At 45.2% G+C, this 127451-nt stretch overlaps 1 protein-coding gene, 1 long non-coding RNA gene and 1 pseudogene across 4 annotated transcripts; 2 read left to right on the top strand and 1 right to left on the bottom strand.

Moving 5' to 3' along the window:
• Positions 1-12794: 12794 nt before the first annotated feature.
• Positions 12795-93798, bottom strand: Dcbld1 (discoidin, CUB and LCCL domain containing 1). Of its 3 annotated transcripts, none has more exons than XM_076552469.1 (11): positions 93562-93798; positions 65468-65680; positions 47097-47231; positions 44453-44504; positions 40255-40327; positions 29195-29328; positions 23194-23234; positions 21260-21347; positions 19872-19921; positions 16711-16830; positions 12795-14734 (listed from the first exon to the last, which is right to left on the bottom strand). In XM_076552469.1, the coding sequence occupies exons 2-11, from the start codon at positions 65634-65636 to the stop codon at positions 14211-14213; spliced, it is 1386 nt and encodes a 461-aa protein (XP_076408584.1). In that variant the 5' UTR covers positions 65637-65680; positions 93562-93798; the 3' UTR covers positions 12795-14210. The 3 variants fall into 3 exon arrangements, with proteins under 3 accessions (XP_076408584.1, XP_006995396.2, XP_076408585.1); XM_006995334.4 differs by lacking the exon at positions 93562-93798 and adding an exon at positions 93140-93340; XM_076552470.1 differs by lacking the exon at positions 93562-93798 and adding an exon at positions 82435-83071.
• A 25-nt stretch (positions 93799-93823) lies between these two features.
• LOC121823257 (uncharacterized) lies at positions 93824-114306 on the top strand. The gene is made up of 3 exons (XR_013044997.1): positions 93824-93957; positions 95401-95532; positions 109503-114306. It is a non-coding gene; the product is annotated as an uncharacterized LOC121823257 (long non-coding RNA).
• Positions 114307-114463: 157 nt separating this feature from the next.
• On the top strand, positions 114464-115824 carry LOC102924292 (dnaJ homolog subfamily C member 17 pseudogene; annotated as a pseudogene).
• The last annotated feature ends 11627 nt before the right edge of the window (positions 115825-127451 follow it).

Here is a 127451-nt window from a genome sequence, read left to right as displayed (position 1 = left end):
GTATTTGAAAGGAAATTCCTCCATGGCAACATCTATGTACATCTAATTTAGAATTTTGCAAATTATACGTGAAATAATTTCCAGTAAATGATCATAAACTTGGAAACTGTCATTTCTTCTGAACACTTAGAAATCCTTGCCTCCAGCCGTCGGGTTGCTGTGATTTAGCTCTCACATCTGTGCACTCTGGGGGCGTTGAAGCTCTTGACTGGACACCCTACCTCTAGTGCTGACCCGGGCATGGCTTGGTTGCCAAGTCTACTTTCAGAGACAGTATAAAACAGCAACAACAACAACAACAAAACTTAGCTTAGCCGGGCGGTGGTGGCGCACGCCTTTAATCCCAGCACTCGGGAGGCAGAGGCAGGCGGATCTCTGTGAGTTCGAGGCCAGCCTGGGCTACCAAGTGAGCTCCAGGAAAGGCGCAAAGCTACGCAGAGAAACCCTGTCTCGGAAAAAAAAAAAAAAAAAAAAACTTAGCTTAGTGGGCAACAGTGTGTTGTCCTTCAAGCCACTTGATGTGGCTTCTGGTAGTAGGAGGTTCACACACCTGAAATGTTTGTATAAACAACAGGATTCATGTTTAACACTTGCTCACCTTCAGGGCTTTGGAACTTTGGTACACACTAAGCAGTGGGTGCCTACTAACTGACCCTATCAAATGTGGTCTAAACAAATCTTTGAGAAGCCCATACCCATATGTAAGGTGTAGCTCTCTTCTACCAAGAACCAGTGGAGTGCTTGAAGGATGGGATGATAAGAGGGTGTGGTCAATCAGAAAGAATCCTAGTTGCAGGGAGGGGGGATTGATTAACTTTGGAAAAGGATGTTTATGAGGAGCATACTTAACCACAAGGACAACAGAGCTCAGGAGGGAAAAGAGGAGATATAATGTTCATTATGATATAATTTTGGCCCCCAAAAGCTGATTTGTTAATACAAAACAGATTAAGACAAAAAGCATTTGTGATAGAAATGTTCTTACAGTTTACCACGAAGTTGAAGTAATTCTAACCTTCTGACTTACTTTCCTGTTCCCGTGGTAATACACCATGGCCAAGGCAGCTTAGCAGAAGAATTTATTTGGGGCTTACATTTTCCAGCATCCATGCCATCAGGGCAGAAAGCATAGTAGTAGGCAGGCATCGTGTTGGAGCAGTAGCTAAGAGCTTATTGATCAACAGGCATGAGGCAGAGAGAGCTAATTGGGAAGGCCAACAGTGACACACCCCCTAATCCTTCCCAAACAGTTCCACCAATGGGACTACGTATTCAAATATGTTAACTTATAATGGCCGTTCTTACTCAGACCACCACAACGTATTAGCTTGTGAGGACCATGCTTACTCCAACCACACCTTGTATACACCTACTTAAAATAGCCTCGGAATATATAGGGGGTGCAGATGACTCAGTGGGTAAAAGCATTAGCCTCTAGCTTGATGACGAGTTCAGCCCCTGGAACCCATCCCAGTAATAGCAACACAACATAGAAAGAAATCAAGATTTGAACAAAGGTTTGCTTTAAATCTTAAGTTAAAGCTGTAGTTTTTTTTTTGTATTTGGTAAAAGAAAGACCTGCAGTTTCTAATGAGGAAAATATATGGATGATGGTCTGTATCGAGGAAACTTGGGTAAATGTCAAACAGACACTGAAACAGGTTGTTCATTTAGAAAGGTAGGTGCAGTTTGGGAGAGTGCCAGTAGGGGGCAGGAAATGCCAAGTGCTGCCTTTAACCTGCTAGGCTAAAGAGGCGTTTTTTTGAGGATCCTTACATAAGCTAGACTCGTTCTAAGGATGAATACATTGAAGTTTGGAGAAGTTACGTCATTTGCCCAGGGTTACACAGTGTCGGTCATGATGTAAAGTCCTCTCTTTAATAAGCCATGAAGAGAGAAAAGGGAACTACAGATGAAATCAAAGGCTTTCCGTGTCTCATTCCATTTACAGGACTTTCATTTTTTCCTAAGTGGGACAAGGACTGATGAAGCCTAGGTTTGGAGCAGTCTTAATTTTTTTAAATGGTGATGGGGAACTGTAAGGTGATGGAAGAGAGGCAGAGAGATCAGGAGTTCAGGAGCATCCTCAGCTACATAATGAATTCCCTGCCCACTGACCTATATGAGACTCTGTATCCGAAACCAAAACCAAAAGGAAAGAGTATCAGGCTTGTCTGTAATCCCAGGACTAGGAATGTCTTGGAGATGTAATTATAAGTGACAGAATACAATCTATGCTCCCATATGATGAGATGGCACCTATGAAATCAAGTTGTCTGTGTGTCTGATCATTTGTGGCAATACTCTGTGGCAAAATGTCTCTCCATGTGTGTGGTGGTATTCTAATTGTACTGAAATGTGATTTTGATTGTATGTTAATAAATAAAGTTGGCGGGGATGGGGGTGGGGGTGGGTCAGAGCTATTAGAGCCATAGCAAGAGTGTGGTGGTGGTAGCACACGCCTTTAATCCCGAAAGAGACCTATTTCCTGTGTGTATGTCTTTTCATAATCTTTTGTTCTGCCTTCTCATTGGCTGTAAACCCAAACACGTGACTGCCTCGTCACTGTCTGTATGTACAGCCCCCCAGGTCTTAAAGGCGTATGTCTCCAATGCTAGTTGTATTCCTGAACACACAGAGATCTACCTAGCTCGTCTACCATGTGCTAGATCAGGAGTTTGGGAGCAGCTTCAGCTACATAATGAATTCCCTGCCCGCTGACCTATATGAGACTCTGTATCTGAAACCAAAACCAAAAGGAAAGAATATCAGGCTTGTCTGTAATCCAGGACTAGGATGTCTTAGAGATGTAATTATAAGTGACAGAATACAATCTATGCTCCCATATGATGAGATGGCACCTATGAAATCAAGTTGTCTGTGTGTCTGATCATTTGTGGCAATACTCTGTGGCAAAATGTCGCTGCATGTGGGTGTGGGTTCACATGGATCCGTGAAAAGAAGATTCAGAGGCACCTTAAGAATGAATCTAGGGCCGGGTGGTGGTGGCACACACCTTTAATCCCAGTACTTGGGAGGCAGAGCCAGGCAGATCTCTGTGAATTCAAGGCCAGCCTGGTCTATAGAGCAAGATCCAGGACAAACACCAAAACTACACAGAGAAACCCTGTCTAGGGAAGAAAAATTAGTCTAGCCTTTCTTGGCTGCAGGGGGGTCCAGCCTCTAAGCACTTTCCCTTTGCCCAGGGCATTTTTATTTTCTATTTACAGTTTATCCAGTTGATTTCCATGTGCTCAAAACAACCTGAAAGGAGCTCCCAAAGATACAATGCCAAGTGTAAATTCCTTGATTTCTCAGGTACTTGACCTGAACCAAGTTTTGCGTAGGCCTTTGATCCTTGGGAGACTCTCAGACAAGATTCACATAGGCGATAAGAGAAGCAAAAGGTATCGGGTAAACAGAAGATGGATTAGGGCGAGGGGCCACTCTGGAGCCAGGCCAGGAGTAGCTCAGCAGGAATGCAGCCCCAATACTCAGAACACAGAAAAGCTCCGTTTTTCTGTGCTCACCTGCTAGTTCAGGCTTAGCTGAGGAGAGTTTATCAGGACGTTCCACTCACCCACCCTCTTCTGCACAGTGAGGCCACAGTGAAGGAGTGCTGTCTTCAAACAAACTCCCTTCTTCTGTCAGAATGAGCTAAGATGTGTAGAGAAGGAATGTAACGGGTGCAGAACACACTGTATAAAGAGGACTCTAGGGGCTGTGCATGCTAACATAGGCCATGAATCCCAGAACGTGGGAGGCAGAAGCAAGCAGTTCTTTGTGAGTTTGGCCTACATAGCAAGTTCCAGACCAGCTGGAGCTATTCAATGAGACTGTGCCTCAAAAATAAGCAAGCAAAGGGATTCCTATCTGTAACTGTGGCTGTTTAAATGATAATGGCCCCCATAGGCACATATTAAAATGTTTGGTTCCTAGTTGGACTGTTTAGGAAGGAGGTGTGACCTTGCTGGAGGAGGTGTGGCCTTGCTGGAGGTGGTGTGGCCTTGTTGAAGGTGTGTCTCTGGAATGGGCCTTGAGGTTTCAAAAGCCCATGCCATTCCCCATTCTCTCTTTCTCTCTCCCTGTCCCCCTCCCTCTCCTTCCAACTTGTGCATCAGATGTAAGCTCTCAGCTACTGCTCCAGCAGTAGTGTAGCCTGCTGCTACACTCCCAGCCATGATGATACTGGAGTCAGCCTCTGAAACTGTAAGCAAGCTCCCAATTAAATGCTTTCTTTTATAAGAGTTGTCTTGGTCATGGTGTCTCTTCACAGCAATAGATCAGTGACTAAAACAGCAACCTTTGCAGAAAAAAGGCACCATCTTCTACCCAAAGGAACTGAAGTTCCATGTGTTACATAACTAGCTAAGGAGAATTTGTCACTCCCTGTGTGTGAGATCAGGATGTGGAAACCAATGCCTGATCCATTGTACCACCTGTTCTCTCTCTCTGTCTTTCTGTTTTGTTATTGTTCGTTTGTTTTCTCAGACAGGGCTTCTCTGTGTAGCCTTGGCTGTCCTGGAACTCTCTTTGTAGAGCGGGCTGTCCTCGAACTCAGAGATCTGCCTGCCTCTGCTTCCTGAGTGCTGGGATTAAAGGTGTGCACCACCAAGGCCCAGCTACCACCTGCCCTCTTACTGGATATTGCTTGGAACCAGGCTTATCTTTGTCACAGCACAGGAACTAATCCATGAAGTTGATTTGTTTTGCAAAAGTGGGAGTTTAATTCATCATGCAGCCACAGAATGTAAGTGATAGAATGAGATGGACTCATCTGCCTTCCTAAGGATTGATCCTAGAGGGCTTAAATCATTTTTTAACCTCTTTTTTAAATTTTTTTTTATTTTATGCGTTCAGGTATTTTGCCTGCATGCGTCTGTTCACCAAATGCATGCCTGGTGCCTCAGGAGGCCAGAAGAGAGCACCAGGTCTCCCAGAATTGGAATTGGAGACAGTTGTGAACCATCATATGGATGCTGGGAATTGAAACTGGGTCCTCTGGAAGGATAGCCAGTGCTCTTGACCACTGAGCCATCTCTCTAGCCTCATGGACTTAGAGGACTCATGGATGAACAAAAGGGGTGTCTGGACTGTGGAAAAACGTGATTGGAGGTGAGCACCAATCGAGAAATCGGCTGTCTGCATGTGTAAACCCTGTTGATGGCTCATTATAGCACACATATCAGAGAATGGCAGCATTAGTGTGATCTGAGGGGGGACATCCATGCGACATGATTGCAGATCCAAGTGAGGAAGTCCCTGGCTTCAGTGAGCTTGAGCCACACAGGGCTGTCTTCAGATCCCTAAAAAACAGCAGCTTTAAACAATCATTACAAAAGGCGGAAATAGTGATGAATGCCTATAACCCCAGCATTTGGGACACAGGCAGGAGCATTGTCTCAAGTTTAAGGACAGCTGTTTTCAATTGAGTGGTTCTAGGACACCCAAAGCTACATTAACAAGACCCTGTCTCAAATAAATAGTCAGCCAGGCATGATTGCTCAGGCCTAAAGGCCAAGTGCTTGGAGGCTAAGTCAGAACAGCTGAGAGTTTGAAGCTAGCTTGGGCTACATGGTGTGTTTGAAACCAACTTGGACTAGATAATGAGACCTTGCATCAAAAAAAGGGAAATCAAGCAAACATGCAAAAGCCCCTGACTTGGTTAGGGTTGCTATTGCTACAATGAAACATCATGACCAGAAGCAGGTTGGGGAGGAAAGGGTCTATTTGGCTTACATATGCACATCATAGTCCATCACTGAAGGAAGTCAGGGCAGGAACCTGGAGGAAGGAGCTGATGAAGAAGCCATGGAAAAATGCTGCTTAGTGGCTTGATCCTCATGGCTTGCTCAGCCTCTCTTACAGAATCCAGTACCATCAGCCCAGGGGTGGACCCACCCACAATGGACTGGGCTCTCTCACATCAATCACCAATTAACCCTACAGGCTTGGCTACAGCCCAGTCTTATGGAGGGATTTTCTCAGTTGAGGTTCCCATCTCTCAAATGACTCTAACCTGTGTGAAGTTCACAACATCCCCTCTTAAACAGAAACCATCATTACCACATTTTGGGTAACCTGTTGCTAACTGGAGGGTCCAGCCTCCAGACAGCACTAGGGTATGAAAAAAAAAATCCATAAATGGGGTGAGGACTAGACTTATTCTACTTGAGGGGAAAGTAAGGAAACACACACTTTCTGATGGCAACTTTCTCTTTTACTGTATCTTAAAAAAATCTCTTTCTCGGGGCTGGAGTGATGGCTCAGTGGTTAAGAGCACTGGCTGCTCTTCCAGAGGTCCTGAGTTCAATTCCCAGCAACCACATGGTGGCTCACAACCATCTGTAATAAGATCTGGATCTGGTGCCCTCTTCTGGCCTGCAGGCAGACATGCAGGCAGAACACTGTATACATGATAAATAAAAAAAAAAAAAAAAAAAAAAAAAATCTCTGAAAAACTGTCTCCACATAGTTGCATTCTCCATACATTCTCTACATGGCCACATACCTCTTTTGCACGGTTACCTCTCTTTTCTATACAGCTTCATTTTCCTTGTCTCCACAGTTACAAATCTCCACACAGCCACAGCCATACGTCTCTTTTACACAACAGCTCTCTCACCATACAGCCACATCTTTCCCTACACAGCCCTGTGTCTATACAGTTACATCCCTTTTTACATAGCTCCACATCCTTCTTCTATACACATTTCTTCTCTCTACCCTGCTACATTCTTTCACATATTACTACACCATTTATTCACTCTTTACTCATTCATTCACTCACATTACTCCTGCACACTCAGCTACATCTCCTTTTCAGCACACACACACACACACACACACACACACACACACACACACACACTCACTCCTCAACAGTCAAACTCTCAACAATTACATGGTACATTTTCAGGGTCTGACTCATTCTCATAACACATAAGTCACACAGTTTTTCTCATGCTAGGGAGGTCACACCGACTGGACACTGAGTAATGCTTGTCCATGCACGTAGCTCTTTCCCAGACAGAAAGTAACATTGAAATTCAGGACTTAACAATAACAGTTGGTTGGCTGAACTCTGAGTCCTGTAACATAAACGGAGGCTGGGAGTACGCGCAGAAAGTCCATTACTGCAGAGGGTTATGTCGACCAAAGGTGCTTCAAGTCTGACCTTGATGCAGCAGTAAACACCTGGGAATTTGTCTTTGTGTGTTCTCTGCAGGGACAGCTAGCCTGTTTCGAATTTGTTATGAAGTCTAAAAGTAGCTGTCTCTGTGCCTGAGAATACTGTTCTTTTCCTGTGTCAGCCATGAGAAACATTCTAGTATTATTGCTATTCATCAGAATTATACACCGTAAGCAGAAATCATCTTCCCGACCATCCACAGCTATATGTGTGCCCAAAGATGGACTATTTTCTCGAGATAAACACACAAGCAGTGGGAAAATACCTGTAGCAGTTTTTAGGGAAGAAATATAGTGGCACATGAGAAAAATTACAGACAGAAGCAACATTTCCATTGATTTACAGTGACCCCACATCTTTGCCAAGTGGGGCTCCCCATCAGAGAATTATTCATCTAGTGGGTTGACCTGTTGAACACTATTTGTCACCTGCTGTATACTCCCATGGCCTCTGGTAAAACCATTGCTACCAGCAGCTCTCAGCAGTAACCTAAAGAAATCCTAGTGTACATCTATTCAGGGTCCTCTGGTGAAGTGACTTTCAAAAGAATGTCTTTGTTGGTTGTTTTTGACACATTTTTTTTTCCCGTTTTTTGAGACAGGGTTTCTCTGTGTAGCTTTGCACCTTTCCTGGGACTCACTTGGTAGTGCAGGCTGGCCTGGAACTCACAGAGATCCGCCTGCCTCTGCCTCCCGAGTGCTGGGATTAAAGGCGTGCGCCACCACCGCCTGGCCTTTGTTGGTTGTTTTTGAGGGGCCCACCACCCAGCTCCCAAATAAATCTCAATCAATCTCTCTCTCTCTCTCTCTCTCTCTCTCTCTCTCTCTCTCTCTCTCTCTCTCTCTCACACACACACACACACACACACACACACACACACACACACACACACACACACACACAGAGGCTTATTATTACTTAATAAATGCCCAGCCTGGCCAGCTTTCCTTAACTTAAATTATCCCATCCACCTTTTTGCCTTTGGGCTTTTTCCTTTTCTTCTGTATATCTTACTTTCACTCTTACTCTGTGGCTGGCTGGGTGGCTGTGTGGCTGGCCCTTAACATCCTCCTCTCCTTGTTCTCTTGCTCCTTCTTCTTTTCCTCCCAGATTTCTCCTTCTATTTATTCTCTCTGCCTGCCAGCAACCCCACCTATCCTTTCTCCTGCCTCACTATTGGCAGTTCAGCTCTTTATTAGACCATCAGATGTTTTAGACAAGAAAAGTAACACAGCTTCACAGAGTTAAATAAATGCAACATAAAAGAATACAACACAGGGCTGGAGAGATGGCTCAGTGGTTAAGAGCAATGGCTGCTCTTCCAGAGGTCCTGCGTTCAATTCCCAGCAACCACATGGTGGTTCACAACCATCTATAGTGAGATCTGGCGCTGTCTTCTGGCCTGCAGGCATACATGCAGGCAGAACACTATATACATTATAAATAAATTAATCTTAAAAAAAAAAGAATGCAACATGTCTTTGCATTACTAAACAAATGTTCCACAGCACAAAAAAAGTAACACATCTCAAGATAATATTCTACAACATATTCATTTTATGTATATGATGCTTTGCCCACATTTATGTCTGTGCACCACATGCACGTCCTCAGAGGTCAGAAGAAAGCGTCGGGTATTTTTTTTTTTTTTGTAACTTTTATTACATTAAAACATTTATTTTGTGAGGGAAGAGGCATGGTGCATGTATGCAGGTTGCAGAATAACTTTCAGGGAGTCTGTTCTTTCCTTCCATCGTGTGGGACCCGGGGATTGAACTTGGGTCTTCAGACTTGATGGCAAGTGCCTTTTTTAAGTTGGCATACAAAACAATGGTTGTTTTTGTCTTTTTAATTGTATTACAGAAATGTGGTTTGAAGATAAGCCTTCCAGCCAAGCTAGGTGGGCCTATGTGACAGTCAGGGGCACTCTTATTTAGCACAGATCATTAGAGCTGGTAATAGCAGAAGTGAGGGAGCTTTCATTCCATTGACACCAAATGCAAACACACTTACAGGTAGGATGTGGTTGGAGTGCCTGTCCTAACATGGGAGTTAGAGGTAGGTGGATCACAATTCAAGGTTATCTTCAGCTACATAGAAAGCCAGAGGACATCCTGTGGGGCATAAGGGTCTATCTCAATAAAATAAAAATAATATAAACCAACTTTTTTGTTTTTGTTTTTTGAGACAGGGTTTCTCTGTGTAGCCCTGGCTGACCTGGATCTTGCTCTGTAGGCCAGGCTGGCCTCAAACTCAGAGATCCACCTGTCTCTGCCTCCCAAGTGCTGGGATTAAAGGTGTGCACCACCACTGTCTGGCGTTTTTCTATTTTTCCTAAGGGCTGGAGATTGCAGGTGGACTATAGTTTGTCATTAATTTTAAGAGGAATAAGAGAGTTCAAGTTACAACTTTGCAACTTTGCAACACAAAAAGGCCCTGTAGACTTCGGAGAGATTTGGGCAACCCTGATATAGTGATAATTTCTAGCAGACCTTTTCTGTGGTAGTGAGGAAGGCTTCCCTCGATCCTATGAAATTGTCTATAAATCCTGTGAACATTTGCACCTGGCTTTAAAGGTTTTGAGGTAAAGTTTAATCGCCATTCTTTGTCTGCAGATGTATCTAATACTGGACAGTCTTTAAAAAGTTGAAGTTAGCCAGGCAATGGTGGTGCACTCCTTTAATCCCAGCACTCGGGAAGCAGAGGCAGGCAGGTCCATCTCTATGAGTTCGAGGCCAGCCTGGTCTACATAGGGAGTTCCAGGATAGTCAGGGCTCCATGCAGAGACCCTGTCTCGCAACAACAACAAAGTTGAGGAGGTAGAGCCCAATGGTCTGTAACTCCAGTCCCAGATTCCAACTCCCTCTTTTGGCCTCTGTGGGCACTGCAGGCATGTGATACACAGACATACATGCCGGCGAACACTCTTGCACATAAAATAAAGTATTTTAAGTTGAGGAGACACGGGAAGGAGGCTGTTTTATATGAAAATGTACCCATTTTGAACATTTTCATAGTTCTATGCAGCACCTTTCCTGCGAGGGTGGCTTATTATCAAGCCCTAGGTGTTCCTCCTTAGCAGGTTAGTTATCTCCTGTGGTTAATAGGTTTCCTTGCTCATCTTTTCAGAGCCTGGTCTTTTATCAGCCAGTAATCCAGCCTGTATTCTCTGTACTTCTGAGGAGGTGGTCTTTGGGCATTTTGATGAAATGAGGAGGGTCTGGAGCCAGGGCCGTAAGTTTATGTAGTTGTGTAAACTACATGAGAGCTTGGGGTTTCACTACAGACTTCTCAATCTTACCTGCCAATTAGTCCCTTGGCCCCTCATGGGTCTGCCCCATTAATTTCTGCCAAAGTGAATCGTGACTTCCTGTTTAGGGAGTTGTACCGCCTCAAAGGTTGGAAGATTATACCTATATTTCACTGGGAAATTTTTAGCCATCAACATTCCACTCCCAGATGGGCAGATACTACAAACCTGTTCTTGGAGTTGGTGTAGATGTTTAAGATCTTTTCTTGTTCTAAGTGTAAGGCCTGGATACGGGCAGTGAACTCTATTGTAGGGACAGAGGTTTGAGAAGTGTATGCATTTCTGTTAAGGTACAAAGGCAACTAACCATTTTGTGTTCTGCCTTTTACATGAGTTCTCTATGGAACTGCTGCTACCTATAAGCCATTCACTTTGAAGCTACAAAGAGGCATGTCTTTAAGATAAGGAAAATACATGTATTTATTATTCTTATTATCGTGTGTATGGGGTTGGCTTGCACATGCCGTGGATATGTGTGGAAGTCACAGGATGACTTTGTAGTCAGTTCTGGCCCCTTCCACCTTTTTCTGGGTTCCGGGCACTGGGCTCAGGTTGTAAGACCTAAGCAGCAAGCGCTTTGTCTGATGACTTCTAATACTGTCTGGACTTGGTGCGGTGCCTGAACTTGTGTGTTGTCCCAAGACAGTTAGTGTTGAAGCCTGGTTAATTAGCACAGTAGTTGCAGCCTCTGCTTTTAAACAGCTCAGCCCCTCTACTGTGGCCGAACTTGATTGCTTAGATGAGCCAGTGACTGGGATGGGACAGTCTGGTTCTATCCCCTGAAGTAAAACTCTGCCCTTTGTGTATATAGATTTCCTGTACGGGTGCATATCTAAATCTGTATCTAAACTGAAGTGTAGAGTTTAATCCATGAGGCAGTCTGGCTGAAGGGGAACTTCTGGCATCCAATCTGTCTCCCCCAAACAGAATTTAGTGGATGTAACAGGATATTAAGCAAATTAAGACAGTCTCAGATAAATATGGCATTTTTAATGATTTGTTTATTTTTATTTTATGCACATTGTTGTTTTACCTGCATGAATGGATGTCTGAGTGAGGGTGTTGGATCCCCTGGAACTGGAATTACAGACAGTTTTGAGCTGCCATATGGGTGCTGGGAAATGCCATGTTTTATTTTATTTGTGGCCCCCAGATTTTATTTGCTTGTTTTTTGAGACAGGGACCTGGCTGACCTGGAACTCATTTTGTAGACCAAGCCTGCCTCTGCCTTCCACGTGTTGGAATTAAAAGTGTGTGCCACAACGTAGCAGTGGATTTCTGTGAGTTTGGGACCAGCCTGTTCTACAGATTGAGTTTCAGGACAGCCAGGGCTACACATCCAGCCTCACCAAACAAAACAGGCATGTGCCACCATGACTGATGTCTGTAGATTTTGTGTGGTCACATGATTTTGATTTTAAATGAAGCCTGTGTATGTAAAACGGAAGAAGAAATGAAACCGTCTAGGGTCACAGAGGGGATAACGGGATGGGGGCAGGCAAGAAAAAGGAGAGGAGTTGGGTAGACAATGCTAAACATAGAATAGACCTGTACAAACGCTTTAAAGATAACATGGAAATACTGGAATTTCAATGGAGAGGATTTATGCAGTGAGCAAAACAGTCAGGTGACTGGAGGTGAGCACAGGTCAGCTAACGATGCTCGCGTCTCTTCATGGAAGGCATGTTCTAAAGTGGCAGCGTTAGTATGACTGGGAGGCAGAAGCTTTGGCTCCTTGACATCCTGAGTTGCCCCTGGCACAGTCTAAATCACAGCTCCCACAAATCCTCAGGAAAAGCAACCACTACCCAGGAGACTGGGCACCAAGAATTAGATGCTCTAATTGGAATTATTTAACTTGACAGTGTGACTAAAGCCTCTCGGAAGACAGAAAGTAAAACCAGATGTGAGCAGGGCAGTGGTGGCGCACGCCTTTAATCCCAGCACTCGGGAGGCAGAGGCAGGCGGATCTCTGTAAGTTCGAGGCCAGCCTGGTCTACAGAGTGAGACCCAGGACAGACACCAAAACTACACAGAGAAATCCTGTCTCAAAAAATTAAAAAAAGCCAGATGTGAAGGTGCACATCTCTAATTCCAGCACTTGAGAGGCAAAGGCAGGAGGATCAGAAATCCAAGGTCATCCAAGGCTACATGGAGAGTTGATAGCCATCCTGGGCTATATTAGAGTCTCAATTTAAAAAAAAAAAGTTGCAAACCGAATTATGGGAATCCAGTTACAGGGTGAACCTCTCACTAGCCCAGCAAGCAGGGGTCCAACGAGAGTTCAGGGGCTGTCTGATTTGGCATAGTTTATTACAATTAGTATACACACAAAATCATGTAAACTCCATAAAGCAAATGGTTTATCCTCCACTATAACCAGATAGTCTGCCATGACCCTTCAGCACCCTATTTTAGCACAGTATAATTCATAGAAAATGACAATCACACAAATAGGGTTACAATAGTTTTTAAGGAAAGGATTCGGGTTTTTTTTTGGGGGGGGGGATCCATATTTTCTATTAACAAACAAGACACATACTTACTCCTCTTTGGCCAAAGAGGTTAAATCCCCCCGTTAATTCACAAAGCCAACTCAGGGAGAACACCACTGAACATGAGGTACAGCCGAGACCTGGGCTACTCTATGAGTATAATCACATATTTAGGAGAAAACAGCTTTGTTACACCACCAGTTCAGTTGCCAGCCCGCCACTGGAAACCTCTACTTAGACACGCGTGAGAACACATTTCAAATAACGTTTGTTTTCCAGGGATAATGGAAGTCACCGACGTGCACTATTTCTGGAGAAAGTTGTGAGAAGCAGGCCTTCTGAGCTCAGCTACATTTCAAATCTGGGGTCTAGAAATACCTGACAGTCCCCCGAGCCACAGCGGTTTCTGCTACCTTCATTACAAGTTGAGTCTCAGCACCCTGGAAAGGCCGATTTGCTTATGAACACTGTGCAGTAAGACCAGGCCCTTTCCTTAGAGAATGAGGTCCCTCGGGGTACAGCTGGGTCCCACACAGGCCCCAGGACCCTGGGCTGCCCTCGCTCTCAAGAAGAGCCGAAGGAAGCAGGCAGAAGCTGCGGAGGGGGTGTGCTTGCTTGCATAAATCTACGGCCATGAAAGTGAACAATCACCTACCTCCCCCCCCCACCCCCCGGATGTGCTTTTCCTATTTCAAGTAATTTCATTTCTTCCAGGAGAAGGAATGTCAAAAAATGCTTTTAGTTTATCAAAGAGGAAATGAGCCACCACAACCAGACAGGGTTTTTTTTTTTTAAACAGACCTGCTGCTAACAGTGTCAGATCATCAAACACACTGAGAAACATGAACACGTACTAACTACCACATCTCTGCAGATCCCGAGTTTTCTCCTTATAACCCCGGGGTAGAAAACCACCACAAACTCCCTTCCTTTAATTCACGTTAAGTACGACTGTACAAATTGCACATTTTACAGCACAGCATCACAGTGGGAGAAGTGAGGAAAGTCTTCTCCTCAGTCCAGCGCAACAGAAGCCAGCCGGGTCTGCTGGAAGGGGCGGGAAGGAAACCAGCTGCACAGTTCTGTAAACAGTGAGTGAGGTTGTCTAGGATCCCGAAGAGTCACACACGCGCACACACACACACACACACTCCTTCCGGTGACTCGCAGCAGAGCACGCTCAGTACCACAGCAGGTTTCTTTCACATTGGGTTCACAAAAGAGCGGTCACGGCCATCTGGTGGAGGGGTGCGAGACCGTTTCTGGGTGCTGAATAACCATCGTCCACCCCAGGAGTCACCTGCACCTGCGGGGAGGGGTCTCTGCTGTCCACGATGCTACCGGCCGCGGGCTTGTCGTAGCCACCACCACCCGCAGGCTTGGGGCTGGCTGGCCTCTGGTAGCCTTCGCTCCGGGTGGCCCCTGCGGCAGGGGGATACCCTCCGGAGGAGAGGGAGTGTTTGTGAGTGGGCCTGGGCCCGGGGACTCGGTAACCGTCCTGCGTGGAGAAGGTGTGGGCTCGTAACAGGTGCCGCTCCACGATGGGCGTGGCGTACTCCGGCTCCGCGTGCGTCAAGGGCAACGCGTACTCGTGGCGGCCCAGGCGGTGAGGACAGTCGTAGTGGCCGCTGGCCTCAGCGTTCACCTTGGCCTCCTCAGTGTCTGTGTCCATGGGCCGGAAGGTGGAGCCCTTCCTTGTGACTGTTCCAGTGCCGATCATGAGAGGCTGCTGATAATCTGAAACCAGACAAGCATCATTAGCGCACCGGCCAACACGAGGGCGGGTCGGCGGGTCGCAGAGTAGACTTTCCGTCCACTCAACTCTCCGCCGGGTGACTAAAGAGTCTCAGGCTGCACTAGAGAGGAAACGCAAGTCAGATGTTGCAGCTGGGGCTTAAACGACCCTATCGCCTGCTTCAGGAAGCCGCAAAGGGCCACCGAACCTTGGAGACAGGAGCCCTTCGGTTAGGGGGAAAATGTTTTGTAAAGGAGAGGCATTTACTTATGTATTTATAGCCGGGGTCTTGTTGTGTAACCCCAACTAGACGTGAATCTGTGATCCTCTTGCCTCAGCCTCTGGTGTGCTGGAATTACAGGTGTGCAACTTCATGCCCAGTTTAGGGGTGACTTTTAGTTTTTTATTTGAGGTGGAGTCTCATGTAGTCCAGGCTGGCTTTTTAATTTGTTACATTGGTGAAGGACAACCTTGAACTCAGGCTCCTCCTGGGATACCTTCTAGGTGCTGGGATTATAGGTGTCGGCCATTGGGCCCAGCTAGGAGTGACTTCCAAAGTGGCCTTTGTAAAGTTTGGACGTGGACGTAACACAAAAAAGAGGGTGCGATGACCAACGTGACCAACTCTTTGTGCCAATCTGACTACATCTAGAATTAATAAAGTAAAGCCCAAACGGCTGGGCACACCTGTGAGGGGTTTTCTTTCTTAATGAAATTAAATCGTTTGGCGTGGGAAGACCCACTTCTAATCTGGATCTTTGAGGTGGGAAGATCCACCTTTAATCCTGTCCACACCTTCTGCCTGGCAGCCTAGATAAAGGACACAGAAGAAGGAAACTTGGCTTTCTCTTTGACGGCCTGCTCTCACTAGCCAGTCCATCCCTTCGGGGGCATTAGAGCCTACTTCTTCAGGATTCCGGTTGTACTGGAGGCCAGCTGAAGACCCTCATGGTCTGGACAACTACTGGGTTCTTGGACTTTCCAGGGGTTGACAGACATTGTTGGACTAGCTGGACCCCAGTCTGTAAGCCATTCTAGTAAGTCCTTTCCCTACACACACACACACACACACACACACACACACACACACACACACACACACTTATTCTATAGGTTCTGTTACTCTAGCGAACCCTGACTAATCCAGAGGAGAAGAAACAATTATGAAGTCAGTCTGATGTGGCAAGAGAATTAAGGACATGGGATGGGTTAATGGAAGGAAGAGTTAAGCAATAGGTCTGGGCTTAGTGATGAGTGTCCAGATAATGAAATAATTCAAGTCTTTTTAGACATGAGGTAGGACTGTCATTCCATGTTACAACAGGACACAAAGCAGAGGGAAACCAAGTGACTTCTCCCAACTCACACAGCCATCAGCAACCAAGTCAGGACTTGAAGCTGGACCTAGTCTGTGCTGTGTTAAACCCTGTGTCAGATGGGGGGGGGGCTGTGGAAGTCCCACTCAGAACCCACATGCTAGCAGTCTGAGGACACTCCGGGGGCAAGCTGAAGAAGACAAACAGTCAAGAAATAAAACTGGAAGAGAGGACATAGCGATGCCACTGTCAGACACACTGAGCCATTGTGACTGACAGGTCCCTTAACGTAGCTCCTTCTGCTCAAAGGCAGGAGATGTATTAGTTCATCATTCAATTAGTCTTTTCTGACCCTCTTTCCCCGTACTTTAATAAAAACCCGGGTAGCAAACAGATGAGGAGCTTCCAGAGACTAGCCGTGCTATGGACCTTCACCCTCTGTGTCATTCCGTGCCCTGTAGGGGTACTCGACTCAGCTCCAGGGACTACTGACTAATATCTCAGTGTCAGCTTGAAATTCTGCACAGAGTACAGAAAAAAAAAGAAAAAAAAAAAAGCACACTTCTGCTATAATGAAGGATCTTAGCCTTACCACTGTCCTGTTTCCTGTCTCGCACAAGCAGAACCTCCTAAGAGCACTGTCCCTGGGGTATGACACTCACCGGCCATGTCACTAGTGATAAGATCCAGCTTTTGTGTCATCTCCTTCTCATTGTCATAGCTGATGGTAAATTCGGTCGACTGATGCCTAGCAAAGGGATATTTAATCTGCTTCCAACAGCCTGGAACAAAGAGAAGATGAAACAATGTATCATCAGACATGTAACTCACATACCCTATGTGTTCTCCATGTATCCGAAGTCAGTCTCTTGCAGGATGCTGATAAACCCACGGCCACAGCTTAACGTCAGTTGTGTATACTGAGCATGATACAGTGAGATGAACCCTTCAATAGGTATCCACTGATGGCTTTGTTTATTTTTTTTTTTGAAATAGGGTCTCTACACAGCTGTGGCTGTCCTGAAACTCATTATGTAGACCAGGTTTGAACTCACAGAGATCCACCTGCTTCTGCCTCCTGAGTGCTAGAATTAAAGGTGTATGCCACTACCATGCCCAGCTCCCACACATGGTGTTAAGTGGATTTGTGGACTGGAAAGGTGGTCCAGTGGTTAAGAGCACAGACTGCTCTTCCAGGACTCCCTTTCAATTGCTATCACCCACATGGCAGCTCACAACCATCCGTAACTCCAGTCCCAGGGGATTCAGCTCCCTCTTCTGGACTCCATAGGCACACAGACATACATGCAGACAAGCAAAACACCCATACACATAAAAATGGGTGTAGCCTCCAAGCTCTGGAGCCACCCTGGCCCAGTTTTCCATCATTCGCATAAGACTCGTACCCCAGACACAACACAGCTGCCGTTTAGACTTGGCCTGTTCTCAGCATCTTCAGGCCTCCACTGTATTTGCTGGGAATGGATCAGGCAGGAATCATGTGTGTGTTCTGGAGAATTCTTAGGACACAGGTCAGTGGTATTCACCTATAATTCCAGCACTAAGGATGCCAAGGCAGGAGGATTACTGGGAGTTCCAGGCCAGCCTGGGCTTTATAGTGAATTCAAGGTTAAGCCTGGGCTACACACTGAGACACTATGTCAAGGCCACAGAAAACTACCAATGGAAGAAACAAAAAGCAGACACAGCAGTGAGTTAGCTGTGGCCTAAGAAATACTGGAAGATGTCCGGTCCTATAATCTTACGCTACTCAGGAGGCTCAGGCAGGAAGGAAAAAAAAAAAAAAAGTTCAAGGCCTGCCTGAGCTACAAAGTGAGTTCAAGACTGGCCTAGGAAACTTAGTGAGACCCTATCTAAAATAAAAAGTGAAAAGGTGTGTGTGTGTGTGGGGGGGGTGGTATCGCTCAATGGTAGAGTTCTTGTCTACCACCGTTTAATCCTGTTGTGCAAAAGAGAGGTCTGAAAATACTTCACGCGTGAAATGTTTTTTTACTTGTCGTGGTTATTATTGACCAGTGTGTGTGTAGTGTGTGTGAGTGTGTGTGCAGAGGTCAGAGGACAGCTCTCTGGAGTCCGTTCTCTTCTTCTACCATTATGTGGGCTGAGGGATCACATCCGGCCATCTCACCAGGCCTGTCTGTCTTTGCTTACTGTGTTTGAAGACGAGAACCCAGGCCAAGCGCATGCTCAGGTCACTGGCAGGGCTGCAGTCACGTCTCCTTGATGACAGACAGTGTATGTAGCAATCTAATCTTCAGTACACATACAGAAATGAACAGTATAAACGGGAGGGGCTCATGCTAAATACAGATCTGGTGGCATAAACACTCTGAAGTACAAGGCAGACTAGACACAGTGCATTTCTTCATTGTGGCTTTGCTCATTCAAATGTGATGGAACTTATCTTTATAAAAAAACAAAACAAAAAAACTATATAGTAGGTTCCTCTTACCTACAGTTTATTTTCCAAAAAAAAAAAAAAGAAAGAAAGAAACCATGATTCAAAAGTACTAAATGGAAAAATTCCAGAAGTAATTCATATTTTACACAGCATGCAGTTCTTAGAAGAAGAATAAATTCTCGTGCAATGCTGCCTGGATTGTGACCCCACCCCCCAGTCTGGTGTATCCACTCGCTATACGCTACTCTACGGTGATGGTCAATTTGACAGTCTCTAGATTTACCTGGGAAACCGGTGTCTGGTGGGATTATCTTGACTGTATTAGCTGAGGTGGGAATACCCACCCACCATGATGGGACCGAGCCCTGCCTGGGGTCCTGAACTGTAACTGGAGAGGGAGAACTGGACGGCAGCGTGCATTCACCTCTCTGTGCTCTCCCATCGTGGATGCGATGGAACCAGTTCGCTTCAAGTTCCTCCTATCTCTCCTTCCCACCATGATGGACTGTACCTTGAACTGTGAATGTAAACAACTCCTCTCCTTTAAATGGCTCTTTTTAAAGATTATTATTATTATTATTATTTTTTTTTTTTTTTTTTTTTTTTGGTTTTTCGAGACAGGGTTTCTCTGTGTAGCTTTGCGCCTTTCCTGGAACTCGCTTTGGAGACCAGGCTGGCCTCGAACTCACAGAGATCCGCCTGCCTCTGCCTCCCGAGTGCTGGGATTAAAGGCGTGCGCAACCACCGGCCCGGCTAAAGATTATTTTATCACAGCAACAGGGAAAGAAACTAAAACACGCCTGTTTAGGCACTTTACTTGATGACGCACCCACAGGAAAATGGTGGCCATTCTATTTCAGTACATTATAACTGTCCTATTCCATGATTATTTAGCTGCTTGTTAATCTCTCAGTGTCTAATATATAAACTACACTCTATCAGAGCTAGGCATGTCAAAACTTTCTTTCTTTCTTTCTTCTTTTTTTTTTTTTTTTTTTTTTTTTTTCGAGACAGGGTTTCTCTGTGTAGCTTTGCGCCTTTTCTGGAACTCACTCTGTAGACCAGGCTGGCCTCGAACTCACAGAGATCCACCTGGCTCTGCCTCCCGAGTGCTGGGATTAAAGGCGTGCGCCACCACCGCCTGGCGGCATGTCAAAACTTTCTATATCTATTATTTAGTTCTATCTACAGTCTTGAGCAACCACTGGTGTCTTGGAACATAGTGCCCACAGATAAACCACAGATAAAGGGGCTTACAGGATATGGAACCCAGGGCCCTGCACACGTTAGGCAGGGATTCTACCACTAAGCTTATCGCCAGTCTTACAAATGCACTGCATTAACGGACCTTGCCCCTTCCTTAAAGACAGCAAAAAACTGTAGATGGAGGTTTTAACCAACCTGTTTTCTGAGCCTCAGCTGATACATACGGATTTCCTTTCTTCTTCCTCCTATTAAGACAAAAAGTCCTACTAAATATTCACAAGCCAACCTGTCCACCTTGTCTCTTCATATAATATGAATATCAGAAAAGTACTTACCTCATCGGGTGTTCTGAAGACTGAACTAGAAGCTGACATACGCTTACAAAGCCATTTGTACATATAGGATCATATGTAAGTATATCTTATAATTAAGGTCACAATATTTTCATTTATACTAATTTTATTTTGTGTACTAGAGAGCAATGTATTATTGTTTGATTTTCTCAATGGCTCAGGAAACCAATAAAATCCTTAAGTAATCTGTAATGATTACTTTTATCTACTATTTTCTATAAAGTACAAATTATAGGTACCGTTAAAAGCAATTAACATTATCAGTTATGTTGAATGTGTAGAATGATTCGGCATTCTACTCATACTAATGTACATTTTTATAAGTTCTAAAGCTGTTTAAAATGGAAAAAGAGAACTTGAGACCATTTTCTACATTGGTTTAAATCCAACTTCTAACATTTGTCATAATAATAAAAATGGTATATAAGGGTTATAGAAAGGATTCAGCACCCATCACGGTGAATGTCTTCGTTCTACACATGAAAAATCAGCCAGAGCAGACAGTGTTGGGTTGTTTGGTGACATGGGTGGGAGTGGAACCCAGGCCCCAGGTCCTCTTTCTTAACACTCTCCATGGGTGGGAGACAGAGGGAGACTTCAAAAGGACTATGTCAGCTCCCAGATGTTGACTCCAGCAGGGCTCACGTGGGAAGCCTTTATCAAGGATTCTATGGGATGAGAACTGCTTAGCACGGAGCATTGGATATTTCTATGCCAACATCAGGACCCAACTTATTTTTAAAATATAAACTAACACTTCATCTCTAAAGAAGTCATGCTGCCTCTTTAATACACATTTACCAGAGGTGGAAACTTTGGGGATTTATGAATGTGTTGCTATTGTCAACTTGATAGCATTTAGCCTGGCCATGGGAGAACACCTCTGGATTTGTCTACGAGCCTAGGAAGGTTTAACTGAGATAGGAAGAGCCACCCTAATTGGGGGTGGAACCATTCCACAGGCTGAGGGAGGGGGTAGTCTCAGATTAAAAGAAAAGGAGAAAGAGCCAGGCGGCAGCATTCATCTCCTTGACTCCTGCCTGCAGGTGGGATGTGACAGCTACTTCATGCTCTTGCCGCCATGCCTTCCCCAGCACGACAGACTGTGTGTCCGCAAACTGTGAGCCAAAACCCTCCTTCCTTAGGCTTGCGGAGGGATGAGAAAGGTTAGCTAATACACTGTTTATACACATAGTTAGACAAGAAGTGAAAAAGTGTCAATTCACATACTTTCTGAAAACTGCAAAGACCCCCATTCCAGCCAGAAGGAGGATAGCGAGGATCACGGATGGAATAATCACGGTGGTGATATTCATTCCTGGAATGAGAAAGCCACCTCATTAGAACACAAATCACCTATAAGCAAAACCCAGGGTCGAAAAGTGCTTCAGAGCTGGGTGCAGTGGTGAACAACTTTAACGGCAGCACGCGCCGGGCAGAGGCAGGAGGATCTCTGTGGGTTTCAGGCCAGCCAAGGATACACACAGAGACCCTGTCTCAAAAAGCCCCCAAATAAAACTCAATAAGCAAAACTGCTTTCTTGACAGGGAAAATGACTTATGCTCGGCCTTTACGGTGTGACAGAATAAAAGGGGATGAGGTACACTCTGAGCCACGTCTAGAAAAATAAAATTGTTCCTCCACCGAGAAGGGCAGCTTTCCAAGCTCCTAGCTTCAGGTTAATCCCCCAAATCAGGATGGGACAGCTGAAGGGAGGAAGCTGCATGCAGGGCTCCCAGCAAAGCTCTCATAGTTTCCACAGCTTGGGGGGGGGGGTTTGACAGGTAGGTGTCACTAAGCCTGGGGAGCCAGGGGCTCTCATTGTCAGAGCTGTGGCTTCGATGAAGAGGAAACGCAGCCTGATAGCCTCAAGCAGCATTTCAGTTGGCTATGTTTCTCTATTACTTTTTGAATGCCTTGAAGGAAGAGGCAAGCCTGTCCCAGAACAGACCCCTGGCTGTGGAAACTGTAAACAACGGAGGATATCACTCTACAGCTTTTCCTTGTGATCCTTGGGGAGAAAATAAAGGACGATCGGAAGTAAAAATGTTAGCATGGCGTGGTGGCGCACGCCTTTGATACCAGCACCGGAGAGGCAAAGGCAGGCAGATCTCTGTGAGTTCAAGCCCAGCCTGGTTTATATAGCTCATGCCAGGCCACCTAACGTTACATAATGAGATCCTGTCTCAAAAAAGACAACCACCAAAGTAGCAATGTATAGTTCATGAACAAGAGGTTAAAAAAAAAAATAGATGGATATAAAATACAGGTAAATTCCAGTGCTGTCATTCATAAGAGTAAAATTTCAGGAAAATCTAACAATTTAAATATTGTGGAGGGGAATGGTTAATTATGGCATATCCATATATAGTAATTTAGAAAATACTCATAATTGAAAGTTAAATGAAAAATGTATAGTATGATATAGTATGTTACTGCTTATTATGATGCGTGTGTACATACACATGTTTACTGCTCTTTGTTTTTTCAGAGTGGGTTTCATGTAGCTCAGGCTGGCTACATACCTGAGGATGATCTTAAACTCCTGATCCTTTTGCCTCTACCTTGAGGTAGGTCGCATGCCTAGCAAAGATCAGACCCAGCACCACCTATTGGGCTGGGACCTCCAGCTCACCCTTGCATGGTCCATGATCCGAAAGCCCCATCTCCTCCCCCCCCAAACCCTGCCTGCTCAGAGAATCTCCAACAAAGAAAAGGCGCCAAAAAGCTCAGTTCCACATTCTTGGCGACTACTGCAACTTCCTCCCCTGTTGCCGCCAGCAGCCCAAGTCCCCGCCTAAGCATTCCAGCTTTGACAATACTGGGCACAAACCCAGCTTGTGGTGGACGCGTCATCATCCCTCCCCTACAGGCTATATAATCTCCCTGCTTTAGTTCGGATGCGTGGCTTCTCCTGCCTCGATCTCTGGGACTGGAGAACCCACCCGGGAGTTACTTTGCTGAAATAAACCTGTTCTACTTTTCCAATTAGGCTTGGTGTGGCTTACTACATCGGCTGAGAAACCCATTATCTGGGTACAGAACACCGATTACCACCCAAGGGAAAAAAAGGAAATAAGACAGAAAATTCTTGAACTCCATAACCTGTGGACTTTGCAGGACTAAATTCCCCCGGAAGGCTCTGAAACAGTAATGATCCTTACCGGTGGAGGTAAACAGAAAACGCTTTTCCGACAGGGAACCACTGAAATAAAGACAAACAGAGGCACGTGAGTCGCTTCATTAGATGTTGGAGCCGAGCATAGCACTGCCCTTGTAGGGTTCACAGACCACCACCACCCCAGGCAGTGAGGATCACCATCCTGCCATCTTTCCCCTACCATATTCATCAGTGTCTTACGGATAAGCTAACCCAGAAACTGTCATAAGTAAATTTAAAAAACAAAAAATAGGTGGCAAAGGCCAGACTCGGAGACATGACCTTTCCTAACAGCGTGGGTTAACTGTACAAACTGCATTCAACTGTGACATTCTCACACACGTGCACAAGGTTACTTTGACTGTATTTAATTCCCACCACCCTTATTCCAAATACTCCATGGCCTCCCCAACCTAAAGAGTCACCTACCCTAGCGTGCTTTCTATTAATTACTGGGACAAACACCACCTGGAAGGGGAGCAGGTTCGTTTCATGTTCTAACTCTCAGATCACGCCCCATCACCCAGGGAGGCCAAGGCAGGAACTCCAGACAGAAACTTGCAGGCGAGAACTGAAGTAGAGGACATGAAGGAGCGCTGCTCACTGGCTGGCTCAACCTGCTTCCTTACACAACCTGCCCAGGGCTGGCACCACCCAGGACACTGGGCACCACCACATCAATCATCGACCGAGAAAATACCCCAGTCTCACCCACAAACCAACTTGACAGAGGCAATTCTTTAACGGAGGCCCCCTCTCCCAGATGACCCCAGCTCCTGTCACAGAAAACCTGAGCGGCCCAGCCCCCTTCTGCTTTGCGGCTGTTAACCTTAAGCTCTTGTTATATAGCCCAGGCCTTCCTGGATCTCACCATGGTAGCCTAAGCTAACCTTAAACTTGCCGCAACCCTCCTGCCCTAGGTCCCCTAGCTCTGGTATTAGAGGTATGCACCATACCACACCCACATATTAAATTAATCTAGATTCTGCACGTGAGAGAAAAATATGATGATGTTTATCTTCCCGGGTCTGGCTTTTCTTGCTTAATGTGATGATCTCTGGTTCCATTCTCCTGCAAATGCCCCAACTTTATTCTGAACAAACCTCTTTTGTGTGGACATGCAGGTATCTTTGTGATATGCTGGTAAAAGTCCTTTGGTTTTATGCCCAGACATAACTGGGTCTTATGGTAGTTTTGTTTTTAGGTTTTTTTGCTTGTTTTTTTTTAAAAGATTTATTTATTTTATGTATATGAGTCCTCTATCTGTATATACACCTTTGCACCAGAAGAGGGCACCAGATCCCATTAGAGATGGTTGTGAGCCACCCTGTGGTTGCTGGGAATTGAACTCAGGACCTCTGGAAGTGCAGCCAGTGCTCTTAACCACTGAGCCATCTCTTCAACCCCCTTGTTTTTAAGTTTTCTAAGGAACCTCCATACTGGGATGAGAACTCAGCTCTTGTGATCCTCTGGGAAAGGAATGTTCTATTGGGAATAAATTCAGAATTTATCAAGAGCCCCCCTTTAGTCTGATATTTCCATTTTCTTTCTCCTAATGTCCCAAACTAAGAACTCCACTGGAAATGTGCCCCCCCACACACACACCCCGAAAGATCACATCAACTACATGCTACAAACACCTGCCTGCGCTGCCGGGAGGCACTAAAACATTCGATTTTGTTGTTGTCAATCGGAGAGAGTAAGTACAGAAGGATAACTTTTGAACATGAAGATATGAGTCTCGTGAGATGGCTCAGCTGATAATGGGCTCTCTGAAACCCATGCTTCCTACAAGTCGCCCTCTGACCTCCACACGAATGTTATGGCATCTATGTGGGGGGGGGGCACACTACACACAATTTTGAAATGCAGTTAGAAATGTTTATAAAAGGTGAAGACCTGAGGGAGGGTTCTGCTAACCACTCTCTGCCTGCTTCCTTCCCTTATCAGCTGGCCTCAAATGTGCATTTCACTCTATCTATCCAAATGGGGCAAAGTCACACTAAAGAGCAGACAAACCTTCTCCTTAAAAGCCACCACCCAGGGGAGGACAGGGCTCTGAGGCACCACCTCGAGGTGAGCGAATTCCACCAAATTACAGGAATAGGAAGCCTCCCTCTGGGCTCCAGAGATAGACAGTCTGGAACAACGTAAGGTAAACACAAAGGAAGGCTTCCCCTTCGGACGGTCAGAGCCTCCTTCCTTGGGATGAGATCAGTCCCTCTTCCTGATTCCATTCTGGTCTCCTCAGAGGGAGGAAGTGGCCTGACCCCCAGATGGGTCCCAGCAGAGTCTGGATATTTACTTTGGGGACCCTTCTTCCTCAGCTGCAGCTCTTCCTTCTCTGTTTTCTTCCTGAACACCAAACAATCGTGTGTGGGAACCGAAGTTCAATGACCGAATGTACGGTGTTTCCCCAAGGGCGCAACATCACAGATAAAAACAGCTGCTCCCTGAAGATTTGGGATCTAAACAAGCAGAGGAGGCTGGCTTAGCATGCAGTCGACTCCCGGCTCAGAACAAGGATCAGGGAGAAATCACAAGGGCTAGGAGGAAGTACAGCCCTTGGCATAATTCTGGACTTTCTACTCCTACCAAACCCAAAACAAGACAACTTGTTCAAATAACGACACGCTATATATACCGCCAACTTCCTACAAGCTGCCAATCATTTCCATTTATGTACCCCTTTGGCATGTAAATTTAAACTGCGACATGAAAATTATATTTATGCTTTAGGTCAAATTGCTACATGGGTGACTGAGAGAATGAAACCTACTTTTTTTTTTTTTTTCCAAGACAGGGTTTCTCTGTGTAGCTTTGCGCCGTTCCTGGAACTCACTTGATAGCCCAGGCTGGCCTCGAACTCACAGAGATCCGCCTGGCTCTGCCTCCCGAGTGCTGGGGTTAAAGGCGTGCGCCATCACCGCCCGGCTGAAACCTACTTTTAAGTCCACCATTTTAATGTTTTTCTTCAAAAGTAAAACAAAACCCAGGCAGTCCACATTAAACTTGGTCACCCTGCTTTATTTTAAATGAAGCATTCAGACATACACAAAAACAGGCCAAGCATTTGAAGCCAAGTCTAGGCGAGAGAGCCTCAGGTCTTCCAAAAGAGCACCCAAGCTTCAACAGACACACAGAGAAAACCCCCAAAAGTCAAAGATCAGGCAGGCTGAATAGTTAAAGGTTTACAGTACAATGTTTAAATAGTCAGATCTATCACCAGCAGAATATAAAATTTAATGTTGCAAGGTTTGAGATAGATATAAACCTAAAAATATATGTTGGCTGGAGAGATGGTTCAGTAGTTAAGAGCACTGGTTGCTCTTCCAGAGGACCTGGGTTCAATTCCCAGCACCCAAATGGTGGCTCACAGTCAATCTGTAACTGACTTCTGACCTCTTTGGGCATGAGGCATGCATATAGTGCACATATATGCATACAAGCAAAACACTCAGACATATAAAAATAGGATAAAAATCGTAAGTATGTATAGTATATGCATACACATATGTATTAGTTGGGTGTGGTGGTACACACCTTTAATCTCAACACTCAGTTGTTGCAAAGGCAAACAGATCTCTCTGAGTCTGAGACTAGCCTGGTCTATTCAACAAGTTCCAAGCCGGGCAGAGTTATGCAGGGAAACTGTCAGGACAAAAAAAAAAAAAAAAAGGCAGAAAAGAAAAAGTGTGTATGTGGTATAATTTCATTTATTTTAGTGTTGACATCAAGCTTCTAGAAGCATCCCGCTGAGCATGGTAGTGCATGCCCTTGACCCTAAAGAATTCAAGATCAGGCTGGCAAATGGCAAGCTGCAGGCTAGCCTGGACTGAGACCCTTTCTTGAAACAAAACAAAAAAATTATCTCTGAGAAAAGAACCGCTTCATTGTTAAAAACCCTTCCTGGAAAAGGAGGGCGAATGGGATCTCATGGCGGTCGCAGCACTGAGCCCAAGCCTCTGGTGCATGGGATCTCATGGCGGCGGCAGCGGCGGCGGCGGCGGCGGCGGCGGCGGCGGCGGGGAGCACCGAGCCCAAGCCTCTGGCGCTGTGTGCAGCACACACCCTGTCCTCAGTGGACACTCTTCCGTGCATCACACCCAGGAGGGCGTGCACTGTCTGTCAAGGTCTTCGATCAGAATGCCTCCACCAGCAACCTCCTCCACTCCAGGTGTGAAGTCGGGTTTTTCTTTCTCCTCAGCCACCTGCCAGCCAGCCTGTTGGCTACCAACACACAGGCCAGCAGCCATCTCCACTCCACTCCTCTCCGGCATCGTTCCTCAGCCTTTGACTCTGTCCCAGCTAAGCTGCGCGCCTCCCTTTCGCCATATCCATGACTGGTCTCTTTCATCAAGGTCACACATAAACAACTTCTATCCCCAGGTCCAAACCCCACTCCCAGGAGCCTGGGCTCCGACCCCAGCCTGGAAAAGGATTTTACACCCAGTTTTTACTTGTAACCTCTGAAGTGTTATTTGTTGTTGTTTTCCTTCAAAAATGTAGAATGCATTTTTCTGAAAAGGTAACCCATGAGGTCAGGATTTCTATTTGACCCACACATTTGTTTGACTCCGTTTATGGACCTGTTCGAAATGACATCGGACCCGTCAAACTCATGCTAACTCGGGAACCTATCTGTTACTGATAACGTGATCCCCCTACCCAGGTTTTCTGACACAGGGTCTAGATATATACAACCCAGGATGGCCAGGAATTTGCAATCCTGCTTTAACCTCCCACATGCTGGAACACCACACAGTCCTGTAGTAAGATTTCTACCAAGCAAGATAGCCACACTCTTACGAGGCTTGTCTTCGTCAGAGTTACTACTGCTGTGATCCAACACCATGACCAAAAAGCAAGCTGGGTGCTGCTTTTTCTACTCCTCAAGAAACAGTCTCTAGAAATCTTTGGGTCGGGGAGGACTCTGTGGTTCTATCAATATTTATTTCCGTTTCCTGTCTCCTTCAGTATTAGATACAATTGGAGATAACTGGTAATTTGCTGAAAGTATAAGAACCCGAAAGCAAAAAGCATTAATTCTCTCCCACAGGTGCAGCTGGGCGTGGAAATGCTCGCACCAGGGCTCAGGCCATTTTAACTTCTTTGCTGGCACAATCAGGATGTCATTTACCGCTACGTTTATTTTCCACATAAAGACTATAATCGCTGTTGAAACTCTCGAACATTTTTAAAGATTTATTTCATTTTTTAAGTGATGAATGAAAAAGAGAAATTAAAAAGGAAAGGAAAGGACATGACTGTTCCTAGGTAGGGTGGAGGAGAAAGTTCACTGTAGATAAAGGGGTATAGGAATGGGAAGGGAAGTCTGGGAGAGTGCAGAGTGGACATGAATGACCAGGCTGAGCTGGGCCGTGTGGGGAGAGGGGGAGGGGAAGGGAGAGGAGAGAGAGGCAAACCAGTTACAGTATCCAGGAGGCCAAAGGTGTAAGGGGAAGGGTAACCAAAACATCTGGCTTATATAAGGAAGAGCCTCTGGGGAAAGGGCAGCCCAGTCCCTGGGCAGGAGAGTTCAGGGTAGAGGGCAGGGTATACCAGCCACACCCTGTAACAGGTAAGGACTGAGGGATGCTGGGAGAACCTGGCACCCAGGTCCAGCTTTGACAATGTTAAACAGGCACTTCAGCTCAGTCCAGCATTTGAAACTTAACAGTATATGAGTGCTTTGCCTTAACGCACGTATGTGGACCACATGCATGCCTGGTGCCCGAAGAAGTCGGATACCCTAGAGGTCATCGGATACCCTAGACCTGGATCATGGATGGCTGGGAGCCACCATTGTGGGAACTGAACTCTGGTCCTCTAGTAGAGCAGCAAGTGCTCTGGATTGCCAGGCCATCTTCCTAGTCCCATCACAGACACCTTCACAGCTGACTACCACTCGGCATCACATCCAGCTGCCCTTTCAAAACCGTCAGCTGATTAATTACGGCCTCAGGGCTTTCTCCTCTCGAACGGAATGCAAGCCAAGTACTTACTGCCGGGAGAGCACACCATTGGCCAGGACGCCTTCATAATGACTGACGCCTTTGCTCTGAAGCAGGTTGATGTGGCCACCTCGTTCATCGGCGATGATCCCCGCGTGGATGGCAGCTTTGCACAGTAAAGAGGTCTGAAACAGAGTGACACCCTCATTCAGCACTCACCGAGGAACACACTGGAAACGAAGCTGCAGTTGGCTACTTTCGTTGGAGTTTTTGTTTTTGTTTTGCTTTTTTAGAGACGGGCTCTCACTATTTAGCCCTGGCTGTCCTAGAACTCACTCTGTAGACGAGGCTGGCCTTGAACTCAGTGATCTGCCTGCCTCTGCCTCTGGAGTGTTGGGATTAGAGGCGCACCCACTGAATTTTCTATTTTTGCTTGCTTAGTCATTTACAGTGGTTGCCCGGCCCCGGTGAATAATGCCTCGCTCCATGATCATAACCTCATGAAAACTCCTAGCTGACAATCTGAACTGAGTCAAGGCGCTTGCCTTGTTCTGCCGAAATTAACGAGACCCTGCCAACTGCCACGCGTGTTAGTGAAGCCGCAATGACTCCTCAGCGCATCAGGAGCAATTTCAGACTCGTGGAGCGGAAGAACCCACCTGCCAAACTGTTCACCATGCTCACGAGCAAATAAAACGGTGGCTATTTCTAGCCACTGGGTTCTGGGTGGATGGTTAAGCACAAAACGGTAACGGAGCTAATCTCTTAGACTCGGTTTACAAGACAGACAGTCCCAAGCACAGTAGAAGGCAAGCTACGTACCAGTCAAGAAAGTGAGCCTTCTGTACCACAGTTTCATACTAATGCAGTGAGTTGGTATGGGGTCAAAACCAAGATGGCCGACAGCCACTATATGTGAAATGATTAAAAACAAACAAACAAACAAAAACAGCATTCATTTATTTCTTTTCTGAATCCTTTCAGCGAGTCCAAAGCCTGTGACGGTTGGCCCATCGCAGCTCACGGGAGCCTTCCCACATGCTGTGTAGACACAGACAGCAAGAGCAACAGACTGGCTTGATGAAGACAGGTTCGGGGGCGGAGCTGGCTCTGATGGGAAGTTAAAGAATGACAAGAACTGCGGGGTGATCAGGTCCAAAGCTCCCCGGGAACAGATGTGAGCGGGAAGAAGACAGTCCTAAATACAGTCGAGCTGCGTGCTCTACATCTGCCCTGCAGCTAATTCTAAAACCAGGAGGACAGAGGGTCACGACCCTGGGTCTCAATCACTGGACTCGACTGTGTTCACGACGGCGCTGATTCCCTGATTCTCAAAGGAAAATGTTTCCCCAACTCTACGTTACAGCACTTGGAGAAGCAAGGAGATAGATGGTATTTGGAACCAATTACCTTGGAGTTGCAACACCACCAAGAAATTTGGTGGGTGTTTTTGGTTTTTTTGTTTTGTTTTTTGTTTTTTTTTGTTTTTGTAAGAGACTGCATATTTCCCACCTGAGATTTGGCAAAGGAAGTCAGTTCTGCAGCAACTGACCTCATTGTCATAAATAGACCGTATGACAAAAAGAAGCATAGACCCATGCGGGTGACACCTTCCGCTTCGGAAACAAAGCCAGACCTAGAAGGAGGGAAAAGGATGATGCTCCTTAGTCGAGACCCCCTCCTGCATCTGAAAAAAACCTTCCCTAAACCTGCCTTCATTAGGAAGCGTTCTTCGGGGCGAAGGGTGCCAGTAACCCCAGGAGGACCAGAGTTGAAGGCAATTTCCAGCTCCATAGGGGGATCAGCCTGGACTACATGCGACTCTGTCTTGGCAAACCAGAAACGTGGCTGGGGAAACGGCTCAGCGGGTAAAGCACTTGCTGTGCCAGTGTGAGGATGCGAGCCCTCGGATACCTAGACACATATAAAGCCAGACACAGCCGTGCCTGTGATCCCAGCATTCCTAGGGTGAGAAGGGAGGCAGGAACAGAGGATGCCTGGAGAGCCGGCTAGAGCGGCGTACTCGGGCAAACCGGAGGCTGTTCAAATAAGGTGGAAGGCAAGACAGACATCTGGGGTTGTTCGTTGTTCTCTGACCTCCACATGCGCATTGTGACACACACACATACACACACACACACACACACATAGACATAGACACACACACACACACACTGGTGGGAAGGCTGGAGAGATGCTCTTTCAGAAGACCCACGTTTGATTCCCAGCACCCAAGTGACAGCTAACAACCATTTGTAACTTCAGTTCCAGGGGATCCTAAGTCCTCTTCTAGTCTCTGCAGACATTATATTCATGTGATACACAGACATCTATGTAAGCACAACATCCATACACATAAAAGCTTTTTTTTTTTTTTTGGTTTTTCGAGACAGGGTTTCTCTGTGTAGCTTTGTGCCTTTCCTGGAACTCACTCTGTAGCCCAGGCTGGCCTCGATCTCACAGAGATACACCTGGCTCTGCCTCCCGAACGCTGGGATTAAAGGCCTGTGCCACCACCGCCTGGCCTAGCTTTTTTTTTTTTTTTTTTTTTTTAAATCTCAAAAATTAAATAATAAAATGTGGGTGGGAAAATGGTGAAGGGATAGCTCAGCAGAGGTCAATCCCCAAGACCCAAGTGGCAGAAGCAGGGGACCAATGCTTGTCAGTGTCTTCTGACCTCTACACTCATGCTGGGTTGTGTGACTCCAGTGGCCCCCACAGGCTCATACATTTGAGTATTTGGTCTGCTGTGGGTGGAACTGTTTGGGAAGGATTAGGAGGTATGGCCTTGTTAAAGGAGGTGTGTCATGGGGCAGGGCTTTGAGGTTTCAAAAGGCCAAGCCATTCCTAGCTAGAGCTTTCTGCATCATTGCTGTTGGCTCAACATATGAACTCTTAGCTACCATGCCTGCCTGCCTGCCTGCCTGCCACCATACTCACAGCCATGATGGTCATGAACTATAAGAAAGCCCCAATTTAATGCTTTCTTTACTAAGTTGCTTTGGTCATGATGTCTTTTCACAGCAATAGAAAACTAAGACGTCCCACCCACAATAAATGAATGCAATGTAATTATTTTTAAAGGGACTATGTAGCACAGTGGTAGAGCACCTGCCTATCATGTGCAAGGCCTAAGTTCAATTCTCAGTCCCATCTGCAAAAAATAAATGCATAAATAGATGATAAATAACTAAATAAAACTTTAAAAAAAGATACTGCAGAGCTGGAGAGATGGCTCAGTGCTTAAGAGCACTGGCTGCTCTTTCAGAGGTTGTGAGTTCAATTCCCAGCAACCACATTGTGGCTTATAACCATCTCTAGTGGGATCTGATGCCCTCTTCTGGCATAAAGGCATACTCGCAGATAGAGCACTCATATACATAAATAAATCTGTCTCAGGCATTGATGGGGGGAAGGCAGGCATCTCTCCCCTGTCCATGACACCCTAAGACAGATGAGTAATGGGGATAGCTCTCCCACGCTCACAACTGGGTCACTTACACCTTTGCCAACAGGGTTAGCTGTATTGTGCTGCCCAGATGAGGTGCAGGGTCCATTTTTCTGGTGCTGCAGCTGGTTTGGGGGAGGGGCAGCTCCCTTGCCAGCTGGAGGCAGCAGAGCATAAGGGGGAGGGCATCTTTCCCTCATCCTCACCGCCACACTGCAGATGAGGGAGGCGGTACCAGCTCTGCCCCTCTCATGCCTTCAAGGTTGGCTCATCTGCACCCCTGTCTACAGGAACAACTCTACTGTGCTGCCCAGGTGTGGCAGAGGGCCCGTTCTCCCGAGTACTGCAGCTGGTGAGGGGGTTTCGGCTTGCGCTTTGTAAGCTCTCATTTGTCTGCTTCCACTAAAAAACTTTCTGCACGGTAATGCATGCCTATAACCCCAGCATTTGGGAAGCAGAGGCAGGAAAATCAAGAATTCAAGGCTAGCCTCAGCTACATATCCAGATTTTAAGGTCAGCCTGGGTTGCATATGTGCCATAGCAAAAACAAAACAAAACAAACAAACAAACAAACAAACAAAAACAAAACAAAACTCTCAGCTAGGGATACAGCCCCTGGGAGAAACGCTTGCTCAGCGTGTTCCAGTCCAGGCATCCTGGCTCGACTTTAAACGCATTACATGTGCGGAAGTCATTTCTCTGCTCTGGCTTTTCTTCCTAAGTCAACCAGGCAACAACTAGGATAGACTAGATTATCTAGATTATGTGGTATCCACTCTGGACGTCTGCCACCTTCTGGCTCTACCCAGTGCACCCTTTGTAGGGTTCACACAGGCTCGTCTGCCTCCCTGTGCCCCAGGATGGAAGCAAGTTAGCTACGGTCTGCTAGGCAGCGCTTCCCAATGCCTTGAATCATTTCTTCCTCAGAATCCTGTCTGGTGATGGATGAACACCTCAGGAGCTATATTCTCTACAGAGCTCCCAGTGACTGACAGACCAAAGGTCAGTGAGCAACATCACCCACCAGGGTAACTAGTCATGAAATATTCTGACTTCCCCCAAGGAAGATCCGAAGAGTCCGATGGTACACATGCCTATTAAGGAAAGTTTTAAGTATAGATACATTTCCCCATAATATTTAATGCAGGGCACAGGATACATCTCTAGGGCACAAGTCACCAGATCTGTCCATTAAATCATCACGATTAAAATGACCAGTATTAACCACAATTATTTTTTTATTAAAAAAAAAACAGCAAAAAAGCAATTCCGTATCCTACAATTTAAGCATAATTCATGCTTATGAATGCCCCCAGTATCAGTTTAAAAATTGACCTTCATTAAATCTGATTTAAAAACCCAAAACACTCCCCCTTGAACAACGAATACTTGGATTTTCCAGTTAGTTTTGCTGTACAGGTGCAGCACAGTGAAATGCACACATGGTCAAACCACATCACTGGTTTGTGTTAATTAGTGATTTGCCTTAGACAAAATCCATTAACTAAACTGAAACAACAGTGTTACAATTCTTAAAGAAGCAAGGGGAACACACACACAGCTCTAGCTCTTGAAGACAGCTTTTTTTATTTTTAAACTTATATTTATGTAAAGATCTATATTCCTTGCACATATTTAGGAAATATGAGAAGCACCCTTGCACTGTCCAGTTGACTTAGGAAGACATGAGGGGTTTAAGTGGGAAGCCAGCCTGGGCTACACAGGGAATTCAGCATCCACCCGAGTGTTAAAATCAAACACTATCGCAAAAGACCAATAAAAGTTCACTTTGCCACAAAGGTCAGCCAAACAGAGTGGCATGAAGACCCACATGACTTTCCAAGCGATCATCAAATCACCCCAGCACTGTAGCATCTCCTTAAAGTTCCTCTCAGGAAAAGTCATCTGGCTGTCACAAGTACTGACAATGCTTTAACCAAAATAACTATAAAGGTAAACATTTTGGGGACTGGAGAGATGGCCCAGCGGTTAAGAGTGCTTCTTGCTCTGGAAAAGTTCAGTTCCCGGCACTCTTGAGCTCCAGAGGATCTGACACCCTCTTTTGGGCTCTGAAGGTACTTCTCGTACAAATGTGCAAATACATACACATAGATATAAAATTTAAAAATCTAAAAAAGAGTAAGCATTTAGCTTGTAGTTAATAAAACATGAGCTTAAAAAAAAACAGCAAGATGCAATAAAAAATAAAGCACGTGCTTAAACTGTTAGTCAAATGATGGCAAGATGTAAATTATAAAATACATTCCAGAGCCATACTTGATGGTACATGCCTGCAACCCAAGCTCTAGGGAGACTGACGCAGGAGAGTTTCAAGCTCAAAGGCAGGCTGAGCCACATAGGGAAGTGAACATCCATGTACAATACAGAAGGAAACGTTATCTCAAAAAAAAAAAAAAAAAAAAAAAAAGAGCCAAATTCACCTCCAATCAATCATGTGGCCTGCTCCTATGTGCTTCATTTCAGCATATTTGAAACATCTCTTTCTATGCAAGTAATATTCTATAGAAATTTTAAGAAATATGAAAAGTCACTCATATTGTCACTACATAGAAATACTTGTCATTATTTTGTTTTTCCTACTTTTTTTTTTTTTTTTTTTTTTTTTTTTTGGTGTACATAGGCCTAGTTTCTCACTTTCTCTGCCTAACCAGGAGTAGTATACTTTAATACTTCCCCTTCCCTTTCTCCAGACTCTCCCATCCATATACCTTCCCTGCTCCCTCAAATCTGTGGCCTCTTTTTCCATTAACTATTACTGCATGCATATATGTGCGTGTGTCTGTGTGCATCTATATCCTGCTCAGTCTGTGTATCACTGTGTTTTCAGGACTGATCATTTGGTATTGGACAATCAATTGGTGTGCTCTTCCCTGGGGAAGACTCTTTCTCCTGCTCTCAGTGTTCCGTAGTTGCCTGTAGTTTTTGAGTAAGGTTGAGACCACGTGGGCTCTCCCCTGTCCACTTTGGCACGTCTGTTGTTGTCCCCGTTGGCAGTTTCTTGAACATGTTTTGTGAACAATGAAGTTGTAAAATGAATTAGTTAAGGCCCGCCCACAAGATGGTTTTGCAGGTAAAGGTGACCACCGAGCTGCCACGTTTGATAATTAAATTCAGTGGTGGTTTGAATGAGAATGGCCGCCATAGGCTCATTTGAATGCTTGGTCACCAGGGAATGGCACTATTTGAAAGGATTAGAAGGATTAGGAGGTGTGGCCTTGTTGGAGGGAGTGTGTCACTGGGGTGGGTTTTGAGGTTTTTCTCTCGGCCTATAGGTCAGGATGTAGGGCTGAGCTTCTGCTCCAGGACCATGTGTGCCAACAAACTCCCCACCGTGACAATAATGGACTAAGCCTATGAAATTATAAGCAAGCCCCCAATTACATGCTTTCTTTTGTAAGCGTTGCCTCGGTCATAGTGAGTCTTCACAGCAACAGAAGAGTGACTAAGACAAGTTCAGTTTCTGGAATCCACACAGTGAACACAAAATCGGCTTCCACAAGTTGTCCTCGGCCCCCACTCATGTCACGGTACACAGTGCCCCCACAACAACACAAATAATAATAAATGAATCAGTTCACGTATTCTATTGAAAAGCAGATGTATTGCACTACTAGCAAGCTGGAAAGGTGCCCCTGTGGTCACATCGTAAGAAGCCCGGAGCCCACGCTGTTCTGTTGGCACCGAAAACAGACATGCTGTAGATGCCTACATTGTCAGACAAGGAGACAGAGCCCAGATTCTTAAGGCCTCAAAAAGACCCTTAAAAGTTTCCCCCGTGTAGCCTCTGAAGATCTCTTCTGTCCCCACCTCACTGGCACCTTCACACACATATTACCACCAACAAAATGCTTGTAACGGCTACATATTTCTCCACGCACCCTACTGCATCCTATGCTGTTTAATGATTCCTTTTATGCAGCTGAAATTGGCATCTCTATGTTTAGCCATTGATCAAGCCATTGCTTGCTGCCTTTTGGGCCACACAGAACGAATCAATACCCTTTCTGTAATTATCTCTTCAAGACCATATATTCTCAGTGAGCTGTGTGATCCCAGCATTTGGGAGATTACAAGTGACAGGAAGACAGAGTTCAAGGTCAGCCTGTGCTACATGAGACCCTGTCACAGATGACAGACAGACAGACCAACCCACGGACACATTCTCCCTCCAGTCAGAACACTTGCTACTTCAATGGCTCCTCAAGTAATTAGTTTTCCAGATTCTGTTTTCGTGATGTACAGGATGCTTTGGCTTTGCAAAGAACCTCCCCAAAAAAGACTCATTACACTGAATGTATTTCCTAAGAGGAAGCTGCCACGGAGCAGACTCTAAAATAACCCTCAGGATCTGCTTCCTGGTAATCTCCCTTGTAAAATGCTGAGCGTGTACGGAAGCTATGATGTTTTTCTATTAATAACTCCTAGAACCAGGCAAAGAGGCAGGATGTCACCCCTTCTCACTGGAGCCCATGGTAGTAGGAGATACTTTTGCTAGTCATTCTCCCTTGGCGGCTTCGGGAAAGAGTGCAGTCATGTGTGGAAGCGCGTAACAAAAAGGACAGCAGCACCAGGCACCACCCAAGAAAGCAAGGTCTTTGGTCCACTGACCCCCAAGTACCTGAATGCGCCCAGCACCACAGGCTTAGGAGGCCACCTGTCACTAGAGGAAAGCAGCTCCAGGTGACACGTCAGCTGGAGCCTTATGAGATCCTGAAGTGGAACCCATTTGAACCCTGCTCAGACTCCTAATCCATAGAAAATGGGAGGGACGGGGCCAGCAGGATGGCTCAGTAGATAAAGGTACTCGTGGAAAGCCTGCCCACCTGAATCTGATCCCTGGATTCCATCACGGCAAGAAAGAATAAACTCCTGAAATTGTCCTCTGACCTCTGCATAGCAAACATGCATGCACAGGACACACAAGACACTGACACAGATATAGACACAGACAGACAGACAGACAGACAGACAGACAGACAGACACACACACACACACACACACACACACACACACACACGTGTGGTGGTGCATGTCTCCGATCCCAGCAATTGGGAGGCAGAAGCAAGTAGGTCACTGAGTTTGAGGCCAGCCTGGTCTGTAGAGAGTTCCAGGCCTGCCAGGGCTACATGGTGAGACCCTGTCTCTGAACAAGTAAGTGCACAAGCAAGCAGAGACAACTGGAGACAACAGATGTTGCTTCAGCCTTGGTGTGTGCACACTATTATGCAGCGGTTAAGTATCTAACAGATACATCGAAAGCACTAATCAGACTTCTCTAAAGAGATGTGCTTTCAGGGGCTGGAGAGATGGCTCAGTGGTGAAGAGCACTGGCTGTTCTTCCAGAGGACCCAGGTTCAATTCCCAGCACCCACATGGCCGCTCACAACTGTAACTCCAGTTCCTAGGGATCTGACACCTTCACATCAATGCACATAAAATAAAATTAAAATAAATTATTAAAAAATAAAGAGAGAGAGATGTGCTTTCAAAAATAAACGTCAGCCAGGCGTGGTGGTGCACTCCTTTAGTTCCAGCACTCGGGAGGCAGAGGCAGGCAGATCTCTGAGTTTGATCCCAGCCTGATCTACAGAATGAGTTCCAGAACAGTCAAGGCTACACAGAGAAACCCTGTCCAAAAAACAAAACAAAAGCAAAAGCAAATGGTACCAAGGAGTTGGTGAGTAACAGGGGACCTGAATGTTAGCCTTGTAAGATAAGTACACAGATCTAACACACAGGAGCACTGGTTCCCCATCCCCGTTACACCCCCACCTCCAACACACACACCCACGCCCACCCCCCCACACACACACAAAAAAAAAAACCTAAACCCCCCCCAAAACAGGAAAACAATAAAAAACGTTGAAAGGGAAGAAACTCCAGTTTGACATTTGACTTCCCCTAGCTAATTTCCTGGAATCATTTAGGAATAGCTTTGCTAAGTAAACATTCAAAACAAAGAGGTATAGACCATTGGAAGAGTCAAAACTTAGGTGTCCCACATGGAGGAGGAAAAAAAAAAAAAGGAAAAAAAAGTCCAATAGGCCAGATGAATATCCTGTGTCCAGTTTATAAACAAAAGCAGTACAGGAAGGAGGAAAGAAAAAGCAAAATTACACCATGATCTATTTCAAAATCAGGATGTGCTAAGAGAAAAAACAAAACAAAATAATAAGAAGAAGACCAACCCTGCAACAAAATTAAAGTCATGCTTTCTCTCCAGCCGGCTGACTTCTCAATCTCTGCAGGGTGAGACACTTCTCCATGCACCACGGCACGTCGGTAACAGCTTTTCCCAACACTGCACAGACTTTTCACATTTTGGACAAATCAGACCAACTTCCAACAGTGAAACGTAAATCCAACTATTTTAAATAGTAACATGAGCTAGGAGAGCAGAGAGGGGCGGGCTTCCTGGATGGAAACCTGTAAGTAGAAATAAGTGGTGGATTATGTATTAGGAGCTGGGACAGATTAGAAAAATAAGCTTCTGAGACTTATTTTTGTCTGGGAACAATATATATAAAATCCAGAGAGTCCTCCTAGGCATAGAGACGGCGGCGGCGGCGGCGGCAGAGGGCAGCAGTGGTGAGTGAGAGTGGGACAGATGGCTTTTACTGTGATGTGACCAGTCAGGTCCTTGGCTCGAGTACAGAAGCCAAGTGGAGCACTAGAGCACCAGGGCTAGCCAGATGACTCAGAGTCAGCAGAGCTTGCCATCTGGTGATGCAGGCCTGATGGTCGACACGAAGTAAGGAGAAAACGGACGCTACAGAGGTGTTCCGTGATCACAGACACACACACACACACACACACACACACACACACACACACACACGCACGCACGCGCGCGCCTATAAAAGAAAAAGAGGTTGAACCCTGAGTTCAAGAGACGGGGAAGAGAGAGAGAATATGAATGTTTAAGTATACAAATTTATGACTTTTTTTTTTCCTCTCCCAATACCTGCCTCTGCCTCCCAAGTGCTGGGATTAAAGGTGTGTACCACCAGCAGTCGGAATCTATGGCCTTTTGTAGAAACTGGACAGGTGTTTAGATCTCAAGGCTCACGTGTTAAAAGCCAATGCCCAGCCCGTGGCACGATTAGCACGTGGCAGGACCTTTAGGAGGTTGGCCTTATGGGAAGAAATTAGGCCACCAAGAATGTGCCACTGCAAGGGTCTGTGGAATGCCCCTTTTGCCCCTCTGCTTCCCGGCTGCTCTCAGGTGAGCAGCTTGCTCTACTACATGCTCCCCCTGCTTCATCCGGACGTCCCCTATGACATACTACAAGCAGGCTGACTGAAAGTGCCAAAAATGTGCGACAGAAACAAACCTTCACACTCTTAAGAGTAGATTTAACTCAGGTATTCATTACAGTAACGGAAAGCTGACCAGTACAATGGAATAATACTTAAGTGCTAAAAATATTTTTGTTCTTCATTTCACTTCTATTACTCTTAACAGGAAATAAGAATGAAAGCATAGACTACTTTGGTTTCAAAAGTAATGCATGTCACCATCTCATAAAAAAGCAAATGTGCATCTGTGTAGATTTCTGTATCCCAATTCGTATGATTTTGCAACCAGTTCAGGCACAGCAACCAACACTTACTCCTTTGGTGTTACCCTTAATCACTTACATCTCTGTAGCCATCTTTCATATTCCCAGAAATGTCTCCTGCTATGTCTCTACAACCAGCTGGGCAGAATTTGCTAGAAAAAAGAAGAAAAGAGAATTTATATTTGATCAAACTACATTGAAACCAAAGAAAGACAGTAAACTAAACTTCAGGTTTTATTCCCTCTTTCCCAACACAGGCAACACTATCTTGCTTTAAAGACAAAGGAGAAACCTAATTTACAAAAACACAAACTGGTCTAAATGCTAACCTGGAGGAAAGTTTCACAGAATAGTTCCTTGCGCCGGGCGGTGGTGGTGCACGCCTTTAATCCCAGCACTTGGGAGGCAGAGGCAGGAGGATCTTTGTGAGTTCAAGGCCAGCCTGGTCTACAGAACGAGATTCAGGAAAGGGGCAAAGCTACACAGAGAAACCCTGTCTCGGAAAAAAAAAAAAAAATAGTTCCTTGCTTTCTATAAGGATTCGTCACTAGTAAGTACTAAAGCAGCTTCCCTAATGTGCTTTGATTCTAAGATGCCCAAGAAATACTTTTAAGATTAAAGGAAAATTTACCTATATAGTATAGCCCTATTCTTACTAAAAGAAATGTTTGAAATTTTATGTTTGGATGAACAAAAGAGGAAGAGAAACACTCCTGAACTCTCTCTTGGAACAGAATTTCTGTGTTCACACACTACAACAGCTCATTCTCTAAACTATACTCCCCCGCAGAAACACAATGGAAGCCAGATGTGTAAATTTAAATATTCTAGTGGCTGTTCTAGAAAAATAGAAAGACTAAAAGAAAATTAATAATATACATTTAACACAATATATCTAAGTCCTGTTAATTTCCACATATAAAGAAAAACAACAAGAATCAAGGAGATAATTTAACTTTGTCTTTTCTTAGTGTTGGGGATATATGTTACAACTGCAGTACACTTCACTTTGGACTTGATATAGCTCAAGTACAGAGTCATCAGGGCTACTGTAACAGATATTACTACTCTGTGCTAATAATAAATTACCTTTACAGTTTAAAAGGCCTATTTTAAAATTAGGGCTCATTCAGGGTTCATCATACAAGTTGGTAATCCTGACTAATCCGAAGCCTGAGACCATACGACCACATGTTTAAGGACAGGTTTGACCCACAAGTGTGTATACACACACACACACACACACACACACACACACACACACACACACACACTCAATAAATAATAAAACAAGCCTCAATTCACTTAACAGTCATCATCTGAGGTGCTGTGTAGGAGCACATCACAGAAGCTAGTGTGGCTGAAGGGTCTCAGTGCTAGAGGCTGGTGACTTGGCTCAGTCTCTACTTAACTAGCTGCCCTGGAACACTGCTCTCATCTCCCGGGCTCCATCTCTTTATCTCTAGTTTCTTGAAGTGTCAACTCATCAAGAACAGCTACTTACATCTTTGAAACACACACACACACACACACACACACACACACACAGCCAAAGTATAAAACCAGACAGCTCTGAAGATGAATGCTGTACACCCATTTCTATATATACTGCTTGATATCGTCTTTCCTTCCTTCCTTCTTTTGAGATTATAGTATAATCACACCATTATTTCCTCTTTCCGTTTCCTCTCTCCAAGCTTCCTATATGCCCCTCCTTGTCTCTTTCAAATTCATGGTCTTTTTTCTCATTAATCATTGTTACATATATGCATAAACATATATTCCTAAATTCAGAAATACAACCTGCTTGGCTTCCACAATGTATGTATGTTTTCAGGGTTGACCATTTGGTACTGTATAATCAGTTGGCGCTCCCAGCATTCCTTAGTGGCTTATATTCTTTGTGTAGGGTTTGAGGCTTCTTTACTCCATTTAAAAAGTGACAGATTCCAAAATAGCAGCTGTTTGTTTTTTTTTAATTTCCTTTCCTTTCACTTTCCTCTTGCTGCTTAGAAAATTAGGCTGTAATGACAACTAATTATGGAATGACTCAAATAGACATTTCAGGGTTCTTTCCTGGTGGCCTGTGTGGTAGTAGTCATCAAGGAATTGAGAAATAAAAACAACCTCCTGCAGGTCCACAGGTCCTTAAGAGACAAAGTGCTCAGTGCGGGATAAGCCTCTGGATTCAGAACGTTTAGGGTTGCAGGCAAGTGAAATGGCGGCAATGATGCACATAATGTAAGACCCCCGGGGAGCCCTCACTCGTTAATCAAAAGCCGGAATAGCTCATATGGAATGCACGAAGAGCTATAGTAAGCAAAACGCAGAAAGACTAAATAGCCTCATGCTAATGCGGTCTAATTTTGCTGTCAAATGAATTGACAATCGAATGAGTAACAAAGGGCTTCCAAAGCTCTCTGTACTCCGGAATTATGGGTAAGGGGCGTGGGCCTCCCTATACTAGTGGCCATACTTAAGCATTGCCAAATGGCTGGCCTAAAGTGGAACCAGTCTGTCATCATAATGCCACATTGTATTCTTGAATATATTCTCCTTCTCTATGATGCCCAGGGCCCTGAATAGGTTTGGCTGGTAAAACTTTAGAGGCCATTAGCCTCTGTTTACATGGGCTGAACAATAACCTTCAGGGCAACATTTATTTCATACGCTTTGATTCCTCATGTGTCTCTGGTAGAGTTAATGTTAGCTAATACTGGGATTGACTGTGCTGTGTGCATCAAATACCTACACTGAGAATGTCCTAAGGTGTGAGACAGTTAAGAACACAGGCTCTTAAACCTAACTCGCCATGCACACTCAGTGTGGCTGACTTAGTGGTTGTGAGCCTCTATTTCCAGGATGGAACAGAAGCAATCTTGCAGGCGGGCTGGAATCTAGAAGCTACTTCCATGTATGGTGTAGAGTGAGGCACGGGCCACTGAGAAAGCACTTGAAAGTCACAGTTTTGTTATTGCTCTTGGCAGCCACTTCTAGACAGCAATCTCAGTTGGGGGTGCTTGTGTGCCCCCAGAAGACAGGAGGCATTGTCTAGAGTCGCTCTTGGTTGTCACAACTGGCATGCGGACAGTGAAATTCAGAGAGAAGCCAGGCATTTAACAATGCCCGGGAGAGCCCTACACAACAAAGAAATGCAGAAAGAGCATCCCTGTGGTTCGGTTTCCTCTAGACCATGTGACTTCATCAATGATGGAGAGGGAAATGTGTATCAGAGATTAAGTAGATCTGTAGTTAAAGAAAAGCTGAGATAACAATCCTTATCTATATTCTCTCTAGGCTTTTCTTTAGGGTTAAAGACAGAAGCCCCATAAAAGAACTAAACAACTCAGCCAGGCAGTGGTGGCTCACACCTTTAATCCCAGCACTCGGGAGGCAGAGGCAGGAGGATCTCTGTGAGTTCAAGGCCAGCCTGGTCTACAGAGCGAGATCCAGGACAGGTTCTAAAGCTACACAGAGAAACCCTGTCTCGAAAAACAAACAAACAAAGAATGAAACAACTCATTTCCACACACCAGTCAAAGAAACAGTAGACTCCAGACTCAATTGTGGCTCACTGGTAATACAGCATAAATCTGGGATCAGCAAACTGTGGACCAAGTCCCAAATATAACCTGCTGCTTCTTCGTGTGTGTGTGTGTGTGTGTGTGTGTGTGTGTGTGTGTGTGTGTGTGTGTTTTTCATACAGCCCAGACTCACCACTGAACCTCCTGCTCACAGTTCCCAATGACTAGGACAATACAGGTATGTACCACCACACTCAGTCCAAGCCATATCCCTACACTACTGCTTTTCTTTCTTTCTTTCTTTTCTTAAGGCTTTTTAATCTTAAATCATGTGTACATGTGCGTATTTTTGTATGGGTATGAGCATGGGAGGACAGGTGCCCAAAGAGCATTTGGATCCCTTGGAGCTAGAGTTACAGGTAGCTGTGAGCTTCCTGATATGGGTACTGGAAATCAAATTCAGTCTTCTGCAAGAGCAATGTGAACACCTAACTGCTGAGCCATCTCTCCAGCCTAGGCTTGTTCTTATAAATAAAACTTTATTAGAATGCCAACATACTTGTTTCCATCATCTACCTTTGCCTCTTTGCTTCAACAGCAACAGAGATCGCATGAGTCAGTGCAATGGGAACTCCTGACCTACAAAACCTCTATTTACAGTGCAGCTCTAGACAAAAGGTTTGCAGACTATGCCTTTGGGGAACATCTCAAATACTTATTGTTACATGTGGATAATTCAGGACACATATTTACCTGTATTTTTCCTCCGAATAATGATTGCCTCGTTCCAAACAGGTTATTAAATCTATTACAAATAAAGAGAAATGCAATTAGCAGGTAAGTGGAAACCAGGCCACCTGTTTCTGAATATTTCTTTAGAGATTAAAAAAAGTAAACTTTGAAAGCATTATCATGTTAATTGAATTTTTTATGAATTTTTATGAATTTCTTAAATGAAATCTGAGATTACAATCTCCAATGTTTACTAAGTTTCTTTTTCCTTCCTATTACCAATGGTTATTTTTCAGTGCTACTGTCTAGAGAATAACAGAATCTACTTCCAACAGTAACCACTGTACATCTGCATGTATCCTGTACACAATATCCTTGCCAGGAGGAAAACCATCACAGTTTATGGAAAACATTCCCAGGAAGATCCCCCCACTTCCCCATAGCCCAGGTCCCTTGACATGTTATGTTGGTTTGAAAGAAAATGGTCCCCAAAGAGAGTGGCACTATTAGGAGGTGTGGCCTTGTTGGAGGAAGTGTGTCACTGTGGAGGCAGGTTTTGAGGGCTCATATATGCTTAAATCATGCCCAGTGCTTCAGACCACTTCCTATTGCCCACACAAGATGTAGAACTCTCTGCTACCTCTCCAGCACCACATCTGCCTACACACTGCCATGTCCCTCCATGATGATAATGGACTGAACCTCTGAAAATGTAAGGCACATCAATTGAATGATTTCCTTTGTAAGAGCTGTGTAGTCATGGCATTTCTTCACAGCAATAGAAACCCTAACTAAGACACATGTTCTGGTCCTCTCGCCTCTCCTTCCTGAGTGCTGGGCTTACAGGTATGTCCTATGGTGACTGGATTTATGTAGTGCTGGAGTTAGACCCTAGGCTCCAGGAATGCTGGACAAGCAAGCATTCTACCAATGGAGCAAAATACCTGGCCCCTCAGAGCATGTTAATTCAAACAGTTTAGCCAGCAGCATCCAGTAACATAGAAACAGAAGTTTACCAAGAACACTGACACGGTGATGAACAATCTTGTTTTTTTGTTTGTTTTGTTTTTTTGACACAGGGTTTCTCTGTGTGGCCTTGGCTGCCCTCAGACCCACAGAGATCTGCCTGCCTCTGCCTCCCCAGTATTGAGATTAGTGTGTGCCGGCTAGTGATCAAAAATCTTGATCAACAATAGGGAGCAAACAAAAATTATTTACAGGGGAACATATTTAGTTAAACCAGCTCCCCAAATATCCCATATTCTTGGCAATAGTTCTTTCTCTCCAGGAACCTTTGAAGAATCGTAAGGAACCACACATGGTAAATACTGGCCATGAGAGCCAATCATATCTACTCCTCTCCGAAGGAAATGAGTAGCACATCCCCTTCCAGACAATTTCTGCCACAGAGGAGTAACAGCAGGAACACTGGGCACATTGTGACCCTGGATAGGGATGTAGTGGGTTACATAGTGATGTCTCTGTACCATATGAGACCCAGGAAGGAGCCGACTGTAATTTATTAAGCGGCGCAATGTTATTTATTAAGCATCACTGTTTACCATACTAGAAAAGCCACGAGGTACAACAAAACCCACTGTAAGAGTTTAATGCCTGGTGGCGGTGACGCACGCCTTTAATCCCAGCACTGGGAGGCAGAGCCAGGCAGATCTCTGCGAGTTCGAGGCCAGCCTGGGCTACAGAGAGAGTTCCAGGACAGGCACCGAAACTATACAGAGTAACCCTGTCTGGGGGGGGGGGGGGGAGTGTAGTTAGGGAAGGGAACAGAAGAGATGTGCTTAGGCCTATGGAAAGATTGTGAAGGAAGAAGAGGAAGGATTTGTGGAACCTGCTTTTATAGATTCCCCTGCATATGGGCTTATGTGGCTATGCTACACATGCGCATAAATTACGTGATGACACAGAGCATGGATTACGTAGGACGCAAGGCCCTGGGATGACTAAGTGTCTCGCCAGCACTGCACAGGCATGGGGGTGTGGCCAGGAATTCTAACACCGACAGTTTCCCACTCATCAGTACTCATGCTCTCTTCCCTTCTCTCCCAACCGCGGTTGGGGTGTCTTGGGACAGTGACTTCTCACCCCGCTGCCACTACTGTGTCTCCAAGCTGGTGTGCTAGGGTGTGACAGGTGTGAGAGTCACCACTGAAAACATCTGCTTCCTGAGCAAGAAAGGAGGCTGGAGAAGGACTTCAAAGAAGCCAGACCATAGCAGGGTCAGGGAAATTTACCCAAAGCCGTGTCAATCAAGGTTTACAGGAAACAAGATTCACTCCATCCCACAGGCATCATTGAATCCACTCACCACACGCTCTAAAATGACTCAGAACAGGACCAACGACTTCAAAGAAGCTGTTCCACTTACATCCTCTGGCCCGTCCCCTTCTCCCCCAGGACAGGGTTGTACTACCATAGCCTTGCCTGGCCTGAAACTCAACTCCTGTGCAGACCGGGCTGGCCTTGGAATCCCAGCTATCAGCCTGCCTCTGACTCAAGACCGCTGGGATTAAAGGCACGCCCAGCTTGTCCTCACGTCTTACTGTGGTGTCTGGGATCACAATTATGTCCAGAGGAAGAGATAAGGAGCAAAAAGATGTCTCAGGCAGATAGGCTTTATATAGGCATGGTGGTTTGTCGGTGGTACCTGGATGGTCGCTGCTGGTATAGGCCAGAAGAAAGCCCCGTCCAGAAATGTGAGTTCCACTCTGGAACCGGACAGTCACTTCATTTGAATTCACCCAGAGTTCTTTGGGAACAGCCCAACTCCCACAGTACGGACCTGGAAACAAAGCACATGTGTGGTACATTTGAAAACTTACAGAGAGCAAAGAAAAGTCTGTTTAGAGAGGAGATGTACTCTATAACACACATTAAAATGTGTAATTCTTATCCACCTGGAAGTGTGTTTGACAGAAACTGACCTGCAGAGCTGAGTAGACCGATGAGCTCGCGGTGGAGCAGCTGATGGTGGAGAAGAAAGAGGGTGGAGTCTGCTCACTCTGAACAACCCTACAGATGGGTTTCCATCTTGGAAAAAGACTAGCAAAACAGGCCGAATAAAATAATGAAAAGTTTATCCTAGAGAATATACGCTAGGGACCTACTCAGTTTGCTCAAAGAAACCCATTCAAAGGAGGTTCCAGATGAAAATATAATGCTGAATATGTGATTTAAAAAAAAAAAATACTGGACTGGTGAGATGGCTTGGCTCCGCAGATAAAGGTGCTTGTCACCAAGTCCTTGTAGTGGAAGGAGAGAGCCAGTTTCTGTAAGCTGAAGTTTAGCTTTCATTGAGTTCTGTGGCATGCATGTACCCACACACATACTCATAAATACATGTTCAAAAGTTAAATTTTTGCTCTATGCATTGTTCACATTTTCCTCTTGCATTAACTTCTGTCTTAACACAAAGTGTGTTTTGATTTGTGCCACAGAGTCTGCACAAAAGCTTGAATAAAGGCTATAAAATTATTTCTAGAGGAAATTGCTTGGAAAGCAATAGCAATGTTGATAAACTTTCAAAGGGCAAGATGAGACAGAACCGCTAGCCCTTCCCCCACCTACTTCCGGGAAGTCCAACAGAGCACTGCATTCCGTCGTGTGCACGTGGAGTCAGAGGAGGTTTGGACTTGTGAGTACTGGGGACCAAATTCAGGTCAATGGGATTGGTAGCAAGCACCTTATCCAAGGAACCATCTTGTGGGCCCCATGAGCAAGTTCTGTTTTTGTTTGTTTTTCCTTTTCTTTTGTGAGACAGTCTCATTGTATAGTCTTGGCTGACCTGGCACTCACTATGTAGACCAGGTTGGCCTAGAACTCACAGAGATCCATCTCTCCTGAATGCTGAGACCACGTCCAGCTCCACAAGCAAGTTTTGAAGGGAGATTCTTCACCACCTTCTCTTAGAACAGTACAGAAGCAGTCAAGAGCAGCAGCTACAACAATCAGGCTAAGAAGGAAGGGACGTGGAAAGAAATGACCGCTCCAATTCAACAGGAATCAAACCGGCTCACACTACCCCAGACCGTCATAGGATTAAAATGGTCCTACTCAGTAGATCCGGAACCCAACTAATCAACATCCTGTCCTGCCAGGAAGGATGTGACTGCTCTCCTGTCCCATCCAAGTTTCATATTCTGAAGATCTGAGGGAATGAGAAAGGGCTGGGGCCTTATTCTCCTGCCCTACATGTCTGCTGTTCCCTATTACTAAGTTACAGTGAAATCCAAGTACAATGACTTCTTGGCCCCATTCATCCATTAAAGTTGTGTGTGAGGTTAAGTGTACATGTGTAAGTATGGACACATGTGTGCCTGTGCATGGGTAGAGAAACCAGAGGTCAACCTTGGGTGTCTTCCTCTATTGCTTTTGACTTCATTAAGGATATATTTTGAGTCTTTGCATGCATGTATGTATGTACACTATGTGTGTGCATGCCTGGTGCCCACACAGACCAGAAGGTGGTGTTGGGTCTCCTGGAACTGGAGTTAGAGATGTTTGCGAGCTGTCGTGTAGGTGCTGGAAACTGAACGTGGTCCTCTGCAAGAGCGACAAGCACTCCTAACTGCCAAGTCATCTCTCAGACTCCTCTATCTTAATTTTTGAAACAGTCTCTTGCTGAGCCTGGAGCGTATGGATTCAGCTGAGCTGTGTGGCCAGTGGGCTAAAGTACCTGGCTTTTATGTGGGTACTGGAGATCACAACTCAGGTCCTCACGCTTGTGGTAGGCACTCTGCCCACTGAGCCATCCTCCCAGCTCCCACTTCCCTCTTTCCCAGCCTTCATCACATATTAATACTTCCCTGATGTAGATTTGCAGGTTACTGAAAATAGCTCATATACCAAGAGCTGTCTGAGTGCTTCTTTAATAAAAAATGCATGTTTTCTATTTACACTGTGCCCACAGAACAAGACAAAATTATATTCGTCTCTTCGTCACCAGCAGAGTACATTCTGTGCTTCAAATATTGCTTGCACTGAAATGTTCTTTGATTCACAACAATTTGTAAAAGCCAAGCCCAAATAAAAGGACACATGGAACATTTTAAAAATGTATTCTCTTTGAAATACCATGGAAAAGAAATGAACTGTCCCAGGGCTGGAGAGATGGCTCATTGGTTAAGAGCACTGGCTGCTCTTCCAGAGGTTCTGGGTTCAATTCCCAGCACCCACATGGTGGCTCACAGCCATCTATAATGAGATCTGGTGCCCTCTTCTGGCATGCAAGGTTACATGGAGGCAGAATGTTGTACACATAGTAAATAAATAAACCTTAAAAAAAAAAGAAAAGAAAAGAAAGAAAGAAATTAAGTGTGCCAAAGAAAGAAAATAATTGTATACTGGAGCTGGCTCATGACTACAATCCCAGCCATTGGGAAGAGAAGGCAGGACACTTTGGAATTCAATGACAGCTTGGGGCACATGCCAGGGGCATGTCTCAGGAACCCAAGGGCTGGGGATGTAGATAACTCAGTGGCAAAATGCTTGCCTAGCATGTGCCAAGGCAGTTGCCTGGAGTGGTGGTTAATAATGATTAGCAACTTGGCAGGCTCCAGACTCACTTAAGAGACAAGCCTCCAGGCATAGCTGTGAGGGATGCCTTGATGAGGTTGAGCGAAAGACAAAGACCTACCCTACAGCAGGGTGGCACCATTCCCTGCCCTTGGGTCCTGGACTGCACAGAAGGCTACCTGAGCAGGAGCTGCATCCTTCTCTCCTTTCAAACTTCATGTGCAGCTTGGCCGCCAGCTACCGTGAGCTCCTGCTGCCGGGGTTTCCCAGTCATGACATCCTTGTCATGTATCATGACAGGTATCCTTGAACTGTGAGCCAAAACAGCCTTTTCTCTCTGAAGTTGCTTTTGGTCAGGATATTTTTACCAGAGTAAGAGAAAAGTACTAATAAATCCAGTGTGCACAGATGCCATGGATAATTAGGACTTTTACAAGTTTTAATATTGTTTATAGACATTAAAAACAGGCAATTAGCTGACCTATTGTTACATAACTGTCCTTGTTAGGATTCTTGTTGCTGGGATAAAACAATGAGCAAAAGCAGGCTGGGGAGGAAAGATTTTATTTTCGCTCAGCATGCCACAAACGGTGGGTCCTAGCGGGAGTGTGAGAAACCTTTCTCTGTATCTCTGTCACGTGGAATGGCTTTCCTGACTTCTTGAGTGACTACAGAGTGAGTGAGGCTTAGTTCCGGGTGAGGATGGAACCGGATGGAACTGGAGCCCTGACTGCAATGCAGCCTGTTGGGCAAGGCACCCAAACTACCACCCAACCCCAAGACTGGATGGCTGCAGATCTGCAGACAAATTTCTAAATGGTCTTATTTAAAAAAAAAAAAAAAACCGCGGAGCCAAATATAGGGGTGAAAGCCTTAGAGATCAGGGAAATAGGGTAAGCCACCAGCCAACCTTACCTCACCAACTCTGCAGCTTCCAAATGCGAGTTACTTCCTGTCTACCTACGTCTATATGCCTTGCTGTTCTGCCATCTGATTTGCTCTCTCCGTTCAGCTACATCACTTCCTCTTCCTACACTGCTCGGTCACTTCCTGTCTGTCTGTGCAGACCTCCAGACCTCCATGGTTAACTAGTTTTGGAATTTAAGGCATGTGCCACCACACCTGGCTCTGTTTCCAGTGTGGCCTTGAACACACAGAGATCCTGCCTGCTAAGTGATAAGATTAAGGTCATGTGCTACCGTTACCCGACTTCTTTGTTTACTTAAAATGGCTAGCTATTTCCTGTGATCTCCAGGCGAGCTTTATTTATTAAAGCACACATAAAATATCATCACATTTCAGCATAAATGTGATGCTTCCACAGGCTAGAAGTTGTACAAACCGACGACATGGCAGCTCCGAGGAAGAGAACAGCCAGAGGCATCAGGAAGAGTCCAGAACAGACAGAGAAGGTAGTAGACTGAACGTGGCCAGCAGACTGGACTTAGCCATGAACGAATGGAGAGCGAGACATGAAGAGACAGGGTGTACCAAGAGCGGAAGACAGAAAGGGAAGGAGCAGAGCTGAAATTGCAGGGTTATATGGAGAATTAGTAGGTGGGGGAGGAAGTTTGGGGTGGGGAGAGGTGAGAAGAGCAGAGAAGAGCCAGGATATCAGCATGGACCCTGAAGTGGGTAACCAGTGCTTGGGACAATGAAGGAGCCTGGAGGGCGGCATGAGCTTTGATATGCTAATGGGCACCACAGATAGCCTTTTGTCCCTTCGCCAGGGAAGGCTGGAAATGGCTCAGCTGGTAGAGGAATGCTGGGCTTTGTCTAACTGCCAGAATTCGGGGGAGATAGAGTTTCCTTTGGACCCAACAGAAGCTAGTAACTGTCTTCCTAGAGTTAAAAGGGAAAGAGATATCCAATGGGAACCCCTAGGAGACCCTAGCTGTCCAAGCGACGTTCTCGGTTTTCAGCCAGATTCCTTGAAAGATGATAACCCACTCCCTACACAACGTGGCCATGCATCCCCAGTCCTCTTTTTCACTTTTTAAAACTAGAACATTAGCTTGCTTAGACTGGCCGTGAACACTAGGCAGCCCTTGTGAAACTCTCCTGCCTCAGCCCCCGGGGAGGGGGGGCAGCATGACAGGCTTGGTAGAACAGTATCTTCTCTTATGAACTCTTCTCCAGCCCACATATGTTCAAGCGGTGAAATCATGTGCCACACACCAGCATTTTGGTCAGTGATAGATGGGCCATATGTATCAAATCAAGATCATGAAGTCAAAGCATTCCACACGTACGGAGATTGTAATAGTTTAGCTAAGGCGGAGGGCAACCTTGGCGGGTTGGGGGGGGGGCACAAAGTCTCACCACACAACAGAGCTCACGTGGGAGGCTCGCTGGGGAGAGACCCTGAGACCTCTGCCCCCCACAACCACAGAGGACCCTGCGGTGGCCGTCTAGGCAGCTGTTAAGTCTCTGTCAGTTTTTTCCCCTGGAGCTGAGGATCGAACCCAGGGCCTTGCGCTTGCTAGTCAAGCGCTCTACCACTGGGCTAAATCCCCAACCCCAAGTCTCTGTCATTTTTAACAGATTCGGAGGCTGCTTGGTCTGCACTTCTGCTTACTCAGGTAAACTCTATCCTCCTCCTCGGAACTCTGATGGTGTCTGACGGCCAGGCTAGTGAAAACTGTCCGTTTAACAGCAGCAACCACGGCTTCAGCGGCCTTCTCCATGCTCTTGGTGTGTAAAATTCAGGCATTTACACTGGCCTGCTCTCAGGGACCTCATAGGACATGTTGTCAGCATCAGTCAAGATGTGACAGCGTGACTAGTGGAGCCAAGTACAGCACTCTCCCTCTGCGCATGCGCCAGGTTTCCTCTTAAAAGGCCTTCTCACTCCCCTCTCTTGCCTTCTGCTCTAGCTCAGGCGGCAGACTCTGTGCCTCCCCCCCTCCCCAGGAAACCTCCCACGTGAGCTCTGTTGCATGGTGATGTGACTTTGCTGTGCCCCTAGGCTCCGCCCCGCCCCGCCAAGTCGCCTTCTGCGGCTGAACTATTTCAGTGATGCTGGTAAACATAAACATCCTGAGCTGGATGGGGTGACTCATGCCTGGGATCCCAGCACCCGGAGGCGGAGGTAGGAAAACTGCCAGGGAACTTGAGGCCATCCTGAGTTATACCCGGTGAATTCCGAGCCAGCCTGGGCAAGACCCTGTCTACAAACAAACAAACAAACAAACACAAAATAAAAAGAAACTTCTGTCCTGCTCATGGTATGGATACATGGACAGAGCTACGGACAGTGTACAACACTTGATAGTGAGGGGCCGTCACCACCCATTCGTGTACTTATTACATCTACTCCATTTTAGAGTCCATTCCATGTGTATGTGAGCGTGCGTGCGTGCGTGTGCCTATCTCTTCATGTCGTGTAAGCTGGCCCTGAACTCACTTTGTAGCCAAGGATGACCTTGAAATCCCGACTCTCCCCTGCTTGACCCCACTCTCCCTCCCACGATGGACTAAAAACCTCAGCTATGATAAGTTAGTCATTCCTCCCTCCCTTAAAAACAATCTCCCCAAAAGAAACCATGTTGAAGCCAGACATAGTGACATGCATGCCTGTAATCTCAGGATTTGGGAGATGGGGCAGGAAGATAAGAAGTTCAAGGCCATCCTCGGCTATCAGCAAGTTGTAAGCCAGACTGGGCTACATGAGACCCTATCTCAGAAAACAAAACAAAATGGAAGCCATGTTGAGCACTGACCTGTACCATTTTGGCTTGTTTAAATACATGCAATGTTCACTAGCAAAACTGCCCAGTGAAGTCTTATTTCTCAATGGAAGAAAGAAATGGTGCTTTAAGTTCATCCGCATTACAGAGAAGCAGGAAGCCCCCAGGGCTCTCTCAGCTCTAGAGTCACCTCCCTGTCTCAGAATTCTGAGGTGGAAAGTTGCAGGCGGTCTGCTCCTATGCCGAACCCATGAACAGAAAAGACAGTCCCAAGCCCCAGAATATTCACTTCATCGGGTTTTGCATCCTGAACCCATAGGATAAGGAATTTGGGGAGGAAGATGGCTCTGCTCAAAGGGGGCGAAGATCTTTTTTTTTGTTGTTGTTTTTTGGTTTTTCAAGACAGGGTTTCTCTGTAGCTTTGCGCCTTTCCTGGGACTCACTTGTTAGCCCAGGCTGGCCTCGAACTCACAGATCTGCCTGGCTCTGCCTCCAGAGTGCTGGGATTAAAGGCGTATGCCACCACCGCCAGATCTTAACTCTCTGTGGGAAAAACAGGGCAGGAATTGGCCTTTATCAGGCACTTTATTTTTTTTTTTTTCATATTCATTTTATTCGTGAGTGTTTTACCTGCATGTATGTATGTAAACGATGTGTGTGCCTGGTGACCTCAAGGGTCAGCAGATTGATGTTCATGAGCCATGTGAGTGCTGGGAAAAGACCCCAGGGTCCTCTGCAGGAGCAGCAAGTGCTCTTAACTGCTGAGCCATGTCTCCAGCCCCTCACTCAGGGACTTTAAAAACCACTATCTCAAATCAACACCCAGACATTTTTTGGCTTTTCTCGGCCCTTTCTGCAGAATAGTACATTCAGGTTTCAAGTTTGCTCGCTTCTTGAATTCGCTATTGTTACAGAGTGAGAGGAGGGTCTTGTTTCTCACATCAGAGCACGGTCCTGTTGTTACATGATGCTGGCCTGCCCTTCACGCAGTACTTTCCACTTGATTTTTAAGAGGGGGCTCTCCTATATTCAAACACTGGAAAAAAATAGATCGTCAACCCAAATGAGTGCTCACAGCTCTTAGTTCTGACCATTTCATATCACGTAATTTTGACCACATTGGGTATACTCTTGGTTGCAGACAGTGTGCTTTGATGGGAATTTGCTATTTAAAGTCAGGTTAAGTCCCACCTTTCTAAAATCGGGGTGCACACTTTGTAGGGTCTCTGGTTCCCCACCAGCAGTGCCGAGAGTGGCCCTGTACTGGAACCTGTCATCCAAGTCCTCCTCTGTTGCTGCCTTTCTTCCTTTCCTTTCCCTTTCCTTTCCCTTTCCCTTTCCCTTTCCCTTTCCTTTCCCTTTCAACTCCCTTTCCCCTTCCCTTTCCTCTTCCCCTTCCCCTTCCCTTTCCCCTTCCCTTTCCCCTTCCCTTTCCCCTTTCCTTTCCCCTTTCCTTTCCCCTTTCCTTTCTCCTTTCCTTTCCTTTCCTTTCCTTTCCTTTCCTTTCCTTTCCTTTCCTTTCTGAGCCCGGGTCTCACGCAGCACATGCAGTCTGGCCTAGAACTTACTATGTAGCTAAGGACACCCTTGAACTTCCTGCCTCCACATCCCAGTGCAAGTACTGATGTTACAAGAGTGCTCCCCCCACCACACACCCAGTTTTGTGCAGAGACTCGGCCCCAGGATGCTAGGCAAGCACCCTACCAACCAAACCACATTCACAGCGCTGTGACTTCTATTCTTATCAGTGGGACAGGTGACATCTTATGCTTCAGTCGCAAATCCCCATGGCACCGAAGAGAACATTAATTAGATAGGCAGGAAAATAAGGGAAGAGAGATCACTTTTACTTTTTGTGGGTAAGTGGAAGCCCTGGGTCAGGGAAGAGCCATTAGCGACACTAAATGGAGCAGCATTATAGCATCTGTCCCCAGACATGAAACGAAGCCCTCACAGACCCCAGGCCAGGAAAGCAGGAGCTGGCTGCCTTCTCTGAGCACAGGGGCCGGTTCCTTAGTGCATTCATCCCCTTTGGCACTCCATCAGCAGCCGAGAGGAAAACCCTTGGTCTCCATGCATGGATAAAGCAGAGCTGTGCCATTAAGAAGAATCAACTGCCTGCTCCAGGCCAAAGCATGGAAGGTTCCAGGCAATGTGTGCAGCGACTCATAGCTCTTCTCCACAGGCTGCCTCGTCCTTGGCATCGCAAGGCATTGAGAGTGAAGCTAGAAACAATCCCAGGTCATTTCTGGTGGTAAGTGGTTTTTGTTTTCTTGCAGCTGAATAACTAAGCCACTATTTTATGGTGAAAGGGTCCCATGCATAACATTAAGAACACAACCCTCTCCTTCCCCTCTATAGCCAGTGTCAGTGGAAACACACACACACACACACACACACACACACACACTCACCAAATGAAAACCTACCTCCTTAGAGGTTTGTCATAAATTAAAAGGACCAACAAAAGGCCTCCTTTTTCAAACCCCTCATTAGTCGTATGGAGCCCCTTCTGAACTACATATATAATTTTCAGGACAGATAAGAACATGCCTGGTGGGGCTCAGTGGCCTTCCCTGGGAACACCCCTGGCAGGGCTAGAGACAAGGCACACTCTCAGCTGCCAGGAAAGTGGTCCCCAGCGTGGTCTGGCTTTGTGCTGAGGGGGGGCATGCTGATCAAACAATCTCCAGAAATGCTGAAGCTGCAGTTAGAGCTCTATCCATTTTTCATTTGCTTTTCAATGCAGTCAAATGGCAGGATTTGTCCAGGCTTGCTAATTGCAGCAAGGTCATTGTACAAAATTATAGAATTTTCAGGGCCATTTTCTTTGAAAAGGAGAATTAACATAAAAAAGGGGGATATTCCTGGATGGTGCCATTAAAACCATAGTCACGAAATTTGGGTCTCTGGTTCTCAGACAAAAATCAGTTAACACATGACAAGTGAGCCAGACAGGTTCCCAGACCAAGGCGCAGCTCTCCTGGGGGTTCAGGGACACAAGAGAGAAGAAATGCCTCCCCGATCAGCACAGCACCCTACCGAGGCATCCTTCACACAGGGTGGCAGGCAACTGAATCTGTGTTTCCAGAGAAGAAGCTTCTCCCCACTGGAGACGATGGTCATGTAAATGAAATACCTAGAGGAGACCATTTAGGCAAATCCAGCCTTTTCTAGGCTGGAAATTCCTTTCAAGGTTCTGTATTTTTTAACTTCTAAAAGCTGAAGAATTTTATTATTTACTTCCAGTGCCTGCGACAACTATTTGTGAAACAGTGGCTTCTGGGCTTTGTGCCTTCTCTCTTTGGAATTAAAAAAAAAAAAAAATCAAGAATCATAATGACAAGATGCTACTGCAGCATGCTAAATACCTACCATTCTGAAAACTCAGGAAACAAAATTTTTTTTTTCCTTCCTTGACAGGGTTTTACTGTGTTGCTCTGGCTGTCCTTGAACTCAGAGATCTACCTGCCTCTGCTTCCCAGTGCTGGGATTAAAGGTGTACGCCACCACCGCCGGCTAAAACTTAGAATAAACTGAGAAATCTTACGAGTGAGAAAACTCTTTGTTATTTCCTATGTTTTTTTCCATTATCTCGTTTTTTAGTGCAGTACAAACATGAACAGTTAATGCCCTATCGTGGTACTTGTAAGTCACTGACAACAGTTAAAAACCTATGTTGGGGGTGGAGGTACAGGAAATGTAGACTGACCTTTGAACTTCCTGATTTCCCGACAGCTCAAAGCAAAGAGCAAAACAGGATTCCTCAAACTGGCTACAGTTTCCTTCCATCACAGGCCACTCCGGCTTCCCACAGTAATCCTACCAGGAAGCTGGGTGACTGATTTCTCCCAGCCTCAGCTTTGAGACCCGATGAAGCACCCATTTCCTCCAGCAAGTGCCACACAAGAGCTCAGATGGCCTTTGTGAGGCTGAAGTGGGATGGTGAGGTGCTTCATTAAGAGCAAACTTTTAGAGTCAGATGCCCACTTGAATCCCTAAGTGCTAAGTGAGCTTAAGCAAGTTCCTGGGCCTCTTCCTTATGCACAGTGGTTAGTAACAGGAGACTCAGGAACAAGCAGGTACTGAGGCCAGGGCACTCACACAGCCGGTGCTGGGTCCCATGCATCCCTAATGCTGTTTCATGGATTTCCACCCAGTAAGTGGATGGAAAACCAAGCTTCTCTTTAAGTGAAGGTATCTGCAGACAGGAAAAGCCAAGTGTGATTCCTCCATTGGTGTCAATACAGTGACATTCAACTTTCTCTTTTGAAAGAAGCCAGCTTTATATATTTGCTAAAAATCAAGCTACAAGCCAATGGTGACTGATCATCTGGAATGGCAGGGTTACGCTAAACACTCAACGGATGAGAAAGGAGGGATAAAGGGTCCTCCCAGCTCAAGGACACCCATTGGGCAACAGCAACACTTCAGGTAAAGTTGAAATGACTGCCCCGTACATCTGAATTAGGTTCAGAGTACAGCACAGAGGGAGGAACAGGAGCTGCAGGACATTGAGAGCTTTCTAGAACAGGTGGTCCTGGACTGGGAACTTGAGGGGTGAGGGGGGGAAAGGTGTGTGCGTGTCTATGTTAGAAGGAACCAGAAAACTGGAGGGAGGAGGAAGTATCAGCAAATACAAAGGGCATAAAGCTGTATGAAGTGATAGAGTCAACGTTCCTTGGTTGTGAAACAGATTTCTATGAGTTTGAAGATGGTCTTGCTTATCACAGAAAGGACAGTCATCTTGCCTTGGGAAAGCAATTTCAGGAGCGGGAGACTGCAACAATTTCCTCATTCCCAAGCCCCTCACCCTGCCCCTACAAAGGGCCACAGCCAGCTTTTTATCCTGGCAGACCCCTCGGTTTCCGGGAGCCTCCTCACCTGCACCCCCCAACCCACATGTGCTAATAAGAAGCACAGTCTTGTCTGTTGAAGGTCCAACTCTAATCGATTTGTGCTTTCTTTGTATGCTGCTTCAGAATGTAACATGATGCATTTAGGGAGAACACGTATGTATGGGGGGGGGGGGGTTGGGGTGGAGTTAAGGGATACGACTACACTAGAATTTCAGAGAGCAAGAAGCCACACTACCATGTTTCTGCAGATGACAGAACACAATGATTTATTTATTTACTTACTTATTTATTTTAGTTTTCCAGACAGGGTTTCTGTATAGCCCTGGCTGTCCTTGAACTCAGAGATCAGCCTGCCTTTCCCCCTCCCAAGAGCTAGCATTAAAGGCATGTGCTACCACGCCCTGCACAGAATACAACCATTTTTGAAATAAGAAAATACTATGACAATATTTAACTAGATACTCTTAGGTGGCCTAGAAAACACTGGGGGTTGGAAGGAGGGGGGGGGCGGTCAGGAAGTTTTCCCAGAAGAAATACAGGTTAATTGTCCCTTATCTTAAGTGCTTGGGACTAAGTGTCTGATGGTGGGAAGGCTTTTGCATCCTGGTATTTGTATAGATTTTTATCAGCCTAGCATGCCTCATGTCAAACCTAGACCCTGAAGTGCTCTGAAATCCACAATGTTTTCCAATCTTTTATTCATTTATTTGTGCACACGTGCGCAAGTGCATGCGGGTGCCCAAGGCAGACGCTAAGAGTCTCCCCTGGCTGCTCTCCACCCTATCTGCTGAGTCAGTCTCTCACACATCTTACAGATGCAGCTGCTCTAGTTAGCCAATCTGCTCCTGGGGCTCCCTCAACCCTGCCTCCTGCATTCGGGGATTATGAATGGGCCGTCACACACTCACCTAGCCTTACATGGGTTCTGGGGAATCTGAACTCTGGTCCTCAGGCTCTGATGGCACACTGTTTACACCTGCTGAGCCATCTCCCCATCCCATCTTATCCCGTCCTTCTGTGTCCTGACAGAGAACAAGAAGTTCCCAAACTATACAATTTGTGATACGAATTTTAGATTGGGATGCTCACTCGACCTGTATGCTTCCATTTAAATGTATTCATCCCCCGAAATGAATAGAGTTTCTGCTATATTATAGACATAATAAATATCAGATGTTTTTCGTCAATGTCTCATTCTATACTGTTCTATTTGAATAACAACAAAATGGTTATTGGAAGAAATAGCCTAGAAACGGTACAGTTTTGAGGGACAAAAAACCCACTGGAGAAGACATTGAAAGGGGAGGCAAAGAAAGGTGATGCTGACATCGTACTTCACATTTTGAAAGCATATGCCACTCACAGATTCTGGTAATGAAAAGTTACAGTCTATCCATTCATATTGGTTTAGTTTCTAGTCACTTGCTTTCTGAGTTTTATAGTCCAGCCTGGCCTCACACTCCCTTTGCAGTTGAGGATGACCTCGAACTCTGATCTTTCTGCCTCCGCTTCCCAAGTACTAGGGTTAAGAGCATGTGTCACCATGCTGAGCTAAAGATTCCTTTCGGAAGTAGCACTATGCCTGGCGTGGTGGGTCTTGAATGTACTCAAAGCACTGGGGAGGCCGAGGGTGATGGGGTTGCTGTGAGTGAGTTCAAAACCAGCTTGGGCTACAGTTAAGTTCCGGTCTAGCTTGAGTTACAGTGAGACCCTGTCTCAGGACAGACAGACAGGGATGATCTTATGTGGGTTAAAAATGCAGCATCTGAATTTAATCACAAGGGACATCAAAGCAAGCTAAGCTGACAGACACTATACAAAATAACTGGGTAGCACACAAGACAAAGACAGGCTGAGGAACAATCCCTGATTACAGGAGACCCGGGAGCCACGGCAGCTAAACACTTTCTGATCCTGAACATCATCCAACATTCTTTCCTTCCTTCCTCTTCAGACAGGGTCTCTGGCTGGACTGGAACTAGTTATGAAGACCAGGTTGGCTTCTGACTCACAGGACTCTGCCCTGTCTCTGCCTCTGAGTGCTGGGATTAAACGTGCATGCCACCACGCCTGGCTTAATCAGCTGTTCCAATTTTTTTCACTACTTCAAAAGCCTTTAGCAGGGTCAGTTTCTTAACTCAGCCACACACAATGGTTGATGTGGAGGGGCCCAGCCCATGGTGAATGGCGCCACATTTGGGCAGGTGGTCCTGTTGTGTGTAAGAGCACAAGCTGAGCAAGCCATAGGGAGCAAGCCAGTTCCTGGCTTGAGTTCTTGCCCTGCCTTCCCTGAGTGATGGAGTGTGACCTGAGAGTTGTAATTTGAAATAAACCCTTTTTTTCATAAGTTGCTTCCGGCCATTTTTTTTTTTTTGTAATCACATCAATAGAAACTCTAAGACAGTAATTGATACAAGGTTCATGGGGGTATTGCTGTGACAGACCCAACCATGTTTTGGGGAAGACCATGGAAGAACTTCAGAACAGTGGGTTGGAAAAGCTGTTGAGTCTTCGTGGCTTAGGGGGTTCGGAAGACAAGAATATTGAGAGAAACTGAGACTGGCCTGTAGGGAAGTCTGGAGTTTTTCCGGATTAATGACTGATGTGAGAGGCCCCAGCCCAGTGTAGGTAGGTGGTGCCACACCTGGGCAGGTGGTCCTGGGCTGTAAAAAAGAGCAGGCTGAGCAAATCCTGGAGAGCAAGCATTCTCTCATGGCCTCTCTGCTTTAATTCCTGCCTTCAGGGAATGTGACCTGAGAGTTGTAAGCTGAAATAAAACTTTTCCTCCCCAAGTTGCTTTTGATCATAGTGTTTCATCACAGCAATAGAAACCCAAACTCAGACGGGTATCTTCTAACTGCACTGGAGGATCAGCTGTGTCCTAACACAGGGCAATCAATTCCCACTCCATCTTCCCTACAAAGGCTTTTGAATACCAACAATCTCCAGCGTGTATCTACCCAATTCCTATGAGATGGAGTGGTGCATTCCCACTTATTGACAGTTCATCTTGGTGCAAAGAACGTGTGTGTGTGTGTGTGTGTGTGTGTGTGTGTGTGTGTGTGTGTGTGTATGTGTGTGTGTGTGTGTGTTGCATTCCTGAGTGTGTGGGAGGTGGGGGTGTAGAAGCCAGAGGTTGATGCTAAGATGTCTTTCCTTGACGTTTCCACCTTCCACCTTTGAAACAGGGCCTTTTACTGAACCTGTTTGAGTTATACTGGGTGGCCATCAGGCTTCCCAGGACCTGCCTGCCTCCACCATGCTGGGGTTATAGGCACTTGCCTCCATGCCTGCCTTTTACATGAGTTCTGGGGTTCCAAACTTGGGCCTTCATGCTTGTGCAGCAATTAATTTACCCATGGAACCACCTCCTCAACCCCTCAAGAATGTTAAAAATGTATATGAACCAAGTATATGAACCATTAAAAGTTAACTGCCAGTAATAAAACCTGTACAATTTGGGCATATTCACAACAGCTAATGTGAGCACATTCAAAGAATGTAGACTCTTGGCATAGTTTGCCAACACTCATGCCAGAAAATGTTATTCTTTTTCAAAACATTAATCCTACACAACAAATTTAAGTCTTAATGTCCCTTACCAGTGGGTTTTAACAATTAGTTGGTCAATGAAAAGGACTGAACTGTTTGAACCAAAAGACCCAGCTATTTTAGCCACACATGAAACTGTTAGAACTGCAGGAGTCATTCCAGAACATGTGATCCCTCCCAGGTGCACTTCAGAGAGTATTCTCTAATACAGCTATGGGTCCTTGGGACCCTGTGGCCACAGCACTGCAGATGCCCTGCATCTTCCCAGGGGCGGGGCAACGGGACACAGAGCTGGCCCCTGCCTAAGCTCAGGTTCCAGGAGGACAGAGTGCTTCTGCCTGTCTTTCTGCATTCCTAGGGGAGGTTCAAACTGACCCAGGGTCTATTTTAACTCAGTTAAAGCATATGCTTGGCTAGTGGTTTTCATCAAAGGAAATCTTTAAAGCAGCCACAAAAGAAGAGCTCTGAACATCATTAAACATGTTATCTTAACATCACCAACTAAATTACTACTTTTCTGTGTGTTTTAGATAAAATTGCTGCATAGCATAATAATGGGCTGGTCTAGCCAAGAAGACAGGGTTCGTGCAGCACAAGGAAGCCCTGAACTGAGTATGTATCAGAGGATGACCATGAACTCCTGATCTTCCTGCCTCCACCTCCCACGTGCTGGGATTACAAACCTGGGCTGCCCTACCCCCCACTCCTCCTCCCCACTCACAGGCTTTGTTTACATCACCAGTTTCCAACCTGTGAGTCCCAACCCAAGGGGGTTGAATGACTGGTTCACAGGGGTCACCTAAGACAATCAGAAAACACAGATATTTACTTATTATTCGTAACAGTAGCAAAATTACAGTTATGAAGTAGCAACTAAATAATTTTATGGTTGGGGGGTCAGCACAACACGAACACGAGGAGCTGTGTTAAAGGGTCGAAGCGTTAGGAAGGTTGAGGACCAATGGATTAGATGATGGGAGGAAATGTGTGTCCTGGAGCCACAAAAAATGGAACCAGATTCTTCTCTCAGCCCTTAACGATCCAATTGTGTAGTCCTGATGTCGTTACCAAATCTCAGGGTGGCTCCCTAGATCTGTAGACTAAGGAATTAATAATTTACCCAAGAATGCATGTGGGCATTCTAGAAATTGTGTGTAATGGCTACTTGTGTCCAACATACACCAAACATGCTCATTTCTAAGAACATAAATCCTGTTCGTAAAAGATGAACACAACTTTATAAAGAAAAACTTTAAAGAGGAATAATTATCTTTTATCACTATAACAAATCACAATTCAGTACCCATTTCCTAGTAAAGAATCCACTTCTTAAAAAAACTAAAGAACCAAGGGCTGGAGATATAGCTCATTTGGTAGCATGCTTACCCAGCATGCATGAAGACCTGGGTTCGATCCCTAGCACCAGATAACCTGGGCGTGTCAGTTCATACCTATAATCCCAGTGCTCCATTGCTATAGAAATAGATGCATCACTCTTGGCTACAGTGAGTTCAAGACAAGCCTGGACTACATGAGACCCTGTCTCAAAAAAAGTCAAGAATCCAGCCGGGTGGTGGTGGCACACATGCCTTTAATCCTAGCACTCAGGAGGCAGAGGCAGGTGGATCTCTGTGAGTTCAAGGCCAGCCTGGTCTACAGAGTGAGTTCCAGGACAGCCAAGACTGTTGTGCAGAGAAACCTTGTTTCAAAAAAACTTAAGAATCTAAAGATGTAGATGACAGATTTGGTCAAGAGTTTGTTTTTAGTACTTAAAGGAGAAAGGGTTTCTTCTGGCCCACAGTTCAAGGGAAATCTGACCGCAGAAGTGGGAGGCAGCGGGTCACATGGCACCCACAGTCCAGAAGCAGACCGTACCAGATGCTCTTTTTTTTTTATTCAGTGTGTAGTTTGGGTGAGTCTTCCCACCTCAAGGAATTTTCATACTCAGAAAGTTGTCAGCAAGGTAAGATTCTACAGTCTGTCAAGTTGACCGTCGATATTAACCACCACGGACGATTATCTCGATTATCTCAGGCATAAACAGAGTACTCATAGCACAAGAAAGTGAATTTCAAAGGTCATTGGGAAAATTCCCTTAACACTGTTGTCCCTTCTGACTTCGTTCTTACCCGAGAGTCCCTTCCCTTAGTTCACCTGTCTCTGCTCCAGTGTGCCCATACGGGAAGGGCCTGCCTGACCACCCCACTGAAAGAAATGATCAGAAAACAGGCTCTCCCCCGCTGTAAGATTCTTCCTTTTTCTTACTCACCACCTGTCATGTTATAAACACAGTTGTCTTTTCTCCAGGGGTAATCTCCATGAGAGGAATTTTGTTTGTTCACTGACTATAACTCAGCTCTTCATAGAACATTTGAATCACAGTCACTACTCAGTAAGTAATGGACAAATAAATGAATGTACGTGTCGGCTGAATGCCACACTTCCGATTCGGTTTCCAGCAAGGCAGACATTCAAACCAATCTTCTGAGACACACGGGGCAGACATTTAATAATTCCCATACTGTTTCAGTTTATGAAGCAGGTGGATCTACGTTACCCTGCAGAGAGTTTACACACGGCAAGTTTTGCTTCCTCTCCTGCCGGGCTGTGCTACTAACCAACAGACCGCGAGCCTTTCTATCAGCTCCGTTCCTCCACACTCACGGAACCCCCACACCTCCTTCCTTAACCATACTGGTCTCTCAGCTCCATTCCTCCACACTCAGGGAACCCCGACACCTCCTTCCTTACCATACTGGTCTCTCAGCTCCATTCCTCCACACTCAGGGAACCCCGACACCTCCTTCCTTACCATACTGGTCTCTCAGCTCCATTCCTCCACACTCAGGGAACCCACACCTCCTTCCTTACCATACTGGTCTCTCAGCTCCATTCCTCCACACTCAGGGAACCCACACCTCCTTCCTTACCATACTGGTCTCTCAGCTCCGTTCTTCCATGCTCACGGAACCCCCACACCTCCTTCCTTACCATACTGGTCTCTCAGCTCCATTCCTCCACACTCAGGGAACCCACACCTCCTTCCTTACCATACTGGTCTCTCAGCTCCATTCCTCCACACTCAGGGAACCCACACCTCCTTCCTTACCATACTGGTCTCTCAGCTCCATTCCTCCACACTCAGGGAACCCACACCTCCTTCCTTACCATACTGGTCTCTCAGCTCCGTTCCTCCACACTCAGGGAACCCACACCTCCTTCCTTACCATACTGGTCTCTCAGCTCCATTCCTCCACACTCAGGGAACCCACACCTCCTTCCTTACCATACTGGTCTCTCAGCTCCATTCCTCCACACTCAGGGAACCCACACCTCCTTCCTTACCGTACTGGTCTCTCAGCTCCATTCCTCCACACTCAGGGAACCCACGCCTCCTTCCTTACCGTACTGGTCTGTTGGACTGGTGAAGAGAAGATAGTCGGAAGCGCAGGTCTTGGACTCAATGTTCAAATCTCCCAACCTCAGGATGAGCCTTTTCCCCTTCGGGACGCTGATGATCTTTTCACACACGGTGTGATTGGGATAAGTCCCTGGATAATTCTTAGATGTCATTGTGCCACTGTCCTGAGAGGTCACTATGTGCCCACAGCCATCACCTGGTAAAGAAGAAAGAATGGAAATATTAAGTGCAATCGATTCCTACCAAGATCAAGAGTCTTCTCCACAACACGTGAACTATGAACCAAAGGCTGAGGGACCCCCAGCTGGATCAGGCTCTCTGAATAAGTGAGACAGTCGATTGGCTTGATCTGTTTGGGAGGCATCCAGGCAGTGGTACCAAGTCCTGGGCTCGCTGCATGAGTTGGCTGTTTGAAACCTGGAGCTTATGCAGGGACACTTGGCTCAGTCTGGGAGGAAGGGACTGGACCTGCCTGGACTGAGTCTACCAGGTTGATCGCAGTCCTCGGGGGAGGACTTGTCCTGGAGGAGGTGGGAATGGGGGTAGGCTGGGGGGGTAAGGGGAGGTGGTGGGAGGAGGGAGAATAGGGGAACCCGTGGCTGATATGTAGAACTGAATGGTATTGTAAAATAAAATAAATAAAATGCTTCAATTAAAAAAAAAAAAAAAAAAAGAGTCTTCTCCACTCTCCAAGTCAAGTGTTTCTTTCTTTTTTTTTCCCCCCTGAGAGAAGGAAGGGCTAAGGAACGAAGAGTGAAAATGAATTATGCAGCTGCATCTCATTTCAAGTTGTTTCGTCTTTGGTTCCCAGGTTCACCTACTGAACGTGGTGGGTCAGGTGTTTCGTACTCTGAATTGGAATGCGCAGCCCTGAGGAAACACACCATTTGTTTTCCTTGTCATCCATCTACCTGCCCATCTAAACTCGCTCAAAAGGCCTTGGCCTCTTGTCACACATTTGTCAAGCCACCCTAAAGCCCATGAAGAATAATTTATAACTTACTTCAGAGTGGTCCCGCTGAGTGAAATAATGCATAAGAGACGCTCCCATTAGAACGTAGACTAATACAGACAGGATTCTGTTTAGGTACAAATCTCTTAGCTGAACAACCATTCCATATTTATGTCTTAATTACTGCGACAGTCACAGATCCTGAGATTTCTCATAGACTCAGGGTATCAGAAAACATCAAGGTTTTACTGTGTGGAGTACTCAGAATAAGCTAGACATGGTATTAACTACTGGGGAATCATACAAAACCAGCAAGGGCCACTTTACAGAACTTGGGTCTCTCATTAACAACTGTAATTCTAAATCAGTCATTCTCAATTTCCCTAGTGCTGTGACCCTTTAATACAGTTCCTCTTGTTGTGCTGGCCGCCAATCATTAAAGTATTTCCGTGGCTACTTCATAACTGTAATTTTGCTACTGTTATGAATCATAATCTAAACATCTGACATGCAGGATATCTGACATGGGACCCCCAAAAAGGTCATGACCGCAGGTTGAGAACCACTGTTCTAGGTGATATGTGCTGTATCAAGAAGCCTAAACACAATGCTTAAAAAAGGAACATGAAGAAGAAAGGAAAGAGAACGCATTTTCACGAATTTTATGAGTAACTTGCTAAAACAAGAAGTTACTTTAGATTATTTTGAATAGTGAAGTCCACCAATTAAACAACAGATTGGGCCAGCTGATGAGTAACCAAATGAATGACAGGACACATGTAACTAATGGCACGTGAACCAAGCCAGCTGCAAGGCGAATGAATGACACTGCATTTGGGCCACACATCAGCTGAGGTTGGTGCGGGAGAGCATCACCAACCAGAGCTCGGTGGGTAGAGCTTGCCTAACATACATGAAACGGATTCACTCTCCAACACCAAATTAAACAAAACAAAGACCCAAACAAATGAAGAAAGGAAGAATCTCTGGCAGCTGGAAGGAAGAAATCTTTAAGGAATCTGTAGGAATTCTCTGAGGCGGTAAAACCAGAGTTTCCATGCCATGGCTCTCTGCCGGGGAGAAAGCTCCACTGGAATCTGGATAGCTCTTCATTCCCAGGCCTTTCCCCATCGAGCAGGGTTCACCCAAATTCTTCCTTTACTCTAGATCTTTCCTGCCTACTCTGCAGTTTCTACCCCAAATGATTAACAGAGGAAAGACACTTTAAAAGTGCTGCATAACTCCAGAACCCATGCCATATCAGCAGCCAATGCTGAGGGCCAGGAGGAGAACTTGACAGGAAGAAGGGCTTGACCGGAAGGAGGGCTTGACCGGAAGCAGGTCGGTCTTGGTGGAACAACAGGTGAGGCAGTGCCACAGGAAAACGTCAGACTGTGATGATTAAAAAAACACCATTGAAACCTAGAGATTTAGGCAGAGTACAGAACTTCCTGAGTATGGAGTTAATGAAAGAATATGAGAAACAATGTGTGGTAAAGCGCACCTTAAATTCTAGCACTCAGGATGCTGAGGCCAGAGGACCAGGAACTCAAGGCCAACCTGAGCTACACAGTGAGTTCAAAGATAGCGTGGGCTATGCATTATGACCCTGCCTCAAAACACAGAAACAAACAAACAAAACAGTTATCAAGAAGATTAGCCTAGCTGGATCCTGCTCTAAGACGGAGGGAGGGAAGAAGCCGACAGAGGACGGCTGAGAGCGGGAAGCAAGAAGGGGCTTACACAGCTACCTAGGAAAGCCACGGGGAGACAAAGTACTGGATGTTTTGAGTCCAAGTGACCGGAAGGCTAAGGCTGATGCAGACAGGGAGGTGAACACAAGGCATCACTTTGGTTGTCAACTCTGGGGTGATAGCTGAATTCCCTGGGCTCTTGAGCAGTTACAAGTATAAAATTAAAAGTTATACTTGGGAGAGGCGTATTATTCAATGGCATATAGTAAATAGGGCTTTGAATTATTTGTCCGCTTTCAAAGGTTTTAACAGAAAACTAAATGTATGATTTCTCCAGAAAACTAGAAGTCATGTCAATCACATGAGCAGATACTCTCATGGGTCTAGAGAAATGATTCCTGTCCTTTTAAAGGAGGTAAGCACCTTGGATCTCTGTTATTCATTTTTATTCCTTGTCCTACCATTGTGGGTTGATTTTGAACATCCAGAAAAAAAACAACCCGGGGTTAACAAGTGTGAAAACAAACAACCACACATAACAACCCACTCCACAGTCAACTAAACCTCACAGCCACCAAGAAGCTGTGTTGCTGCTGGCCATTTGAATGTGTTCTTTTTCAGTCTGCACAATTCTTCTCTAACAAGAGGATGTAAAAATGTTTCAAGATAACACAGGGCTGCTAAGAAGGCTTTGTGTAAAGGGCCAAGCAAGCTGGAGGACCTGAGCTTACCCTCAGATGCCATGGTGGAAGAAGAGAATTGATTCTTCAAAGTTGTCACACATACACACACACACACATACACACACACACACACACACACACACACACACACACGTGCACAAAAAGGAGGTACTTTATTCACACATAACAGCAAGTTTTTAAGAAAAAAGAATTTAGGAACATAGAACTGGAGGGCATGGTGGTGCATGCAGCTTGGCATCCTGGAAGCTAAGGCAGAAGACCAGGAGTTCAAAGCCAGCCTGAGCTATGCAGTAATACCCCACCGCAAACAAAACAAAACACACTAATATAAAATGAGGAACAAGCTGGGTATGGCTCATACCTATCACCTCCACACTACAGAGGCAGAGGCAGGAAGATGGATGCAAATTCAAGATCAACCTTGTCTACACAATTAACTCTAGGCCTACCAGGGCTATATCATCAGACCCTATTTAAAGTTACTTAAAAATAAAACAAGGAGCAATTGTATAAATCAACCTCAACATGATTATTATGTTAAAAATTTTCATCTTTTAGAGAGTAGTGACGACAACCTAAGACAGAGCGCCTGTGTGGCCTGGGAAGGCCTCTCCATGACGGGTAAGGTGACCTGCTGACGTCTCACACAACCTAAGTCAGAAGCTCATAAAAGAGGGACGTATAGGGCCCTGGCCCCCGTTTTGGGTAACTGTTGCCTTGCTTGCTGCCCTTGACCTTGATATCCTCCCTATGCTAATCCTCTGCCGGGTTCCACCCTCCTGAATGCTTAAGGGAAGTTCTTTGTCTGTGTATCATGCATATTAGGCATTAACACCTTAGATGCAAGATTGTAAAACATCTGCCCTCCGGGGTTCTCCCATTGTGCTGTAAGCCTGTATTTAAGACCTCCTCCCTCCTTCAATAAAGGGCATTCGGCATTAAAATAAAAAAGAGTGGTGATGATTTGACAATGAGAAACCCCAGGGCATCATTTTCATTCAAAGCCCCCATTTTATTCCTTTCCAGTCTTTAATGCTCTTAAGCCCAGGGGAACTTTGTCACCCAGTGGTGCTGCAAATGGGCATATTTGCCCCAGACATTCCCATCGTTGCTATGTAGAGGGACCTGAACCTCCTTGGGAAGATTTCTCTTCCCATTCTCAGGATGAAAATCTGCACTGCACAAGCAGCGTGGATTCACTAAAATGCCAGTAAAGCTCGGGGGAGGCTGCACTCTTTCTCCCGCTTCTGAAAGTGGGCTGTAGGATTTTCGGCGGCAAATGCTGCTATCAGCTTATCTGTATTGAGTCAACAAATTCATCCACTGTCTTTCTACAGTTTTGCTGACTTCAAATGACTGAGCCTCAAAACGGAAAACTATGAGACAAAAATGGCGACAGACAGCATCATGTGCCAAACGAGACACTACTGCCTGCAAACATACAGGAAAAAAGTCAGGCGTCCCACAGCTTCATCCTGACCCTCACTGCCAGAACCTCTTCCTGAGTCACAGACAAGAAGGCAGAGCTGCTTACAAATCTATCAATTTTCCAGGCAGTGATGGTGCACGCCTTTAATCCCAGCACTCAGGAGGCAGAGGCAGGCGGAACTCTGTGAGTTCAAGGCCAGCCTGGTCAACCAGAGCTCTTACACAGAGAAACCCTATCTTCAAACAAACAAACAAAAATCTATCAGTTTAGCCAGGCACGGGTAAGTAACCTAGTTGGCTGTGGGATTGGAGGAGGACCAGGAAGCCGGCTTGAGTTAGTCTCAGAGAAAAAAAAAAAGAAAAGAAAAGAAAAGAAAATGAAAGAAAAGAAGGCAGGTTAAAAAGTCTGTGGCTCCCACTTGAAACATTAACCTTATAAAACCCTTTAAAAAGATCACTGTTGGGGCTGCAGAGGAAGTTCAGTGATTAAAATGGCTTTATGTCCTTTCAGAGGACCTGAGTTCAGTTCCCAACACCCACGTCAGTTTGCAATCACTTGTAATTCCAGCTCCAGGGGATCAGACTCCCTCTTCTGAGTCTGGAGGCACCTGCATCCAATGCATATACTTACAGACACACACACACACACACACACACACACACACACACACACACACACACACAAATGAAATAAGTCTTGGAAAAACACTCTTGTTAGAGTAATATCAAGAAATCGCTAACTAATTTTATGAGCTGTGATGTGGTAATGAAGTTACATAAGGGCCTATGGATTGCAGCACAGTTGATAGCTTCCAGAGCACGACAGAAGCCCTGAATCCCACCTTCAGCACCCTAAAATCAGGGATGGGGGCACACATCTGTCTTCCAACACTTGGGAGGTAGAGGCAAGAGGATCAGAAACTCAAATCATTCTCAGCTACAAAGTAAATCCAAGGTCATCATGGGCTACATGAAACCCTGTCCAAGAAAGGAAAGAGTCAATAAAAGGAAGAAAAAGTAGCATTTCTACAGGCACCCACCGACTTAGGCAGGGCTGAAGTGGCAAGCGGTTTAAGATTTGTCTTAAAACATTTAACACAAACGGGGAGAGGCAAGGTGAAGGGAGAGGGCTGTCCCGACTCGCTGGGAAGCGTGCACAGCGGAAACTGATAAAAATGGGAAGGGATGTAGCTCAGTGGTAACGTGCTTGTCTCAAGGCTCTGAGCTCAGTCTCCAGCCCATGCTTGTCTCAAGGCTCTGAGCTCAGTCGCCAGCCCGGTGAAACAGAAATGTAATCAAGCCCATGTGTAAGGAAACCAATAAAATCAAAACTTTATGATTAAATTCCACAGAAGTGTTGGGGTCGATCTCCCAGGCAGAGAGAGCTGGAGCCACCTGCCTGACTTCAAAGGAGAGAGGAGAAAGGGAAGGAGGAAGCCTCGCGGCGGCAGGGGATCTGTCCGCTCTTCAAAAGCATCTGCAACAAAATATTTATCTTTTCCTTCCTTTGAACTGGAATTCAATTGCCAAACCCAGGATGACTAAACTAGAATCTTTCCTTCCCGTCCCCGGCCCGGAAACTGCCAATCCACCACAGAGTATCTATCTCTCGGTGGTCCCTTCACCAGAGAGCTAAGTTCTGCCAACTGCCCAGGGCAGCAGCTGCATTTCGAAAAGGACCAATCATTCTCTTTAAACAATTTACAAGAAAATGGGACTGGGAGTTCAAGGCTAGCCACAGATACACAAGCCTGAGTCAGCCTGGGCTACATGAGACCCAATGAGGGCCGTGCCATTCACCGCAAGGTTGTTCACAAGGACCACACACCCCTTAAGACTTAGAACTGCCGGTGCTAGCCCGCCAGTGCCTTTTACAAAAGCCTATGTACAGAGCTGGTATCATGTGGATAGAAGAATCATATTCTGGGAAAAGTAAAATGGACATTATATTTTATGGAAAATACCATGGCTGGGTGTAGGTGGCATATACCTTTAATCCCAGCACTAGTTGGCAGAGGCAGCTGGAGCTCTGTGTGAGTTTGGGGCCAGCCTGGTCTACAAAGAGAGTTCTGGCCAGCCAGGGTTATATACAGTGAGAAGTAAAATCATATTACATTTATTTATTTACTTGTGGAAATGTGTGTGGGTAGTCATGTGCCGAGGCACACGTGTGGTGATCAGGGAACAATTTTTAGGAGTCCGTTCTCTCCCTCCCCCATGTGGGTCTCAGGAATTAAAATTCAGGTTGTAAAGCTATTCCGTCAGAACTCTCAAAGTGATCTGTGCACAGAAGTGCTTTCCCTCTGAACATTTGGGAGGCGGAGGCAGGAGGATCTCTGTGAGTTCAAGGTCAGCCTGGTCTACAGAGTGAGTTCCAGGACAGCCAGGTTGTTCCAGACAGCTGTTACACAGAGAATTCCTGTCTGCTGCTAAAACTGAGGACCTGGGTTCCATGTTGGGAGAACCAATTCCCCCAAGTTATCCTCTGACCTCCTCACAAGAACCGTGGTGTGTATGCCCACACATATATAAAATAAATAAGCATTAAAAAAATGTTAAGGTTAAGCTGAGCATGGTATAGCGCATGCTTGCAATCCCAGTACTCGGGAAGTAGAAGCAGAAGGATTAGGAATTCTAAGCCATCCTTGGCAACATAGTAAGTTTGAGGGAGACCTTGTTTTAAAAGTGTATGTGTGTGTGTGTGTATCTGTGTGTATCTGTGTGTGTGTGTACACAATACATAATATGGATGTGTGGTATAAGTTTCCAAGTGATTTTCATCTTGTTTATTATGCATTTATCTTCTTAAATTTTTACAAGTTATTTTATATTGATTGACTGATTGATTGATGCCATGGTTGCTGTGGTACTGAAGTCAGAGGACACCTTTTGGAGTTCTCTCCTTCCATCATGTGGGATCCAAGGCTCAAACTCACATCATCAAGCTCAGCAACCTCTACCTGCTGAGCCCCCTCACCAGACCCTTCTCTTCTCAATGCAACCGCATCAGAAGAGTAACAGAGAAAGACCAAATTCACCTAACAGTCTTTGTAACAATTAAGTCTACTTTTAGCGCCAACCATATAGATAGCAAAACCTCTCTGTAAACCCATAAGCTCAAATGTCATTAAAAAAAAAAAAAAGTCATGCAGCAGCAAGGAACCATGCAGCTCTTGCTCTTGCTTTAAGGAGTTCACAGTCATGAGGGGATGAGATATTAACAAGTCATTTTTTTGAGAGTCTCACATATCTTAGACTAACCTTAAACTCTATATAGCTGAGGATGCTCTTACATTCATCCCCCTGCTTCTACCTCTCAGTGCTGGGATTATAGGTGTGCATCCCTCTGCCTGGTTTGTGCTAGCACTTGGATGGACCCAGGGCTTTGTGCACCCTAGGCAAGCACGCTGCCAACTGAGCTGCATCCCAGCCTTGAGTAATTCTTGGGAGTAAAGTTGTGAGTCCAAAGCCCCAAATGTGGACTTACTATCTACCCTATCTACGACTAAGAATGGTGGCTATGCCTTGTCGCCTCTAACGCTGGCTATTCAGGAAGATGGATACGAGTTATTTTCTAAATAAGCTGAATCCTAAATCCTTGTCTACAGGAGCAAACTTTCTATTTAGTCTATTCTAGTTCCTCCCGCTAGGAAAGGAAAACAGTAACTTCCTTAAACAGCTCTCTCCCTTTGATGAGATACATGCTTCACGAACAGGGAAAAAAGAATGAAGAGATACTAGTATGGACTCAGACCTACAACACTGAAAGGCTTATGACGAAAACTTGGTGGCTGGGGAGATAACTCAGTCGATAAAGAGCTTGTTGTGCGATCACAAGGACCTGAGTTCAGATCCCTGGCAGCTGACTAAAAGCTGGGTATGGTGGCTCTTATCTGCAATCCCAGTGTTGGGTGGATGGATCCCTGCAGCTCAATTGGCGCCTAGCTGGATGGATGAACTCCAAGTTCAGTGAGAGTCTCAAACAGTGAGGGGGCTGGTACTGTAAACCTGGTCAAAAGCCCATGAACGAGGAGGTCATAGTCCAAGCCATGGGACAATGGTAGGAGGGTGTGGGAATACTATTGCTGTTCCGCTCAACTGACAGCTGGTCAAACCTCTTTCTAAATATTCTACCTATAGATTAGTGCTGCCCCAATCAGAAACTGTGTCAACACCCCCACCAAGGCTTGGGAAGCATAGTGGAGTGGGGCGCGGGGGTAGGGGGGTGGGGGGGTGGAATGGAAGAGCTGGAGGATGGAGAGAATTCTGCAAGAGGCTGTTTTCTGGACAGGACATGGTGGTTGTGTTGTCATCGTGAACTCACAACAGCTGTGGTGACCTACACAAGATCTGCCCAAGATGGCGTCCATCAACATTCCAGTATGAACAGCGGAGGGATTTGTGAAGCCCCACTCTTGGGTAAGGAGCTACCGGCAAGTGATGGCTGCTAGGGGACGGGGAACCATTTCTCTTCAGTGGTATAGCCACCGGTTAAAAAAAAACCTACGGGACAGTAAACAACCCCCACACCCACGCTCATGCAAGCTAACCCAGTTAAACTTAGTGGGACACACACGCACCCACGCACACGCACACACACACACACACAGAGACACACACAGACACACACACACACACACACACACACACACACGGACGGACGGACGGACGCACACGCGGTGGGGTGAATAAACAAAGTAAATGTACAAAATTGTTAAGAATTAAGTAAATGAACTACTTATCTTTGCAAAAGGTGGACAATGAGGAAGACATGACGCAGGTATGTCTTCTATATGGACATGCACATGCATTCCTATGCACAAACCCACATAAACATACACTACAAACATAAACCTACAAAGCTTTTCATGGGTTTATACTGGTAGGAGAATTATTTGGGTGATGCGCAGTGACTATTTGCACACACACTTCCAGGCTGATTATGTACTACTCCCTAGAGTAAAAACAGAAGTCTATTTGATTATGACCCATATGGATTTACCACAGCCCAGGTCAGAAAGTATGCACCTGGGTATAAACCACCCAAAAACTTTATCGATCGATTCTTCCATTAGATGTAACCCACTGCCATGCTCCTCATTTGATTCTATCGATGGGCAGCTCACGGACAGCATACTGGTTTTGCCCCCTGAACCTCCATTACCAATGAGCTCCAACCAGTAATTTGGGAAAGAGGGCTCTGAAACTCTGGGAGAGTGAAACCACTTCTAGAAACACGAGTTCATTATGTTCGAATATTCAAGTTACGACAGGTCTCCACGCACACAATCACCAAGTGTGGGCGTGAGAAAACTGCTTCCCATGTCTAAGATCAAGTGAGCTCTTGATGACTGCAGTCTTTTCAACCACAAAGGCAAGCTCGCAGTCATCACCACGCTCTTTGTCTGGTGGTGAGGCGGCCAGATTCCCAAGGCATCACTAATTCTACGGCGGGCCTGAGAGCCATACTCTCATACACACTGCTGTCGGTCGTCCAGCATCAACTAGGCTTCGTGTGCAGCCAGGAGAAGCAAGGCTGACAGGAGGATGGTTTAGCGCAGCGGTTCTCAACATGTGGGTCGAGACCCCTTGAGAGTGAATGGCCCTTTCACAGGGGTCGCCTAAGACCACACATAGGAAAGCAAAGTTGTTTACATTACAATTCATAACAAGAGCAAAATTATGGTTATGAAGTAGCAATAAAATAATTTTGTTTGAGGGGGTGGGGGGAGGGGGGTCACCACAGCATGGGAAACTGTACTGAAGAGTCACAGAATTAAGAAGGCTGAGAACCACTGGCTTAGTAGGTACAGGAGCTTGAGACAAAAGTCTGATGAGCTGAGGTCAATCCCCAGAACTCACGTAAACATGGAAGAACAGGACTCCAAAGTTGTCCTCTGATATCTACAGGTATGCCAGGACACGCCCCTACTCACCCCTCTCTGGCAATAACAATAAACGTATAATTTTTTTTTTTAAAAAATGAGCTGAATGGTGGTGGCGCACGCCTTTAATCCCAGCACTCAGGAGGCAGAGGCAGACGGATCTCTGTGAGTTCGAGGCCAGCTTGGTCTACAGATCTAGTTCTAGGACACCAGCGCTACACAGAGAAACTCTATCTTTAAAAAAAAAAAAAAAAAAAAAAAAAAGTGGAAAAAAAAAAAGGCAGAAGGGCTTAAGTGGCCATGTGAGAATTAGAAAAGCAAATCTGAAGTTGTGACCATCAAACAGAACAGTTAATCAGTCTTCAGTGTTTCTGAGCAGAAATGGGTACTATTATCACTGTACTGGAAGACGTCACAACTATCAGCTAGAAAACATGTGACCAAGTTCTTCAAAACTGTTTAATGGTCCCTTCCGATCCTATTTTTACCACGTATAAAAACCAATGCTAGTGATCTGATGCGGCCATAATTTTGTTTCAGCTTAAAAGCATGTGAAGTAAAAAAATAAAAAAGGCTTGGCCAAGGTCCCGTCTGTCACTGCTGCCCTCCATCAGTCCTTAGTTCTCAGCCCTTTGGCAGTGCCTCCACTGACTGATAACATCCTCGGTCTTGTCAAGGTCTTACCCTCCTTTCCAGGGTGAACTCAAATGCAGTGAGTTCTCAACGCAGGGGTGGAAAACCTGACCCCCCAGCTCCCAGCTGGGGACAATTCCATATGGCTATCCCAGCCGCAAAGGTCCCCTGGGGTCAGTCACAGCATGGCCCAACTTCTTCCCATTCTTTACCAACAGTTGTCAAAGCCCAAATCATGGCCTCACAGATTCCCTCTGCTAATCCTACAGTCCGCTCCTCGGGTGCTATGGTATGGTTGTGCAGGTCTCTCTCATGTTAGAATCCTAGTGCGCCGCTGAGAGGCGAGACTGTAAGAAGTGAGAATGAATGAATGACTTAGGGCCATGAGCCTAAGAGTGGGTCCCTAGGGCTGGGTGATGGTGGTGGTACACGCCTTTAATCCAAGGCAGAGAGAGGTGGATCTCTGTGAGTTCGAGACCAACCTGGGCTATTCTAGAACAGAGTGTATTCCAGAACAGCCAGGGCTGTTTCACAGAGAAACCTTGTCTCCAAAAACAACAACAACAAAAGAATGGGGTACTAATGAATGTCCTTACACAGGATGAGTTAGATCTACATCCTTCTCTCTAGGGAGCACATTTTCTGACTCCCTGACCTTCTGCCACAGGTCCAGTCTTGGACTTTGCATCCTACAGAACTGAGAGGCAAAGCAATTTATTTTCTTGATGCATTAAAAAGATGGGAGTTGGGGAAAGGCCAAGCAAGGAGGCTGGGAACAGAACACAGCAGGCAGAGGATTGGCCTAATAGGCATGAAACTCTAGGTTCTCTCCCCAGGACCACATAAAACGAACAACAAAACCCAGTAGCTTTGACATATGCCTGTAGTCCCAGCACACTAGGCACCTTAGGTTACACAGAGAGCTTGAGTCCATCTGCGCTTCACCAGACTGTCCCGAAATGAAAAAAGAAAAACAATCAAAAGTATCCCCCATAGAAATGATCAAAACCAAGTTGTACCAAACAGAAAGTCTCACTGGAAGTGCACCATCTAAAAAACAAGCAAGGCATTTCCACGACCACCAACGACTTCCGACGGCCATGTTGTCTCCATATCTGATATTTAAAGAGCTTCGAGTTGTATATCATACCCAAAGGAAGGGACCCTTAAAACCAAACTCTCTATTATTCTTTAATGTGCCACAAATAAAACCAGTGGCAACTCTAGCTCTCGGTCACTCTCCGGTCTCCAGAGGCCACCGAGTGCTGTGGGGGTGGGTGGTCTTCGCCGCTCCTATTCGGCTCCCTTCCGAATACGAGAAGTTTGTCTAAACGGAAAAAAAAAATACCATATCCACAGCTTACTCCTAACAATAGTTCTTTTAAAATAATTTAAAACTATTATTACTGTGTGTTAACGTGTGCATGTGTGAATGTTTGGAGGGGGGGGGGCAACAGAACATGCCATGGTGTGTGTGTAGAGGTCGGAGGACAAACTTCGGAGTTGGTCCTCTCTATCCATCATTATATGGGTCCCGGGGATCAGCTCAGGGTGCCAGGGTTGGCAGCAAACACCATTTGCCCACTCAGTCATCTCCCAGGCCCTACTATTGCTTTCCTTTTTGTTTTGTTTTGTTTTTAATTTCTCTTATTTTTTGAGATTATAATATAATTACACCATTTCCCTTTTCTCCTTCCAAACCCTTCCATATATCTCTCCTTGCTCTTTCAAATCCACAAACTCTTCTTTTTCGTTTATTGTTGTTATACACATAGATAGATACATTCCTAAATACATAAGCACAACGCGTTTAGTATGTACAATGTTCTTTGTTCGTGTGTTTTCCAGGCTCAACACTGGGTCTTGGATAACCGAGTGGTCTGCTCTTCCTTGGGGAAGAGTATTTCTCCAGCTCTCGGGATTCCTTAGCTGCCTGCGGTTCTTTGTGTGGGGTTGAGGCCTCTTCAGTTTCCCATCCACATTAGCATGTTTACTGTTGTCCTTGTTCCGCTCACGTACAGGCAGTCATGATGGAGAGACTTTATGGATGGCCTATAATTATTTTTTTAAAGCGATGTTTGTCTTTGTTTATAAAGGTGATAATAATCTAACACCCCGGATATCTTACAGTTTCACAGGCAAGCAAATGTGTATCTCGAATCTCATTTTAGGTCATTTAACTTAATGCACGGGCAATTATTTACATTAAAATGTGCCATTAGTAAGTAAAAAGAAAATCACATTTGCAAGAAAAAAAATTACAAAGTATCTCTATACAGCACGTCCAAGAAGCTTATCAATGTCATTAAGTCCATAGCATCTATTAATGAGAGCCAGGCAGTGAGAGCGCCTTTACCAGGGGAGATGCCGAGGGAAGACACCGAATTACTTTGCACAGTTGCACTGACCAACACCAGAATGCTGAGAGGTGCAGCTACCATTTCCATTTATTTATTTTTAACTGAAATTGCATGCCAGGCGTAGTGGTGCATGCCAGCACTAGGGAGGCAGAGGCAGGAGGATTTCTGTGAGTTTGAGGCCAGCCTAGTCTACATACAGAATTAGTTCCAGGACAGCCAGAGCTACACAGAGAGACCCTGTCTAGAAAAACAAAACCAAGACCCAGCCATACCACTCTTGGGCATATACCCAAGGAATGCTCAACCATACCACAAAGATACATGCTCAACTATGTTCACAGCAGTAATAGTAAGAACCTGGAAACAACCTAGATGTCCGCCAACTGAAGAATGGATTAAGAAAATGTGGTACATATACGCAATGGAGTACTACTCAGCAGAGAAAAACAATGACAGCATGAAATTTGCAGGCAAATGGATGGAACTAGAAAATATCCTCCTGAGTGAGGTAACCCAAACCCAGAAGGACAAACATGGTATGTACTCACTCATAAGTGGATACTAGATATAAAGCAAAGAACAATCAGACTGCAACCCACAGAACCAGGGAGGCTACATAGCAGGGGGGACCCTAGGATGACTGTGGTTTATAATAAGTTTTGGTTTTACTCAATCACTGGGCAAGCTTCAGAGAAACATTTCACTATTAGGGTAAGAATTTGTACTGTATCAATCTGATAATAGAAAAAAGAAAAGAAAAGAAAAAGAAAAAAAGAAAGTATATATTCAGATCTTCTGATCAGGGTTTCCTCTCCCTCGTCTTCCCAGTACAACTATCATTTTCTAACTTCTTTAATTACTTCCACATCCTTGAAAGGAGACAGAGCTCAATGATTACAACCCTGAGTCTGCCACAAGCCTGCCTGACACTGACTATGGGGCCTTAAGTGATTGCCTACACCTACCTTAGTGTCCTTGTCCTCAGGCACAGTATAGAGATAAGGATGGTACCCATGTCATAGGATTATCATGAGTATTAAAACAGGCACAGGACTGGCAGTGATGGTACGACCTGAAACCCCAGCACTCGGGAGGCAGAGCCAGTGGGATCTGGAATTCAAGGCCAGTCTCTTCATAAAGAAGGTCCTGTCTTTAACCAACTAACCACACAAGCACACAGGCAATAAAACGTTAAGGATTTAAAGTGGGCACGGGCTGGAGGGGTTAGTTCAGCAGCTAGAGCACTCGCTGCTCTTCTGAAGGACCTGAGTTTGGTCCCGCACCCACATCAGATGTCTCACAAGCACCTTTAACTCCAGTTCCAGAGGCTCTGCCACCTCCTCCTGCCTCCACAGGTACCCCCTCCACTGACATATAAAAAAAAAAAAAAAAAAAAAAACACCTAAAGTATTAAAAATAAATCTTTAAATAAAAAAAAAAAAACAAATCGAGCATTCATGGTGGCACATGCCAGTAATTCCAGCACTTAGAAGACTAAGGTAGGAGAATCATTGTGGAGTTCAAGGCCAGACTAGACTCAGTCTCAAACAAAAACACTACTAACAACAAAAAAAATTAACATTCCACTTACCCCTCTGCTTGTGAACACATGTGTGGAAGTCAGAGGACAGCCTGTGGGAACTGACCTTCCACCACGTGGATTCCAGGGGTTTAATTCGGGTTGTCTGGCTTGCTGGCAAGTGCCTTTACCCACTGGGCCACTGTCACTGGCCCGAGAATTAAATATACTTTCAGCTGCCATTAAAACAAATTATAGATATTGAATTAGGTGACTTTACTCCAAATTCATTACTCACTGGCTATATGATCTCAGTTGAGAAGCCACTTATCTTCTGGGTATCAATTTCCCTCATCTTTAAATTACCAACCATAACAGGGTGTGGTAGAGATAAATGAGGCTATGTATGCATAAGGCTTTAAACTGCTGAGAAAGTCAAATTAGAGTACACTCCCCAGTAGGTATCCAATGCCTACTTAATGCCAGGTCAGCATATCCCTAAGCACTACTGTCTCCGGTTCTAGTATTTGGGACATTTACATGGAGGTCATACCATCACCTCCAAAGAGTTCAAAGTCAGATTGGGCTACACAGCACCAGACCCCATCTCAAAACAAACAAAAATAGCCATAGCAACAGTCATACATGAAGAATTCAAGCTGGGCACACATGGTAGCACATACATGTGATCCCAGCACTGAGGCGGCAAAGGAGCTTGCAGAATCCTACCTCCTGCTTTACCACACCCATGTCAATGTCCTAACAGGGCTCAGAGAAGCACTAATTGGGGACAGCCGCCTCTAGTGGTTCCCAGGGAACGCCTTCTTCACTGGGCATCTCCTGGGACCAGAATTCTGTGGAATATACTGGCCACTGCCTGGATGAGGCTCTCACAGTGAGATGTTCAGAGAGATCCCATAATGGGGTTTCTGGGGTTAAAGGGCCAGTGTAGAGAAGTGGACTTTTGGCCTTTAGAGTTCTAAAAATGATACCGAAATTGAACTATGTGATTTGACATTAAAAAACAAGACTTTTCCCACTGATGTTACTAGGTTACAAGTCTTTGGAAGCATTAACCAAATTAAATAAAAAAAAGATGCAAGAAGTTTCTTGATTTTATGGATGAAATTATATGAAAGAAAACTTTTGTATAGTAAAAAAACCTCTGAAACGACTTTTAAAAAATGTTTAATTTTTATTTTATGTGTATGAATCTTTTGCTCAAGTGTATGCATGTATACCACAGTGTGCCTGGTGCCTGTGGGAGGCCAGAAGAGGGCATCAAATCTCCTGGAACTGGAGTTACAGACAGTTGTGTGTGGCCATGTGGAAGCTGGGAACAGAATTCAAATCCTCTGCAAGATCCCTGAGCCATCTACCTCACCAGCCCCAAAAGACAACTCTTTTATCTACATTGCACAGACACTCAGAATAAAGACCTCAAAGCAAACCAGCAGCTAACTTATCAGGTCATTGATGGTCAAGTTGCTATACCTCCAACTGAAGACTAATTAAGGAATCTTAGCCAGATGTGGTGAAGGGGTCTGTAACTCAGAACTTAGGAAGCTGAAGAGTCTAAGGCCAGCATGACATCTCAGCCAGACCCTGCCTCAAAAGCCTGAAAAACAATAAAAAAGAAGAAACAGCAGGCAGGCAGGCAGCATAAAAGCAAGCATATAAGCCAGATGTGGCTCAGTGGGCATGGTGAAGCAGGCAGGAAGCCCTGGGTTTGATCCCCAACACTGCATAAATGGGTGTGGTGGACGGAGACTCACATCTACAATCTCAGCTCTTCAGTCAGGAATATCAGGAGTTCCAGGTCCCAGATGATGTTGACTAATATAGTGAGTTCCAGGGAATTATATGAGTCTCATTACATACAAGAGACCCTATATCCAAAAAATAAGTAAATAAATAAGTAAATGGGGAGAGGTGTGTTTCCTGTTTCTAGAATATGCTTTCTTTTAAAAAAAATTTTTATTATGCCTCTGGATAGAGATCAAAGGAAAATTGTGGGAGCTGGTTCTGTCCTTCCACCATGTCGGGCCCAGGGATGTATTAACTCAGTTGGTTAGACCTGGTAGCCAGTACTTTCCCCGGGCTCACTGCTCCAGAATATGCAAGCTTCCTAATGTTGATTCTATGTTAAATAAGACACCAACAACATTCAAGTGACTTTTTCCATGAAGTCTAGATATCCAAATATTACCAAGTACAGAGTTAATCTAGATTACAGAGGTTGAGTGCTTACATTATGAGTTCAAGGCCATCATCAGCTACATAGAAAATTTAAGGTCAGCCTAGTCTCCATGAGACCCTGAGATGGCTCAGTGGGTTACAGGTGCTCTGCTGAGCAAGCCTGATGTTCTGAGTTTGAACTCTGGAACCCAAGTAAAGTTGGAAGGAGAGAACCCAATTCCACAAAGTTGTCCTGATCTCCACACATCTCCTTCCCAACAATAATAAATAAATAGAAAGGTTTTAAAACAGCAACAGAATCAGAACAAAAAGTAAGACCAAAAACAGAAATGGGGTGGGGGGTGGGGTCACAAAAAGAATTATGCAGGGGTTCTTACCAAAACCCAGCATTTACCATGTGCTTACTCTACAAGGTAACAGGCAGGATATTATAAGGACTCTACGTTATATGTCATTTTAAACTTTGTGACAATCCTATTTGATAGACAATGATGGTTCACTTCACACACACACACACACACACACACACACACACACACACCCCTCAAATATCCAAGCACACACTCCAACAAAGCACAGGTGAAGTTCCCGATTCCCTCTTTCCCACACATCCCTTCCGTTAGGTGTGTGAAGGTGTGTGGTGAAGTAGCTACAGCTCCGGGCAGGATCACTCAGCCCGTGTGGCCGACGGGGTATGAACCTAGTTTGACCCCACAGACCACCGAACAGAATCACCGTACCCAGCAGCCACCTTGGCCTAAGCTGCCTGAAATAAACATGAGGAGCTGGAGGCAGAGACAGAGGACGCTGTCCAGGCGCATGTTACTGGCAGCACCATGGAGGCACTGACGTCCACGTCAACTTTTGTCATTAGCAGTTGTATTCTGTCTCGAAATTAACATGAGGAGCCAGGCTTGGGAGCCCACACCCGGCATCTAGGCACTGGGGAGGCTTAGGCTATACTAAGTAAGTTACATATTAAGTTCTACACTCATCCTGGGCGACACTCTGAGACTCTAGCTCAAACGCACAAAAACTGGAGGAAATAGTCATGTTTAATTCAGGATTTCTTATAAAAATGACATAAGAAATCATTACCCTTCCTTTTTAATTATTCAAGCACTCTTTACTAGATTATTCAGGAAATAAGTCTACTGGGGTGTTATTTCACCTCCAACAGAGGTCCTTCACTTTGCTGCCAATCATGTGGTTCCTGAAAGACGCGGGGAAACGGCAGGCTTGGGGGGGGGGGGGGGGGTAAAGTGCTGCTCCTCCAGCCCCAGCCCCAACAATCACCTGGAGAACTTGATAAAAACTCAGGATCTGGAAATGTTACATTTCTAAAAGCTCTTTGGAATAATTATCCCGCCGGCCCTGGCAAGATGAAGAGATGGAAAAGAGCACTTGAGATGAATAGGGATATTGAAATGAAGCTTTTAAAAGTGAAAAGTGCTCGAATTCCCAGTCTGGGGTAGCTTTATCCTCAACAGCTCCTCCTAAAATTGGAGCCCAGTATTGCCAAGTTGCTAATACTCATTTTCACTCTTGATATGATGTGGAAGTCAGCAAAGCATAAACTCCAGGACCTAAGTTAGAGTGCCACGGTGCTACCCATGAGTGTCAACTTGTGGATTACTTGAGTCAACTGTGGAAAATACACCAAGAAAAAGGGTAAGAATGTTTGAGCACAGACATACATAATGTGTATAGAGAAAGCAATCAATGTTGCCTGACCAGAAAATAAGGAATCTCAGTAGGCAGAGAGAAAGGCTCTAATATGGTATGAAGCACACGGTCAGAGGGGGAAAATAAGCCTTACAACACTCCTATCATTCCACAGTCCTGGAAACTGCGCGGCCTTTGTGTATTCTGAACTTTGAATTTATCACAGTGTCATAGAGGCAAATGGTTCACTATTAATTAGGATTTCCAAGAGTCAAGTGTGATTACCCCTAAGAGAAAACAAAGACTGTTCATTTAAAGCTTGGTTGCATAAATTACCCTCTGGCATCATGTTCCTGCAAAATTTCTTTAAGCAGTTCTCCCCTGGACAGGAGTGCACAATGGTTTCCTTGTGTGAGTAGGGACCACATGAAGGCATTTGGATTGGAAACCACGTCCCCATGTCCTACTTTACATACACAAAGGGCATACACCCAGGATAAAGGACTCCATCTTGCTACATCTCAGTTCCTTTAACAGTTCTCAAAACCAATGAGTTAGATTTAAAAAAAAAAAAAAAAAGTTAAATCAGAACCTATGAGATCGTAATGGTGCACACCTATAATGCCAGCACTGAGGAAATGGAAAAACCACTGCAAGTTCAAGGTCAACAAGGGCTAGCAGACTGCCCCCCCCTTCCTTTTTGAAAGACTCGTTTATTTGTTTATCCATCCATCCATCCATCCATCCATCCATCCATCCATCCATCCATCATCATGTACACAGTGTTCTGCCTGCCCACCAGAACAGGGCACCAGATCTCATTACAGATGGCTGTGAGCCACCATGTGTGCTGGGAACTGAACTCGGGACCTCTCTCTGGAAGAGCAGCCAGTGCTTTTAACCTCTGAGCTGTCTCTCTAGTCCCAGACCCTGTTTCAAAATAACAAAAAGGACCAGCCTGGAGACATATGTCTGTAATCCCGACACTGAGGAGGAAGAAAGAAGATCGGGAGTTATGATCACCCACAGCTCCATGACAACACAGGGCCAGCCTGAGATACATGGGGGGTGGGGGTGGGGCGCTGAGGGGAAAAAATGGTGGACTGTATAAATTTTAGGGTTCTTCATAGCTTATATATATATTCTTACATATAGCTCAATGTATTCTCATTTTGTTTCTATCTAATATTTAACAAAACACACACACTGGACAATGCATGTCCATGACATGGCTTACCTCAGTGCTAATGTCACCAATGCCTGGTTATTACCCTCAGATGACCTGAGGACAGCTGCCCTCAATGTGCACACATCGGTGGATCTCAGTGGAGCCACCAGCTCGCCCCGCCCCCCATTCCCAGGGTGGCAAGAGCCTAATTCACAGCAGCTCTCCTGCTGCTGCCTGCCTAAAGGAGGTCTCTCAAACCCCAGAATGGCCAAGTTGACATTTGCTATTTTCTTGAACACAGACATGGTCATTGTGGCATGGATCTGCAATGTCTATCAGAGCTGGTTGTGGAAGGCTTGATCCCAGTGCAGGAGGATTGGAGGTGGGCTGAGAGGAGGGCTCTGCCCTCATCCATGGATGAATCCATGGATGAATTCATAGGTTAACAACCTACTGGAAATGACAGGAACTTTATGAAGTAAGGTTTGAGGCGAGCAGGTCTCCCAAGCTAGCAGTCTAGGAACAACCCAGTGGATTAACCTTAGGCTGAAACCTTTAAACCCGCAAGCCAAAGTCAATCTTCCTCTTTTAAGGATGGGATGGAGAGTCAATCTTCCTCCTTTAAGGATGGGATGGAGAGCTGGCACACAGTAGTGTTTTCTAAGGCCGTTCAACAGTCCTATCTACAGATGCTCCTGAAGATACCCTTGTGAATTTGACCTTTCCCCTCTTGCTTCCAAACCTCAGCTGAGGCAGGCGCTGACTCAGGAAATAGTCATCTGGAGCCGTTATCTGCCAAACTCTGTAGTGGTAAAAATAATCAGGCTTGGACTCGTGGACCCAGAGACTCTTCCAGAACGTCCTCCACTCTCCCACAGCGCCCCCTCTTCAATCCCCACACCCACCAAAAACAAACAAACAAAAAACAAAACAAAACAAAATCCACAACCAAAGAAAACACAAGTCTGGCTTGGTTCCGGATTCAGTGTACCAGGACTCACAACTTCATTTCTTTTGTTTGTTTGTTTGTTTGTTTTTCCCCGAGACAGGGTTTCTCTGTGTAGCTTTGCTCCTGTCCTGGAACTCACTCTGTAGACCAGGCTGGCCTCGAACTCACAGAGATCCTCCTGGCTCTGCCTCCTGAGTGCTGGGATTAAAGGCATGTGCCACTGCCACCCAGCACAACTTCATTTCTAGACGGAGTCAGACTGAGTTAGAAAACCACATGGTTTTCTTCTTCTTCTTCCCATCAAGTAAGTGTCCCCTGTCACACAAGACAAGCAACTATACATTTTTTTTAATGTATACAAAGAATGGAATTAACACCTGGAAGGTGACATCAGCATGAATCTTCCACCACAGAAATTACTTCACAGTCTAATTTTAAAAATCCTCCTGCTTTCTGGCAACATTTATCCTTTCCTCCTCAGCGCCAGGTGTCTCACACTGGAGCAAGTTGTACTTCCACATTTATTTATTTTGGGGTGTATATACAGGGGAGGGCAGGTCATGCTTGCCTCGTTATACATGCGGAAGCCTGGGGAACAACCTGCGAAGAGTCAGTGCTCTCCTTCCCTGACGCGGGTCCCAAGGGTCAAACTCAAATGCATCCTCTCAGACTGTTCCCTGACTGACAACCACTGGGGCAGGCAATCTCATTACTTGGCTGTGTCTCAGTTTGGATTCTCTCTCAACCAGTGAGATTTGGACCTTAGCAAGTTTCCACTGCCGGCTCACATCCTCAGTGAGCACTCGGCCCTGCTGAGCATGCATCAGGTGCTGTTTCAAGACACAACCTCCTCAAGGACCTTATGGTCCAGTAGCAGTCAAGACAAACGCACAAATGTGAGTGGTCCACTCTACTCGAAGAGGGCAAGTGCTCTCAAGAAAGCAGAGGGTGGGAGGGGAGCCTGGGGCTTGGGAATGGCTGAGAAAGTCCACTCTGACGGTCACATCGGAAAGGTGGGAGAGTCAAGGCACCCAGCTGTCGGTACAGAGAAAAAATAGGGCGCGCGCGCGCGCGCGCACACACACACACACACACACACACACACACATAACAACAACAACAAACAGCCTTGGTTGTGCATGCCTCTAATCCCAGCACTTGCAAGATAGAGACAGGGTGATCAGATTGTCATCTTTACCTAAAAGGAGAGTTCAAGGCCAGCCTGGGTCACAAAACAAACAATAATAATGAAAGCCCCAAACAGACTACACCCCGTAATTCCTCAAAAATGATAGAGGTCTTACTTTCAATGTGTGAGTTTTTCACGATTTTCAAACCTGTTTTATACCACAAAATTAAAGGGTTCAAATTATGAAAAATTCAGTAAATTGTGTGGAACACTATTCAGAGTTCGAACCCTGCTCTAAGGACATCCTTCGGTTTGGTGGCTGACTCCTCGAGCGTGGCCTCTTTTTGTTCCAAGACATGAGGTACAACGGAGTTCCTGAACACTGCAAGTCATTGATTTCACCAGAGCCAAGAGCTCTGGGTAGCTAGATTGTTCTGCAGGCACATTCCCTTCTCTGCTGTGCTCACGTGTGAAAGGTATCCGTACACACAGAAGCATGCCAAGAGAGCTGAGCTTGGTAAACACCGTTAATGAGTGGAAGCAGCTGGATGTACCTACATAAAGAACTTCATTAAGGTCTCTATTACCCTCTTTGCACTAATTAGGAAATGGTTTGAAAGTATCTCCTAAACACAAGGAGACTGTTTGGTCCGACTCAGAAACAGTCACTGAGTGTCTCTATCAGATGCTCAAGGCAAGGATGCCAGGGATGGGGAGCTGAGCCTGTAGGGCTGGCAAAGCCTCACTGCCCCCTGGACAGGTTAAGATCCGGGAAGGTCTGCAGGAAGGCACCCTGGTGCACAAGGCGCCAGAATAAACTTGTACTTACTTCTTTAAAAAAGCCACTTACCTAAAACATCAAATATCAGCAGGTCATATGTCTACCCAAATATTAATTAGTGATGAAGACTAGACCTTCAAACAGCAATAAGCCAAGAGTTGGGAAGTGGTTTTTAAAGCACTCTGTAAGCATCCAGGAGCTGATCTTCAAAGCATTAACTGCTTGTTTTCATTTCTGTGGATATTTAAATCACCAGGAGGAAATCTGTACTCCCCATATGCACATATTTTGGTGAGAAGAGAATCAGGGTTTTTAGATCCCACCACAACAATCAAGGGCATTTTGGAAAGAATGTAAGAGCTGGAGGATGGGGACGGGTCGTGGAATACTGCTTCTGGACATGACACGGTTGTCACCCCCCGGAACTCACAGAAGACCTGCCCGAGAGTGAGCCATACACAATCTGTGATGGACAACAGAGAGGCTCCATCCCTAATTGAGGAACTACTGGCTGGTGAATTGCTGGGGAAAAGAAGTCATTTTTCTTCAGTAGGTACTGGTAAATTCGCCATCTCTACTAAACCCCACACCCAGGCTTATGCAAACAATTCTAATTAACTCGGTGGATTAAAACAACAAAACCGTAAGGGGGGAACTGGCTGGGAAACGAAGGGGGTCGGAGGTGGTGGGAGGAGAATAAGACAGGGCCAGGGGGCGAAAATGATCAAAACATCACACACATGTATGAAATTGTCGAAGACGAAGTGGAGAATACCTTAAAAAGAATTAAGGCCATTTTATTCTACAGAACTACTATCAAGGTAATAAAGCTGCTGGACCAAATCCAAGTATATAAGTTGATACAAAGAGAATCAATACAAATGAGCAAGCTATAGGTCATATTACTAAAAAGTAAAAAATCATGTGAATGCCAGGCAGTGGAGGCTCACACCTTTAATCCCAGCACTCAGGAGGCAGAGGCAGGCGGATCTCTGTGAGTTCGAGGCCAGCCTGGTCTACGGAGGGAGTTCCAAGATATGTGAAAAGTTTATGGAAATACAGAACCTAGGCAGAGTGACTCCAGGGAACAAGCAAAAGAGGGAACCGTGCTAGGCAAGCACACTGGGCAGGACGGACGGATTTCGAGAAACAGAATAAAAGCACCACAAAGGCAAACAGCAGCCATATAAAACAGTCACTGCAGCCTTATGAGGCTACCAGACCCCAGCACAAAAATTCAAATAACATCATTGTCCGGCATCATAAATTATTTTGGTGGAAACATGGTGTGGTGGCCCATGCCTATAATCCTAGTACATTAGAGTCTGAGGCAGAGGAATCACAAATCTGAGGCCAGCCTGAGCTAGAAAGGCATGCCTGGGCCACACAGCCTGACCCTGTGGTCAAAAAACAAACCAAAACAACAACAACAAAAACCAGAATAAATAAAATGAGGGGGCTGTAGCTGCAAAGCTTCCACAGATACTGGTAGCCAGGCAGGTCCAGGAGACTGGGGAACCATTGCATGAACAAATGGTTCAATAAAGTATAGTAAGTTCTCACGAGAGACAGGCTAGTGAGCCAGAGGGCACCGAGAGCACTGATTTCATTCCTGACACTATCCGACCCCATACACTGAGAGCCTGGAGCAGATCTCTAGTCCTAAAGTCAGTAGGATGGTTTACAGTTATGAATATTGAAAACTGTCCTCCCAAGGAGTCTGGAAGCCCACAGATGTGAGAACCACTTACAACTCACAGAAGCCAGATGTGACAGTGACCATCCTAGCCATAGGGAGCCAGGCGCAGGAGGGTGGGGGACAGAAGATCATTCTTGGTCACATAGCAAGTCTGAGGCCGGACTGGGCTACACAGGGAACTCCAGGTCATTCGGGGACAGAGTGAGACCTTGCCTCAAAAAAAAACATAACAGGGCTGGTGAAATGTGAAGGTCCTCGTTGCTAAGGCCGAGGCCTTGAGTTTGATCCCTGGAATCCACACGGTGGAAGGATTCCTGTAAATTGTTCTTTTATCTCACACATGTGTGCACCCAGTACACAGCCAATAAAAAAAATTAGTGTTTAAAAAACAACAACAACAACACTTATCACTGGAATTCCTAAGTCCTTTTTAGTAAACATCTCAAACCTAAGTTTTACCTTTTGTATGTGAATAACCATATTCATTCACTCACTAATTTGTTTATCTGTGTATCTGTTTATTTATTTATTTATTTGTTTGTTATTTTGACAGTCTGGCAATGCAGCCCTGGCTTTCCCTTTTGTGTGTGAATACCCACATTCATTCATTCATTCATTCAATTTTGACAGCCTGGCAATGCAGCCCCGACTTTACCTTTTGTGTGTGAATACCCACATTTATTCATTCATTCATTCATTCATTCATTCATTCATTCATTCACTCAATTTTGACAGAGTCTTGCAATGCAGCCCTGGCTCGCCTGGCATTTACTATGTAATCCAGGCTAGCCCTGCCTTGGAGGCAATCCTCCTGCCTGTTTCCAAAGTGCCTCAGCTAGACAAGCACACCTCCAGGCCTCGATAGTACTCATTCATTTTAAAATCCTAACTACATGGTGTGTTGCACACTAACCCTAATGACAGTCTTCTTCCCACAGTCAACGGTAACAAGCTCTAAACTGTGAGGCTAGGTAAGAACCTGACCAATCATACTTCTAAAGCGCTCCCTGAGCCCAGGTAAGCATTTTCACGTGGAGGTCATGCTGTGAGGCGGACTCACAGATGTGCAAATTTTAGAGGTGCCTTTTCTACTGCCATAATCCCAGCACTGGAGGGCGAGGAAGGAGCATCAGGAGCTCAGGCTAGCTAGTGAGTTTGAAGCAGGAAGTTTACAAAAGAACGAACAAAAAGGAATATAGAGAGAAAGAAATGAATGGGCTGCACCAGTTAAGAGCTCTTGCCGGGAACCAAGTTCAATTCCCAGCACCCAGAACAGGTGGTCACAACTCCAGTCACAGGGAGATCCGTGGCCTCAGATGGTCCTTACATTCATATGCACACACCCACATTTATAGACATAATTTAAAACAAAGTGAAATTCTAAGAAAGAAATAAGCAAAAGCCAAAAACAAAATATAACAACCAAGTGAGCTGGATATAGTGGTTTGGTGCCTGTAATTCCAGCACTTAGGAGGCATTACGAGGATTGTCACGAATTCAAGATTAGTCTGTGCTACATATGAGTTTCAGGCCAGCCTGTCTCAAAACAACAAATAATAATAATAACAATAAATAAATTAGAAACATTTTAAATGGGGCTGCAGAGATATCTCAGCGGTTATGAGGACAGATTGCTCTTGCAACAGACCCAAGGTTGGTTCCCAGAACCCACACCCAGGGGCTCACATCTGCCTGTAATTCCCGGTCTAAGATATCAAGACACCTCTGGCCTCATTGGCATTTGCACTCACATGCATATAGCCCAACACAGACACAAATACACACAATTAAAAACAAATCTTAAAAAAAAAAAAAACCCACCCCAAATAAATGTAACACGTTACATTTTCCAACATCGACTTGAGAAAGTGTTTTCAACATTTAAAACATTCAGAGGCTGGAATATAGTTCCGTTGGTGGAAGGCTTGCCTTGCCCAGGGGTCCCCAGTACGGCAAAACAAAACAGTATGTTTATAATGCATTCGTAAGACCTTATATATTGCAAATTTAACATACTTTCAGACTGTGCTACAGTACATTTTTGTTTTGTGTTTTTAATACTATCAACATGCTGAATGTCTGGGTGAACGAGTACATTTTTCAATGAAAAAGTTCCAGCGATGGATTTAACTTCGATTCCTGTTTCACCAGAAAGTACAACGGGGGCGGAGGAGGGGGGTTGTCCAAGATTTCTACATAAACTTACCGCCATTAATTAACTCCGGTTAGAGAGGAGCAAAAAGACAGGAGAGGAGAGAAATAAAAACTGAAAGAAAAAAGAAAGAAAGAAAAAAACGGCAGAAAGCTGGCCATTCCTATCCAAGGAGAACTAATTAACGCAGATTAATGAAACAGAGCCACGTAGGGCTGGGAAACCAAATTCCTGCTTTAATCTGGTAGACTGGGAGTAAATTCGGTGGCACTGGAAGCCAACGATCAGCTAGCTACCAAGGAAAAGCAGCCTGGGCCAGAGTCGACTCACTCAAACACCGTCTTAGAACCCGAGCCGCAAGCTTCCAACTCGGGTCTCCAGCCGGGCACGCGTGAGGCTGTGGGAACTCCCGTCTGCAGCCTGCTCCCGGCCAGCCTCGCAGAAGCACCCCCAATGCAGCCAGAGACCGGGAGCCGGCGGGGCGCTCACCCAGAGCCAGGCCACTCGCACCCGCTGCCAGGGTCGGGAAGTCTGGGAACTAAGTGGCCGGGCGGGGATACCGCGCAGGCAGCCGGGGATCAGGCGCCAAGCTGCCGTGCTCGTTTGCGGGGGGGAAGGAAGGAGTTTCTGGGGCGCGATCCGGAATGCACTCGCTGACTTCAGCCCATCCCCGGCCTGGCGGAGCCCGCCCGCCCCGCCGCAGGCCCTCCCGGAGCTCCGGTCCCGGCGGTCACTCACCCAGCTCCTCCGCCTGCAGCCGGAGCGGAGCGCACACAGCGAACAGCAGCGCCAGGACGCCCGGCCCACCGGCCCCGGCCCCCATGGCCCTGCCGGGCTCCAAACCCGCAGGATCGGCCTCCCGGCCCGGCCCTGCGCCGCCGCTGCCCGCTTGGGGCAGCCTCCTCCGCGGCCCCGGCGCGGCGCGGGCACCCGGCACGGATCCCTCTGGGCCGCCCGCGCCTGCGAGAGGGCGTGTCCGCCCCGCCCCGCCCCGCCCGCCCCGCCGGCCCCCTCCTCGTGGTGACCCGCGGAGCCACCCGCCTCCGCTCAAGGGGAGCGCCCAGTTTCGTCCCCCTTCTTCTCTCCCCGCACCTCCACCCCCGCCTCCCCGCGCGCGCCACCTGCCCCGATCCACGTGAACACGGAAATCAAAAGTTCACCTGGCGCGCAGGCCCTCCTGCCCGCCAGCCCGGGAGCCGGGGCGGCTGGCTGAGACTCCGCCCCTCGGGCACTTGGTCAGCTCCACCCGGCTTGGAGGTCCGCCAAGGCGGTGCAGGGCACCCCACATCTGATAAACCTGGTAGAATCCAGTTCACGTCCATCCATAGTCTCTTTCCCTCTGTCTGTCTCTGTCTCTCCGTCTCTCCTTCTGTCTGTCTCTCTGTCTCTCCTTTCATTCATTCCGTGGTTTAGCTCTCCTGTCTCCTCGTCTGGGCGCGTAAAATCCACGCGGCATTTTGCGGAACTTGGAAATAATCGCTCAGTACCAATGGCGATCGGTGACGCCGAGGGCGTCCTTGGAGCACATTCGGGGAGATCATCTAATCTGATGGATGGTGAGAGGGCTGCGGGGAGCAGTGCTGCCTCCGAGGGTGAAAGAAAGGGCGGAGAACTGGGTTCGTGGCCAGGTTGTTCAGAGGAGTAGACCTCCGGTGTGGCCGGGGCTCGGTAGGCGGGTGGGTGCCTGGCCACAAGTGGGAACCGCAGTGCAGAGGAGGGCCTGTAAGAGATGCTTAAACTCTAGCGACCTCAGAGTCCCGAAAGCTTCGGGAGCAATGACTGATCCACCTCTCGGAGGTGATGGCGAAGTCTGGAGAGAGGCAGGATGGGCCGCTGAAGAGTCTGGAGTCTATTGCTGAGTTCCCTTGGGGTACTGTCCGTGAAACTGGACAGAGAGAGGGTAAATACTAGTTTTAATGGCTGTCCCCATTAGGTCCCCCGACCTTCCTCTGCGGGGTCACAGCCTTAGCGCTAGCTCGAGCACCACCTCGCGGCCTCTGGGGATTACTACACCTAGAGGGGCCATGGGGAAGGGGGACCCTGAGGAATGTCAGCCGCACCAAGGCCACGTGATCTTTGGAATCCTCTCCACTCCCCAGCTCCAACCCTCCGCTGGCAGATATGCATAACTTTTCGCCTTAAAACAATTTTTTTTTTTGATTGAGGTTTCTTGTTTGTATTGAGAGAGCTTCTCTAGTATCCCTGGCTGGTCTTGAGTTTGATAAGTATCGGGAGGCTAACCTTGAACTTCTGATCCTTCTATCTCAACCTCTCTGAGTTAGGGGAACACAGGTCCGCACCATCCTGCCTGGCTTACACTTTAACTTTTGAGATTTAAAGTGAGATTTGGCAGTGGACTTTGCACCCTCCACTATAGCAATCTTGGAGGAAAGGATTCCAGCTTTCGAAGCGAAGCCTCGCTCAGATCTGAGTCCCAGGGCCAGCCTCGGACTGGGACAGATCCTCCTGCCTTCAGGGTTAACTCTCCTGGTTGTCAGAGAGAGGAAATAAATATGTATATAAGGATTTAGCATGCAAACGAGGTACTTAAATAGTAGGCTTATGTTCAAATCAAAAGTAAATATACTTTCATGGAAATACTGAATATCTTTTCACACACTCCATAAAACTTATCATTTACTAACTTCATCTCTCCCTGTTACCTTTTCTTTTAAAAAATAAATTGGCTTGTTTGAGACAGGGTCTAACTGTGTAGCCCTGGCTGGTCTGGAACTCACAGATAGCCACCATGTCTCCCAGGTGCTGAGATTAATTTTGACCACCACCCCGGGCTTTTAGTTAAAATTTTAAAATCACATTTCGGTTTGTTTTGTGTATATGTGTAGGTCCGCACATGTGAAGGTCAGAGGGAGTTTGTGGGAGTTCCTTCTGGCTTTCCACTGTTGCAGGACCCCAGGACTGAACTGGGGTCACTCAGGCTTGACAGCGGATCCTTTTATCTGCTGAGCCATCTCACTGGCCACATCTTTCCTTTTCAGGTTGTTTCTAAGAAAGTGGATTTGGACAGCTGCTGGCTGGCTCTAACAGGTTTGGCTCTGTGGACTGTGAATGAAGCAAAGACAATCAGGAGCATTGTTGACCAGTGAGGAGGAATTCACTGAGTGAGTCAGGTGGGCTCTGGTGACCTTTTCCATCCCAGTCAATACTTTATGAATAGTCATGTCTTTCTACACTGAAGTCCTCAGCCGGATTAAGGGAAAGATTTAGGATCCGGTAGCAAGGAGGATTCAGAAAGACAAACTGGCCCTACCGCCTTCCATTATACCAATCCCTTTCTTGAATATGAAAGAAAATGTCTCCACAACAAAATCCACAGGGGCCAGTGACAGTGGATAAAGGTGCTTGCTGCCAGCATCAGGACCAAAGCTCAACTCCTGGAACCCACATGTTGAGAGGAGAGCGCCAACTCTCACAAGCTAAGAAAAAACTCGGTAGCCAAGCCTGTGATCCAGGCTCAGGATCCCAATATTCTAGGCTAAGGCAGGACTTCACTGACAGCCTGGGCCATAGAGTGAGATCCTGTCTCAAAAAAGGGCGGACAGGCTAGGTACAGTGACTCACGTCTGCAGTCCCAGCACTTGGGATCCATGCGGGCAAACTCATACACATAGAATGAAAATACATAATTTTTAAAAGCTTTTAAAAAAAAAATTAACAGAGACTTATACGGCAATGCGTAGCCTAAAAAAAAACCCTCACTGTTTCATACTATAAGAATAACTTAACTTAAAGTAGTGCCTAGTCTGATCTCAACATTGACCTTGTCTCCAAAAAAGTGAAGGGAGCAGGAGACAGAGGGAGGAATGACTGGCCTGTAGCTCAGTAGGATGGACTGACAAATGTAAACATATAGTCATTATTGCATTTTTCCATAAAATTAAGTAAAGACTCACTAAATTAATATATATCAAAACACAACAATTATTTTTGTTTGGTTGGTTTTCAATTTTTTGAGACAGTGTTTCTCTGTGTAGCCCTGGCTGCCCTGGAACTCATTCTGTAGCCCAGGCTGGCCTCTTGCCTCCCAAGTGCTGGGCTTATTTAACTCATGTGCCACCACTGCCTGGCAAAACACAAATTCTTCCATCAAGAATATATGCTTGTTTTAATTCTAAGATTTCACTGCAAAAAAAAAAAAAATAAATCTAAAATCTTTTTAAAAAATCTTATTTTGTGTATGAGTCTTTTGCCTGCATGTATGTATATGTACACACTGTGTGCACGCCTGGTGCCTAAGGAGGTCAGAGGAGGAGTCAGATCCCCTGGAACTGGAGTTACTGATAGCTGTGAGCCACCACGTTGACTGAACGGGGCTCTCTATAAGAGCAACACGTGCTTTTAACCACTGAGCCCTTTTTTTAAGCCCCTTCATTTTAATTTTTCAGAGCTAATATATTATGGGATTTCCAACCAAGTTTCACTAATGAAAATAGTAGTCTGGCTGGGTGGTGGTGGTACACGCCTTTAATCCCAGCACTAGGGAGGCAGAGCCAGGCGGATCTCTGTGAGCTCGAGGCCAGCCTGGGCTACAGAGTGAGTTCCAGGAAAAGCGCAAAGCTACACAAGAGAAACCCTGTCTCGAAAAACCAAAAGAGAGAGAGAGAGAGAGAGAGAGAGAGAGAGAGAGAGAGAGAGAGAGAAAGAGAGAAAGAGAGAGAGAAAGAGAGAGAGAGAGAGAGAGAGAGAAAGAGAGAGAGAGAGAGAGAGAGAGAAAGAGAGGGAGAAAGAGAGAGAGAAAGAGAGAGAGAAAGAGAGAGAGAGAGAAAGAGAGAGAGAAAGAGAGAGAGAAAGAGAGAGAAAGAAAACAAACAGTAGTCATTAGGCCATTTCTCACAGTGAAGTGTGACAGGGTCCCAGGAAGGAGTCTCTCATCAGCCTTTGACATACCAATCCCTCTTTTTGCCATCCACTGCTTATTTTGTGTATCTTATTGCAATTTGTGATTATATTTTTTAGCCCTTCTGTTATAATACACAGCTGCAGGAAAGGGCATACCTTATTTGTGTTTATAGTATACATGTCCTAGTTTGCTTCAATAAGAGAAATTAAATAGAATTATAAGCCTAATATGTTTCCAAAGTAATTAGAAAACTTCAAACTAGATTTTGGTTCAGCCTGATGACCTAATCAATTTTATCTTTAACCTTTAGTGACCCCGAGTATGACTCCATGACTATGAAGATGAGATCTGAGATATAAAATCGAAACCTTATAGGCATCTATCTCCTGCTGCCAAGCCTGGACAGAAATACAGTCCTAGACTTTTGATTTTGAGATAGGATCCTCTATAGTTTGTGCTGACCTTAAACTTTAGCTTGCTGTGTATACAAGGATGACTTGAACTCTTGATCCTCCCAAGTGCTTAAATTATAGGTGTATATTACCACACTGAGCTTCCCTGTTGATTAAAAAAATAATAAAATAAAAACAGCTTGTTGTTGATAGCCACTGGAAAGCTGTGTCTTCTAGGTCTGGAAAGAACTGTTGAATGCCATAGCTTACGCTGGGAAAACACTACCCTCTAATTTTTTTCTTTCTCAGTCCAGACACTCAAGCTTTGGTTCTACAGCTGTTCTCGATACTCCAGGCTAGCTTGCTCTCCCCACCTTCCAGATGATTCTCCTGTCTCTATTACTATCTTATCAGCCCTTTCATCCATTTAGATAGATGTAGATGTAACCAATCGTCTTTTTAAAATAAGAAACACAGAGCCAATGTAAAAGAGAAAGCCGAGGAGAGGTCAGAGCTCAGAGATAAAATCTTACCTCCTGCAGTGCTCCTAGCTTCCCCGAGAGAGGGAGGTACTTCCTGTGTCCCTGTTTAAATAATCTTTCTGTTCTGCCTTCTCATTGGTTGTAAACCCAACCACATGACTGCCTCATCACTGCCTGTAAGTACCGCCCTCCAGGTCTTAAAGGCGTATGTCTCCAATACTGGCTGTATCCCTGAACACACAGAAATCTACCTAGCTCTTCTAACCACCACGCTCTTACTATGGCTCTAATAGCTCTGACCCCAGGGCAACTTTATTTATTAACATAAAATTAAAATAACATTTCAGTACAAATAAAATATCACCACATTTCCCCTTTTCTATTTTAATAAAAAGAAAAAAGGCAAAAGGTTATAACTAACAAAAGAAAAACTATATACAAAAGTACAATAACTATATACAATATATACAAGTAACAAATACCTAAACGATGTCTAGTCCATTTGTATTTGACAAGAGAAAATAATTCCCTTATCTATCCTATTTTAGTAAGTCCAAAATGTATCTAATTCACTTTCTATCCTAATTAATCTTCAACTATAACTAACTAATCTTCAACTCCCTCAGAGACCCAAGAAGGAAATAATATTAGCTAACAAAAATAAAAACAGGAAGTGCACAAAAGCAACTTCCAAAAATTTTGTGAGTCGACAGAAACAGCCAGCTGCCTGGACAGTCACCTGAGGTTTCTCTGCAGTGTTGGGGCATCATCTTCAGCCTATAGGCTTAGCGTATCTGACAGACTCATTTGTGAAGTAGGTTGTACACAAGGTCAACAGTTCAACCTCACACTGGGTGAGAGCAGTCCATGTACCAGAAACACCTGAATTCCACTAGTGTCATGTCATGATTCAGGATTTTAAATTCTGGAAATTGTTGATGGTTTTTGAATTCAGCTGTCCATTCTTCTTGGCTGTGTATATATGGCTTCATCTAAGCATCCCCTTCTCCACATCCCTCTATTAAATGCCAGTCTACTATTGAGAGGCGTGAGCTTTCAGTTGCTGTTCCATTGCACAACAGAAGCCATCGGCCCACTGCCTGTTCAGCTGCCTTCGAAGAAAAGGACACTGTACCTTTTCCGGATTGTGAAGTTCACTTCAGGGATGGTGCCATTTTGTCCTGGCCTCAGAAGATGCCTTTTGATAAAGCCATAACCACACTTGTTTTGGCAAGAATCAGTAGTCCTTTGTTTCGTGTTCTGTCTGTCCATTTTTTCTGTTGATTTGAGGATACTTTGTTGTCCAGTGGCTAACTTTTGCCACAATGAAAATTAACTCCATATGCAGTTTCTTCAATGCCCATATTTTCTCTGAAGTAGATTGGTACTGCCAGGAGCCGACATGTCTCAAAAAAAGAAAAATTTCTAAGTTATTAAAACATTTTAAATGCCATATTCGGTAGATCTCTGAAGGGTTTGAAGATGACCTGTCTAAAATACATCTGCTCAATTTTTAAAACATATCTAATATGACTACAATTTCTATTGTAATGTCTAACTACTAACTTTCATTTCTTTATATCCTAATAGTTGGTAATAATGTAAAGTATTTAAAATTAGTAATTGTCTTTTTCTTTTCTTTTCTTTCTTTCTTTCTTTCTTTCTTTTTTTTTTAAAACAAGAACCTTAAATCTAATCTCCTTTGCTTAGCCTTTTTCCTAACCCTTGACAACTTGTAACCTACCCCCCTAAATAATGAAAATTATCCCAGACCCAAAACCCATTAAAAAGAACAAAAAAAAAAAAACCACCCGCCCCACACCACCTCTTTGGGAATGTGGGCGTCATTCTTAAAATTGCTTCCTGCTGGGTATGGGCGAAGTTATCTTTATCCTGAAAGAAAAATTTAAGTTAATTGTCAAATTCTAGGAAAGGTAACTATATCCTTCATTATTATCCAGTCTGTGTATAATGCCAAAGTTCAGGGTTTATCTCAAGTCCTTATTCAAGTAGTCTTTGAGACTGGATCATCTCAGCTAGTCATCTCAAAATTGCTCTGAGCACCTTGTAGTTCAAAGCTGATCTGTAGATGATGTTTGTCAGTTCAGTGATATTATTATTGTCCACGTGGAATTGTTGTTGTTGTTGTGGGGCCCCATTTTCTTCCTGGAGACTTCAGTTGATGTTAGGCCTGGCCATGATTTCCTGCAGAAAACTGATAAGAGACTCGAACACAAAGACATATATATGCAGCTAATTGAAGCCTTTTTTCTAGAATTAGTTAGTACTCTATATGACCATTCCTATCTTAACAAAGTTTAAAATGTATATGTCTCTATTAATCTTGTAAATTTTGATATAAAATTTATACTTTAAGAAAAGTTTAAAGAATCAGAATAGAATCAAAGAGTTGAGATTAGTAATAGAATAGTCCCTTAATTAATTTGGCTTTTGTCCTGTCCCATAGCAGAAAATGGCTCTTTCTGGCATGATACAGGGAGTTTGCATTTTCCTTTTAACAACATGCTTGAGTTTAAAGAAGGAGAGAGCCATTCTCCAACTCCAAAGTCAGCTTTAAATTTTAATTGAACTGGGACTATTAGAAAACCAATAGTGTTAAATCTTTAGAGAAAAGCAGAAACAAACATTTAAGAAGACATAAAATTTTTTAGATAATATATACCCATATGCCATATACTCCCATATACTCTGTTTCCTGGGATAGATGATTTGTCCCTTTTCTTCAGTTGTCTCATTTGTCTTGTGTCCTTCAGATTCCTTAACCTTTATTCTCCTAAAAGACAAAAACAAAAACCTTCCCCCAAGACTAATTTTGGGGATGTTCCTTTTTGGCAAGTTATTATCTGATTAAATGAAAAGACATGTGTTATAGGTACAAGTTAGTTTAAATTGGATGATCATGCTGGTTGATGAACTATCACCTCCTCTAATTAAGAGGTTTCTCTTGTTCAAATCGAACCTTTATCAATTTTGATGGTACCCACAGCTTATCTTCTCCTGTAGAAACAAAAGCAAAACCTCGTCCCCAACGTAATACATACCCTGGCTTCCATTCTGAGGTCAGCACATCCTTAAAGTATATAGGCTGATTTAATTCTGTAGTTTTTTCTATTACCCAATGTCTCTCTGCAGCTGTTGTTCCTTTCTCATTGGCATTCAGAAAATTCAAAGTTAATAGAGCATTATGCAGTCTATTTCTGGGGGTTTTTGTTACTCCTTTCTGTTTATTTAGCATATCCTTTAGAGTTCTGTTTGACCTTTCTATAACTGCTTGACCTGTAGGATTATGTGGTATACCTGTAATATGCTTTATATTGTAATAAGCAAAAAACTGTTTCATTTTAACAGAGACATATGATGGAGCATTGTCAGTTTTGATTTGTGCAGGTATACCCATAATGGCCATAACTTCTAGCAAATGAGTGATTACAGAATCAGCTTTTTCAGAACTCAGAGCAGTTGCCCATTGAAATCCTGAATAAGTATCAATGGTGTGGTGTACATATTTCAGTTTTCCAAATTCTGCAAAGTGAAACACGTCCATCTGCCAGATTTCATTCCTCTGAGTACCCTTTGGGTTACATCCTGCTGGTAATGGTGTTTGATTATAGAAGGAACAAGTAGGACATTTCTTTACTATTTCTTTGGCTTGTTGCCAGGTTATGGGAAAATCCTTTTTTAAACCTTTACTATTGACATGATGTTTTTTATGAAATTCTGAGGCCTCCAGCACATTTCCTATCAATAATTTATCAATCTCATCATTGCCTTGTGCTAGAGGGCCTGGCAGACCAGTATGAGATCGGATGTGAGTTATATATAAAGGATGACTCCTTTTCCTGATTGTATCTTGTAATTGAATAAATAGTGAAGTTAATTCTGAAGCATCAGGGATAAATTCTGCAGTCTCAATATGTAATACCACTCTTTCAGCATACTGAGAGTCAGTTACTATGTTGAGAGGTTCTGAAAAATCCATTAATACCAACAGAATAGCATACAATTCTGATTTTTGCACTGAATTATAAGGACTTTGTACCACTTTACTTAAATTTTCTGATTTGTAACCTGCCTTTCCTTGTTTGTTGGCATCTGTATAAAATGTACGAACTCCAGATATGGGTTTTTGCCGTACAATTCGAGGCAAGATCCAATCAGCTCTCTTTATAAAATCAATTCTGTTGCTTTTGGGATATTTGCTGTTAATTTCTCCCAAAAAATTACTGCAAGCTCTTTGCCAAGGTTCACTTTCTGTCCATAATTTTTCAATGTCCTCCTTAGTTAAAGGTACGACAATTTCTGCTGGGTCTATTCCTGCTAATTGACGAAGTCTCAATTTTCCTTTCCAAATCAAGTCAGAGATTTTTTCCCCATAAGTTTTTAATTTTTTATTTGGTTTATTTGGTAAAAATATCCATTCCAATATAATATCTTCCCTCTGCATTAATATTCCAGTAGGGGAATGCCTAGAAGGTAAAATAACCAAAATGCAATCCAGCTTTGGATCAATACGATCCACGTGCCCTTCATGTACTTTCTTTTCTACCAAGGCCAATTCTTTCTCAGCTTCAGGTGATAATTCTCTTGGACTATTTAAGTCCTTGTCACCTTCTAAGGTTTTGAACAAATTAGTCAGTTCATCATTTTTTACCCCAACAATAGTTCGTAGATGAGAAATATCTCCAAATAATCTTTGAAAGTCATTAAGAGTCTGTAGTCTATCTCTCCTAATTTGCACCTTTTGGGGTCTAATTTTTTGTAGCTCTATTTTGTAGCCTAAATAATTAATAGAATCCCCTCTTTGTATTTTTTTCAGGAGCAATTTGTAATCCCCAGCAAGGCAAAATTTTCTTTACTTCTTCAAACATTCTTTCTAAAGTTTCTGCATTTGAGTCAGCTAGTAAAATATCATCCATATAATGATAAATTATAGATTTAGGAAATTTTTTACGTATCACTTCCAATGGCTGTTGTACAAAATATTGGCACAGAGTTGGGCTATTTAACATTCCCTGTGGGAGGACCCTCCATTGAAATCTTTTAACCGGTTGAGAATTATTATAAGTAGGCACTGTGAAAGCAAATCTTTCTTTGTCTTTTTCTTGTAAGGGTATTGAAAAGAAACAGTCTTTTAAATCAATAACTATGAGAGGCCATCCTTTTGGTAACAGAGTAGGCAAAGGAATTCCAGATTGTAGAGAGCCCATCGGCTGAATTACTTTGTTAATTGCTCTAAGGTCTGTTACCATTCTCCATTTACCAGATTTCTTTTTAATAACAAATATAGGAGAATTCCAAGGGCTGGTTGACTGTTCAATATGCTGAGCATTTAACTGTTCTTCTACCAGCTCTTCTAAAGCCTGGAGTTTCTCTGTTGTTAAAGGCCATTGCTGAACCCATACAGGCTTGTCTGTTAACCATTTTAAAGGTAGAGCTGTTGGTATTTTTGGAAGATTATCAGTTGTTGTGCCCTGTTCTTGTATAATATGGATGGCTGGTGACCACTCAAAATAATGCCTTCTAATATTTCTCTCAGAAACATGTGCTAGTTTATGATTTGTTTCTGAGATTGGAGGGATTTTAATCTGAGTATTCCATTGTTGCAACAAGTCTCGACCCCACAGGTTCATAGCTATGTTAGCGACATATGGTTTTAATTTTCCTCTCTGTCCTTCTGGACCTATACATTCCAGCCATCTTGCACTCTGTTTCACTCCAGATAATGTCCCAATTCCTAACAGTTGAACGTTTACCTCTTGAAGAGGCCAAGCTGGATGCCAAAATTCTGGTGCAATTATGGTAATGTCCGCACCTGTGTCTACCAGACCAGACAACAAAACACCATTTATTTTTATCGTTAATTTTGGTCTCTGTTCATTAATAGAAGTTTGCCAAAAAATTTTCTTTATGTTTTCTCCTGAATTTTCTATTCTCTCTTTTTCATCATCCTGACCAGCATGATTTATTCCAATAGTCATTTGGTTATTTAATCGCTCAGAGCAGGGATTTCCTCTACAGCTGCAGGAAAGGTTTGAACTGGTTTTGCTATGGGGGCCTTCATGAGGCCCCTCCGGGAGTTTCCCGAAAACTGAGGCAAAGGATTACCCTGTCTGTCCTTTGTTGATCTACATTCGTTGGTCCAGTGTTTTCCCTTACCACACCTTCTGCATACTCCAGAAGGAAGGGGCATTCTGTTGCCATTGTTCTTTGAAGAAACATTGCTTCTAGGAATGACCTGTTTACAGTCCCTTTTAAAATGTCCTTGCTTTCCACACCCAAAACATCTAACACTCCTCAAACCTTTTGAAATTACTTCTCCTACCCACGTATCATCATGCTCATCAGCCTCAACATTAATTGTTTCTCTAATCCAATCTTCCAAAGGTGCAGATCTTGCCCTTAACGGCCTGATTATTCTTTTGCATGCTGCATTCGCATTCTCAAATGCCAAAGCTTCAATTATTGCCTTACTAGCTTCTGATCCTGAGACCATTCTGTTTACTGCTGAAGCCAGTCTTTCTAAAAAATCTGTGAAAGATTCTTTTGGGCCTTGCATAACCTTTGTGAATGACTCAGGTTTTTTTCCTGGTTCCTCAACTCTGTCCCATGCATTCAAGGCTGCCATTCGACATAAAATTACGGTTTGAACATCATATAAACATTGTGTTTGTATTGAAGCATATTGGCCTTCTCCAATAAGCTGATCCTGACAAACTTGTATTCCTTTATCCCTCCATTGTGTTTCTACGTTTCTAGCTTCCTCCTTAAACCACGTTAGAAATTGAAGTCTCTGGCTGGGTTCCAGAACAGCTTGTGCAAGGTCCCGCCAGTCCTGTGGTATAATCCTATTATATGTTGACCAAGAGTTTAACATTTGCTTTACATATGGGGAATGCATGCCATAAGATACTATTGCCTCCTTAAACCTTTTAAAATCCATCAGTTCAATTGGAGCCCAGATATTTTGTGTAGCCATTTGATCAGGCATCTGCTGTACGGTTACAGGATAAATTAAGGATGACTGTGTGAAAACAGGCTTTCTTTCTGTAACCTTATGATCCAAACTTGAACCAACTTCACTGTTAAAATTAACAGGTTTTTCTAAAGCTGTTACCCTGGCACTTAAATCGACTATCTTTTTAAATAGTAAAATGAGAATAAGCATGGTGATAAACTGCATAATTCCCATAATACTAATCTTTTCATATAGTTGTTCCATTGTCAGACTGCCTAAAATTTCAAAAACCCAATTTTCTTCCAATGTACACAGAAAACCCATTTTTTTTTAAATGTGGAAAAAATTTGTCTTTTAAATAGTTTCCTTTATGACTTACCAAATCTGCGTAGAACAGTAGAAATCCGAGCGAATTTCAAAAGAGCCACCTAGTGTCCTAGGTGTGAATCCAGAGAGAGAGAGAGAGAGAGAGAGAGAGAGAGAGAAACAGAGAGACAGAGAGAAAGCAAGAGAGAAAGCGAAAGTGAAAGTGAAAGTGAAAGCGAAGGGGTAGCCGGCTAAAGCTTAAAGCCAGCCACTTGTTCCCTCTTGAGCCGAGTCAAGGCTTGACTTTACAGGCAGGGGCCCTGTTTAGCAGGGCAGGCCTGAGCTGTTTGTAGCACTGGCTTTAAGCAAGCAGCTCACAGTCCAGCCTGAGCCCAAGCAGACCTGGGTCGGGGCTAGGGAGCCGGCTGCTCCGGCTAGGGAGCCGGCCCCAAGCAGTTTTTAATGGATTCTTGTCACGTTGGGCGCCAGATGTAGATGTAACCAATCGTCTTTTTAAAATAAGAAACACAGAGCCAATGTAAAAGAGAAAGCCGAGAGGTCAGAGCTCAGAGATAAAATCTTACCTCCTGCAGTGCTCCTAGCTTCCCCGAGAGAGGGAGGTACTTCCTGTGTCCCTGTTTAAATAATCTTTCTGTTCTGCCTTCTCATTGGTTGTAAACCCAACCACATGACTGCCTCATCACTGCCTGTAAGTACCGCCCTCCAGGTCTTAAAGGCGTATGTCTCCAATACTGGCTGTATCCCTGAACACACAGAAATCTACCTAGCTCTTCTAACCACCACGCTCTTACTATGGCTCTAATAGCTCTGACCCCAGGGCAACTTTATTTATTAACATAAAATTAAAATAACATTTCAGTACAAATAAAATATCACCACAGATAGATAGAGAGATAGAGAGGCAGAGAGGTAGAGAGATAGGCAGGCAGGCAGGCATATAGCCTTTACCTCCTACTTTCACAGATTTACCCAAGTAAATGTCCTTGTTAGAGTTAGGGTCCATGACTATCAATCACGGTAGGGAGCATAGCATCAGGCAGGCACTGGAGTAATAGCTCTAAGAGCTTACATTTTGATCCAGAAGCAGAAGGCAGAGGGGGTGAGTGTTGCTGTTTGCCTGGTGAGGTCTCTAGCCCCTGGGGGCAGGGGATGAGGAGACACAGAGGTAATGACACAGATTCCGGGAGGCTGCAAGCAAGCTCGTTTATTTTTAGGAAAGGGTAAGCCTTATATACCCTCCTCTCCATCCTGAGGAAAGGTCTGCCTTAGTGCTCAATACTAAGTTGGTGCTTTCTGATAGGCTCTGGAATCCGCTGGCCATTGCTGGCCTCAAGGTCCCCCTCTCCGCTATTCTTGCAGGATGCCTAGCCATTGTGGGAGCAGAATAGCACATGCTCTAGCTGATCTGAAACGTGTAGCAGTTCTGTCTGCCTCAGGTGACTTGGGAGTGGAATGTACTTTTGGAAAAAAACCCTGCTGTCACCTTCTTCAACAAGGTCAACCTCCTAATCCTTCCCGGAGAGTTCCACCAACTAAGTATTTAAATAAATGAAGCTATGGGGACCATTCTCATCCAAACCACCACAGACTATAACCCTCTGAAACTGTAGGTCCTAAATAAACCCTCTCTTATACTAGTTGCCTTGGTTATGGTGTGTAGCTAGAGTTTTCCTGCCTTGCGTACAGTCAGGACAAATCTCTGTCACCTGCCAGTCTCACAGCCACTCAGACCCAACCAAGTAAACACAGAGACTTATATTGCTTACAAACTGTATGACTGTGGCAGGCTTCTTACTAACTGTTCTTATAGCTTAAATTAATCCATTTCCATAAATCTATACCTTGCCATGTGGCTCGTGGCTTACCAGCATCTTCATATGCTGCTTGTCCTGGCGGCGGCTGGCAGTGACTCCTTCTGCCTTCCTGTTCTTTCTTTTCTCCTCTCTGTTAGTCCCACCTATACTTCCTGCCTAGCCACTGGCCAATCAGTGTTTTATTTATTGACCAATCAGAGCAACACATTTACCATACAGAACATCCCACAGCAATGGTGTCTTATCACAGTCATAGAAAAGTAAAAAAAAGATGATGAAGAGAAGGAAAAGAAATAATAGTGTCTTAGTTAAGGTGTCTATTGCTGTGAAGAGACACCGTAACCATGGCACCTTTCATAAGGAAACATGTCACTGGCGCTGACTTCCAGTTCAGAGGTTTAGTCCATTATCATCATGGTGGGAAGCATGGCAGCATGTAGGCAGACATGGTGCTGGAGAGGTAGCTGAAAGTTCTACATCTGGATCCGAAGGCAGCAAGAGGAGAGTGAGACACTTGGACTGGCTTGAGCATCTGAGACCTTAGAACCCACCCCAGTGACACATTTCCACCAACAAGGCCACACCTACTCCAGCATGGCTACACCTCCTAATAGTGCCACTCCCTATGGACCAATTGGGGCCATTTTCATTCAAACCGCCACAATTAGTTTGCTCTAGGATGAAATAATCTAACCAAAATTCAAGGGCCTTCTACCTCCATGAAATTCTCAGGAGTCCAGTGGTGGGGGCTATGCAGGAGACATTCCTTCTGAGGTGAAGGATAAGTTATTGCGCCTGGCTCTTCCCACCACCAGGAAAGACATTTCGTGGGCCTGTTTGAATTCTGGAGAGAGCACATTCCTCACTAGGGTGTGTTACTCTATCCCATATACTAAGTGACTCGGAAAGCTGCTAGCTTTGTGTGGGGCCTGGAACAGGAGAAGGCTCCTCAACAAGTCCAGGCTGCTCTACCACTTGGACCATAAGATCCAGCAGATGCAATGGTTCCTGAGGTGCCAGTGGCAGACAGGCATGCTGTTGGGAACATTGCCAGGCCCCTGTCGGCGAGTCACAGAAGAGACCTTTGGAATTTAAAGCAAGGCGCTACCATCATCTGCACACAACTATTCTCCCTTTGAGAGACAGCCCATGGCCTGCTATTGGGTCATAGTAGAAACTGAGTGTTTGACAATGAACCACCAAGTTACCATGCAAACCTGACCTGCCAATCATGAGCTAGGTGTTCTCTGACCCACCGAGTCATAAAGTAGAACACACACAGCAGCAAACCATTATCAAATGGACGTGGTGTATATGAACAGGTTTTCTGCCCCCGAATAAGTTTCTCCACTGATGCAGTCAGCCAGATCAAGCTGAAGTGGAAAAGTGTAACAGTGGGTTTATTGCGAGCAACTTCCGGGTGGGTTCGTGTTGCTGGAGGGCTTCTCTCCAGGCTCCACCAAGCCCCGCAGTCCCATAATCCACGTATAAAATAATCACTCAGACACTTACATTACTGATAAACTGTATGGCCGTGGCAGGCTTCTTGCTAACTGTTCTTATATCTTAAATTAACCCATTTTTATAAATCTATACCTTGCCACGTGGCTGGTGGCTTACCGGCGTCTTTACATGCTGCTTGTCCTGGCGGTGGCTGCAGTGTCTCTCCTCCTTCTTCCTGTTTCCCCAATTCTCCTCTCTCCTTGTCCCGCCTACACTTCCTGTCTGGTCACTGGCCATCAGTGTTTTATTTATATAGAACGATATCCACAGCAGGTTCGTTCACTGGTCTCAGAGAATGAGGCCAGAGATGTTGCATGCCCAAGCCAGGACAGGATAGTTAAGCTCAGTTTGTGCCCAAGTGTGGTCAAAAGCTGAGTGCTTAGGCAAGGACTCAGGTGACTGACTGGCAACTTCAGGGGAGGAATCTGCAGTAGCCACTGAGAATGTGAGCTGGGCTTTTGGTGCCTTTCCTTTGTTCAGAGACCCGTGGTGGCTGAGAGAGAGAGAGAGAGAGAGAGAGAGAGAGAGAGAGAGAGAGAGAGAGAGAGATGGGAACAGGGCATCCTGGATTGTGTAGGAGAGAGCAGGAGGCTCCAACCAAACAAATATGTGATCAAGCCCAAGCAGGTCATGAAGGCACAAGTTACGTGAAGAATTTGCCCAAATGCCTATGGTTTCTACTCCCGTTCCAATGCTCTCTGCTGCCAAGCATGCACCTATAGCCTCATGGGGTGTGTCCTATTCAGGTGACTGAAGAAGAGAAGACCAGGGCACAGTTTACTGGTGGATCAGCGCATTATGCAGGCAGCACTCAGAAGTGGACGGAGCTGCGTGCAGCATTACAACCCCTTTCTGGGCCAACTCTGGAAGACAGCAACGAAGGGAAATCCTCACAGTGGGCAGAACTTCAGGCAATACACGTGGTCGAACTGTTTGGAAGGAGAAATAGCCAGATGTGTTATTATTCATTGATTCATGGGCTGTAGCCAGTGGATTGGCTGGATGGTCAGGGGCGTGGAAAGAGGGTGATTGGAAAATTGGCGAGAAAGACATTAAGAGAGTAAGGATGCTCCACATGGGTGAAGGATGTGGACATATCTGTGTCCTGGTAAATGCTCACCCAAAGGTGACTTCAGCACAGGAGGAGTTCAGTAATCAAGTGGGTAGAATGACCCATTCTGTAGACAGTCAACCTCTTCACCCAGCCATCCCTGTCATTGTCCAAAGGGCCCATGAACAAAGTGGCCTTGGTGGCAGAGATGGAGACGATGCATGGCATCAACAACATGGACCACTCACCAAGGCTGACGTGGCTACAGCTGCTGCAGAATGCCAGATCTGCCAACTGCAGGGCCAAGACTGAGCCCTAGCAATGGCGCCATTCCCTGGGGTGACCAGCCAGCGACCTGGTGGCAGGTTGACCACTTCCTCCATGGAAAGGGCAGTGTTTTGTCCTCAGTGGAGTACATGCTTATTCTGGCTATGGATTTGCCTTCCCTGCACATAAAGCTTCTGCCCAAACCACCATATGTGGATTTACAGACTGTGTTATCCACTATCATAGCATTCTACATGGTATTGCTTCTGACCAAGGAACTCACTTCATACCCAGAGAAGATGTGATGGTTGGGTGGGTCATGTTTTACTTAGGGTTTCTACTGCTTTGAAGAATAGCACCTCTTACAGAGGAAGACATTTAATTGGATAGTTGACAGTTTCAGAGGTTCAGTCCATTATCATCATGGTGGGACATGGTAGTGTACAGGAAGCCATGGTGCTGGAGAAGGAGCTGAGGGTAATACATCTTGATCTGTAGACAAACAGAAGTGAACTGAGACACTGGGCGTGCCTTGAGCATACATATATATGGATCCTCAAAACCTGCCTCCACAGTGACACACTTCTTCCAACAAGCCATAACTACTCCAACAAAGTCATACCTCCTAATAGTGCCACTCCCCATGAACTTATGAGGGTCAATTACATTCAAACTGCCAAAGCCCACAGTCATGGAATCCCGTCATATTACCATGTTTCCCACCATCCTGAAGCACTGGGCCTGATAGAATTGTGGAATAGTCTTTTGAAGGCACTGTTATAGTGCCAATTAGATGGCAGCAGTCTGGAGGGCTGAAGTAGGGTTCCCCAGAAGGTAGTATGTGATTTGAATCAATGTCCACTATATGGTATGTTTTCTCCCATAGTGTGGCAGTTTGAAAGAAAATGGCCCCCAAAGGAAGTGGCACTACTAGGAGGTGTGGCCTTGTGGAAGTAGGTATGACCTTGTTGGAGGAAGTGTGTCACTGTGGGAGCGGGCTTTGAGGTCTCTTTTGCTCAAGCTTCCCTCAGTGTGACATGGAGTCAACTTCCTGTTGCCTGCATAATCAACAAGTAGGAGCTACCTCTCCAGCCCCATGTCTGCCTGCTCATCATTGTGTCCTGCCATGATGATAATGGACTAAACTTCTGAACTGTAAGCTACCACCACAATTAAATGTTTTCTTTGTAAGAGTTGCCATGGTCATGGTGTCTCTTCACAGCAATAGAAACCCTAACTAAGACACATAGCCAGGATCCGCAGGTCCAGGAATCAAGGGGTAGAAAAAGAAATAGTTCCACTCATTATCACCCCCAGTGATAGTTTCTTCTTCCTGTTCCTATGACCTTAAGTTCTGCTGGCCTAGAAGTTTTGGTTCCATAGTGAGATTTTCTGCAAGTAGCCACAACAAACATTTCACTGAACTGGAAGCTCAGACTTCCCCTTGGCCACTTTGGGCTTCTGATGCCCTTAAGCCAACAGGCTAAGAAAGGACTAACATTATTAGGAGGGGTGATTGATCCAAATTACCAGGGGGAAATTGGATTCCTTTTCCACAATGGAGATAAGAAAGATTATGTCTGGAGTGACCGGGATCCTTTAGGGTGTCTTTTGGTTCTACCTTGTCCTGTGATTAACGTCAATGGTAAACTACAACAACTGAATCTAAGCAGGATGACAAAAGGCACAGACCCTTCAGAAATGAAGGTATGGGTCACTTCTCCAGGAAAAAAGCCAAGACCTGCTGAGGTACTTGCTGAGGGTGGAGGAAATATAGAATGGACGACAGAGGAAATACCAGCTAAGGCCACATGACCAGTTGTAGTAAAGAGGATTGTAATTGACATGAGTGTTTCTGTTGTATTTTGCTAAGAATGCATTTGTTGAGGTTGGAGAGATGGCTCAGTGGTTAAGAGCACTGACTGCTCTTCTAGAGGTCCTGAGTTCAATTCCCAGCAACCTTATGGTGGCTCACAACCATCTATAATGAGATCTGGTGCCCTCTTCTGGCCTGCAGGCATACATGCATGCAGAACACTGTATACATAATAAATAAATAAACAAATCTTTTTTAAAAAAGAAAGCATTTGAGAGAGACGATGCTGCCAGCCACCGTGATGAGAAGCAACATGTTAAGATACCAGTGTCCCTCTCCTAAGCAATCACCTTCCTCATTAGTGAGACCACCTTAGGATTCTCATATATTCCTCTTCCAAGCCTAGCCCCCAAATAACAGTACTTGTTTGCCAAGATTCCCAAGACCCTTGGATGGTCTGAGAGTGTTCTTTGCAGCTTTTGTTGCTTAATCTGACAGGGATGGCTTTGTGAATCTGATGAGTTTCAGGGACTTCCTGAAGTTATTTTGAGTTGTTGACCTTCATGCTTAAGGAGCTTCCCTGCAGGATGGAATCAGTCTTGGAGGAAGCTGTCACACAACAGTGGCTCGGCCTTCTGACACTGACACCTAATGAAGTTCCTACTTCCACCACAAACAAATATGCCATACTTGTTTGCTATTCCCGGGAGGCAGCTCTCTTCTTAAGGGACACTGGGAGGAGTAATTAGAAGATGAAAGGAGGTGAGGGGGAGGGGATAGGAGGAGAAGACGCAGGAGAAACTGCAGTCTGGATATCATATATGAGAGAATAATAATTTTAAAAATGCCTCACATGAGCCAGGCGGTGGTGGCGCACACTTTTAATCCCAGCACTTGGGAGGCAGAGCCAGGCGGATCTCTGTGAGTTCAAGACCAGTCTGGGCTACCAAGTGAGTTCCAGGAAAGGCTCCAAAGCTACACAGAGAAACCCTGTCTCGAAAAACCAAAAAAAAAAAAAAAAAGCCTCACATGTATGCCCTCCATATTGGGGTTTTGGGGTTTTAGTTATTTATAGATGTTGTCAAGTAAACAACCAAAAAAAGCCATCACTATTGTAAAAGTAGTCAAGAGGACACTATACCCAAGACTGCACATGATGACCAGAACCCAGTGACACCACTTGATCAAGATAACCAGACCCAGGACTAGAACTCTAGGACACCCACTGGACAGTCTATCAGCAGAAATCAAGTGCAATGCGCTGCTGTTCACATTTTTAGGACTGCTGGAGAGATGCCACCTTGATCTGCCCTGCAGCTGGAGAGACTCCCCAGGATTCCCATCCTTGAGCGAGAGATTACCATGATAGATTGGACCCCATCTTTCTTTTAATGTTCTTTTTATTTATTTTATGTGTTTTGCACATCATGCATCCTGATTCCATTCATTTCCCAGTTCCTTCTCTTCCACCTTCCACCCCTGCCCCTGAAATTCCTCTACAACAAAACAAGATCTAAGAGAGAAAACACAACAATCAAAAAAAAAAAAAGAAAGAAAAAAGAAAAAGAAAGAAAGAGAGAGAGAGAGAGAGAGAGAGAGAGAGAGAGAGAGAGAGAGAGAGAAGGGGAAAACTAGGAATCTCATCACAGAAGCTGCAAGGTGACCCAGTGAGTCACAAAGTAAATCCCTTTGTCCATATACCTTTACTTGCAAGTGTTCATTGCAGAGAGTCATTGATCTGGTTTCTGTTTTACTGTGGTGTTGGGCCCTGGCCCCCGTTCTTGGGGAGCTGTTGCCTTGCTTGCTGACCTTGATCAGATGACCCCCCCATGCGAATTCCCTGCCGGTTTCCTTCCTCCTAAACAGCTTACCGAAGGTTCCTGGTTTGCATAGCCTGCATATTGGTGTAATGCTAGAATGTGAAACAGCTGTAGTGAACTTTTGGCCTCCCAAGTTCTCCCCCTGTGCCGTAAGTCTGTATTTAAGGCCTCCTCCCTCCTTCAATAAAGGGCATTCTACTAAGACGAATGACCCGCTGTCTTGTCTCTCTTTTTAATCCACAGCCCCTCACTCAGACATGGTGAATGGGTAGTAATGGGCATTGCTACACTATGGATGTGGGGTCCTCACTGGAACTCCTCTTGGATATCCTCTTGTTGCCCTGTGTTGTGGAGATCCTGCAGCTTTGGGTCTAAAGGACTGGCCCCTTCACATGCTCCAAAATATAGATGGGGTGGATGTTGGGATGGGCCTAGTCATAGCTCTGGTTCTGGGCCTGGGCAGCTGTAGGGTTGGTCAACCCTGCCCGTTCTCTTGTGTCCTCCCTCACCACAAGGCTGAATTCTCCAGCGTACCTCAGGGCCAGCTCTCAGGGTCTCAACACTCTGGTGATGGAGACAGAAAGACCTCAGCATTCAAGACCAGCCAGGTCTACATAGCAAGTTCCAGGAAAGTCTGGGCTACTAGAGAGACTGTCTCAAAAAAAAAAAAAAAAAAAAAAAAAAGTATCAGTTCTGTGATGGCTGTTCCTGATTGTCAACTTGACCATATCTGGAATGAACTATAATCTAGAAATGGAGGGCACACTTGTGATGCAGATCTTAAGGCAGGAAGGCAATATACCTTTGATCAGGAACTTGAGGGTGGATAACACACACCTTTACTCCAGACCTTGAGGCTGAAGGCACACCTTTAATCTGGGCCACACCTTCTCTTGGAATACTATATAATGGAACTTCAGTCAGCACTTTGCTTCTTTGAGATCCCAGCAGACCAGCTGAGACACCCAGCCTCTCGGGACTGAACAATGACTAGATTCTTGAACTTTCCTTTCATAACGCCATTGTTGGACTGCAGCCTGTAAGTCATTCCAATATATTATTTTTATATATATATAGAGAGATTCATTCTGTAAATTCTGTGACCCTAGAGAGCCCTGACTACTACAAATTGGGTCAGGGCTAGAACCATGGCGGTGACTTGGAGCTCTTAGAGGTGGATCTGTATGAGCTGCTTGGCGTTGAGGAGGAGGCAGAAGATAAAGAGGTGAAGAAAGCCTAGAGGCTTAAAGCACTGTCCTGCCACCCAGACAAAAATCCAGACAACCCCAGAGCTGCTGAACGCTTCCACCAGCTTTCCCAGGCCTTGGAGGCACTGACGGATGCTGCAGCCAGGGCTGCATAGGACAACACAAGAGAAGCCAAGAAGCAGGCCGCAGAGAGGACCTAGAGACTGGATGAGAAGAGGAAGAAAGTGAGGTTTGACTTGGAGGCCCGGGAGCAGCAGGCCCGGGCCCAGGGGAGTGAGGAAGAGGAGAAGAACCTGAGCAGCACAACACTAGAACAGGAGATTGCACGCCTCCGAAAAGAGGGTTCCCTTCAGCTGGAGCAGCCGCAGAGGCTGGTCCAGGAGCAGATCCGTCGGGACCGACAGCAGAGGCTGAGAGGAAGAGGAGAAAGTATTGACGGCAAAGGATCCCCCAAACTAAAGCTAAAGTGGACGTGCAGGAAGGAGGATGAGTCCCTAGGTGGCCACTCCAGACACACCCTCCTGAGGCTTTTGCAGAAGTATGGGGAGGTTCTCAACCGGGTGCTTTCCAGAAAGAAGGCAGGCCATGCCATAGCGGAGTTTGCCACTGTCAGGGCCGCGGAGCGGGCTGTCAGAAATGAAGTGGGCCTGGTGGACAACCCTCTGAGGATCTCCTGGTTGGAGGGACAGCCCCATGGCACAGTGGACCCCAGGCTCCAAGGCTTATCAAAGGGCTCAGTGCTGTCAGAAAGGGACTATGAGAGTCTCGTCTTGATGCGCATGCGTCAGGCAGCTCAGTGCCCAGCAGCCGATTGCCCAGAAGCAGCGGGAAGATGAGGGTCAGCCCACTTGGGGCGCCAGCTCCAGCCTTCCCACCCTTCACCCTTTTCTGAATCATCACCAATAAACTTTTTTTTTATTAAAAAAAAAAAAAGCATTTGTTCAGGTATTTGTGTTCTCTTTTCTAGACTTCTTTTCTTTTTTTCTTTTTCTTTCCTTTTTTTTTGTTTTTGTTTTTGTTTTTTGTTTTTTGTTTTTCGAGACAGGGTTTCTCTGTGTAGTTTTGGTGCCGGTTCTGGATCTCGATCTGTAGACCAGGCTGGCCTCAAACTCATAGAGATCTGCCTGGCTCTGCCTCCTGAGTGCTGGGATTAAAGGTGTGTGCCACCACTGCCTGGTTGAGTTTTTTTTTTTTTTCTTAATTAAGTTATTTGATGTGGGAAGATTCACTTCTATTCCAGATCTTAGAGGTGTGAAAATTCATCTTTAATCTGGTTCACACTTTCTGTGGATAGCCTATATGGAGGACATGGAAGAAGGAGGTTCTCTCTGCCTGTTCACTCTCAATCTCGCTAGCAAGTCCATTCTTTCACTGGCATGAGAGCCTACTTCTTTGGGATTCTGGCATGGACTGAAGACCAGCTGAGACATCCAGCCTCATGGACTGAACAACTATCGAATTCTTGGACCTTCTATTCATAGGCAGACATTGTTGGACTAACTGGAAGACAGCCTGTAAGATTATCTATCTATCTATCTATCTATCTATCTATCTATCTATCTATCTATCTATCTATCTATCAAATCATATATAATGTGTGTGTGTGTGTGTGTGTGTGTGTGTGTGTGTGTGTTCTGTAAGTTCTGCTCCTGTAGAGAATCCTGACTAATACACCCTGGACTAAGACTCTGTCACCACAGTACTCTTCCCTTCCTTGTCTTGTGCCTCTGTTCCTCTTGCCCCTTTCCAAAGTCTCTCCCACCTCCTTCTTACTCTCCTCCTAGAAATGCTTCATGTCTTCTTCCCACACCCTCTGTCTCTTGGCTCACTCCTAGAGCTTACTCTGTCTCTAACCATGGGCTCCTCTCATTCAGAATTATCTCCTGACTCCTCACCTACCTTCTTTAATCTCTTTTCCTCCCCATACTCAGAGATTCCATGAAGGCTCATGGTCTTACTGCAAATGGCTCAGCCTCATTACAAACTAGATAATCAGTCTCAATGGAAAAAGGAGGAGGAGGAGAAGAAGAAGAAGAAGGCGGCACACTGGAGGATCTAAATTCTCACAGATTATGATACTTTTGCCATCAGGAGAGAGAGAGAGAGACAGACAGACAGACAGACAGACTCTGGGCTTGGCATGTTTGTGTCATGGGTACTCGCAGTGACACACTTCCTCCAACAAGGCCATGCTTCCTAATCCTTTTCCTGCTTTCAAACAGTGTCACTCCTTGGTGACTGAGCCCTCAAATATATGATGAACCTATGGGGGCCATTCTGCTTCAAACTACCACAAGTCCCAAGCAGAAAAAAGTTAGCTTAAAACTTTAACAAAGGGGTTAATAGCTAGAAGTCTACCTACTTCTCTCTCTCTCTCTCTCTCTCTCTCTATATATATATATATATATATATATATATATATATATATATATATGTGTGTGTGTGTGTGTGTGTGTGTGTGTGTGTGTGTATTGTAAACTGTTAAAGATAATTAAGACATGCAAGCTACTGGTTCGTCACCTTACAAATAATCAAATTCTTTAATGTGCTCAGAACTATGCTTGTAGTTTGATGAGCACAGACATCATTTATGTTATGCCCCCAAAAGACCACCACAGAGACCGAATCCCATATGTAAAAGCAAAGAGTCTTTATTTTCAAGCTCTGAGCTTGGTCTCTCTGTCTGTCTGATGCAGCAGTGAGAGCAGAGAGCCCAGAGCTCAGGTGGGGCAGAGTTTTTATCATAGCAGAGGTTGGGGTGAGGGGATTTCCAGGGTTCAGGACCCTGATTGGCTGACATTTGTCTAGGGGTATTTGTAAAACAGAAATAGGTGTGTACTAGACTCAGGGACATCTGGCCACCTTATCTAACCTTTTCTCATGGTTGGAATGTTTGGGATGTCAGGTACTTCCACTTAGATGTAGACCCTCCCTGGGTGGGGTCAGCTCAAGGCTCTTCCTGGGTCTGGGTGTTACCTGCCAGTAAGCCCGTGACTGAAGTTGTGTCTGGGCCTCTAATAGGCCTGTCATGGCAGCTGTGTGGTCAAGCTGTTTTGGGGCCAGGCCCCTCACAATTTATAGGGACAAGCTTTACCCTTATGTATATGTTAAGGTTAAGCTTGAAGCAAGCAACTAAAATTAGGTAAAGTCTGTTTAACATCAGGTATAATTAATAAATTACATGATGGCCTTCAAACCCCTCAGAGAGTTTGGCTGCATATGGCATTCAAGGTGTTTAATGAAAAAGTCTTCCTTTGATAGACAAAATACCAGTTTCTGGCAGCCCTGAGGCTGTCTCCAAAGAAGACAGGTAGCAACAGACGCCCCTGAACCTGCTTGGAGTGAGGTAACATTGACCACTGGGGAAAGAACTGTTTCATGCCGCCCCCACTGCCAGGGGCCTGCCGGAACTTGGACATTGTTGGGCTGACTGCCCCAGTCTGTCTCTCCAAGGTAGACCAGTCCCTCAGCTTCTCCTGCACAAGAACCTCTCTCCTATCTTCTGGGTCTGGAGGCTGAAGACTGATGCTGCCCTGTGTGGCAGCCAAAGACTGACTGACAACCTCTGCCCCCAACAAAGCTATTGAGATAACCATGGAGGATCTCAGGCTGTCTGTCCAGGTAGCAAGTACATCTGTCATTTTAATTGATACAGAGGCTGCTTGGTCTACACTTCCTGCTCAAACTTATCCTTCTCAGAATTCTATGATGAAGTTGATGATGAGCCCTAGCTTTATCAGTTTAGCAGCAGAAAGTTGATCTCAGCCAACCACACCCCCCTAGGCTACAGCTGCCAGTTCAGTCCATTCATAACTAATAAGTCTGCTTTCACCTTAAAAATATTTTGGCTTTACAATAACCTTGGGCACAAAAGATAGACATGTTACTTTCCGATGATACAAATTTAAGCACCTTAGCTGGGCATGGTGGTTCATATCCTTAATCCCAGCACTTGGGAGGCAAAGGCAGGCAGATCTCTATAAGTTCCAGGCCAGCCTGGTCTACAAAGCAAGTCCCAGGACAGCCAAGTCTACACAAAGAACCCTGTCTCAAAAAACCAAAAACAACAACAACAAAGCTTTTTACAAGGGCTGGAGAGATAGCTTAGTGGTTAAGAGCACTGGCTGCTAGTCCAGAGGACCTGAGTTCAATTTCAAGCAACCACATAGTGGCTCACAACCATCTATAATGGGATCTGATGCCCTCTTCTGGCCTGCAGGCGTACTTGCAGACAGAGCACTCATACATTCAAACAAACAAAAAACAAATTTAAAAACCTTAAAGTGAAGTTTAGGTTACATAGGTTTCTAAAGTGAAAAAAGGCTTCAAAACTGAGGCTCCATTACTTGTCTGCCTAAATTTACTTATGAAAAATCAGGCCTTGCTTTTCCTAGAAGAACTGGCCTCCCGCTGAGAAAGGCAAACTCATAGACATAGTTAACCCTGCTCACAAGCCTTCTGCCAGAAAAGAAACTCTGAAAACAGGCTTCACCGTAAAAACAAACTCATACTATCATGTTACTGTTACTGACTAAAAATTTCCTTTTATTGTTCCTTTATCTTAAAAACAAAAACAAACAAACAAAAAAACCCTTGCTTTTCAATGACTGCTCAATAATCGAATAATAAATGATTGAATGTTTCCAAAAAGAAAAGGTTTAAGTTTTGTGCAAGTTGCAAGGGTCTGAGAGAGTGAATTAAGGAATATAAAAATAAGACTTAGAGATGATAAAACTTTCAGGTTCCCTCAACTGAGTTCTAATAAGCTGTTAATCTGGTCTTGGTAACAGAGCACTGCCTACTAAAGCCTCTTAGAAAATAGTAAAATTATCAGAGTCCCAGGCTCAAATTTTTAGTCGTCAGCTTTGGTTTTTTTCTTCCCTTCCTTTCCCTTCCCTTCCCTTCTCTCCCTTTCTCTCCCCCGCCCCCATCTCTTTCCTCCTCTCTCTGGTTTTTTGAGACAGGGTTTCTCTGTGTAGCTCTTGCTGTTCTGGAACTCACTCTGTAGATCAGGCTGGACTCAATCTCAGAGATCCTCCTGCCTCTGACTCCTGAGTGCTGGGGTTAAAGCTTGCACCACCACACCCAGATCTTTGGTTATTTTCTAAGTACAGACGAAAAAGTACTTCTCATTGTGCTGCAAACACTTCTATCCAGTCTGTATCTGCTCAGCCTTCTGTCCAGGAGGAAAGACCACCGTGATTTTATCCCAGAACCATCTTTTGGGTCTTCAAGAAATTCTTCCCCTTTGTTCTCCTCCTGTCCAGAAACTTTACCTCCTGTCCATGATTTTACCATATTGATGACTCTTCAGGCCTTATTTTGCTATGGGTCAAAGGCATAAATCTGCTCAAGCTGACTGCAGACACTTGCTAACTTCTATGACAGGACAAGACAGTACAGAGGTTCCTCCATCTTGTATTCTTGCTGAGGACATTTTAGGTTTAATTAGAATTTGATTTTCTTGATGGGGTATCCTGTAGAAAATTACTAAATTTATTCTGGGAACCCAGGGTCAACACCACCCAGCTAACCACTTAGCTTCTGTCAAACTGCTTGCTTGTGAAAAACCTCCCCAGCAGTTGCTGAGATACTAGGATGTGATTTTGGCCTTTAAAAGCCCCTTGTTCTAAGTACTTATCTCTAAGTCTTATTTCTAGTTTTAGATCTACCTTTAACTATTAACTCAAAGGGGCTGGAGAGATGGCTCAGTGGTTAAGAGCACTGGCTGTTCTTCCAGAGGTCCTGAGTTCAATTCCCAGCAACCTCATGGTGGCTCACAACCATCTGTAGTGAGATCTGGTGCCCTCTTCTGGCTTGTGTACATAATAAATAAAATAAATCTCAAAAAAACCCTATTAACTCAGAACTAAAGAGTTCCAACTTACAGGTACATCTAGCTGTGACAGAAGTTGCCTAGCCAAGTTGCCTAGTGACCGAGCACACTTGCCAGAAATGGTGGGAGCAGAGATAGCTTGGTGGGATAAGGGTCAAAGGGATAAAGAGGCAGTTTTATTTTTAGAGAAGGGTGAGATGGAGAAGAAAAAAGAGAATGGAAGAACTAAATGGGTAAGATATGGAGAGGAATGTACTAAGATGGGGAAGAACTAGATTGAAGGGCTAGAAGAGAGTACTAGAGGAACGAGATGGAAGGTGAGGAAGAGCAAGATGAGAAAGAAGGAGATGGGAGAGGAGCTAATGTGGGAAAGAACTAGATGGATGAGAACCTAGATGGGGCAGAACTAAGATGAAGGAATTAAGATAGTCTTAGAGGGAACAGAAGAAAGATGTAGAGAGAATCAGGCAAGAAAGGAGCTAGGCATAAGAGCACAATAGTAGCTGTGTAGAGAGAGAACTGACTCAGAAGAATAAAGTGTATGTACTAAAGAGTTTCGTGTAGGTAGATCCATTTAATATCATCGAAAATTAAATTACCAGCTGGTTGTAGATTCTTCCCAGACCCTGGAAGAGGACTGTTGAGGGGCAGGACCCTCATAGTTCCCGTTACTGTACTTGGGTTCCAAATACCTGGGTGTAGTCCCAGTCAGATGGAATAAAGACTTGCTATAAGCTGTGTCTGAGTAATTATCTCGGACGAGTTACCCAACACTGCTTTTTCTATGCGAGGATTTCAGTGCTGATTACAGATAGGGGTCATGCTACTATTCTAAAACTTACCTCTTTTGCCGATTTTAAAGGATTCATGCAAGCTTTAGGGGGTTGAAACTTGGATCCATCTGTCACAGTTCAAATGGACCCCTTCCTCCCCTTACTGCATGTTGTGTGTTCTCTTTGTCCTCCAGACTTCCCAGGCAAAAAGACAGACCTGGAAGTAGCAACTCCCTAAGTCCTTACCTTTCCCTTCTGTCCCTAGTCTATATCTGTCCCTCACATTTACACTCAGCTGACAGACACCATCTAGGAATCAACTCTGGCCCTGAAACTGCTCCAAAATGGGGTTTCCTCACTAGCCCCAGGTGGTCCTGAAGAACCAGTGAGCCCTTTTAGACTCACCGAAAACCAATGTGAACCAGTCCAGCCATGTGAAAAGAGAACTGGCTTGTGAATTCCAGTCTCCAATGGCCACCTCCAGAACTCTTCTGTGCTTCCTTGGGCCTCTAGTTCCTACACCCACTCTGCCCCCTAGTCTCTACCCTTCTCATAATAATGTGATTGCTTCCTTTCTCTTAGGGGTTTTCAGGCAAAATTACTGGAAGGTCAGTAAACCAGATGTTTCTCATGGAATTTCCTCAGGTCTCCTACAATCACCTGCAGGCTTCAGCCCCTGCTTGGGACCTGCATTCCAGACTCCCCTCTTCTCAAGCCCCAAACCAGAGGTCTCATTGTCCCTTATCATCAAGAGACTGGTATGTTAGATCCAAATCATCATCATCAATGGGCTGTTCGAGCACACACACACACACACACACACACACACACACACACACACACGCTGTGTCATGGAAAGTCATTCACATCCAGGCACTGCATCCACTTGGAAACAATTTATTATAATAGGTGATAAAGAGACAGAAAAGACAGGAAGGAGAGAGAGAAAGAGAGGTGTATGCAACATAAACAAAAGTAACACACCTCAAAATAATTTTCCCCAACACACACGACAGTGCTGGTGACAGTCCTAAACTTTGGCCAGGTAAACAGAAGGGTTGTTTCAAAGTAAGTTTCTGTTTAACAGATCTCCCAAAGTAGGTCCCCGTTTCCTAGGGATCCCCTTAATCCTACAGGAACCTCCCTTAACCTTCCTCCAATGGTCACCTCCCTCCACTAGGGTGTCTAGTTTCCAGTCAGTCTGTATCAGCTCAGATCCCGCCCTGCAGACTGTCATATACAATCGGCTTGCTTTTCTGCCATTTTTGCTTTTCTCTCTCCTCCCCCTCCCCACAAGATGGTCTTGGCATTTTGATCCCCAATAAATCTTTGTACCCATGGAGTGGTTTAGTTCTGTAGTTTCTTTTTGCCATCATTTACAGAGTGGCTGAAGAGCAGCCTAAGGGAACTTTGTATCGAGGTGTTCTGCCTTGAGTGCTACAATGTCAGTATCTTGACTGTGATTGTATTGTTCAATGTATTATTTCACTGTGTGAGAACTCTGGAATTACATTAAATTAAAAACATTGGCGGTGGTTTGAAAGAAAATGGCCCGGAGAGGGAGTGACACTATTAGGAGGTGTGGCCTTGTTGGAAGAAGTGTGTCACTGTGAGGGGGGGGGGGACTTTGAGGTCTGTTTTGCTCAAGCTTTGCTCAGTGTGACACTCAGTCAACTTCCTGTTGCTTGCAAGATGTAGCGCTCTCAGCTCCAGCACCACATCTGCCTGCAGGCTGTCATGTTCTCCATCCTGATGATAATGGACTGAACCTGGCCAGCAGACTGGACTTGGCCATGAGAGGAGAGAGCGAGGAAGAGCAGAGGAAGCAAAGGAGACCAAGAGAGAGAGGGGGATGTGGTTGATACATTGTGCACCCCAATAAACTTACCTGGGGGTCAGAGAACAGAACAGCCACTATATTAAACATAGAGGTTAGGCAGTGGTAGCACACGCCTTTAATCCTAGCATTCCAGAGGCAGAGATCCAGCCGGATCTCTGTGAGTTCAAGGCCACACGGGAAACAGTCATGGTGACACACACCTTTAATCCCAGGGAATGATGGCAGAAAGCAGAGAGGTATATAAGGCGTGAAAACCAGGAACTAGAGCCTGGTTAAGCTTTTAGGCTTTTAGCAGCAGTTCAGCTGAGATCCATTGGGATGAGGACTCAGAGGCTTCCAGTCTGAGGAAACAAGATCAGCTGAGAAGTTGGCAAAGTGAGGTTGGATGTGGCTTATTCTGCTTCTCTGATCTTTCAGCGTTCACGCCAATACCTGGCTTTGTGGTTTTTTGTTTGTTTGTTTGTTTTTATTAATAAGAACGTTTAAGATTTATGTTACAGAGGAAGGAGAGAGGGGGTCAAGTGGACAAAGAGGGCGCATGGCCGAAATGTAGGGTTCCATAGGAATGAGAAGCTAGGGGAAGGGACGCTCTTGAGCCGGAGAAGTTTAGGATAGGGGGCGCGGTGAGAAGAGAAAAGTCAAGAGGAGCCACAAGGACTTTGTGAGCCTAGAGGCCAGCATGTGCTTTGGGATGCGAATAGGCACCATAACCATTTATCCCTGGGCTCTTTAGAACCCCATAATCAGTAGTTCAAGGTCATCTCTGGCTGTATACCACGTGTGAGGCCAGCCTGCATCGAATGAAGAGGCCCTATTTGAAAATGAAAAACAAAACCAAAACGCCAAACATGCATGATATATAAACATCCAAGTAAACATTATCAACCGTGTTGCCGCTGCTGCCTCCGTGGGAAGGAGAGGGTGGAAAGGACCTGGAAAGTGAACAAGTAACTCAAGAGGGGCCTCATATTGGATACTGATAGTAGCCTTTGAATGAGTGTGGTTAACTCGGCCTTGGCACCACAGGCGATTCAAGGGGGAAGAGGAAGTAAGCGGAGGCTGCTTACAAGGAACGGAAAGCTGGGCAGACCGTGTAAATAACAGATGAGCCGCAGCGGCGTGTGAGAAAGGTTCTGGACCCAGGCACGGCTTTCCGCTCACCCTCCAAAAAGCCCTCCGCGCACGCGGCTGCTTCCGCTCAGAGCTGCCTAGAATAGGGAGGGCAAGTCATCCTCTGTAGTTCAGCAAGTAACCCCCTCGGGTACCATGTTTCAGGCAGAGAGATTCCCTGTGGCCAGAAGCTTTCAGGAAGAAACACTCTGACACCATTGCGAGTAGAAGAGAGGCGATGTCACTGATGGTTCGAAGCCAGGACAGCCCCTGAGAGGCTTCAACCCCTGGTCTGGTTTCTATTCTCGTTTTTTTTTCTTTTAATTAATTTATTTATTATGTATACAGTGCACATATCCCTGCAGACCAGAAGAGGGCACCAGATCTCATTACAGATGGTTGTGAGCCACCATGTAGTTGCTGGGAATTGAACTCAGGACCTTTGGAAGGGCAAGCAGTGCTCTTAACCTCTGAGCCATCTCTCCAGCCCCTATTCTTGTTTTTTTATACTCTAAAACCACAAGGTGGGCAGGTAAGCAAGCAAGATGTTACCGAAGTTTACAGGGCAGTCGGCAGGTTGTTAAGGGCAGTGCCACATTGTTTCAGCTGTTTCTCCAGGTCATTCTGCTTCAGGGAGCGAGTGAAGTCTTTCATGCTTGGCAAATAGGCAGGACAAGTGGTGCTCTCACTAAATCACTAGACAAATCAATAAATCAGAATCGAATAATTGGTCTTTTCTACATTTTTCTACTTCATCACTAGGAATAGCTTCATTCTCTGACAGGGTCTCAAGTTTCCCAGGCAGGCCTCAAACTTACCAGGTAGTAGAGGGTGACTTTGAACTTCTGACCCTCCTCACTCTACTTCCTGAGTATTGTGATGACAGATGTAAGCTGTTACTCGAAGCCATTGTTTTATTTTTTATTTTTATTTTTTTTTGTTTTTTTGAGACAGAGTTTTTCTGTGTAGCTTTGCACCTTCCCTGGAACTCACTTTGGAGACCAGGCTGGCCTCGAACTCACAGAGATCCACCTGCCTCTGCCTCCCCAGTGCTGGGATTAAAGGTGTGTGCCACCACCGCCTGGCGAAGCCATTATTTTATTAGTCAAATTGCTTAGCCCTAGGTGTGGAAGATAAGAACTATGTATAAGATAAGATAAGAACTATGTATTAGGAACGTCAAATCCATTGGTGTGCAGAGCGGAAATAACCTGAAGGGAGTTTATGTCATTATTGACAGCTGGTTCCCCCATTCTCTTCCCTGCCTGGATCAGGGTACATCCTGGACTCAGCAGAAGGCACATCAGGCGAATGGTAAAGATCATGTTATCACTCCCCCCAAAAGCAGGAAAGCAGTTGCTGCTGCCTCTCATCAGGGTTGCTGATTGGGGTTCGTGGCTTATGTGTAAAACCCAGTTTACAGATCGAACAAGCCGATTGTCAGGGTTTCCTAGCTGCTTTCGATTATTATGTGACTAGCGTGTGTTATTCTAAACAAGTAAAAAGGGAACTCGGAGCATGCTGGGAACATGGGAACAAAGGCCAGTGGAAGAAACAATAAAACCAGAGCTCTTAAAACCCATAGCAACTATGGAGGGTCTCCACAGCACACGACTGATGTCCTACCAGGACAAAGGTGATTTCCACTCAGCATATTTAACTCATTATTTCTTCTTCTCCTCCTCCTCCTTTCTGAGACAGGGTTTCTCTGTGTACCCTTGGCTGTCATGGAACTCACTCTGTAGCCCAGGCTGGCCTCGAATGCAGAGATCTGCACACCTCTGCCTCCCGAGTGCTGGGATGAAAGGCGTGCGCCACCACTGCCTGGCGACTCATTATATTCTTAATACACTGTCCCTTGTTGGTGTATTTGTTTGTTTATTGACTGATTGAGACCGAGTCTCACGTTTTCTACACTGGCTACAAACTCACTCTACAGCCACGAATGACTATGAATTCTCGATTCCTCTGCCTCTCGCTCTCATTGGCGGAGATTGCAGTTACACTGGATGATGCTCAGTTTCTGTGGTACTGGTCATGGAGTGCAGGGCTTCCTGCCTGCTGCTAACAGGTCACTTTATCAACTGAAATACATCCTCAGTACCAAAGAGGATAATGAAATCAAGGTTTGCTGTAGTGGGTAGCCATTCCAGCTTGGATCTGGAAGCTCCAACCCCCATTGAGACTCTGGCAACTGTCACGCCTACGAGGCGGGGCGAGGGGAGGTGCTGGAAACCTAGGAGCTGGATGGGCAAGCGCTCGCTCTGGGCGCTCTCTCTGCGCCTGGACCCTGGATGGTGGAGATTGATTGTGCAGAGCTCCAGAGAACACCGCTGGATTGCTATACGCCTTCCCCAGACCCCCCGCGACCTATCCATTCTTTCATTTGTAAGTCATCCACTAAATAAATCTTCCTTTTAACTACGTGGAGTGGCCTTTATAATTTTCCCCAATTTTTTTTTTTTTTTTTTTTTTTTTTTTTTTTTTTTGTTCTCATTACTGGGGCTTGAACCTCAGAACTTTGAACATGCTAGGCAAGTGTTCTACTACTGAGTTATATTCCAGCATATGTTCAATAACTGTTTTTTAAAATCAGTTATAGGCACGCACCACCACATCCAGTTTATGCATTGCTGAAGTTGGGACGCAGGACCCTGTGCATGTTAGGGAAGGCTCCTACCAACAGAGCTGCATCCCCAGGCAGACTTATTTGAAACAGGGTCTCATGTAACCTAACCTTGCATTTAACTTGCTATGTGGGTAAGGATGGTCTTGATTCCTGATTCCCCTTCCTCCACCTCTCAAATGCTGGGATTATAGGCATAAGCCACGGTGCCAGCCTTAGGTTGTCATCAAATGTTTTTTTTTTTTTTTAATTTAAAATAAAATGACATTTGAAATAATTAACTTCATTATTATTATTATTATTATTATTATTATTTTGGTTTTTTTTTTTTTTTTTTTGCTTACAAAC

The sequence above is a fragment of the Peromyscus maniculatus genome, chromosome 16, assembly GCF_049852395.1.
Source record: "Peromyscus maniculatus bairdii isolate BWxNUB_F1_BW_parent chromosome 16, HU_Pman_BW_mat_3.1, whole genome shotgun sequence".
Taxonomy (NCBI): domain Eukaryota; kingdom Metazoa; phylum Chordata; class Mammalia; order Rodentia; family Cricetidae; genus Peromyscus; species Peromyscus maniculatus.
Note: the sequence above shows the minus strand (reverse complement) of the source record. Positions and strands in the feature narration are given on the sequence as shown.

What these genes read in the sequence shown, in the direction of transcription:
- Dcbld1 (XM_006995334.4), bottom strand. Translation starts at nt 93,224, where the DNA reads ATGGGGGCCGGGGCCGGTGGGCCGGGCGTCCTGGCGCTGCTGTTCGCT. An exon ending in AATGGTGTGCTCTCCCGGCA is followed by an intron (nt 23,235 to 29,194) that starts GTAAGTACTTGG and finishes TCTTTATTTCAG; the next exon opens with TGGTTCCCTGTCGGAAAAGC. An exon ending in AGCTGAGGCTCAGAAAACAG is followed by an intron (nt 16,831 to 19,871) that starts GTTGGTTAAAAC and finishes TCTTTGTTCCAG; the next exon opens with GCTGTTGGAAGCAGATTAAA.